This window comes from Amphibalanus amphitrite, unplaced genomic scaffold (genome assembly GCF_019059575.1).
Source record: "Amphibalanus amphitrite isolate SeventyFive unplaced genomic scaffold, NRLGWU_Aamphi_draft 000020F_arrow, whole genome shotgun sequence".
In the NCBI taxonomy this organism is placed as follows: Eukaryota; Metazoa; Arthropoda; class Thecostraca; order Balanomorpha; family Balanidae; genus Amphibalanus; species Amphibalanus amphitrite.
The window spans coordinates 950,908-1,094,762 of record NW_024881516.1 but is presented as its reverse complement, the minus strand read 5'-3'; the positions used below and the strand labels follow the sequence as shown (position 1 = coordinate 1,094,762).

The following is a 143,855-nucleotide window of genomic DNA, read 5'->3' as shown; positions in this document are numbered from 1 at the left end:
TTATTTTGAATTAATTTCTTGAAATGCAATTTGTGAAAAATGGGTACCCTTCGATTTTGCTCAAATTTAGATATTGTCTTCCACTACACATAAGGCACACGTGCTGAGAAAATTAGAGTGGGCCAACGATAACTTTGGATGATAGAGCAACAAGTAGTGCAACGCAGCACGGGCGGTGGAAGGGGCCGATTTCGCTAACTCCACCTGTTTATCGCCAATAACTCACGCCATAATTATTATATTAACGTCAAACTTTCAGTATCTGTACAGAATTATATTGCAAATCCTCCCGTGCAAGCAATAAGTAAATCGGTCGGCAACTTTTCTAGTAATAGCGGTGTAAAGTCAAACATTCCTGCCGAGCGGCGCGGCGGCCGGCGCCGGCCGTTGCCGCCTGAATGGTAGACTGTGCCGGCGCGGGACGGTTCCATCTTTGCAGCGCGCTTCTTACCGCTGATTATGATCGATTCGTGTCAAATTTTCTGTGAAGGCTTAAAAATGTACAGGCAATCTAATGTTAAAATAAATACGAAAATCAAGTGGTAAAAATTGAATTATTAGGGTGCAAACACTATCTGTGACTGAAACGTTTCCCGCGTCGGCCGATCCCCGCCTCTGCCGGCGACATCTTACTCTCAGCAGGCCAATAACTGCCAAATTTATGGTAAGATTAACTAGAGATTCTCATAACACTACAAATGTCGTATAAAGGAAGAAATAGGAAAATCGGCCAGTAACTCTTAGAGCTATGGGCGTATAAACACAAAATAGTCACTACAGCAAATTTGATCACGTTTAACCTCAGCTGATCTTGAAGATATTGATCTAGGGCCATTAACTTGGCACACGATAAAGTTCCCCACCGTCCCACCTACAATTTAAATTCCGTTTTCTTTTAAATACATTTTTTGGCTAAACCGGGTCTTTCTCCCCTAGCGCTGGAAGAGTCAGGCGTATTTCCTTTTTGCAACCAAAGAGAGGCGCTGCCCGGAGAATGCCCAATTTCATCATTTAAAAAAAAAAAAACTGGCTTACGATGACCAGCTATCTTCGTGGCTTAGTAGTAAGTGTGCCGAGTGTACCCACCTCGAAATCTAAAGGTCGCTGGCTCGCGACCGGTCAGCCTGAAGTGTTTTAACACGCATTCGTGTTTTAAGTAGCATCTGGCCAGCCGGCAACTGTCGTGAGGGCTAATGTTGGTATCTAGGTAGCATTTGGCCAGTCGGCAACTGCCGTGAGGGCTGTACATATTTACGCGTATTAGATTAGGTCAGGTCACGTCAGGTCAGGTTAGGTTTGCTTTGGTTTGGGGTAGAAAGAAGCATCTCCGAATAGCGCCTTTCCTTGGTTGCTAAAACGAAACACGCGAGTGCCAGACATTACGAAGTCCAAAAGACAGTTACGTAGACGTCGGCCCATTCTGGATTTTTTATATGATGTAGCTAATGTATAGGAGAATAAAATATGTAAAAATCAGCAAAATCGAAGGGTACCCATTTTTCAGAAAATCAAAATTTATTTTTTGAATATTAATTACGTTCACTAATTAGTTAATTACGTCAATATTGTTATCCTCAAATTAAAGCCTGATCTATTTCCTCCATTTCACACTTTGTCTCGTGGTGATATGTCTAAAACTTCAATGGTTATGAGGCTTTAAAGATGATAATGTGCCTTGCGTAAGTCAATGTTTGATGACGTGTATCTCGGAAACGTGACGTCATATCTTGACAAAAAAATGTCTCCTTTCTTTTCACATATAGATGAGTAGTTTCACAGAGTTTCGCAAAAATTGGAGGAGGTGAGGTTCAAAATGATCATTTTTTGTCCCACTTGACGTGGAATGCCCCTTTAGCGTTAGGGGGAGGATGTATAAAAAAGTCGTATGAGGATCAGACTTGTAAGCGATTCAACTCTGATTGAATCGATTCTCATGAATCGCTTGAAAATGCCGACTCACTGTGATTGAGTCGGTTGAATCACCTCTTGTCACCATATGAATCCTGATTGAATCGGTCACACATGGCAACTGCAAGTGATTGAATCGGCAACTCATCGATTCAAGTTGATTGAATTAACAAAATGATTCAATCACCATGTGCTGGACATTTAAGTTATGACCATATTTAGTACTATATTATGTAGAAATATATGTGGCATTTGCATCATAGTCACACACAATGCACTGCAAAATTTTTAGGTATTTTGTCAGTATTATAAATGCGCACAGCTATCATTATTGAAAAAACATAAAAATTTGTTTTAAGTTTTTAATCAAACTGTAAACACAAAATTATACATAAATGTCAATGCATGAAGATGAAAAAATGAATGTAAAGTTTCTTCCCAGTGCCCTAAAATCAGTAAAGTAATTAAGTTAACAGTAGCAGTAAGCAGGCGCACATTGCTCAACACACATGTTTTAGATATCATGTTAATCTTTGTATTTTCAATACCCTGTTTCATCAGGACCTTTGTGAGCAAGCAAAACATATTGATGAATACACAATGCATGTTCACATCATAATTTGGTAAACTTAGTTACTGATTTGATTTTGGGCTAAGGGTCATAAATTGCTTGATCTAAGCCATGGTCTTCTCACTCACTTTACATTTCCCAGCAGAATCAGCGTTTACCTATCAACGTAAATAATTGGAATACCTTGGCTTATGAGCATTGATGGATCTGTCACATATTGCCGTGGTGGCTCCCAATTACACAAAAGTAAAGATACAATGGCAAAAAGTAGATACATACCCTACTAAGCATTAAAAAACAACCACCTTCCCATCACTTCCACCATCACCCAAAAACTATTGTTTTCATAGCTCAACAAACAATCTTTATCCGTTTGGTGTTCTTCACCTTCTAGTTTTGAGGACCGCTAACAGTTTTGCATTCGATGCTAAATTCGGATTAGAGATTTGCCAGACTGCTCGCAATATTTGCCACATACAAACCACGCAAAATACGCTTTTATGTCGCAGCTGCGTCAATATACGCTGCAACTACCTAGTGCTGGGCTAAATACATATTGCCAAACCAATTTAGATTTTTACTGTTGGATATTTTTTCTTTAATGAATTGGACAGAATAGAAAAACTGTTTTACACGCATGCATAAATATGCTTAATTGAATCTAAAAATATAAACTATGTATTTTATATAGCTAAGTAATCCATGGTTCTGCTGCTAAATTAAAGATGGCTGCCCACTTAGCGCATGCGTACTTCAGTACTTAAGGCCTGGCTACACTATGCGTGTTCTGCGTGCGTTTTTTGCGAGCTTGCATGTTTTGCGTAAATTATATAAACGCTAATAAAACCTTTTATAATAATTTAATAATTAATTTTTTTATAAAAAATATAACAAAAACAAAACATAATATCGTTCCTTTCTAGAACCGTATTATGCAAATCACGCAAACTCGCAAAAGCAAAAAACGTACGCAGAAAACGCGTCCTGGTAGCCAGGCCTTTACAACTTGCAACTCAGCTCCGCCGCGCGCCGCGTATGAAGTTTGGTGTCGTGGGGCGGGCTTGGAATTGTTATTTTGTCATTGAAGATATGGGTGGTTGAGGTAGTTTTATCATGAGAGCATTCAGTTTATATTATTTTACTATGAAATAGCTTCGTATGTGTCGATATTCCGTATTCTTGATAGTAAAGAAAATTTGTAGCACGCCGAAAATGTCTAGTCCTGTGTAATGCTTTTCCGGCTTTACCACTGCTTCATAAAGTATCAATCAATATTTTTTGAATGGCTGATCACCAGCTATTTTAGTTTGGGTATCACAATTGATTTGCAAATTTTGGTCCTTTTCGATGATGCTGATAATATGTGGTAGTGTTCTGTGCAATTTTGCATGTTTCCTTTTGCAAGCGCCAAGCAGATAAATGAATTTTTGTAAGTCCTCTAGTAGCTTCATTTGTAACAGAACTTGTCTTTTCTGTGCTTAAATTATCATCGTTACACCGTATTTATATAAATATCTACAACTTTGTTGAGTTCACTATAGATTTAGTACTTTTCTGTTTTTTGGTATTTTCCTAGTGTTTTTGGTTGGTATCTGTTTGGTATCAGTTTCCAAAATGTCTTAAATTGATATCACATATGTATATATTTTATATAACATCTTGATTGAATCGCGTTGAGTTAAATCATGAGTTGAGTCATTCCCTGAATCACTGATAATGGGATGAGTCGTGATTGAGTTGAATCACAAGGTCCATGAGTCGTGATTGAATCGCTTGGAAAATCAGACTGTTTGATTGAGTTATGATTGAATCGGTCATTTCATCAAGTGAGTCGTGATTGAATTGATTGAATTTTTTTGAATCGTTAACAAGTCTATTGAGGATGTCACTATTTTCAAAAAACTCGTCTTCAGCCTCATTTTAGGTGCAGTTTTTACAGGTACCTAATGTGGAAAAACTATACCTGACGTCAAGTTCTGGTGGAAAGTACAAAAAAAAAACTTCAAATATTGTCATTAAAGATGTATAAAAAACAACATTGTAAGCGCGACAGTACGAGTATGACGATGCGAATCGTGCATTGGAACATTTTTAGTCTTTATTCCTAGTTCCTACACTAGGTATGCTTTCACGACAAAAACGTCGTGATGATGTAATTTTAAAATTTCTGAGGATGTCATTATACTTTTCATTGGGGGTGACTTTCCCCGCAACATCACCAATTTGGCCACACTGATCTGTGGGTTGGGCGTCTCCAGGCGGCCGTGCAGTGCGGCGCTGTGCTGTACGGTGATCCGTGTGGTACTGTGCCCTGTCCCCTCCCGCCCGCCACCTTTGGCCGGCGACTCCGTGTCGGTGCTGACGGGTGTCCCGCCGCTGCCGCAGAGATCACGCCCGAGGTGGTCAAGTGCTGTTCGGCGTGCCACAACCGGATCGCGCGCAAACTGACGCCGGGCGAGCCGGCCGAGGAGCCGTCCCAGTGGTCGGAGGCCGAGATCGAGCGGCTCCGGTCTGGCCTGCGCACACTCGGACCCGACTGGCAGCGGCTCGCCGAGACGGTCGGCGGCCGCAGCGCCAGCCAGTGCAAACGCTTCTACATCGACCACAAGCTCAAGCACAAGCTGGACGAGGTGATGGCCGAGTACAAGCGGGTGAGTAAGGCGCGGCGGGGATGGATTGTGAATGGTCTGGAGCGGACCTGCGGGTGGCTGTTTGACCTTGAATGCCATAGATAGTCGTGTGCCGAATGGACGTGGGTCGGCCCGGCTGGTGTGTGGGTTCAATAATCGGCTACATTTCCAAGCTAACGACGCTAAATGGGAAATTGATGGAAATGAGTCCGTGTGTCGGGCGCTGATGCGGTGTGGTTGATCGATCCGCGGGCCGTGTGGGCGGCGGCCGGCGGCGGTGGGGGCACGGCCAACTGACTGAGTGTGTGTCCCGTCCGCCCGCAGCTAACCGGCGACAAGGAGGGCCACGTGGTCGTCACGGACGAGGAGGAGTCGGGCAGCTCCACGTCGAGTGCCGACGACCCCGAGTCCCGGGCCGCCGCCGGAGCGGCCACCAACTCCACGGGGGCCGTGCCGGCGCCGGCCGCCGCCGAGCCGGCCCAGCGCAAGGACAGCGAGTCGACGACGTCTGCGCCCTCGCCGTTCGCGCCCACCACCAACGGCACGCCGAACGGCGAGCTGCCGCCGGGCGGTGACGACCTGGTGCCGGCCGGCGCGTCGGCGGCCTCGCTGGCGGCGCGGCAGGCGCACCAGACGCCGAGTCCCGCCCCGCCGGCAGCCAGCGGCGCCGCCGGGAGCGCACCTCCCACCGTGACAGTCAACAACAACGACAAAGGAGACAGCTCGGCGACGGTGAGTTGATCGGCGCGGGATCATGATGGGAGAGGATCTGGATGTTGATGTAACACCCGACGTTACATATTACTCTGCTCATACTTTTTTTGTATTTGTGACCTTGATTACACTTGTCAATCTAACTAATAAGAAATTAACGCCTTGACTGATGTACCCAGGCTACAGCTCCGTTTCTGCTGCATCACTGACCCACCGCTCACCATCTGACCCGTCGTCTCTCCTCCGACAGGTCTCGGCCGACGAGGCGACCAACGACGCAGACGACAAGAACGAGCCCAAGTTCCTGGGGGCGCGCGCCGGCACGCCCGCCTCCACCATGTCTGTGTCGCCGCGACCGGCCCTGGCCAACTGCAACAAGGTGCTGATGGGCGACCTGATCGACGACACTATCAACATGTCGTTCCGCGGACTGTGCAAGGACCGAGAGCTGGCCCAGGGACCCGGCGCCCTCTCGGCGCCCAGCCTGACCATCAAGAGCCTGCTGGGCGGCCAGGAACCGTGCGTGTCGCCGCTGGCCATGACGCGGCCGGCCGCCGTGCTCTCGCGCGCCGACAGCAACGAAGTGCAGGACCTCAGTGTGCGCAAACCGGCGGCGCCGCCCGCCTCCTCCAGCGCGCCGGTGGGTCTGAAACGGCCGCTGGAGCACCGGCCCGGCCAGTCGGGGCCGCCGCCGGCGCACCGGCCGGCCATGGTGCCGCGCGGCGTGCCCGATCCGCACCGGCTGGAGCCCCCGCGCGACACCTACTACTCGCCGGATATGCGCATCCGCTCGCCGTCTCAGCCGCCCGTGTTCATGACGGACCCGCGCGCCGCGCTGGCGCCGCCGCCGCACGTGATGGCCGCGCCGCGTCCGGCGTCACCGGCGCCGCGCGGCCTGCCGCCCAAGCCGACCGGTCTGAAGCCGGCGCCGCCCCCGCTAACCAGCTCCCGGGCCGGTCCGCCGCCCGGGCCGCCGCCGGCGCACATGCCCGGTCGGCCCGACCCGAAGACCAGCCCGATCTCGGTGCGCACCGGTTCCGGCTCCATCACCCAGGGCACGCCGCTGGCCAACATCCCGCACGTGGCGCCGTACGAGGGCCTGCTGCGCCCGATGGCGCCCCAGCAGCCGCCGCCGCACCAGACGGCCCAGAAAAAGGGCGGCAGCATCACACAGGGCACGCCGCTGCAGCCGGACCAGAAGCGCGCCGCGCCGCCCCAGCTCAAGGAGCACCCGACCACCGGCTACGACTCGCGCGGCGTGCTGGTGGTGGTGCAGGACGGCATGCGGCCCGGCGCCAGCTACGACGGCCGCGTGCCGCCCGAGCACTACAAGGCGGCGGCGCGCATGTCGCCCGGCGGCCACCCGGGCTATCCGCCGTACGCGCCCGGCGCCGTGTCGGCCGCCTACCACCACCACGCGGCGCAGCACCAGCAGGCCGCACCGCGCCAGCCGGCGCCCTCGCCGCACGACCAGCTCTCCTCGCGGCATGTGCTGCTCAACGACTACATCACGTCACAGCAGATGATGGGCCGCCGGGACAGCCGCGGCGGGCCGCCCGAGGTCAAATCGGAGCCGCGCAGCACGCCCGGCCTGGACGGCCAGCCGCCGCCGCCGTCGCCGCAGCAGCAGTCGCTGTACTTCCCGCAGCCGCCGGCCGGCTACCCGCCCGTCTCCAGCTACATGCGCCACCAGGCGGCGGCGGCGGCGGCTGCCGCTGCGGCGCGCGACACGCCGCCGCCCCACCAGCAGCACCACCACGCGCCGCCGCCGCACCAGCCGCCGCCGCAGCGGCAGGGCGTCATCCAGCGGCCGACGGCCAGCCGGCCGCCCAGCAAGGCCGGCCCGTCCGTGCCGGCGCCGCACGACAGCTACCACAAGCCGTCGGCGGCCTCGCAGTACGGCCAGGACGTCAACTTCAGCACGCTGGTGGACGTGGCCGTGGCCCAGAGCAGTCTGATGGTCCCCGGCCGCGAGGAGCAGCTGCAGCGCGAGATGGCCGCCCGTTACGGTCGGCCTCCCTCGTCACACGAGCAGCAGCTGCGCGGCACGTACGCGCTCACTAAGGAGGCCATGGGCCAGGCGCAGGCACAGGCGCTGCGCGGCGGCCGGCCGCTCGGAGAGGATAAGATCACCACCATGAGCCTGATCGACACCATCATCAACCGGTCGATTAACCAGGTGGAGAGCCGCGGCCAGCCGGTGTCCTCTGCGGCCGACCACCCTGCCGACCTGAGGGCCTCGCCGTACAAGGTGTCGCGCAGTCCCGCCGCCAAGGATGTGCTTCTGCTCGAGCAGCAGAACGACAAGCGCGCCAGCCCGCGTGGCCCGCCCATGGAGCCGCCGTCGTCGCACGAGGACTCGCGGCCGGCGCGCTCGACGCCGCTGTCGCTGGCCGTGTCCCGACCGGGCCCGCTGTACGCAACGCCGGGCGGCCGGCCGCCGCAGCAGCCGTACCACTCGCTCGAGCCGCACGCCGCCCGCATGGCCATGCTGCAGATGCCGCGCTCCAGCGTCAGCTCGCTGAGCCCGATGGCGTACCAGGGCCGGCCGATGGCGCCGCCCGGCCACCGGCCGCAGCACCTGTCGCCGGGCGGCCCGTCCGCCAATCCGCAGATGCCGTCCGCCCAGGACTACCCGTACCGCTACCGGAAGGCACTGCCGCCCCGCCAGCCGGAGCCGCCGCCGCAGTCGCCGGCCGAGGCGGAGCGGGCGCGCTACCGCGCCGAGGAGCGGCACATCATCCGAGTGGCGCAGAGCGGCTCGCCGGAGCGGGCCAACCACCGGCCGCCGGCCAGCCAGGGCTACCTGCCGCCGCCGCCGCCGCGCCGGGAGACGGTGACGCCGCCGGGGGGACCGGGCGACCGGCCCGACGGCATGGGCGACCCCTCCAAACTGTCGGCGGCACAGCAGCAGGCGCTGTGGCTCCAACAGCAGCAGCAGCAGCAACAGCACCAGCGCCGCTCGGCCTACATGGAGCCCACCAGCCGGGCCAGCATCGCCAGCCCGCTCGACTACGTCAAGTACCGGATCGCCGAGGCTATGCGCACGCCGGACACGGCCGGCAGCGAGGGCGGCGAGCAGAAGGAGCGGCCGGCCTCGCGCGGCACCGTGCGCCCGCACAGCCCGCGCACCACCTACGAGCCCGTGAAGCGCGCCCGGCTCACCCCGGACGCCGGGCCGCCCTCCGACGGCAAGCCACCGTCTGCCGAGCAGAAGGCGGCCGAACAGGCGGCGGAGCGGGCCGAGGCCGAGGCGGCCAGCGCCGAGCATCTGAAGCGCGCCATGGCAGCCGGCTACTACCCGTACCAGACGCCCAACGGCGGCCTGCCGCCCGGCTCCACGGCCGGCGACGGCGAGCGGGCCGGCCAGCACATCGGCAACTCGAGCTACCAGGACATCTCTGATGACGACTGAGAACCGACCGGACTGCGACGCGACGCTTATTACACACAAACACAAACACACCGACACACAGACACTCGCATACACACCCAGTCTTACAATCGGACCGTTACCGTACCGGTAGGAGTGGAGACAATACGCGGCGCCCGCGCGCCAGCCAGCTGTTGATGTATTACTGTGCGCGCGCCACCCAGCCGTTAAACTCTGGTCAGTCAGTCCCCGTCTGCTTTCATGTGATGTGATTGAGCAAACTGGCTGAGACCCGGCCACCCGTTTGTGTAGGGCTGTTGTAACGCTTTGTCGGTTGCATGTCCATGACTTTTGCTCACTGTGGCTTTCTCTTCATAGCCACGTTACCTTTTATATTAAGTCCATGTACAAAAGTGTGGCGCGTTGTATCCCCGATTATGTTATCACGTTGTTTTTCAAGTGATTCGCCGTGAATGGTGACGTTAGATTTAGAACTTGTGGCGAGGCGTGCTAGAGAGCCGTACTAAGGGTGGTAACTTAAACAACCTACTGTGGGCCGAAAGGCATCCGTGATCTCTTGTTATTACTGTTGAAATAAATTGTATGAAATGCTCGAACTTCATGCGTTTACGGTTGTGGTGAGCGTTTTGGATACGGCGTATGTTGGTCATGAGTGGTGCGGGCCTGGGTGTTATAACACACGAGTAGGGTTCGCACCGTCGCCATGAACAGTGGCAGTCACGGGAAGGGTGATCCGGGAACCTGCGCTTGGCAGTCTCGCTCGCTAGTTCCGTACTGCGAAGACTAGATTGGGACGTCTATGTGTATGCGGTATGCAGCTCACAACTCACAAGTGAGCGTTGACAGCAGACCAGATCGTTCACACGGCGAAGAGTTAAGTGTTATTGGACTCAGATTGAGAAACATGCTGCGGAAAGGCTGATCTCGTCTATGCCGAAAGGACTCTCCAACACTGATCAGTGATCAAGCATTCGTCCTCGCGATCCTCAGGGCAAACCCATCCGCATCCCCCTCATTCTCCCTTTCCGGGCTGGCGGTCATCGCGACAGCCAACTGGTGGATGAGGTCGAGTCCACACCCGTAAGTCCTCTCGGGACTGTACACTCTGGAGCAGATTGATGTTCCACCACTCCCTACCCATCGGGCTTCCATGGCTCAGCACTGGCTGCTGCCAGTGGCAGCACTGGCAGCACTGGCACTGGCAGGCAGTGCTGAGCAGTGCTGAGGGCAGGCAACACTCTGCCAGTGCTGAGCCATGGGATCGCCCGATGAGTAGGGAGTGGTGGAACATCAATCTGCCCCCGAGTGCCCCCGAGTCAATCTGTACCAACGGGACATTCCGGTCCCTCCGGGACGGTCTCGCCTCCGCGGCTCGCTGGCGGTGTCCCACACAGTCCAATGTCTACGTCCTATCCTCCCACTCCATAGCTCTACAATGGCCTTTTCAGACCGAAAGAGCTTACTCCCAACACAACAAAGTTAACAAACAAACAAAAGCGACCATGCTATGGCTATTGGCCAGTCAAGGACAGGGAGCAGCGACAATGATGGATGAGCAGTGAGCACCTTCAGAGGGCGCTGCAAACGGTAACGCTCAGTATGTAGGGGTCTCTACGGAATAACTAGGGTCACTGCGCTCAGCGCTGCTGGAAGGATGGTAGCGGCAGCGTCGTCGAGTGCTATGAGGACCTTCTCGGACCTTTCTCTCTCCAGCCGAAGGCGGAGGCGGGGGGGGGGGGGGGGGTTACCACACTCCTGGCGGTTTTCTCGCGATCACTCGGAACGGGTTAACAAATAGAGCTGTATGCTACCCACCTGACCTTTGATTCCAGCCAGATTTTGTGACACTAATCGTATTTTCAGGTCAGGTCAGATCCCTAGCCTGTGACGTCACAAGTAAACTCTGCATGGTCCAAATATGTTGCAACTTTTCAGCCCCATCAGTGTCAGTGAATCTTTCATAAGGAAATGAAGCTTACAGAATGCAGGTGCAGCTTCCGAGCCTCACAATTTGAACTTATATCCCATATTTTTTCGTCAGAGTCATTGCACAGTGCCCAGTAAACATGCCGACGTCGGCCCGACGTCGGGCCGAGGCTCGGCCCGACGTCGGCCCAACGTCGGTTCAACCTCGGCCCGACATTGGCTGGACGTCGGATATGCCCGCATGTTCCGACGTCCAGCCGAAGTCCAGCCGACGTCGAGCCGACGTCGGGCCGAGGTCGTTTGCCGAGGTTGACGAGATCGTTTGTCGTTGGACCGACGGGGCCGACGTCGGCATGTTTATTGGGACAACGCGCCAAAAATATCAACCGGCGGCGGGATTCGAGCCCCCCAGTCGCCGACGTCGGCATGTTTACTGGGACAACACGCCAAAAGCATCAGCCGGCGATGGGATTTGAACCCCGTGTCATTTGAACGCGAGGTTAGTGCGCTAACTACTACACCACGCAGCCAGTTAGCGAATTTAGCTTGTTTTGTTGGGTTATGCCCTTTCGGTCTGACAAGACCATTTCAGAGCCGGAAGGATGATAGGATGGAGACATTGGTCTTCTTGGCGAGCACCCTGGGTCCAGTTCATATAGAGTCCCTGGTCCCATTGCTGTTACGTGACACTTATTGGAAAGGGCGACCCCACAATGGATTCATATAGCCACTCTTACACACCTGCACCAACGTTTCCCAAAGTGTCCCTTTGATAAGTGGCACTTTGGCAAAGTGACACTTGCCGACTGGCCTTTCTATATGAACTGGGCCCGGCCCTGGTGAGTTGCCGGGGCTGAGCCTGACCAAAGGATAGGCCGAGCAGCCCCCAAGCACTCACCGCACCCGGCTACGGGCGAGCTCGGCTTACGGGCAATCCCAAATGGGATAAAGTTTCCCGTCCAGTCCGGATCAGGGGGTTGCGGCGTGGAGGAAGATTTGAGTTTCCTGAGGATATTTTGAATACAGAAGCTCTTTATGAAACATGAAACATGCATTTTATATTATCTTAACGGTCAAAACAGCGGCCGATGTCGGTCCGACGTCGGCCCGACGTCGGCTGGACCTCAGCAATTGATCTCGGTCCGACGTCGGCCCGACGTCGGCTGGACCTCGGCTGGACGTCGGTACATGCGGGCATATCCGACATCCAGCCGACGTCGTGCCGAGGTTGGACCGACGTCGGGCCGACATCGGCATGCCGATGCCGAGTTGCCGACGTCACCGCGACGTCGGCCGACGTCGGGCCGACGTCGGCATGTTTACTGGGTGTCAGTCATCATCGGATGCTTTTGATACCGGGAACGATCGAAGACCAATTCAAGCACGAAGGAACGATCGAAGACCAATTCAAGCACCATACACTTTTTGTAAGGTCTGATACTAAGATTTCGCATTGGAAACCTTACACGTCCGTGATGTCACATGGGTCGGCTTGAGTTCATCGAAGTTATTCATGATTAAAGGTAGTGTGCCAGCTTTCCTGGACGGTATGGAGTTAATGGCCCAGATAAGGAGAACCGGATTTTTAGAACTGATCCATACCTTCAAAACTCATGGAAACGTCTTAAATTCTTCAAATTTTGAGTACCCCAGTGCGAAATTCGCCCCGACGGGTTGTCGGTCGTACCCCAACCACATTTCACACCACTATGAACAATAAATGCACACACTGAAATCGCTATTACCGATAGGCTCATCCAATCAAGTTTCGATAAACCCGTTCATCATCATCTCCTGCGGTTTCGAACACGCCTGTTAGGTGGTGCGGTAGACCGCGCCCAAAGCCAGGGCCCCGGTAACGTGAGGTAGCCGAGTCGGGGCAGCGTGCGCTGACCCAAGCCGGGGCCGCGCATCCTCCCGGTGTCATGTGATAGCCTGGGGCTGCCCGGGGATGCGGTAGACCGCGCCCAAAGCCGCGGCCCCGGCTTGGGTCAGCGCACGCTGCCCCGACTCGGCTACCTCACGTTACCGGGGCCCTGGCTTTGGGCGCGGTCTACCGCAGGTGGCTTCTGCTCATACTTTGTGGTGCGGTGGTGGTGCGTCGGGCCGCGCGCTCTGACTTCGGCCAAGAAAAATGCGTCAGCTGATCATTGTCATTTCTGCCACTTTCATGTGGTGAGATGGGGTCATAACTTTAAAGACGGCTGTTTCATATCAATTATTTTACATAAAATAATATTTCAAACCATAAATTAATGTTCGACAGCCAAATTAAAGAAACAATACCAATACAGGCTTACAGTTTAAATTCGACATTGTGTTGTCTACGATTAGACAGCTGATAACTCACTCCCGTACGTCGTAACTCTATAATGACCTTTGCTTATTGTCACATTGATTGTCACATGTGCGCCGCATTCGCGATTGTTGCCGACGCCTGTTTGCAGGTCAGCCCACTACAGTTGTTATACATATCGAAAAACCGATAAACTTTTAGGCGAAAAAAGCACTATTTTAGGCCCATTTTTGATTTTTTTTGGCGATATTAGGGTAAAAACAGAAGCTTCTTATCCTAGGAAAAATAAAATGGGAAATCATTGGAAGGTGGCACACTACCTTTAACTCTTGATCAAAATGAGCTAGCGAATCGGGAACATCAACAATGGACTCAGAACGACCTATTGAACTGAATCATACAGGGTGTCCCATAAGTTCGTTCTCACCTTATATTTGCATGTAAAACAGAGTACATTGCGTTTTGATATGTTTATAACCCCTCAATGTGCTCCCCATTTCATAGGCAAACACATGAATACATGCTGCGACATGCCAACCGGCATGTTTGGCAGCATAGCAGGCTTGAAGTTAGCCCAGACTGACTTGGCATGCGCCGTGAGCTCCTCAATGCTGAAACACCGGTTCGCTTCGACGAGCCTCGATTACAATATTCCCAACACATTTTTATGAAATTTGGATCCGATGAGTTGGCTGGGATGTGATCTTACCACACACGCCTATCACAGTCTCCTGGCACTGCTTCTAAGCTTTGCTTGACCTGTGCACTGATGCACTGTCTTGCTTGAAGATGAGCCTACGACCTCCCGGATGCCATTTTCTCCTAAAAAGATGTGGTCATACTTGCGGTTCGAGTTAAGCTAGAAAGCTGAAACTCCTACTAGATCTTCTTGGAGAAGCATTCTGCGTCCCAAGACTGTTTCTGGAGTATCAATCGCATTGTGATATTGTGATCAGTGTCTGGACGCATATTACCCCACATTACCGTGACTCTGGCCTTTTGCATAGGAATAAAGCGGGATGACATAAAAGCCTTTTACGTCGCCCATATGGGACCGATTTGGGGTTTGCACCGGTGGTTTATCTCGAGCACGGACTAGGTAGTCCAGATGACCACATTGATGCCATCGGCCCTTCAGTTTTTTTTAGCCTCAGGCATAACGAAACACATGTTTGGCCATTTTAAGACGTTTTTGACTGTTTTGAGCCCTCCGGTAAGTAGAGCTTAAGTCACCTTGAGTTAGGTACTCCGAAATGATACTCTTAGACAGCTGGTAATGCATCCTGAAAAGCCTGTTTACCAACTTTCTAACGCTAAGACCTTTTTGACGGCCATTTTCGCGCCACACAGTTTTGGCCACATGGCTCACTCGTGAAAGCTGACAAAAAAGAGCGTAAACTTGCAGCGATTGACTCCCGACAAATCATCGGCGTCACTTGTTGACTGTGCGTCCAGTTAGCGACAGACATTGGCTACATACTGGATGGCCTCAATCACCCTCAACCGTCGTGAATGGCCCAGTGTGGACTAAATACCGAGACGTTCCCGTATCGGAGACCTCTATGCTGCGGCGTAAGCCGTCTCCACAGGAAGTGAACTCTCTGGCAAAAAATATTTTGTCTAGACGAATTAGTTACCGTGGAGCACATTCACAGTTGCCATGGCAACCCCAAAAGCTCAGTTACAAAATAAATTAAGCGTGGCTTTAAATAAGAGAGCCTCTAAAAGAAAATTTAGGTGAGAAGGAACTTATGGGACACCCTGTAGGTACATACATGGTATGTTCTCCTTTGACCTCTTTCGTAGCCTGAACGGCCGTGACCTGACGCTGACCAAGGGTTTACACAGTAAGTTGACTCCTTCCTTAACAAGAATTTGACCATTCAACGTGTCTGATCATCACGAACACGACGGTGCTAAAATCGTTGCTCTGGGACCACTTTATCGAAGTAGGATTTACCAAAAACCATATGTGCATCCAACTTGGGGTCGTTAGCCAGAGCCTGATCTCAGAGGTCAGTGGTTGACCTGAGGCTGATAACTGAATCTTACGTCTCGTTACGGCTAACGCGCTCATTTCATTTTCCGTGAAGCTGTATTATAATTTAGGGCGAAGCGACGGGAACATTCCCTCTCGGCTGGGCTTCCCTATGAACTATGATAGTTGGTGCTATCTCGGGAGTTCAAAATGGGGCAGGTGCTGTTCTGAAGCTCACATCCCTCGTAGCATAAGATGCCTAAAGCCTGATGCCATAGTCGCGAAGAGATGGACTGCCGGGGCCAGCTGTCGGGACATACCGGAATCAGAGGTCGTCGGCCCCGACGCAGGCAAGGTCGTCACCGGCGCGTCATCGGCTGAGCCGTCATCGAGCGTCACCGACCGGGCGCCGTGTCGAGTCATCCGGAGGCGACTGGTGACCGCGCCAGATGCCGTGACAAGGCGGAACGGCATACAGTGGCGGGTCAGAGCCCCGCCACCGCCCGGGTCCGAATAGACGGCAGAGGTATGGCTTTTGACCTGAGAGTGGATCAACCATGGCGATGCTCAAGAGCCTGGCAGTGGTGGACAGGGCTGGTGGATCATGCAGCCAATTAGTTGACTTAGTTCAACAGTGCGACTTTTATGCTCGTTTTCTGGATCCGTCTCGGCGCGTCCCTCCCCGGCTCATGCCTCTCGTCTTGCACGAGTTATTCAGCGGCGCGGTGTCGGTCACGGTCCATTGGCCGTGTGGTGGACGAGCTGCGGCGGCGGCGGCCCGCCACACACAGCCACTGACGCTGCAGCGGTGTCGTCTGCGGCGGCGGCGGCGGAGGTGTAACGGGCCCCTGCAGCGGCCGGCGCCGCCGAGCAGCTGCCGTCCATGGCTCCTCCACGCTCCACTGACGAGCGCCTGACCTGGCCGCGCGGTGGTGGGCCGACCGCCGCCGACAGGGGCCCGCCGGCCGACCCATGCACCGCTCACGGGAACAATCCAGGAGATGCACAAAGGGTGCAAGCAGACAACAGACGAGTTGTCACGACGGAGAAGTGCAAATCGGTCCTCGACCGCCGTCACACATCTACCGGCTGGCCGCCTGGCACATCCAGTTACTCTGCATTAACATTATGTGACCTGAGTGACTAGCTCCTAGCTGCAACTGCAACTACATGATCTGAGTGGCTATGGCCTGTTTCATATTTGTTAGTAGCCATTCGTGAAAGTCCGAAATGCGAATGGCTCGTGGAGCGAGCAACATCACCGGTCACACCAGTGATTGATCGGGAAGCGCTCGGTATGTTTTTGGGGCGCCCACCGGTCGCCGTCCGCCCACGTCATTCGTCCAGGAATCGGCTGTGACACGGAATGCGTGTTAGAGGAATAGGACGGCCACGACTGGACGGGGAGGGAGACTGCGTGTTAGAGGAGCAGGACGGCCTCGGCCCGGCTGATTCAGGGCGGTCCGACGGGAGCAGGTCAACAGCTGCAGCCCGGGGGACACTAGGAAAAGGAGGGCGGAAGGAGAGCATTGAAACGGACACAGAAGGTCACGGTGGGGCCCCCGGGCGGTTCCAGGTAGAAACAGAAGGCCCGCGGCCTCATTGTGCCCTGTCGGACACAGAAGGTCACGGTGGGGCCCCCGGGCGGCTCCAGGTAGAAACAGAGGGCCCGCGGCCTCATTGTGCCCAGTCGGACACAGAAGGCCGCAGTGTGGCCGACCTGGCGACCCTGCACTTCCGGTCGCCAGCGCCGCCGGAACCAGTTCCGTCGGTTCGGTCAGCGCCGACCAGTCGGTCCGACCAGTCCGTCTGACCAGTCGGCCGCGCGGTCACCGACTTCAGCTGTATGCCGGGAGGGAGGGCTGCAACACCCACCCACGCTACCCGCCGGACCAACAGGTTCACCGCGCTTCCACACTGACGGCTCCCACAAAGACGGTTCGCTTCGCTCCGGTACTGACGGTTCGCTTCGCTCACACAGTGACTTAATTTAGCTCCTATATTAATGGTTTATTTCGCTCTCATTAACCTTCGCCCCAGTGGGGGGGGGGGGGGGGGGCATATGTTACCACCCTATCGCGTTTTTCGCGTGTGAATACAAAACCGCGGCGCGTAGCGCCGCACCGCTTGGGGTAGCTTTTTGCACATCAATTTTGGACAATGTGTGAAATTTTTGACCCCAGGTCATGTCAGGTCAGGTCACCAGGTCAAGTTAACTGACCAAGCCTAAAAAAGTTTGCAATCATGTCCAGCCTGCAGTGTTTGTCAGAAAGGTTTTAAACTTGGTGGATTGCATGATGTTATGGCCGCCTACAATTTGTATATCTCGTATTTTTTATATCCGTGACCTAAGGTCAGGTCAGTGGCTTGACCTTACCATGATAAGTCAATGGAGAAAAATGAAAATGCCTCTAGATCCGTGTGTACGCATAGAAACAGTCCAAATATTTCAGAATCACAATGATTTGGACCACCCGTAACGACCAAGGTGTCGTTTTTGCTGATAGCCTCTAGAAAGGTCATCCGAGGTCATTTGAGGCTACGAACAGATTTTTGCCAATAACTCTCGATTGGAAAGAGATAGAACGCTGGGGATGGTCTCATTGTGTTTTTCTTGCCGAGACGCATCGACTGATATGCAACATGACCTTTTCCGGTCAGGTCATGACCTTGACCTGAGGTCAAATTTTCAAGTTGACCTTGCAAGGTCAAATTATAGTTCATTCGATGCGTCTCGGCGAGAGGAACACGATTCTGGCAATAGAAATGTCGTGGCGTTTTCTAGTCGAAAGTTATTGTCGAAAAACACTTTTCGTAAAAACAGCTATTTTTGGAGTTTTTGCCCTCTGGAGGCTAAACCGTTGACCTGAGGTCAATTTTGATGATGACCTTATCGAAAGAAGAGTTTAAGAGCTATCGATTGCTTTTCCATGCGTTTTTCTAGCCATCATAGTTCCTGAGATAAATGCATGTTTTCGGAAAAATATAATGACATTTGGCAAATTCTGACCTTTGATGACCTCCAGTGACCCCAATATTGCTCTTAGATGAAAAATGACCGAAATACTTTCAAACGTACGCATTGAGAGCTATTGATTGCTTTTTACCGCGTCTTTCTAGCCCTCTTAGTTTTTGAGTTAGAGGTGGGTGGTAACATATGCCCCCCCCCCCCCCCACTAGGGCGAAGTTGGCTGAGACCGCCACTGGGGCGCGGGTTAAAGACGGTTCACTATAGGTAGGTACTTACCTACTCTCATACATACGGCTCACGCTGCTTCCACTTCGCTCCGAAACTGACTGGTTCATTTCTCTTTGATACTGACGGCTCACTTCGCGCTCATACCGCGGGGATGACTGCATAGAATACCGTATAGGTTCGCTTCCAAACACTCCAAAAATAATTGTGCATATAGTTACATACGATATTTTACGCGAATGAGCGTAAATAAACAGTGTTCGCTTATTTTGCTTGGCTTTATTAACTTCTTGTCTACGAACTAACACCCAGTTTCTGACGAAGTCAATGTACCTACACATTGCTTGCGCCTCGATGCAATGTTTGTAATGTTCTGACTTCTGGGCGTTCATTCTCAGTGACGCGGGTCGTAACGATGCATTGATTCACATGACCGGTAGGCGATATTACGTACACGTCAGTCATGACTCAATGCTTGCATCCTGGTTCCCGACTATTGCAAGTCGAACAATGAGTTTCTCGACTTGGTCGCGCTCCTGGTCTATTACCATACGATGCTTCGCCACCTTACCAGCGAGAGTATAGGCCCCTGAAGCACGACAGAAAGGCATGTCAGAAGCGGACGACAGAACTGTCGTTGAACTTGAATCCATTTAAACGGTGGCATGGGATGCCGAGGTGTCGCTGCTGATAAGTTGTTGGATGTTACAGATGTAAAATACTAAATTCGGTCTTTGCCTGATGAAACCAATTAATGAACGTTTATCTTACCTTCGTTGCCGTCGGCGTCGGAGCAAATTACCGTCGGAGCCGTCGGCGTCGACTCGTTTTGTCACCTCTGCGTCTTCCTGTTCCTGCGGCCGTCACCTGACGTAAAACGGCGCCGATCATGGCGCACCAGCTGGGCGGAAGCGGCGCACCATCTGTCGACGGCTGCGGCGCGCCGGGATGGCCGCTCTCCGGCTCCTGGGATCGTATATCAGCGACGAAGCATGGATGTAGACGGACAGCCGGGAGGGGACCCGACCGGGCACAGCAAACATGCTCAATGCACATACCTACATGTTTGATAGGTACAAGGACACAAATAAACAACACACACATACATGCATGCATACATGGGCTCATACATGCCTACAAGTAGGTACTGACAGTTATGAGACACTGTGACCGAGAGAAACGCCGATGAAAAGGAGGCAACCAAAGCGGCAACTAGGATGAGAGTGACTTGACAGTTAAAGGGACCATCCCACCTTAACATTAGTTTTGAGTTGAGATAGCCAAGTTTGCGGCCAGGCTCAGAAACCACCATTTATCCTGGTCGCAACCCCCGCAGCTTTATGGTGTTCAAGAAATTTCTTCCCTTTACTTGCAGGGTGGGACCAGCGTAGTCCCTATCTCTTAACCATTAGCGGTTTTTTGATGACGTCAGCAGTCATTTCAACGCCCGCCATTCCTTGAACCCGAGTTTTGCTGACCTTGAGCTGCATTTTTTATCAACGTGAAATCCGTCGTCGGCGCTGAGAAAGCCTATTGCTTTTCATTTTAATTTGAATATTAGAAGATACCCACCACTGGAACTTGGACTGATAGGTATTATACCAAGGCCGAGGATGATCAAGCTGCCTGCTATATCTGGAGCTTGGTGTTCAACTTCAACATGGAATAAAAAACAAAATATCAAAGCAAACTGGATATGGTAGTGCAAGTTAAAGTCCAAAGAAATTTGAAGAGCTGACAATTGACATTAATTCTTTTCCTGCAAGGTTTCCATATGGAGATCACACCATGAAGAAATATTTTTGATGTTAACAGTTGAAAGGGGATTGATCTTCCAGTTTTGACGAAAGACGCTGCTGACTGTCTTTGGAAAAGGATGTCGGCATGAGGTGCAATTGTGCTTGTGAAGTGGTTATAACTGGTCTTTTCACAGTATTAAATTAAATGTGCCATTGCAGCCAAGTGTGTTATCATGTAAGGTAAAATCAAAACTACAATGTTGGTTTTACGAGCATTGAGAAGGCTGGTAGGTAACACCTGCCTGTGCTCGTAAATCATGCTGCCAAAGTATTCTAAATTAATTTTATCATACGCTTTTGTTGTCCAGAATGGTTGCACTATTGTTTGGTATCATATTATTCCATGTAAATATGGAAGTGTAAAGTCTGATTAACATGTTACCAGATTTGAAGCTGTTACGTTACCTAAGTACCTGTTTTTTACTGGCGCGGTGAATGTCACCTGGATTTTGTTTTGAGGTGCAGACCTAGTAACTCTGACTACATGGGTTTGAAGCTATTATCTATTCTGTTTTTACTGGCCTGGTGAATGGCGACTGATGTTGTCGGTGGATGGCACTGAAACAAATTTTGAGTGTCATGTACAGTGTTTTAATACAATGCTGAGGGCTGAAAGTTGTCTTGTTTAGAGTGGTGAAAGTTCAGGATATGCCAGCCACCATGGTGGGTCAGAGTTAATGTGTTGCAGTCAGTTCGGCTTCGGCAAGCACACGGATGGGCATACGCATCAAGACCTGCTCTGCCATACTTTCAGCCAATTTTACCTAGGTAAGTCTTTTCTTTTTTCTGCCAAAAGCTATGACATTGTGAATTTCAGTGCTGTGGCCTGTGTGTAGCTTTCAGGAAAGCAATTCTAAATAAAGCTCTGATAAAGTGCAAAATCAGCAATGCAGCCCTCTATTACATTTTCTACAACATCTTACTTGTTCCTTGCATGGAGAGAAAAATGCAATGCTATGAATTCGTTTATTCACATAATTTGACAAGCATGCAGTTACGTGCTACTATCACTGCACAAAACAGAGCAGAAAACATCAGTTGATCAAACACAAGACACAACAGAAGTTTACAACATAGGGCTGCCGAGCCTGCTTCCTCCCACCACAGTTGATGCCATTTCCTAGCCTGGATTGATGTGAGCACTGAATAGCTGCTTTGTCTAATTACAGCTCACTACCATTCAACTTAAACTACTCTCTTTAAAGTAAGAGTGAGAGCGTTCAGTGTTCATAGCAGCTCGACAGACGACAGACAACAAACATCTTGACAAACCAACCAGTATTTGATTTGGCTAATGATTTATGTGCTTGTTGTATCATGGCCAAACTACTTTAACAGCAATAATCCCTGTTTCATCTTGATCTTGCTTTTATTTCCATTTGAACTCAGATCTTGAAACAATCATCTGAAGTGATATCAGATACTGGCTTCTGTTTCTCTTGAAAGCAAGTTAAAACAGCAATGATAAACTAAGGCAGGAGATGTGAGTTGTGGCAGTAGATTTTTGATTCAACAATGTCAACCTTATATTGCTTGAGACCTCTTGCTCTGTGACAGACAAACAAGTATTTATAGTTTTTTTGATAGTTTGGATTCTTGGCTTGATTTAGCAGATCAGCTGTGAACCTTGACTTTGAAATCACATAAATGTCATGGTACCCGAACGAATCCTCGCATGACATTTCTTCGTAGCACAATTTTTCGTCCGCATTTCTTCGTCTACAAATCTTCGTCGGTGCATTTATTTGTCCCTCAATGCTTACTCTTGCATATATTTGCGTTGAAGAAGAAATGCGAGCCGATTTTCATATACCCTGATGCGAGACAGAGTAATGCGATACGAATAAATGCCCTGACGAAGATTTGCAGACGAAGAATTGCGATACGACGAAATGCCATAAGAAGAATTGTCCTGGAATCCTTTATTGGCCATCATATATTGACCTTCATAAGATAAACGCATCATTCGCGCAATATTTGTCGCACTTTGATACCAAACTATTGCTTCCAAATGCCGACGTAAAGAAAACCTTTATGTGACGTCATAGAAGCAGCGGAGTTCCCAAAAAGTAAACAAAAATAAAAGTCTTATATCTCGAAAACGGGTGAATATTTTCCGGTAAAATTTGGTAGATGTTCATTTTCGCTCTTTGTGATTCACGCTACATCACTTTTATGCCAATTCATTAACTTTTTTGAAGGTGGGAGGGTCCCTTTAAACATTCGCCTTTGCTACGACAAACATTGAAGGAAAGCTGTCACAAGAGCCCCGTTTACATAGGAGTTGCCAGATTCACATGCCAGCTCGATCTAGTTTCAGGTGTTCGGCCTCCGCCATGTCGACAAATGCTGCGCAGCAAATACAAAATCCAGAAATGTGGTAATTGAGTTCTGGCCACCAAATAGAAAAAGCCTGCCAAGTTAATGGTACTCTTCATGTTATGTAGTTTTGATAATAAACGACGCATGGGCTTCAAATGAATTGTATGTCGTACATTTGGGCATCATATGAGTGGAATATTGCAAAGTTTTTACCCAACATTTAAGCATAAGACTAAGTTGTTTCCATGAAAGCGATGAAAATAAAGCTGATTGTTGAGTTCGATGCACTCCCTGCAGCTTATATTTAGCGGATTGCATTTATTCTTATTCTACATTCATTTATAGAAAGATCAAATATGTAACACCCCTTTTCCCGCTTACCTTCAACCTCTGAGCAGTGACATTTTCTTGATCGATTCAAAAGGCATGGAAAACACGAAGCAGAAACTGAGTGCGTAAGATGTAGTTGCCGCTGTGCGGAGGCGCGTCCGGTGCAGGGCGCGCGTGCGAGTTATCGCGTGCGGCTGGTATTTGTTGTGGAAAATGTATGAGCGGCGAGTCGTCGGCGGGAGTGGGAGCGGGAGGGAGCGGCGTGGGGCGGCCGCCGAGTGCTGTTTTTGCAAAGTCGGTTTATTTTCTGTGCGAGTTTAAATACAAGCTATTTCGGCATTATGGCGACGAACGTGACAGTGTCATTGGACCAGGTTCCGGTGATGGCAAGTGCAGTGGCGCCGACAATCGTCCCGCGACCGGTGACAGCGCCGGTGCCGGTTGGTGATGGTGGTGTGCCAGACTCGGCACCCGTCTCACAGCCTGTGGTCGCGGTACCTTCGGCACCTTTTGATGCGCGGCTGATACCGGAGTTTGACGGGACCGAAGATGTGGTCAGCTGGCTGGCGCGTGCTGAGATGCTGTGCCAGCTGAGGGGAGTGGCCGCCGAGACTGTGATTCCTCTGCGCCTCGCTGGCGGTGCTTTCCACGTATGGTCCCAGCTGCCGGCGGCCAGTCGCTGCTCGCTGACGGCCGTGAGAGACGCCCTCCAGGCGGCGTTTGCTCTCGATGAGTACGCCGCCTATGAAGCGTTCGCCGCTCGGCGACTGATGCCAGGAGAGTCGGCGGACGTATTCCTCGCAGACCTCCGCCGGCTGGCGGCGCTGTTCGGAGGAGTGCCGGAGCGAGCGCTGGCATGCGCATTCGTGGCAGGCCTGCCGGACAGCGTCCGGCAGATGATCCGTGCTGGCTGCCGGGCAGATGGACTGGACCTGTCGTCGGTGCTGGCGCGCGCTCGCGCTGTACTGACCGACGAGCGGCTCTCCACAGCAGCAGCAGCGGCGCGTCGGACTGTGCCGCCGCCGGCTAGCCACCCACCTGCGGCGCCTGGTCCCGGCCAGCCGCCGGTGCCGACGCGTGGACGGCCTCCGCGCGTGCCGCGTCCGCTGAGATGTTGGACCTGCGGAGAGCCCGGGCATATCGCTGCGAGATGTCCGCGTCGGTCGGAAAACGGGGCCGGAGGGGACGGGTCAGCACCGCCGTTCTCTCCTGCGCGACAGTGAGCGGTGCGCTGCCGATTACACGCCTGCACGTGGACGGACGAGAGTGCACGGTCCTCATCGACACCGGGAGCACCGACACCATCATCTACGCGCCATTCTGTGCGCAGTGGAGACGACGGGTGGTGCGCGTCACCACGATCAGCGGCGACGACCTGAAATGCAGCGGCATTGGCAGTGTAACGGTGGAGGCGCCGACGGGCCATCGTGCCGCGCTTGAAACGCTGGTGGTGGAGGAGCGGCCGCTCGGCGTGGATATGGTGCTCGGGGTCAGCGGTATCTCGGCTCTCGGGGGCGTGACGGTGCTGTCCCCCTCTGTGGTGCGGTTCTGTGGAGCAGTGTGCCGTGCGCCGCCAGACATTGAGACGCCGGACTTCCGGGTGCAGTTCAACGCGGCTGACCGGAAGTGGTCGGTTGCATGGAAATGGTCTGATGGAATAGGACCCCAGTGCCTCACGAACGCTGTGCCGCAGTATGCTGTGCCGCCCGCCGCTCGTCACGAGTTCGAGACAGAACTTGACGACTGGATAGAGCGGGAGTGGCTCGTGCCGTATGACGAGCGGCGGCAGGGGCCGCCGAAAGGGTTGGTGCCGCTAATGGCTGTGGAGCAGCGCAATCGGGGGAAAGTTCGACCGGTGCTGGACTACCGGGAACTGAATGACTTTGTGCAGGCTCACACAGCTGACAGCGACGTGTGCGCGGAACAGCTCCGCAAGTGGCGCCGGCACGGCGCAAATGTGGCGGTCGTGGACCTGAAGCGTGCCTACCTCCAGCTGCACCTGGAGGAGCGACTCTGGCCGTTTCAGACGGTGATGGTGCGGGGGCAGCGATTCTGCTTGACCCGCCTAGGTTTTGGTTTGAATATCGCGCCCCTCGTGATGAAGGCTGTCGTGCGTGCTGTGCTCGATCAGGACCCCGACATCGGGCGTGCCGTCCTCCCATATGTGGACGATCTCCTTGTAAATGAGGACATTGTCAGTGCCGAGCGCGTGGTGGCGCATTTCGCGCAGTTTGGGCTGGACTGTAAGCCGCCGGAGCGGGCGGCCAGTGGAGCGCGGCTCCTGGGCCTGCGGGTGCACGAGGAGAACGGACAGCTGCGGTGGAAGCGGGACAATGCCGTGAGCGCGCCGCCAGAACGCGTGACTCGCCGGTCTGTGTTCGCGTGGTGCGGACAGCTAGTGGCCCACGTACCAGTGTGTGGGTGGCTTCGACCCGCGGTTGCATGGCTTAAGCGGCGTGTAAATGAGCTGACGCGCGGATGGGACGACATCACTGATGACTCCGCGCTGCGCGTGCAGATGGACTGTATCGCGAGTCGCCTCGCCAGTGACGACCCGGCCCGTGGCGTGTGGTGTGTCGACGGGGACGAGGTGGTCGCCTGGACAGACGCCAGCTCGCTGGCCACCGGAGTGGTCCTGGAAAACACAGACGGTGAGGTGATCGAGGACGCATGCTGGCTCAGGCGAGACGACGCTGTACACATAAATATGGCCGAACTCGATGCCGCTATTCGAGGCATCAACTTGGCTGTTGCGTGGGGCGCACGGAGAATCGACCTCCGAACCGACTCGGTGACGGTGAAGCGGTGGATCGACGACGCGATCAGTGGCCGCGCGCGCCTCCGTACTAAAGCCAGCGGTGAGCTGCTCATCCGGCGGCGTGTGGCGATTATCCGTCAGCTGGTCATCGAGCTGGAGCTCCGTCTGACCGTGGCGCTCGTTCGATCGGCGGATAATCGCGCTGACGCACTGACTCGAGTGCCCAGGGAGTGGCTCCGAGACGATCTGACGACGACAGTGAGCGCGGCAGCCGTGAGCACGGCTGGCGAGCCGTCGGCAGTGAGCGCAGCTGCTGTCAGCGCGGCTGCAGCGGGCGAGCCGTCGGCAGTGAGCGCGGCCGCTGTGAGCGCGGCTGCAGCGGGCGAGCCGTCGGCAGTGAGCGCGGCTGCAGCGGGCGAGCCGTCGGCAGTGAGTGCGGCCGCTGTGAGCGCGGCTACATCGGACGAGCCGTCGGCAGTGAGCACGGCGGCTGTGAGCGCGGCTGCATCGGGCGAGCCGTCGGCAGTGAGCGCGGCGGCAGTGAGCGCGGCCGCAGCGGGCGGGCCGTCGGCAGTGGGAGTAGCTGCCGCGGGCGAGCCGGCAGTGAGCGCAGCCGCGGTGGGTGAACCGTCGGCAGTAAGCGCGGCCACAGCGGACGAGCCGAACGCTGTAAACGCGAGCCTCGATGGCGCAGAGAGCGTGGCTGAAGTGCACGAGCGAGCTGGTCATCCGGGCGTCCGACGGACATTGTATTTTGCTCGCCGATGTATCGGCCGCGTCTCGAGAGACCAGGTACGCGCTGTGGTGACAAATTGTGATGTCTGTCGAGCGATCGACCCGGCTCCAGTAAAGTGGCGACACGGGTCGTTGGGTGTACCACAGACGTGGCACAGACTGGCCATTGATATAACTCATTATGGGGGCCATCCGTACCTCAGTGTAATCGACTGCGGGCCGTCGCGGTTCACTGTGTGGCGGCCGCTGCGACGGCAGGACAGTGTGTGCGTTATTCAGCGGCTGGAGGAGATATTTTTTGATCGAGGAGCTCCGGCGGAGCTGTTGTGTGATAACGATCCTGTGTTCCGCGGCCGACCGTTTGCCGTGCTCGCCGCGCGCTGGGGAGTGGCGGTGAGGTTCCGGGCGGCCCATGCACCGAGCGGGAACGGTGTCATCGAGCGCTGCCACCGGACAGTGAAAGTGATCGCCGCCCGGAAACGGTGCGATATCGCCGAGGCGGTGCACTTGTATAATGTGACGCCGCGTGACGGCGAGGCGGTGGCCAGCGCCCCGTTTTGTGGCGTGTACAGGTACGAGCCGAGTGACTGTGTGCGGTTGCCGGCTGCTCCGCCAGGGACGGCCGCGGACGGTGGTGCCGGGGCGCGGGAGCTCCCTGCGGTGGAGACGGGCCCATACACGGTCGGAGACGCGGTGTGGGTGCGCCGACGGGGGACGCGCTGCACGGAGCCGTCCCGCCGGGGTACCGTCACGGCGGTGGTCTCTCCGCAGGTTGTCGATGTGGACGGTATGCCACGACACGTCAGGGATTTGCGGCGGCGCAGAAATAGTGAGCCACCTCCATGTGCTGAAATTGACGCGGACGACCCCATCTACGTGATGGATCCCCCGTCTCTCCCAGTCCTCCAGCCGGCTCCAGTTGAGCAGGGGCCGGAGTTATGCGACGCTCCAGCGCCGGAGCCTCCTGCCGTGGCTCCTCGGCGAAGTCAGCGCACCCGCCGTCCTCCGCAAGGATGTTTCTGTGAGGGATGTAAATGATCCTCAGGATCAGGGGGAGGTGTAGTTGCCGCTGTGCGGAGGCGCGTCCGGTGCAGGGCGCGCGTGCGAGTTATCGCGTGCGGCTGGTATTTGTTGTGGAAAATGTATGAGCGGCGAGTCGTCGGCGGGAGTGGGAGCGGGAGGGAGCGGCGTGGGGCGGCCGCCGAGTGCTGTTTTTGCAAAGTCGGTTTATTTTCTGTGCGAGTTTAAATACATAAGATATTTGGTAACAAGTATCACATACGCTCTAAATGACTTTCTAAGCAGGTTCGAGAGTCAGTAATTACCTATTTAATCACGTTGCGCTCATTCATCAAGTCAAACAAATACCTAAACCGATTGGTAGCGTCATCTAGGCGATCATAAGTGCCAAACTGCTAGTTGAAGACTTCTATTATAGATGGCACTGCTAGACAAGCCAGAGCGTAAGCCAGAGGATTTTACCACCGCCGTGAAAAATTCCTAACCAAAGGTGCACTCCGGTCCCCTCAACATAAAACTCTCGATATTTCTCTAACCAATCAGAGTAAGCCTTGCTCGGCGCTGATTTGCTCATCAGAAAATGACGTCATTAGGGAGCCACGGCGTTCAAGCTATTTTGTGGCGGCTCAGGTGATCCACTTAGAAGTCATATTTTGATGTTTTTAGGAAAGTCTGATGAATGCTTTTATATTTTCAGAAAAGAACCCCTAATGTTGTTGTTGATAAACACAACTTCGCTATTTTTGCCAACAGTAATAAGACAGGAAATCATCTGTTGGTGGGTCTTCACGCTAAATCTACCACCCCCAACTACGTCATCATCGTTCCTGAGCATGCTGTACTTGGTCATAACTTCGTTGCCCAGCACTAGTTAGCCTTGATTTCCGCCAATCAGAGCGCAGAGCTGTCTGCCGAGAGACAGCAGTACTCGATATTAGTGGTGGGCCAAATACTTGTTTTCTAAGATGTTTTTCTTTGGAGCCTTTTATATCTTACTTTTGTTTATATTATATATCGCTTTATATTTTGTTTTTGTAAAGAATATCTGCATATATTGTGATTTATATAGCTTGATTTAGCTAATATGGCAAAGTGTTTACGAAGGGGTGCAGGGAGATATGGCAGCAGATATGGTGCTTGCAAATAGTCTTTGTACGCATAAAATAGTACCCTTTTTTCGCGCCGAAAATGACCTATTTATTGCAATTTATTGATGTATAATGCCTGAATTCCGAGAAAGCGCTCTTCGTAGCATTGAATACAGTCACTTGTGTAGTTGCAAAAGGTCACTGGCCAGTTTTGTGATATCTCTAAGCCAGCTAGGGAAATGTCTAAATGCTATGTAAACAGGGTTAAGAACTGGGGCCAAGAAGTGGGAACAAGAGTTGTTAACCGGTCCCCATAAAAATGCTACTGCAACATTTATATAACTGTTCTTTGTCTCCGCACCAGCCAAATTACCATTATCATTCATCAATCGGTTACCGAATCGGGCGGACCGATCTGCCCCTGTGTCTGCAGATCCGGTAATGACCGCTCTGCACTAGGTCAGGTCAATGTCCCGGCGCCCGACCGGTGACGTCAGCCAGCAGATCGCAGCTTCACCCACCAGTACATATGATGTCACCAACTCACCAGTGTCGCAGTGACATCAGTAGGTACAAACAACTGCAAAGACTTGATACTCTCTGCCGCCTCTCGGCACATGGAAAATTGAGGTCGTTCTGGGACCCGCTCCCAACCGGAGGTCCATACACCAAAAACATACAAGGAAACTTGTAAAGGCCCTATAAGAACGGTGCAACAAATCGAAGAGACGAAAGACCTTTTTTACAGAGAGGAGACAAGTGGTCCGTTATCGAAGGGACTCCGAGGCCGTTTATGACCCCGCCCCGGCTGTCCGTTTAGACCCCAGTATAGTCTGTTCAGACGTCCGTTTGTCCTTCTCGCCGTTCGTCTGCACAGTGGCGGCAGGTGACAGTCGCGATGACAGTGGAGAGGCCGCAGGTGACAGTGGGCAGGTCGCAGGTGACAGTGGACAGGCTGTCGGTGACAGTGGACAGGCTGTCGGTGACAGTGGACACCGAACAGGCCGCAGGTGACACCGTTAGCGCCGCTCCGCCAGTCGCCGCGCTACTCTGGTCAGTGGTCAGCCACGCGCCAGTCGCCGCGCTACTCTCGTCAGCCTCGCGCCAGTCGCCGCCGCAGCCCGCGTCCGTGAGCACCGTGCCGCGCGCCGCGCCGGCCGCCGCCTCTCCCCTCAGCTGCCCCGAGAATACGGACCGGACATGGCTCTCACAGGTACGTCAGAGAGGCACTGCAACATGTCCGTCAAGATAGCCCATATTCAGCCCAGATTCAGCCCGGATTCAGCCCAGATTCGGGACACCTCCGAACAAGCTGAAACTCGCACACAATGTAGGCCATGACATGCCCAATCCACTGTCCAAGTCATTCGGTGGCACTCCCAGCCGTTTGACCTACAGAGGTCAGCAAAGGTCACGTGGCCCAAATTTGCACAGCAGATTGTGGCCCACCCAGTAGAGCTAGAGCGCTAAAAATGGCACCAACCGACTCGTCAGCATCTAATCTTACTTTCCCAACACTCATTTGACCTCTCAAGGTCATGCGATAACCTAAGGTCATTTGTGGGCTATGTCGAAAATACAATTGCACAGCAGTTTTCGAGTAGAGGGATTGACCGAATTCAAAATCAAAGCATATCATCGGGTAGCCCATAGGCTGTAGTAACTTTCCTTCAAAACCGCTTTTCGATATGTGACCCCGTTTGACCTCGGTAGGTCAAAATGTGCAAATAAACGACACTCAATACGTCGCAGCCCGGATTCAGCCCAGATTCGGGACACCTCCGATCAAGCTGAAACTCGCACACAATGTAGGCCATGACATGTCCAATCCACAGTCCAAGTCATTCGGTGGCACTCCTAGCCGTTTGACCTACAGAGGTCAGCAAAGGTCACGTGGCCCAAATTTGCACAGCAGATTGTGGCCCACCCAGTAGAGCTAGAGCGCTAAAAATGGCACCAACCGACTCGTCAGCATCTAATCTTACTTTCCCAACACTCATTTGACCTCTCAAGGTCATGCGATAACCTAAGGTCATTTGTGGGCTATGTCGAAAATACAATTGCACAGCAGTTTTCGAGTAGAGGGATTGACCGAATTCCAAATCAAAGCATATCATCGGGTAGCCCATAGGCCGTAGTAACTTTCCTTAAAAACCGCTTTTCGATATGTGACCCCGTTTGACCTCGGTAGGTCAAAATGTGCAAATAAACGACACTCAATACGTCGCAGCCCGTATTCAGCCCAGATTCGGGACACCTCCGATCAAGCTGAAACTCACACACAATGTAGGCCATGACATGTCCAATCCACAGTCCAAGTCATTCGGTGGCACTCCTAGCCGTTTGACCTACAGAGGTCAGCAAAGGTCACGTGGCCCAAATTTGCACAGCAGATTGTGGCCCACCTAGTAGAGCTAGAGCGCTAAAAATGGCACCAATCGACTCGCCAGCATCTAATCTTACTTTCACAACACTCATTTGGCCTCTCAAGGTCATGCGATGACCTAAGGTCATTTGTGGGCTATGTCGAAAATACACTTGCACAGCAGTTTTCGAGTAGAGGGATTGACCGAATTCCAAATCAAAGCACATCATCGGGTAGCCCATACGCCGTAGTAACTTTCCTTAAAAACCGCTTTTCGATATGTGACCCCGTTTGACCTCGGTAGGTCAAAATGTGCAAATAAACGACACTCAATACGTCGCAGCCCGGATTCAGCCCAGATTCGGGACAACTCCGATCAAGCTGAAACTCGCACACAATGTAGGCAATGACATGTCCAATCCACAGTCCAAGTCATTCGGTGGCACTCCTAGCCGTTTGACCTACAGAGGTCAGCAAAGGTCACGTGGCCCAAATTTGCACAGCAGATTGTGGCCCACCCAGTAGAGCTAGAGCGCTAAAAATGGCACCAATCGACTCGCCAGCATCTAATCTTACTTTTCCAACACTCATTTGACCTTTCAAGGTCATGCGATGACCTAAGGTCATTTGTGGGCTATGTCGAAAATACACTTGCACAGCAGTTTTCGAGTAGAAGGATTGACCAAAATCCAAATCAAAGCACATCATCGGGTAGCCCATAGGCCGTAGTAACTTTCCTAAAAAACCGCTTTTCGATATGTGACCCCGTTTGACCTCGGTAGGTCAAAATGTGCAAATAAACGACACTCAATACGTCGCAGCCCGGATTCAGCCCAGATTCGGGACACCTCCGAACAAGCTGAAACTCACACACAATGTAGGCCATGACATGCCCAATCCACAGTCCAAGTCATTCGGTGGCACTCCCAGCCGTTTGACCTACAGAGGTCAGCAAATGTCACGTGCCCCAAATTTGCACAGCAGATTGTGGCCCACCCAGTAGAGCTAGAGCGCTAAAAATGGCACCAATCGACTCGTCAGCATCTAATCTTACTTTCCCAACACTCATTTGACCTCTCAAGGTCATGCGATGACCTAAGGTCATTTGTGGGCTATGTCGAAAATACACTTGCACAGCAGTTTTCGAGTAAAGGGATTGACCGAATTCCAAATCAAAGCACATCATCGGGTAGCCCATAGGCCGTAGTAACTTTCCTTAAAAACCGCTTTTCGATATGTGACCCCGTTTGACCTCGGTAGGTCAAAATGTGCAAATAAACGACACTCAATACGTCGCAGCCCGGATTCAGCCCAGATTCGGGACACCTCCGATCAAGCTGAAACTCGCACACAATGTAGGCCATGACATGTCCAATCCACAGTCCAAGTCATTCTGTGGCACTCCTAGCCGTGTGACCTACAGAGGTCAGCAAAGGTCACGTGGCCCAAATTTGCACAGCAGATTGTGGCCCACCCAGTAGAGCTAGAGCGCTAAAAATGGCACTAATCGACTCGCCAGCATCTAATCGTACTTTCCCGAAACTCATTTGACCTCTCAAGGTCATGCGATGACCTAAGGTCATTTGTGGGCTATGTCGAAAATACACTTGCACAGCAGTTTTCGAGTAGAGGGATTGACCGAATTCCAAATCAAAGCACATCATTGGGTAGCCCATAGATCGTAGTAACTTTCCCTGAAAACCGCTTTTCGATATGTGACCCCGTTTGACCTCGGTAGGTCAAAATGTGCAAATAAACGACACTCAATACGTCGCAGCCCGGATTCAGCCCAGATTCGGGACACCTCCGATCAAGCTGAAACTCGCACACAATGTAGGCCATGACATGTCCAATCCACAGTCCTAGTAATTTGGTGGCACTCCTAGCCGTTTGACCTACAGAGGTCAGCAAAGGTCACGTGGCCCAATTTTGCACAGCAGATTGTGGCCCACCCAGTAGAGCTAGAGCGCTAAAAATGGCACCAATCGACTCGCCAGCATCTAATCTTACTTTCCCAACACTCATTTCACCTCTCAAGGTCATGCGATGACCTAAGGTCATTTGTGGGCTATGTCGAAAATACACTTGCACAGCAGTTTTCAAATAGAGGGATTGACCGAATTCCAAATCAAAGCACATCATCGGGTAGCCCATAGGCCGTAGTAACTTTCCTTAAAAACCGCTTTTCGATATGTGACCCCATTTGACCTCGGTAGGTCAAACTGTGCAAATAAACGACACTCAATACGTCGCAGCCCGGATTCAGCCCAGATTCGGGACACCTCCGATCAAGCTGAAACTCGCACACAATGTAGGCCATGACATGTCCAATCCACAGTCCAAGTTATTCGGTGGCACTCCTAGCCGTTTGACCTACAGAGGTCAGCAAAGGTCACGTGGCCCAAATTTGCACAGCAGATTGTGGCCCACCCAGTAGAGCTAGAGCACTAAAAATGGCACCAATCGACTCGTCAGCATCTAATCTTACTTTCCCAACACTCATTTGACCTCTCAAGGTCATGCGATGACCTAAGGTCATTTGTGGGCTATGTCGAAAATACACTTGCACAGCAGTTTTCGAGTAGAGGGATTGACCGAATTCCAAATCAAAGCACATCATCGGGTAGCCCATAGGCCGTAGTAACTTTCCTTAAAAACCGCTTTTCGATATGTGACCCCGTTTGACCTCGGTAGGTCAAAATGTGCAAATAAACGACACTCAATACGTCGCAGCCCGGATTCAGCCCAGATTCGGGACACCTCCGATCAAGCTGAAACTCGCACAAAATGTAGGCCATGACATGTCCAATCCACAGTCCAAGTCATTCTGTGGCACTCCTAGCCGTGTGACCTACAGAGGTCAGCAAAGGTCACGTGGCCCAAATTTGCACAGCAGATTGTGGCCCACCCAGTAGAGCTAGAGCGCTAAAAATGGCACTAATCGACTCGCCAGCATCTAATCGTACTTTCCCGAAACTCATTTGACCTCTCGAGGTCATGCGATGACCTAAGGTCATTTGTGGGCTATGTCGAAAATACACTTGCACAGCAGTTTTCGAGTAGAGGGATTGACCGAATTCCAAATCAAAGCACATCATCGGGTAGCCCATAGGCCGTAGTAACTTTCCTTAAAAACCGCTTTTCGATATGTGACCCCGTTTGACCTCGGCAGGTCAAAATGTGCAAATAAACGACACTCAATACGTCGCAGCCCGGATTCAGCCCAGATTCGGGACACCTCCGATCAAGCTGAAACTCGCACACAATGTAGGCCATGACATGCCCAATCTACAGTCCAAGTCATTCGGTGGCACTCTTAGCCGTTTGACCTACAGAGGTCAGCAAAGGTCACGTGACCCAAATTTGCACAGGAGATTGTGGCCCACCCAGTAGAGCTAGAGCGCTAAAAATGGCACCAATAGACTCGCCAGCATCTAATTTTACTTTTCCAACACTCATTTGACCTCTCAAGGTCATGCGATGACCTAAGGTCATTTGTGGGCTATGTCGAAAATACAATTGCACAGCAGTTTTCGAGTAGAGGGATTGACCGAATTCCAAATCAAAGCTTATCATCGGGTAGCCCATAGGCCGTAGTAACTTTCATCAAAAACCGCTTTTCGATATGTGACCCCGTTTGACCTCGGTAGGTCAAAATGTGCAAATAAACGACACTCAATACGTCGCAGCCCGGATTCAGCCCAGATTCGGGACACCTCCGATCAAGCTGAAACTCGCACACAATGTAGGCCATGACATGTCCAATCCACAGTCCAAGTCATTCGGTGGCACTTCTAGCCGTTTGACCTACAGAGGTCAGCAAAGGTCACGTGGCCCAAATTTGCACAGCAGATTGTGGCCCACCCAGTAGAGCTAGAGCGCTAAAAATGGCACCAATCAACTCTCCGGCATCAAATCTTACTTTCCCATCACTCATTTGACCTCTCAAGGTCATGCGATGACCTAAGGTCATTTGTGGGCTATGTCGAAAATACACTTGCACAGCAGTTTTCGAGTAGAGGGATTGACCGAATTCCAAATCAAAGCACATCATCGGGTAGCCCATAAGCCGTAGTAACTTTCCTTAAAAACCGCTTCTCGATATGTGACCCCGTTTGACCTCGGCAGGTCAAAATGTGCAAATTAACGACACTCAATACGTCGCAGCCCGGATTCAGCCCAGATTCGGGACACCTCCGATCAAGCTGAAACTCGCAAACAATATAGGCCATGACATGCCCAATCCACAGTCCAAGTCATTCGGTGGCACTCCCAGCCGTTTGACCTACAGAGGTCAGCAAAGGTCACGTGGCCCAAATTTGCACAGCAGATTGTGGCCCACCCAGTAGAGCTAGAGCACTAAAAATGGCACCAATCGACTCGTCAGCATCTAATCTTACTTTCCCAACACTCATTTGACCTCTCAAGGTCATGCGATGACCTAAGGTCATTTGTGGACTATGTCGAAAATACACTTGCACAGCAGTTTTCGAGTAGAGGGATTGACCGAATTCCAAATCAAAGCACATCATTGGGTAGCCCATAGATCGTAGTAACTTTCCCTAAAAACCGCTTTTCGATATGTGACCCCGTTTGACCTCGGTAGGTCAAAATGTGCAAATAAACGACACTCAATACGTCGCAGCCCGGATTCAGCCCAGATTCGGGACACCTCCGATCAAGCTGAAACTCGCACACAATGTAGGCCATGACATGTCCAATCCACAGTCCTAGTAATTCGGTGGCACTCCTAGCCGTTTGACCTACAGAGGTCAGCAAAGGTCACATGGCCCAATTTTGCACAGCAGATTGTGGCCCACCCAGTAGAGCTAGAGCGCTAAAAATGGCACCAATCGACTCACCAGCATCTAATCTTACTTTCCCAACACTCATTTCACCTCTCAAGGTCATGCGATGACCTAAGGTCATTTGTGGGCTATGTCGAAAATACACTTGCACAGCAGTTTTCAAATAGAGGGATTGACCGAATTCCAAATCAAAGCACATCATCGGGTAGCCCATAGGCCGTAGTAACTTTCCTTAAAAACCGCTTTTCGATATGTGACCCCATTTGACCTCGGTAGGTCAAACTGTGCAAATAAACGACACTCAATACGTCACAGCCCGGATTCAGCCCAGATTCGGGACACCTCCGATCAAGCTGAAACTCGCACACAATGTAGGCCATGACATGTCCAATCCACAGTCCAAGTCATTCGGTGGCACTCCTAGCCGTTTGACCTACAGAGGTCAGCAAAAGTCACGTGGCCCAAAGTTGCACAGCAGATTGTGGCCCACCCAGTAGAGCTAGAGCGCTAAAAATGGCGCCAATCGACTCGCCAGCATCTAATCTTACTTTCCCAATACTCATTTGACCTCTCAAGGTCATGCCATGACCTAAGGTCATTTGTGGGCTATGTCGAAAATACACTTGCACAGCAGTTTTCGAGTAGAGGGATTGACCGAATTCCAAATCAAAGCACATCATCGGGTAGCCCATAGGCCGTAGTAACTTTCCTTAAAAACCGCTTTTCGATATGTGACCCCGTTTGACCTCGGTAGGTCAAAATGTGCAAATAAACGACACTCAATACGTCGCAGCCCGGATTCAGCCCAGATTCGGGACACCTCCGATCAAGCTGAAACTCACACACAATGTAGGCCATGACATGTCCAATCCACAGTCCAAGTCATTCTGTGGCACTCCTAGCCGTGTGACCTACAGAGGTCAGCAAAGGTCACGTGGCCCAAATTTGCACAGCAGATTGTGGCCCACCCAGTAGAGCTAGAGCGCTAAAAATGGCACTAATCGACTCGCCAGCATCTAATCGTACTTTCCCGAAACTCATTTGACCTCTCGAGGTCATGCGATGACCTAAGGTCATTTGTGGGCTATGTCGAAAATAAAAGACACTCGGGCTGCGACGTATGGAGTGTCGTTTATTTGCACATTTTGACCTGCCGACGTCAAACGGGGTCACATATCGAAAAGCGGTTTTTAAGGAAAGTTACTACGGCCTATGGGCTACCCGATGATGTGCTTTGATTTGGAATTTGGTCAATTCCTCTACTCGAAAACTGCTGTGAAGTGTATTTTCGACATAGCCCACAAATGACCTTACGTCATCGCATGACCTTGAGAGGTCAAATGAGTGTTGGGAAAGTAAGATTAGATGCTGGCGAGTCGATTGGTGCCATTTTTAGCGCTCTAGCTCTACTGGGTGGGCCACAGTCTGCTGTGCAAATTTGGGCCACGTGACCTTTGCTGACCTCTGTAGGTCAAACGGCTGGGAGTGCCACCGAATGACTCGGACTGTGGATTGGGCATATCATGGCCTACATTGTGTGCGAGTTTTAGCTTGATCGGAGGTGTCCCGAATCTGGGCTGAATCCGGGCTGCGACGTATGGAGTGTCGTTTATTTGCACATTTTGACCTGCCGAGGTCAAACGGGGTCACATATCGAAAAGCGGTTTTTAAGGAAAGTTACTACGGCCTATGGGCTACCCGATGATGTGCTTTGATTTGGAATTCGGTCAATTCCTCTACTCGAAAACTGCGGTGCAAGTGTATTTTCGACATAGCCCACAAATGACCTTAGGTCATCGCATGAACTTGAGAGGTCAAATGTGTGCTGGGAAAGTAAGATTAGATGCTGGCGAGTCGATTGGTGCCATTTTTAGCGCTCTAGCTCTACTGGGTGGGCCACAATCTGCTGTGCAAATTTGGGCCACGTGACCTTTGCTGACCTCTCTAGGTCAAACGGCTGAGAGTGCCGTCGAATGACTTGGACTGTGGATTGGGCACGTCATGGCCTACATTGTGTGCGAGTTTCAGCTTGATCGAAGATGTCCCGAATCTGGGCTGAATCCGGGCTGAATCTGGGCTGAATATGGGCTGTCTTGACGGACATCACTGCAACTGCATAATGCACACTGTCTGCACCTAATCTAAGAATGAAGCCCAGATGGGCACTGTTTACCGAAAGGCGTCAGCATTCAGACGTGGCACGAGCTCGAGCGCAGTTATTCCCGGAGCCGTTTAGCCAGACCACCGTTTTTATAGGAAGTGTCTCTTTAAACCGCTAACTAGCATTTCAGTGGTTTGGTGCAATGTCGGAACCAACTCATTTTTTTCATTATTTGTTGAATAGCGATCGCAGTGCACCACACATAACATATATAGTCGTTCAGTTCAGCCAGTTCAGTATATGTCGGTAAACGCAGGAGAAGACAGAAGTGGTTAACCCGGCAGGCGGTGGGCCTCCCGGCCACCTTCCGCGCGGTGGGGGGGGGGGGGGGGGGGCATTTTTGCCCCCCCCCCCCGTATCTCCAAAATTACTGGACGGATCCGGAAAACTCAAACGGCGTTCGATAGCCCTGTCAAATTTGTCGAAGGAAACCAAATTTCATTGACCTCGGGGTCACCGATGACGTCACAGGTCAGGTCAAAGATAAAATGTTTCACCGTTCACGGGGCTTCTAGGGAAAGCGCTATAACACCGAGTATAACGCATTTTGTCGAAAATCAGCGATAGGACGTCAGTTGTCTAGTACATATGTTGCTATTAGAGGTCACTGGTCATACCAGGTCAGGTCACAGGTCAGGTCACCAGAGGTCACCAAGGGTCACCACATGAACCCAACTTTACTAAGGTTGTGCGATGCATGTTTTATGGCCAGTTTTTCATTTCCAACTCAATGGTGTTGGTTATAAGACCATCAGGTACGGTTTAGGTCACTTTCTGGTGGAGGTCAGGTCAAGGTCAGGTAAAAAAGGTCAAATTTCAAAGTTGATATTTTTGCATAAAATGGGTATTGATTCGATGCAGCTCGTCACGGGGAGTCTAATGGTGGTCTTTGTTTTGCGCTACGAGGTCTAGAATTGCTAAAAATTGAGTATGGAAATTTGACGTCATCAATTTTGAACAGTTTCTTCGCTATAACTTGGCCAAAAAAAAAGAGGTATCAATCTCAAATTTGGTATGTAGATAGAAGGTGGTAGGGACTATCACATATCTTCCGGTTTTTCGAAATTCAATTTTTTTTTGGATTTTTCGGCTATTATATTCAAAAAATCTATTTTTTATTTTTGGGGGACCAAATCCAAAAATTTCAAAAATCCGAGATAGCAGTTTTGTAGCCCTCCAAAGTCTACACCTTTTATGTCTGAAACATTTTTCTGTATCTCTAAAGCTGTAGGCCTGACCGCTCTTCTCGCGAAACCTTTTTTTGGGTCGAAAATGGCAGAAATGACGTCACTTTGACGTCATTAGCGTCCAACCTATCATAGCCTTTGGAAAATTTTAGGTCACAATGTGCAATAGCTGTTCAAGGAAGGGTACCGAAAGTTTGGTGACGATCGGTTCAGCGGTTCTCGAGATATATAAAAAAAACTAAGGGGGGGGGGCAAAAAATGCCCCCCCCCCCGCCTGGAAGGTTAGGGGTGTGCAGACGACGAAGAATGAATCGTTCCCTCCCACCGCCGCTATTTGGTCCTGTTCGTCCTGACGTATATTATGACCTGCCCCGCTAGTTGTTTACTCTAGAGTTGAGTTCAAGCATTGCAAATTCGTCACAGCTCGGTGGCGTCCGACCGTTTAAGATGTTGGCCACATTAAACGGTTTTTAATCATGAGAAAACCAAAAGGCGCAAGCACCCGTACGCTAACCAATCTCTTTCAATGGCTGCGGTAGGCGGTAGGCACGGGCGCCTGCAGCTGTTCACGGGCAGTAATAACGCCTCCAATAAGAAATATCGTAAGCTGAGCTGCTCCGTGCCAATGAATCCCCGGCGGTCGTTCAATGCGTGTGAATTACGGAGGCGACTCGCCCTAAAGTCTCAATTACCATAGCTGAGTCCAGCTCATGAGCTGCAGACCTGGGGCAGAAATCGGCTATGGTAATTGTGCTGGGTAATCCACGTTCTGCGGGACGTGCACCGGCCCTCCGAGCCCATATCATTGTCTGCAAATGGTTTAACACCCCCGAGTCCCGGAACGCGCGTTCCTTTCCATATCAATGCGCCATCCGACTCCGAGTGAAACCCAGCCGTGGCCGTGGGCAGTAGGTCTGTTGGTTAATGTCCCACCGTTTAGCGATGATTGAGATGCACGGCGTGAGTACAAAGTATGATGAGCTGAGAGGGCGGATTCACAGGCCGACTGTTACTGTTAGAAATTGCCGAGTCTGCTCTGCATGCAATGGTGATAGCCGAGAGGTACCACGTCCCGGACGAGGTCTGCTTGAAAGCGAGATGTGTTTTAACGAGAGAACGACTCTGCTAAACACAAAACTACAGAACAAAACATCAAACCAGTAGGTGTCGAACATATTTCGTAGGTTGCCGCGTTTCACGCTTGCTCTGTATTTGACATTGACACAGCATTTATATTCAATGACATAAGTTAAATGACACAAATAGCCTTAATAGATGAGAGCATTCACATAAATGCACCCTGGCCACTATCCGTGGAAGCACTCTTATGGATGCTTGCTGCGCTATACCCTATAGGTAAATACCTATCTGGTATTTACCTATTACCTATAGGTGGCATACCTATCTGGCACATAAATGCGATTCTCAATCACTCTACGCATCTGAGTAATGGCCAGTGAATACATTATTGTGCGCACACTTCAGGTTCCAATACTCCGTGAATATTTTACCGCTGGATGACATCGCCATCAGACACGGCCATACACGGCTCGGCTACTAAATCCGGTGAGATAGATGTAATGACAACGTCTCAGCCGAGTGACCACCAGTCACGTGACTGTGCGGCAGTGGACCGCCGGAGGTCACGTGACTGCGCGGTGGGAGGCCAGGTCATTGGGTCAGCAGTGCGTGGAGCAGCATGTCGCACCTCGGCGGCCCTGTGGAGGTTTTCACTCACCGACCGGTTCGGCGGCCTTTCGCCTGGCTCAGCAGGGCACAAACCGAACTGGGTCCGCCGCCAGGCGGGGTCACGGCTGAGGAGGCTGATGGAGATCGTTTTGTCTGTTTCTAGCCTCGCTGACCATTCTGAGTCCCGACCATTTAACTCCGACCCTCCGGGCCGGCGGCAAGTCTCCCGTGGTGTGCTGGGCCCCATTACTCTCGACACAATGCCCGAAATTGTGTCACCGCCCGGACGCCGGCAGCGCGAGAAATGCGCGAGACGGCGGCACCTCTCGCGAGTCACGTGTAAAACTCTGCCGGGTGTCCTCACATCGTTTATCAGGCCCGGCCTGTGCTCCAGTGCTGCTTTATGCTTAGGTACACCTCATCCAGCCCATGGCAACCGCACTGACTGTCGAGCATCAACCATAGATAACAATATTTGATCGGTTGACGGTTGATCGGTTATACACACAATCTGTTTAAGGTACGCACAATACCTAATAACGTCATGACTTAAAAACGTAATTGGTAGGATGGTGTTCTACAGTTTTGCTGGTTTGAAACGTTATTTTGGGCATTGCTATTTAATCATGACTACAAGTACCTAGGTATGAATGATGACCATGTGCTAATGCATAAAAACGGCCGAATAACAAAATCCAATATTGTTGTTGCTTTCCAAAAGCAAAACACAATTTCTAAAACAAAAAGTTTTGTTTTCCGGCCATTTTTAGACGATGAGCACAAGGTTATCATTAGGTTTTCGTTATCAGAATGGTAGGTATACTTACGGTCTTATAAAACAATAAACTAACACAACGATGACAAGCCCGAAGTCGAATCATGGACCATCGGAGGCCGAATTCACCAGATAACCCGTTTCGATTCTCGACCGGACCGTAACTGCCCCGTGCCGAATTCGGAACTCCAGGGTCACCGACCCGCAGGAAATGACTGGATAATCTCGACAACAAATGCAGCAATGGCAGTATCGAAAGGAGCGCCTGGGACCGGTCACGCAACACTGAGCTCAAGAATCGTCTGACAATTGTTAAATGACGGTGCGCCTGAACTGCACGAGCTTGAAAATGCACATATTCACTCGCCTCTGTGTAAAGTCACCTATAAAGCTTAGCAATGTCACACTACACACACTTGACCGTCCTTACATTGGTCCCGAGTCTTCAACCGATAAATAATTCGTAAGTCAGAGCTTTTAACGCATTTCCAATAACGACAACGTTTTGGAAGCGTTGAAGAAAACTAAGTATAGCTCATAATCAAGCAATGGAGGCTTTGCTATAGCCGTAGTTTTATCATCCCACATGAAAAGTTATGCGTATATCTAACCGCGAGAAAATAGAGCAACTTGATATTTTTACGTATGAGCGGTTTATTTATGTTTCATTCTGTACCGTACCTAGTTCCTGAGCATGTAGCCGATTAACTATACTTACCTCGCCTTTTTAATAAATTATGTTTTGTTACGAGTGTAAGGCTTTGCAGTCTCAATGTCCAGATATAATTTGTGCGTCTTGCAACACCTATAAGTAATGTAACTTTTAGTTGATGGAATAATTATTCATTTTTGTAGGCATAGATCGAATGGGTGGAATTATCATTCATCAATAATTGAAACCGCTTTAATGACGCCTAACACATTGCTGAACGTCTATTAGACGTTCAAACATCTTGTGCTCGTTAAACATAATTCTTAGTATCACTCGATAATTTTCATTTATGGCACGCAATAGTAACAAATTTTGATAGACCCTTCATAGGTATAACGTGAATAATGAACACGGCTTTTGGTTCGTGACGATTTGTCAATAATTCAGCCACATGATAGAACCAAAGAAGCAAATTGTATCTGAAGTGCGGTCATCAATGAGTTAAACCCATGGGTTTACATAATCAATACAGATTTACAATACAGATTGCAATACAGACAATCTGTATACATATTGCAATACAGATTACAATACAGTTGCAATCATGCATGATTGCAACTATGTACAAACCACGTACAAACGTCTAACTATATCGTCAAATAATATAAATATATATTATTATATCATTGATTATATTATTATATAACTGCATTATATTATTATGTAAATGTCTACCTTGTGTAAAATGTCTACTGCACTTGAAACAACCTATTGCACGTCTGGAGCCGTATACCTACCTAACTGTTGAGCCAGTCCGCATGTACTCTAAGCAAGGGGAATCAAACGTTCGATCTCAACGCGTATTAAACCTGAAAAAAACCTATTACACTATTCGAATCAGGGTAACACTTATTTTTGTTTTAGGTACTTGGAGGATACTGGCTAGCTATAACGGTAATATACCTAATTTCAAGATGACAGGCACATTGCGTCGGCATGGGTACACAAATTGGACCGTTTCTTTGATGGAACATTTCTTTTTATAACGCCGAACATCCCGACCGTTACAACGTTTAGATTTACTCTAACGAACCATGATTCCTCTTTCGTGGCAAACGGCGCTATAAACAGATTTGGTTGGCATGTTGTCGCGAATGGGGCTTGTGCTGCTTCCCGTACCGCGGATTCGAGCCCGCACCTGAGCTGAATGTGTCCAGTGCTGTGTTGCAGCGTCGTCAGTGGTGCTGGCGCTGGTGCTGGTGCTGGTGGCTGGGTCTGAGAGCAGGACCCCCCTCCGCAGCCGACGAGTCGCGCCCCATGCCGACAGGTGAGCCCAACCCACTCCCGTGACACTTTCACTGTCCTCTCGAGAACCAGTGGGGTGCTCTACAAGCGAGGGGAAACCCTGTGCTGAGTACGGCCGAAATCAGTCCGATCTGGGCCACCTCCCGCCGGGATGGGACCGTTCGCCGGCGTGAGGTGGCGCGCCGCTGCGCCGTTTTTGCCGCGTCATCAGCGGCTCGCACGTGCGCGCCAGCCGGCTAGTTGTCGCCGCCGCGCTGTGGGTGCGAGCAGGTGACCTGGTCGGGTGGCACGTTTTGGGGCGGTCGGTCTCAAAACGTGCTCAGCTGACTGGTCGGTTATATAAGAAAGCCGGCCTGCGGGACAGCCTGCCGAATAACAGTGCATACCAAACGCGTAGCCGTAACAACTATGCTAAGTTTATAGGTAACGGTAACACCTCTGACATTTCTGTCCTCATCCGCGCGGTCTGTCTCGTTGCAGGCCGGCGGGGCGGAGCTCGGACGGGGCGGAGCCACCGCCGTTGTTCCGCTACTACGTGCTGGACCGGCGCGGGGCCGTGGAGCGGACCTTCCTCTCGCCGCAGCCGCTGTCGGGCCCGCCGCCGGCAGCCGGGCCTCTGCCCCAGATGGACAGCGTGGTGGCCACCATCGGCACTATCGTCAACGCAGAGGTGGCCTCGATGGGCGGCCGGGACCAGAGCACCGTGGCGCCGCGGGTCGTTAGCTACCAAGCGGAGGAAGTGGAAAAGGTGGAGCCACAGTCGCCGCCAGACAGTGAAGAGGCGCCACAGTTGCCGACAGGCGGTGAGACGGAATATATCCCCCAGATCGACAGTGCGGTAACCGACAGAGAGTCGATGTTCAACTCTGAACAGGAGTTAGTTGACGTGGAAGATTATAGTGAAAATGATCAGCAGGGGAGCAGTGACGCGGGCGATGAAAGCTATGCTGAGCCTGAATCGATCGAAACACCGTCAGTGCTGCCCTCTACCGCACAACAGACACACCACACTCGGCCGAGTGTGCCTTACATCTCCCCGTCGGTGATGTCGTCAGTTCTGACTCCGGAGGAGATCGAGCTGCTCTCTCAGCTGAATGTGGCGCTGCTCTCAGACCCCGAGGTTGCCATGACGACCGAGGTGCCGCTGGGTGAAGTCGCCTACATGCAAACGGAACGGACCACACCGTCCAAAGTTCACTACTTCGTACCTGCGTCGCCGACCCCTCATGGCGAACAGAGCGACTCGCAGTTCGGCCCAGTACCGACAGAGGCGCTAGAGGGTCGCGTGAGCAGCCAAGGAGAGCCTATCTCGGCGATTGACGAGGATCCGACCCCGCCGCGGCGCCGGCCGGCCCACAGAGCGCCGGTGCGGTCCCCGACGATGGACGGTATCACGGGCGGCGGCCTGCGTCCGTACACAGCCGAGGAGCTGGCCGCCCTGGAGGCCGCCTACCTGGAGGAGGAGGAGGCGGAGGAGCCGCTGCCGCTGCACCCGGTGGTGGACAGCGTGTTCTCGCCGTACCTCTCCCACTCGATCGCCTCCCGGTTCATCCCGGACGCCATCGGAGCCGGCCACGGCCACGGAATGGCTCACAGTGCGGGTTCCGGAGCGAATGGGGGACAGGGACAGGGAGAGAGGGTTCCTCCCGGCCACGAGACCCGGCCCCTGATCGTGAACAGAGAGACCATCAGTGCCGATCAGATCAAGGCCATGGAGAACTTGGTGGAACTTCTGTCAACTCCCGTCAAGTCGCAGGAGACGACCTCAACCATCGACACAGCTCCAGTGACAGTTCAGCAGAGCGCTTCTGAGACCGTCGACGCCAGCGGAGCCGTTCCTTCCGACATACAGTCCAGCGAGCAGACGAGTCTGGAGGAGGACGACCTGCTCATGGTGCTTGGTGAGGCAACCAGCAAAGGAGGGAGTGTCGGGTCCAAAACGGCACCCGCAGCGACACCCTCAGCGAAACCGACAGCACCTGCAGCGTCTCCTGCGTCGGGCGGCGCTGCGGACACTGAGCTGGAGGACGGCAGCGGGTCCGGCGCCGAGTCGCCCGCCGTGCGACCCACCTTCACCCTGTCCAGTCTGTTCCGACCCGGGGCGCTGGGAGCCGGGGGATTCCTCTCCTTCTCCGGCGAGGTCGGCTCGTCGGAGGACGGCTCCGGAGAGGCTCCTGACGAGGACGAGGGGGTCTCAGAGCTTCCTCACATTCTGCTGGATACGGAGGACCTCTCCTCGCGGGTGCGGCCCCTGACCGTGGGCTATGAGGAGACGCCGGAGCTGAACTTCAGCAACGAAATCCAACATCACGAAGGTCACCATGATGAGAAGTTTGAGGCCGAACATAGGCAAGATCACGACGAAGGAGATCACAAAGTGCACGATACAAGCTACTATATCAGTGCCGAGAATAAGAAGCATCATGAGCATCACCACGAAGGCGCCGATCACGAGTCCCACTCCGGCGACCACGCGCAAGGTCACGGCGACCACGAGGGTCACCATCAGGGTCATGAGGGTCATCATGGAGATCACGGAGATCACCACGGAGATCACAAAGAACACCACGGCGATCATCACGGTGACAACGGCGCCGGAAACGGTATAGGTGGCGCCACCTTACGGTCGCCGCCAGAGGGCAGCCTGGGTCTGGAGGACACCCTTCTGGACGTGGACCAGAGCACCGACACGTTTGTGGAAAACATCAACCGACTCGGGCTGTCGCTCTACCGCCGCCTGGCGCCCGACTACCCCAAACAGAACATGGTGTTCTCGCCGCTGGGTGTGAGCAGCAGTCTGGCGCAGCTGTTCCTCGGGGCGCGCGGCGACACGGCCCACCAGCTGGACAGGCTGCTGCAGCTGGACACCATGACCAGCTTCAACCCGCACGTGGGCTTCTTCAAGTTCCTCCGCTACATGAACCAGGCCGGCGAGCACGCCCAGTCGGCCGTCTGTAACGCTCTGCTTACACATACGGTGGGTAACTGTAACCGAAAACGGGTCACGGGTAGAGTCCAGCTCCGCGTCCTCGTATTTTATTCGGTGCACATCTGACATCATTTAGGTGTCCATTTTCGACATTGCTTGACTGAGCCCCATAATTAGCAACGGGCATGGTGTAAAACATGTGGGTTTTATATGAGACCTTTATACCTACCTTTATGTATGTGACTTAAAATATGTAAATTTATTCAATGTTACATTTAACTAAATGAACGTAGTTATTAAGATATCTAATAACCATCTTAAAATGTCGTTTATTGTTGTCGCAGGAGCAGGGTGACATGTTCAGCGGCTACGAATTCCTGCTGTCTCGCTTCTACCAGCCTGTCATCGACAAAAATGTGAGTACCGTGAATGTGTATACTGCCTACCATCCTACCCCGGTACTTAGTTTCATGGCCGGGCAATGTCCTTCACGTGCACTGTCACACAGTATTGCTTCATCACAAAGTATTTGCTCCGCTGAACGAGGGTCGATTAGTTCACATGAGATCAGATGATTTCTGACTGATTACAAAGCGATGCCGATAAGGTGACCGTCTCTCCTCTCTGTCTTCAAGCTATCCCGGTCATGCCGATCTGAGACTTCTCCGTTAACATGAGCGTATGTGACCCTTTCCAGGCGGACCTGAAGTTGGCTCCGGGAACTGCCATCCAGAAAAGCATCAATAGCTGCGTCAGCAGATCGACCGGCGGCCTGGTCAGCGACTTCATCCGGCGTCCCGAGAGCCTGCCGCCCGTGGAGCCCTCTCTGGTCACCGCCTCCGGCACCTTCTTCAACGTGAGCTATGGCGAGACATCTGTCGAATCTCCGATGGAAAAAAGTAGAGACGTAAAGAGCAGATGGACAAATATCGAATTTTGATTCTCGAGCATACTGCACAATCAAGGTTAATATATTAATATATCGGTAGAACTAACATTTTGCAGGATTTGTTTAGATACACCAGTTAGTCTGTCTACATACACTGCCGTCATAAAAGACAATCTAAGGTCTCTCCCTGACCCGTTGCCCTGTCTCCACCTGCAGGCGACGCTGGCGCCCTCTCTGGACGTCCGGCTGGTGGACACGACTTTCCTGCGGTTCCCGTCGGCGCTGCGGCGTGTGCTGGCCACGGCCGGTGTGCGCGTGCGCGGCTCCCTGCCGGCCGGCTACAGCGCGGAGCTGGACTGCACGGTGGCCGCGCTGCCCTACTCGGACGGACAGCTGCAGCTGGTGCTGCTGCTGCCAGGCACCGCCGGACGATTCAACGCCGACGGCCTCTCGCAGCTGGAGTCGCGCCTGTCGCCGGCCGCCTGGCACCGCCTGATGCGCTCCGCCACCCCCCAGCAGCTGGAGGTCACCGTGCCCATCATCTCGCACCGGACCGAGGCCGAGCTGCGCCCGCTGCTCGGTCAGCTCGGGGTGCGCGCCGCGCTGACCGAGGGCAGCGCCGACTTCTCCGGCGTGAACGGACTGAGAGACCTGCGGCTGGGCGGCGTGCTGCAGGCGACAGAGTTTCACCTCGGGGACGGCAGTGTGCTGCACGCAGGACACGCCGGACATGGAGACCATGGCGGACACGGGGACCATGGCGGGCACGGGGACCATGGCGGACATGGCGGACACGGGGACCATGGCGGGCACGGGGACCATGGTGGGCATGGGGACCACGGAACACACGGGGACCATGGCGGGCATGGGGAGCATGGCGGGCATGGGGACCATGGCGGGCATGGGGACCATGGAGCTCACGGAGACCACGGGGAGCACGGAACTCACGGGGGCCATGGAGCCCACGGGGACCACGGAGATCATGGAGACTACGGAGACCACGGAGATCACGGTGATCACGCAGCGCACAACGATCATGCAAACCATGCGGACCACGACGGACAAAGTCACGCGAACCGCCTGGACCACGGCGCACACGGCGCGGGCTCGGAGGACGACCTGGAGTTCCCCACGCTGCCGTCGCCGCTGTTCTCGGACCGCGCGGGACGCTCGCGGTGGGCCGTGGGCCCCGAGCGGCTGCCCTGGGAGCAGCACGGCGCCCGGCCCGCGCAGCAGCCCCTGCCGCCCGGTACCCCTCTCGTCAGGGTCAACTTCGAGCGGGCGTTCCTGTACGCAGTACGCCACGAGGCCACGGGGGCGATCCTCCTCATGGGGCGATACTTGGACCCACACAGTTTTGCATGAGGGCATGGCCCGTGTGGTCAAGTCAGGTCAGGTCATGTTAGGTCAGCAGTGTCTACGCGGTCTGGTCAGGTCAGAGGCTGGGTCACGTCAGGTTTCAGGCTGAATGGGTCGACACAGCATTAGTTCTGAAAGACAATTAATCCGTCCAGATGGCGGTGCAGGGTCCGATGGACCTGACATCTGATGGGCTGCAACAAAGCCAGACTCTCCCACATCAGAAGTCCGGACCAATTGCACCGTCTCATGGTCTGGGACGGTTCCGAACTCGGGAGACACGAGCGGGTGCCTTTTTGCCCCTGAAACATTAAAAAATGTTTCACCGAGTTAATTCCCTGTGAATCAGAGGAAAAAGGACGACTGAGCATCGCCATCTTGCGGCCAACGGAAGCTAAAGAGCGGCCAACGCCCAAACCCGCGCCATGGATCGGAATGCAAGAGCACATCAACAGACTAAAAGCTGCAGCACCCTTTCACACAGCCTGTCGTACCTTCGTCATTGTTTCACTGGGATCCATTAGTTGGTTATGTGGCGTGATGATGCAATTTTCATGTAGGGGAGAGTGGGGCAAAGCGGCCACCCTAACGCTTCTCACGATGCCAACGCTTGATTTTTAAACTTGGAAAGATTCTTTCTATACCAATGTAATCCCTATTAAGTTGCCTTTTATTTCAACTGCGTTTTATTTCCAAAGGCGTTCACATATGAAAGATATTGACAAAACTTTAAACCTATGCATATTGGCCACTTTGCCCCATACCCTGGGGCAAAGCGGCCACCGGCGTCTTCTCAAGCCCCGATATGAGGAACAAAATAGTTGCCTCGTGTACGACTAGGGTATTTGATGGTGACAAGGTTAAGCGAGGATGGATGTTTACTTTATCATCTTCCACCTGTAGGTAAACAAAGAAAGGAGTTTCATGGAAATAAACATTTAATTGCATTATTTGGTAACTCATGCAACTGAAAAGTGGCCAAGATGAATGCATGACGACACATTTGAATATAAATAATGTTTTTTATCCAGATGGAAGCAACTTATGGCCAATTGGGGAGTGGCCACTTTGCCCCGGCCACTTTGCCCCGCGCATACCGTCAGAGACAAAAATATTCCAGCTTAGTTATTAGTGGGGTAAAAACATTAAAATTGGTAGAATACATGTACGATAACCATGCAATGCATGGACAAGAACGCTTATAAAAATTCCAAACGGTTATGGAATAACATAACATTTAAAAATTGTAAACATAGTTGGTAACCTGGCAAGAAATGCTTTTCCGTGTTTCACAGAACAATGCTGATGGGCCTGAAACCCCGGTCTGGCTCATTCGAACGACCGTGGAGAGAAGTATAATTGGAAACCATAAATTGGAACTGACGCCAGCTATGAAGGGCTAAAACGATGGATGGCCGCTTTGCCCCGGGTGGCCGCTTTGCCCCACTCTCCCCTAGTCTATTTGTCGGACCTGTTCACCAGACCGCAGTTTTACCCTGAGTCGAGGGGGGCTCCGGTATGACTGTCGTCCGTTCAGATGTTACATTTTTGTTATGATGGTAATGTGCGTTTGTTTATTGTTATTTGATGCTATAAAGTATGAGATATGTTAGCTACGAGAATGAACCGAGGAACAAGACATTCAACAACGTAAGAAGCATCGCTTCACTGGGCGAAATATGGGCATGTTGTCGATGATTATAAGTTACAAACACTGTCAGTGAAGGCCGAAACACCGACCAGTTGGAATTGAAGTATCTGGCCTAGGAGGCATGTTTGAATTTTAATAGCTGGCACGTCAAGGTGGATTAATGTTGAAAACGCTGTTTTGTACATTGTTGTTGCTAATCAATACACATTATTTGTAAGAATGACCTTCGATTATGGTCATCTGTCGGTAACGCATCGTCATGCTATAGGATCCGGCAACACCCGATGTAAATCTATGTATATCAGTGCAGCGTTCAGCCACTGTTGCAGTGACCAACAGCGACACATCGATTCCGATTGATTTGTCAGAGGCAGACATCAGCCTCGGAACAGCATACCAATGCAATAGAAGCCCCAGCCCCACCCCCTCCCGCGATAGTGAGAGCAGCAACAGCAGCGCCCCCCGCGTTCAGTGACCATTAGACCGAGCACCGACCTGGGCCAAGGCCAAGATGCTCCAAAGGAACAACGTCCTCCGGGCCATCAGCGGCACGACGTGGGGCTGCTCACCGTCTGATCTGCGCAGCACATACCTCGCCTTCTCTCGCGCCTGCGCCGACTACGCCGCCGGCGCTTGGATGCCCGGCCTCAGCGAGTCTGGCCTGAGGGAGCTGGAAACGGTGCAAAGACAGGCGTGCAGGACAATCACCGGATGTGTCAGATCTACACCAGTGGACGCCCTGGCCAGAGAGGCGGATCTCCTGCCTTTCTCGGCGCGGCGGAGGCAGTTGGCGGCTGTGGCGATGGAGCGCCACTCCCGGGACCTACCAGGCGACCCTGTGCAGCGGATCCTCCTCCCTGAGAACCGCCCCCGGCAACGTCTGCGCTATGACAGAGGATGGGCACGGACGGGCCAAGGGATATCCAAAGACGCCGGCCTAGACGACTTCCCACGCGAACCGTTCCTGGTGGTTGCCAGCACCCCTCCCTGGGAGTCACCGCCACCTCCAACGGTCCTCTTCCACACTGGACTTGTGAGGCCGCTACCGCAAAACGCCCCCGCCGAACAGCGACGGACTGCCGCCGAGGAGACGCTAGCCGGACTGCCGAACCCGGACGTCCAGGCTTTCACGGACGACTCGGCCACAGCCGGCACAGAACGAGGCGGAGCAGGGGCAGTCGTCTATAGGAGCGGCAGGGAAGTGAAGAGGATCCGAGCGCCAGCGGGGCGCTTCACGTCGAGCTACACAGCGGAGCTTCTCGCTCTACGAGAGACACTCAAATACATCGAGTCCATCCTCACCGATCAAGACCCTGCACTCAACATCCAGCTGTGCACCGACTCCCTATCATCCCTCATGCGTCTGAGGGAAGGCCCGGCCAACCAGACTGAACGGGTCGCTGACCAAATCTGGCTATCCCTCCGGCGACTAGGACGACGCCACCGCGTGGACCTTCAGTGGGTTCCCGGTCACGCGGGAGTCGCCGGCAACGAGATCGCCGATGCCGTGGCCAGGGAGGCCGCTGAGCTGCCGCAGGACGGGACACCCATCACCTTCGCGGCGGCCAAGAGCCTGCTGAAGCGTCACGTGAGCAGAGAGTGGGTGGAGAGCACGCGCCACTCCCGACCGGCTCCCGCGACCCGCCCGCACCTAAGCCACGACTACCACGATGTCGTCGGCCCGGGCAGGGTCAGGCTGGCAGACAGGCTCGGCCTGTCTAGGAGAGAGGGCACCGCTCTGGCGCGCCTCCGGACCGGCCACTCTCCTGCCCTGCAAGCTTACCGTCACTTCATCGGGGCGGAGGAGGACGATGGGTGCCCGACCTGCGGCGGCGGAGTCAGGGAGGACGCGGAACACTTCCTGACGTCGTGCCCCGCGACGGCCCGCGTCCGTCACGACGTTTTCGGGAGAGAGGACCCGACGCTGCGGGAGGTCTTCGCTGACCCATGCCGGGTTATCGAGTTCCTGCGGCGCCTGGGCCGACTATAGAGCGCCCACGGCGCTAGACACTCTGGCGGGGTGCTGGGTTCTCCGGCCCTACCCGGCGTCTGAGTCCGCCGGAACCCGCCCGGGGGCCTGCTGCCCTCCCTGCGCGGACGTCGCAGGTGTCGCCCCCGAGGGGGGCTGGGGCCCTCACGGGCCCCCCATGTGGGCCCACCGGGCCCGACGGCCGGAACGACAACAACAACAACAAGCACCGACCTGCGCAAATTTCACGATTGACCATCCTGCAGCGGAAATCGATTGTCCTTCGGTACCAGTTTCGGCCTAAACGGCCTCACGGTCGATCCGCCTCCCGCTCCCCCTAGTGAAAGAGCGGAGGTGGCTCCATGTGTATTTGGCAATATACAGCAATATCCAAACACGCACCGCACACACACGCACAGCGGCAAACGGCCCCAAAAGGAGGACAGAGGGCGAGACAGGCACACCAGTCGATACCGGCTGAGTAGCACTCGTTGAACTCGTTGCACCGTGATGAGAACGCTAGCCTCTTACAGACCGATAATGGTTCATTATGACTCAACTGTCAACTGTGTTGCATTTCAATGACTCGCGCAGCTTTAACACACCGTTCTTTCAGGCCTGTACAATTACATCATTCATTGCACTCAGGTGTAACTGTGAGGTAACGCCCGGAGATCGTTCCACCAGGAGCCGTTTACCCCTCATAGTGACAGACGAATATACCTTAGAAACCACCGCTAACTGAAAAAGCACTCCTCGCCAGACAATCACACCGAAGCAAGAAAAAGGCAGAAAAGGCAGCGCCGCTCTAAGAAAACCCAGCTGTGGGAAAGCAGCAGTCTTAATACTAAGCTATCAGCGCTTCGGGGCTGAACTAACGAGACAGAAGTGCGCCTCTATAACGGGCAACCACGCCAATCCGAGCCCCAAACGCCCAACCAACTGATTCAGGGTTCCTCTTTCAAACAAGGTTTTGTACTTCCTTAGCCGAACACGAAACTGAGACCGCCCTATGCAATGGTGACGCACGGAGAGCAGCGCTCGCGACGCCCGCTCACACCCCGTACCTTCTCACCGCGCGGCACGCTCCACTTACACCTGTCCACCGCGCGGAACGCGGAATACCCCCTCCGCCGACCCGCGCCACATAAACGCGCCCAGGAAAAGCACACCCAAAACGCCGCCACACCCGCATCCAAGACAGCCACCAAACACGCACACACGCATCAACCATGAGCCGCGGGCGCGCGCATAACGAAACCCTCGCACCCGAACAACACTTCAAAAATATACAAAACGCACGTCTTCAGCCGCCGGCTATTTCAGCGAGTCCTCTGTTCCGCGGCGCACACGGCTGGCGGCGCGGGGCCTGAGCGCCCGTGCCACCGCCGCCGGGTCGGGTCGGGTCGGTCTGACGTCGGTCCGGGGTCGGCCAGGGTCGGGACGGGCAGCGGTCGGTCTCAGAGCCGGACCCGGGGTACCCAGGACACCCCACTGGACCCAGGGTACCCTGCTGGACCCAGGATACCCCGCTCGACCCGGGGTTCACCCAGGGTACCCAACTGGTGGACCCCGGGGCACCCCGTGGTACTCAGCTGCACCGGGTACCGCTCACAGCTGCAGCGGCACCACGTCACTGCGGTCCTTGATCCGACCGCCGTCACCCTCGGAGACGAACCGCTTACGTCCCCTGCGCGGGCAGACGGAGAGGAGCACAGGTCAGACGGGCCGAGAACCTCACCAGAACCAGCAGCAGGGCGCCGGACCAAGCGGGTCAGCGACTCTGACGGCTTTAAGATTGTGGGAGTGCCGGTGTTCAAACTTGAAAAAAGAAACAACTCATTACTCGCCAGTAAAGACTAATTTAGCAAACACCTGAGGAGTACAAACCGTACCCCAATATCTACCAAACATTAAAGCTAACGGGCATTTAAATCGATAAAACAATAACACACTCATACCATCGTACCCAAAGTCCCAGGAAAAACACGCCAAGCATAACCCACTTGAGCTGGACAGCCTATGGCTCTGTCCCCAGGGCGCCGGCCGTTGACTGACCTGAGCGGCATCTTGCGGACTGTGTCTGGTGAGATGACCTCGTTCTGGGCGGCCAGCATCACCAGGCTCTCCAGCAGGGCGTAGGCGTTCGGCACGTCCAGCTGGATGTCGGCGATGTTCTCGAAGACGCGCTGGAAGCCCTCGTCCATCTGGTTGATGCTGATGACGCCCGCCTCGGAGAGGACGCGCAGCAGGCGCGACAGCTCCGAGATGGATTTGTCGTCCGAGCGCTCGATGGCCATCGTCACCGCCTCGTAAGCCAGCTCGTGGTGGAAGTGCGGCACCTCCAGCTCACGGACACACCTGGACGACACACGCAGACGGCAGGGCGTTAGACATGGGGACGGCACGGCGCTAGATACGGGTGACAGGGACGCCACGCCATTAGCCACGCGGACGGCACAGCGTTAGCCACGGGGACGGCATGGTGTAAGACACGCGGACGGCAGGGGCGTAAACCATAGGCCACCACGTAGTTCGATCACCAGCCCAGACTGATTGGTGATGCAAAATACAGCCTACAGAAACTCCCTGCAAGCTGCAAGTTCCATTAGTTCCGATACCTATAACAAAAAGTCGAGCAAAAAAAAAAAAAAAAACACTGGTTTCCAAATCGGCTTCTGATTACCGTCAGCTCTGTCCCACCATCACCTATCCACTCCTCCCCGACCATCTTCCTGCGGTACGCGTACCTGATGGCCTCCTCGGAGTCGCCGGACGTGAGGAACTCCTTGAGCAGCATGGTCATCTGCTTGACCAGCAGTCGTACGGGCCGGCGCGGTCCGCCGACGCCCCAGACCGTGTCCAGCCGCATCATGCCGCCCTTCATGTTCATCAGGTGCTCGGCGCGGTCCAGCGCCTGACTGAGAACGAGGCGGATACACAGTCAGCCCAGAGCCTCAGTGGGGGAGGGGGATGGGAGGGGGGGGGGCAAACAACATCCAACCTATCGCGCCAACTTCGGAAGGACACCAATAGTCTATATAATCACTGAGATAAAAAATTAAAGAAATATAATGAACCCAGCTTTTGTTCCACCCAGCAGTACTTTGAAATCGTGTCGCAACCGGAAACAACAGATGCTGCTGCAGTGTAATTATGTGATTTTACAGTAGATGACATGAGCCGATCACGCGGCAGATTATCCGCTGCGGATTCATGCCGGCGGGAGGCGCTATAGGTCATCAGTCGGCCAGTCTGTCAGTCAGTGTGACGCCGCAGAGTTGACCGTTACGCTGCCAGCGGCGGCACCGAGCGACCTTGGCCACTCATACGTCAGGGGACGGACTGCGCCATACGACACGGTATCGGCCTTCGGAACTAGTTCATACTGCGCGAGTCCCCGGCCACGGCCCGGGCGCCGACAGAAGGGCGGCGTCACGAAATCCGAGCCAAACAAACTGCGTCGTGACGGGCGCTCAGGGAGGTTTGTGGAATATGATGGCATGGGTGACGGAGTAGGCAGATTGAGCTGTTTCAAGTGTGAATAAGTTGGGCTGTTTGTGTTAAATACACAAACCAAAGCTATTTTTAGCTCGTTCAAACTGCTAAGACCGGACCGAGGTGCGAAAATAAACACTCGGTGGACAGTCACTGTCAGTATCACAGGGCTACCGATCAGACCACTACCGCTCCTGTGAGGCCGCCAAAACCAACTGGTGAGGTATTTACGCTGACGAAACCTGGCTGCGGCCAGACTGCGGCTGGCGTTCGTCTCGCGAAATCACCGACCTATTCGCCACCGGCTTAAGCAACACACTTCGCGCAGATGCTTTGAATGACAGTGCCAGCTCCACTATAGATAATCTCTCTAGAACACAGACCTTCCAAATCTCCACTTTCAGTGCTCCCCGCCACTCCCTGACGAGCCCCTCCCCTCCCCTCCAGCCGCACCGGGCCCCGACTCACACGGCCAGTCGGCACTCGACCTTGCCCTTGTGGCTGGTGAGGAACTTGGGCGGCAGGCAGTCGTCGGCGATGGCGCGCGCCAGGAAGTTGCCCAGGATGACGGGCGCCTCGGGACAGTCGAGCACCAGGTCCGGCAGGGAGGCCAGCAGCGTCTCGAAACCTGGACGGTACAGGGGAGAGGTCAGTGGGGCCGTGCAGAGAAATACAGACGCGTGATGCATATCGAGCACTGCGACACAACCGGTGTCTGAGCCAGAAACAAAGCCAGAGCGGCTTCCAAACGGCAGCGGCCACAGCCGGAAGAACACAGACGTCGGTCTCGGCCAGGCGGTGATGAACGCTGTAGTGCAGCCCTCGTCTCACTGCGTGGTCGGCGGGTATTCACTGGGTAATATAGCCCGTTACCCACCTGTGGTGATCAGACATGTGCTTGGATCCGAGAGCTGGATCTATGATCTCAGTGGATCTCTCGACAAAATAGAGGGGTTGGATCTATGATCCGAGTGGATCTCTCGACAAAATTCAGGGGTTGGATCTATGATCTGAATGGATCTCTCGACAAAATTTAGGGGTCGGATCTATGATCTCTGTGGATCCAGCGGGCTAAAATTTGTGGAGGACCTATGATCTGTATGGATCTCACGACAACATGTAGCCAATGAAACCCTTATCCTACATAATTGTACACCTTACAGTGCAATACAATTGAGAATTATCACTTGTGGACATGGTTATTGGTTAAGACCACTTGTGATCATTAGGTATCATCATTAAATTTGAATTTAAATAAACAACATTTGTACTACATTTAAAATAAACCAAGAACATGCATATTGCTACTTTTTGTGACCAATTGTAACTTTTTCATGACAGCACTGATGACAATCTTATCAACAAGCTACAGCCACTTTAATTCAAAGAACAAACAGTACAGACAGATGCAGTGGCAGCAGGGCACTGCAGATTTTCATTTTGGTCCCATTCTTTCTGCAACGCCAGTAGGGCTAATGCTAAAATGCCAAACTCTATGGGGGGCACTGTACCCTGGTGCCACACCCCCCCCCCCTGTTCTGCTGCCTATGGACAGATGTTAGGAAATCAAACCTGGAAGCCAAATAGGTCAGTTTTGTTAAAAATAATCCAGCAATCCACTTCTGCCAGGTATGAAATCCCAATCCAGAGTGTTCATATGAGCTATTAGTATGTGCAACACAATTTCGATTTAGTAAGAATAGCAACCAACCTCTAATACTTTCCTAATAAAATTACAAGTTCAAAAATGGCATCAACTTCTTCAGATAACCTACTTTTGGCCACTTTTGGCATCCTGCCAGCTGCCACGTGTGGTGCCATGCTGTGCTTTTGTTATGAGAGAGCCTCCCAAAAAAAGACAAACGAAATTCACAGCTCACGTTTTGGTAATATGGTTTTATTACGTCATTATCGTTTGACCAATGAAAAATCTTAATTTGACCAAGACCGTAATGATTCCAAAAGATTCCCCGTAATAGGCCCTCTAAACTAATGACGTAAGATATTGTTATTCTTTTGAAAAGTGAATAAAATTAAGATGCAAGGCGCACACCGCTCAGGGCCATATAATACCGTTTCAGCTTACGTTTACGTCATTAAATTCAACGCTACAAAGATGATATTCACAAACAATCGTATCGTAAAATCATGTGAGGCAGAAAAAATGAACATTCTTTAAAAAAAAGTTCCAGACTTTTGAATTTCCAGTTTGATTTTTTATTTATTTTCATTATACTCGAAGGTAGAACGCCTAGCTCATTTGTTATTTGAAATGACGTCACGAGTTCAATTTAGATACTGAATAATCATTTTACGGTAAATATCCTTGGCCATTACAATTGATATTTCGCTTCCCATCGCTTCCGCCAGACGTAAATATGCTCGATTCCGCAGGCTGTTGAATATTTTTATACTTTTGTTTATATCTCAGTTTATTTTATCAAATATTTCTTTCAATAGATTGAAATACCTTTACCTAACCAAGCCACATGTGTCAGTATCATCTTTTATTGTTTATCAATCAATTGTGGTAGCTGGAAACTGGAAAGCCTCATGGTTGTCTAAGCAAGATCAATGAGATTGTCTTATCAATATCATTATGTAGATTCTAACATGAATTGTGATGTGGTAGGTACCTAGTTATGTATTGTTCATTAGTCATTACTTTGACTTACCTCTATGTTAATTGTTAATGCAAACTTTTCTGTTGGTATGTGAACTGTGAACAATCTTCATGTCACTCAATTCTCTCAAGTTGTGACCGTCATGAGCCTCCTTTATTTTGTATTCTGTATAATGTAACTGGATGCCTTTACTAATATGGTCTTTGTATAAGATTGTTTGTTTCTAACCATACTTTGGTATTCATAACTTCTTATGAAAGAAAGTTGTTAACATTTTGAGCACCTATGTATGAGCTATGATCCCAACGGATCTCACGACAAAATTGGGGAGCCAGATCTATGATCCGAGTGGATCTAGCGACAAAATTGAAGGGTCAGATCTATGATCCCAGTAGATCTCTCGACAAAATTGAGGGGTTGGATCTATGATCTGAATGGATCTCGGATCGGGATCCATGGGATCGGATCTCAGATCCATTTTTCCGGATCCAAGCACATGTCTGGTGGTGATGTCTGTCTGGGTCAGACACTCCTGGTACAGTACCCACCTCTGGTGATGTCTGTCTGGGTCAGACACTCCTGGACTCAGGGCTGCGGAGTCGATGGATTTTCAGCGACTCCGACTCCGACTCCGACTCCGGCTTTCAAAAACCAGCTCCGACTCCGACTCCGACTCCGGCCAGAATTGTCGACTCCGACCGACTCCAACTCCCGACTCCGACTCCGCAGACCTGACAGGGCTGCGGAGTCGACGGATTTTCGGTGACTCCGACTCCGACTCCGGCTCGGGTTTCTAAAATCGACTCCGACTCCGACTCCGACTCCGGTCACAACTGTCGACTCCGACCGACTCCGACTCCGACTCCGACTCCGACTCCGCAGCCCTGCTCCTGGTACAGGTAAAGTCGACTACAGAATGATGTTCCACTTTTCACAGGCAATTATTTGCCTGGAGTGGTAGGCTGTGCCGCATCACACGGGCTGAGTTCACAAATTATAGCTTTGTCCCAATGCTCACGATCGACACGCTTAATTGCGTGATAAACCGCACAACTTAGCGCTCCGGTCAACTGATAGCTTCTGAGGAGTGGAACATCATTCTGTAGGCGACTATACAGTACCCACCTCTAGTGATGTCTGTCTGGGTCAGACACTCCTGGTACAGTACCCACCTCTGGGTCAGACATTCCTAGTACAGTACCCACCTCTGGTGATGTCTGTCTGTGTCAGACACTCCTGGTACAGTACCCACCTCTGGTGATGTCTGTCTGGGTCAGACACTCCTGGTACAGGTCGGAGAGCAGGATGGACGTCATCTCCCGGTGGGACGACTTGTGGTCCATGGCCACCTCGATCATCGTCACCACTACCTGAAACGGACAGGGGGGATAGGCCGCTCACGAAACACGCATCGGCTAACGAAACAAAGTAATCTTGAACGAAACACCCCAACAACGAAACGGTCTATCGGCTACACTACACAACACAACACAACACACCGCCACTGCAGCTATTAGCTTTGACAGACTATACATTGAAAACAAACAACGCATGCAAACGTAGGTATCAATCCTAACTGAGGAATGCCTGGCTACCGGCTGTTTGGGAACAGAGTTGACCATCGTCAGTCCGCATGGTGACAGGAAAAACAATGAACTATCACTACTTTAAACGCGGTCTTGACAAAAAGTGCGTCGCTTCTATTGAAGTCCTCAATTAGCCTGTAGTCACGACTCACAAGGCCGTCGCATGCGTCTCGTTCGGCGAAATTTCAACGTTTAAACGACACATTTTCAGGCTTGTTATGACCAAGCCGAGTACCACCATCCGCCTATGCCGTGCAGTGTGCACTAACAAAGCCGACCTATCGTCCCATCGCTCTATCTGGTCAATCGCTCGGCATAGTTGGAACCTGAAGAAGCCAAACAGGTAACTGGACTGCCGGGGAGCCGGTTGTGAGAGCACAATGTGGTGCTAGGGACGGTCTGCGGTCGGCGGCAGCGGCCATCCCTCAGCGTACGGAGGTCAATGAGCGTGTGCCGGCAGAGCATAATGTATGTCGGCCCGCTAAACATCCGTCTCAGCGTTCCCGTCCGGTCGGAACTCAAAGCCGGATTAGACGGTCGGACCAGGGAGCTTGCACAACTAAAGCTGTTTAGGGCGACTTTGAACCTTGAGAATGAAAATCACCATCAACATTTGTACCCCATTAATGTCAGCAACGTTCTAGCCGCACTTCTGAGAAATATTCCCGAAATTTCGAAGACGAAAAATCTACTCACAAATCATCTATACACCATTGAAACCATTGAAACCATTGTAAACCATTGAAACATCCGGCCCTCCTAATGCACCTGCGGCAGTGACCACCGGTAGTCCGGTGGCAGCACGTAATGCCACCCGATAGCCCACCGGCCCCAGCCGTGACATTTCCCGTACGTTCGCAATGCACGGCGATACCCGAGAGACACGCGGCCCGAGTGGCGCCGCCGCAACAGGCCCACTTCATAAAACAGCACACCGCATAAATGCACGCACGGTCACTGAACTCACAGTGGCGAAAACGGGACCGTGCAACCGCATCGGGAACTTTCGGGCCGCGAGCCGTGTGAAACAGCTAACTGCCTGCATTGCGACATCACGTCGCCGACCAGGCCGGCGTAGATTTCCCTCGCCAGGTTTGCTGGCGCCGCCCCGCCGGCTGGAGTGCCACCCGCCCCTTCCCCCTGCAGGCTGGCCGACGCCGCCCGCGCGTCTGCGTCTCCCGCGGCCAGCCAAGGTCAGCCGACCTGCTCCAGTCAGCTGACACCGGGCTCGCCGCGGCGGCCGTCTCGGCACGCCTCCCGACGTGAGGACGTCTCGGGTCGTGTCGCGGAACGAGACGCAACAACTCCCCTCCCTCCCCTCACGCGCACGTGCAGCCGCCGCGCACTGTCTCTGGAACCGCCTGGAGCCGCTCCGCTGCGCCGCACCAGTGCACCGCTCCGTGCACGGTCCCGCCTTGAGCGGCGGCCAACGCACGGTGGTCGGCCAAGCAACAGACGACGGCCAACGCACGCTACACCGCCCAACAACAGGCGGCGGCGGCCAACGCACTCTGGTCAGCCCAGCGACAGGCGGCGGCGGCCAACGCACTCTATACCGCCCACCAACAGGCGGGGGCGGCCAACACAGACAGTCGGCCCAGCGACAGGCGGCGGCCAACGCACTCTGGTCGGCCCAACAACAGGCGGCGGCGGCCAACGCACTCTGGTCGGCCCAACAACAGGCGGCGGCGGCCAACGCACTCTGGTCGGCCCAGCGACAGGCGGAGACGGCAGAGGCGGCGGCCCCGCGGCACGCGTCGCTCCAGCCAGCCGGCACAATCAGTGGCCGGCAGGCTGGGAATCGCAGACCGGAAGGCGGGCGAATCCGCCCCGCCCAAAATGCGGTTCCGGGCAGTGTAAGTGTAGCACGCTACATCTTGACCATCTAACGTAGTATCTTTTCGGCACGGCCGGCCCGGTGACGCGCAGCTGAGCAGAGCGCTGCCGCACGCTTCCCTCCCTTGTCATTATTCCCTCCCTCCTCCCACCCGTCCCCAGGTCCACCCTCCCCAATCATTTCTCACTGTCCGCACAGAATGGGCCGCCATTAAACTCCAATTAAGACAAGCACCTCTGAAGACAGTCACATCAGGATGAGTCATTGGTAGTCATTACAAAGCAGCTGAAGCTACAAGCAAACGTCGGCACACTGTGAGACCACGCGCAGGCTTAAGGCACGTAGCACATTGGGTCTCACGTAGCCATGGTAGCACAACAGTGCGTCTCACTGCAACGAATCTGCTAAACTTAGCAAACAGCCTCCGAAACAGACGTAGTTCAGGACGTCTCCACTGCGGACAGAAAGCGCTGTTGTCCGAAACAAACGTAGTTCAGGACGTCCCCACCGCGGACAGAAGGCGCTGTTCTACAGACCCTCCCAACCAAGATGACGTCAGTGGGTGGAGCAAGAGTGACGTCACAAGGGGCGTTGCCGGCAGACGAAACGGAAGGAAACAAAAGTTTGAATAAAGTGAAATTGAAGAATCAAAATTAAAACTCGAAAATCACCAACCTTTCGGGGATTGGTTTATGCCAGCGACTACTAAGATGATAAAGCACTCAACACGAAGACGATTCGACGGCCAAAAATTGCAGACACAGAGGAGCAAGGTGACTAAACAGGACAGAGGGCGCCATCTTACGGGCCCACCCACAAGAGGAAGGCAGAGGAAGATGACGGCGCAAGGGCGTGGCAGTCACCCCCTCCCCCCAAGCTATAAAAGGGTGCACCACCCAACCAGAGAGAGGAGACACAGTCGAGCAGCCGAGAGTCACAGTCTGCAGCCGGAGCCGGAGACGCCATCTGGGAGCCGCCGTCAGTCCGGGGTCACCCGCGAGAAGTCTCTTCAGTTCGAGCGCAGAGGAACTCCAGAATGTGAGTGCTGTTGCAAAGTCTGCTCTATCCCTGATCCTTGCCCCCCCCCCCCTCTGCCCAGCTTGCCGTGCCCGTGACGACTGCCAAACATTTTTGGTTGCCATAAAATGCACTCTCAATTGGAATTGGAAAACTTAAATTACTTTGAACTTATTGGTCCAGACACCCTAGTAGCACATTAGGATCTGAATTTCGAAGTCATGTCAGAGCCGCCAGTAAATACGTTATCGTCAGTTGGAGTGCGGGATACATCGCGATTAGGTCGAGAACGGGATGCTAAAATTTGAATAAGCAGCTCAGTGTCACGAACGCTGAAATCGATGACCGGATGCGTAACAGCGTTGAAACGTCTTTGTCTTTGGTCAAACTGGTTCGTTTGATTTATTATCCGCGGTGGCCAGGCGCAATTTGAGGTTGGAACGTCTGTGAAATTAAGAGTTTAGATTCGTGCTGTACTCACTAAAAGTTGCATTGCGAAATCATTGGTAATATGACTGTAGGAATTAATTGCGAAGTCGAAATCAATTGTAGAACAGGTAAATACGGTTGAAAAGGAATGTACTATTTTAAGGTGGCGACTGATTCATGCAATCGATCTATGAATATGGCTATGAGTTATGATTTTCGACAGATACGAATGCTTGAGCTTACGGCGGAATTTCTTCTGTTACTTAGGTGCAGAGTTGAGAGTAGTGGTTTGAGGTCGACGGTTTGACACTTTGCGACTTTAGATGGTCCTTGTACTTACCGTCAGTGAAATTGCGAAATGTCGTGTAACAGGTAGCTGTAGAATTGTTTGTGGTTAGAACTAATATGCGACTAATATAGGTACCGATCGCTGTGCTTCTGTAGAATAAATACTAGAAAGGACCATCTTTGTTGGGGAACGATTAAAGGGGACAGGAATTTAATAGAAAAAAAAACTTACGTGGAATGGAGCTGATGAGATGTCGAACAGGGAGATATTGCAGCGATATTTTACCAGATTCACACTCACTGACACATTCGTTGAATCTACCCGGCCCGGAGAGACCGCACACACCAGTACTGCACCGCGAGTGATGACGCGCCCATCGCGGCGCGGCCTTGACAACTGTCGACTGTCGACGCGGCGCCGGCCGGCGCCGCGGTAATCATCGTTCGCGACGCGGGACCGTGCGCCGCTAGATGGCACACGAGAGCAGCGTCGGGAGTGGAGCAGCGGCCACAGTAGGGCAGTGGGCTAACCGTAATTGGGCGCGTGCGGTAGGTGAAGGTCATCGTAGGTATAGGAACATGGTTAGTTGTGGAAGTTGCCACGGGATAAGAACGTAAACAGTTACTGCATAATTATAAATACGACATGCTATGTAATATCTAGACTGCAGGTCGTTTAATGTGCATTGTTTACTGTTGATAGGATGATTTAAATTAGATTTCCTCTGAAAAGCTAGCGATCCGTATCCGTATGACAATATTCTGGCATTCTATAAAGATAAATTGTATAGGTAACTAGTAGTCCATCAGAAACTGCCACCAGAAACTATCGAGCGAGTTTCAAGGACTCATTTCCGTTGAGCACTCAGTAATTTACTATGATACGGCGGTCACAACCAGACGACAGATCCGTGCGTACTAATTGGTTCTAGATCATCTGATTAAATCAAGAGCGGTTCAAGGTCTGCTAGGGTTGTATACGAGAACTGATGATTAGGTTCACGCGTACAGCAGCAATTAGGACTTGAGATTACGATTTGGTTTGGATAAATAATGCGTTTTTGTTCTTCGCGTTCTTGCGAGTTAGCGCCAATGATTACTCCACCAATATTGGCACAGGGCATTGTGAGGCACAGACGGCTTGTTTGCCCGTCTCCTATGGCGTAACGTTTACCAGCATGACTGTATGAGACACAGATGCACTTCTCTAAACCCACGTCCAGACCGGAATAATAAGAGGGACACACCGTCACGTACGCAGGGCATATGCACGTTTTCCGCCAGTGGTACCGGCCACTGTTAATTTCCCGCTTAGGTAATACTGGGTAACGAGGCAGTGAGAGGTTTCTATGGCAGAGGAAAGGAGAAGACTGGTACAGTGCAGTCGGAGAGTAAGTTGGAGCTATGCCAAAGGTAAGAAGCCGAAGGTCAGGGGTGAGTCACCCAAAGGGCGGATAAGGCAAGCTGTAGTGTCCCGAATAAGTCCTCATACTTATTTTGTAAGGGTACCTTAATCGGTACTGGACAGCCTCAGGGGAGGTAACGATGTACTCCAGGACACGTAAGGCCTTGAAAGTAAATCCCAGGGTTTAAGGAGAGTTCCTGAGGAGAGTTCCAGGATATGAACGGTGGTCTCTGGGTCGTGAACGGAGGTGTTACACGCGGACCGGAAGAGGGCATAGGTAATCTCTCCCGGATAGAGAGATAAGTCGGATGTAAATCGTGTATGTGTGTACCATAAGTCTATCGGACGTGTGGGAATCCCATAGATTAGTAGGGTGGATATTTGTACATATTTATTCTGGACGGCCCTGCGATAAGTATCTTTGTCGCCGGTTAGCGGAGCATGCAAATGGATTTCGGAAGGAGACATTTATCTCGCCGGGGAGATCGTCGTCAGCCAGACACCTAACACTATCGGAGGGAATTTCGGGGCTGCTAAATCGATTGGGGTGAGTGAATGGAGGGCAAATGTTTTGTGTAAATGAGCGTAAGAATGATGAAGGATACATCTTAGGATAAGGCCGATAGGAGTTAAGCAGAACTCAGGTTGGGCAGTTGAGCTAATGATTCTCGAGGGCAACTAAGCTAGCAACGCTAATACGAACTAAGTGGGCAATTTTCGTAATGGGGAGGCCAGTGATATAGGAATGGGTGACTGGACGAATGATCACATTCAATTAATCAATTTAATTACCACCCATATGTTTGGCAGTGGTCATCGGGACTTCGAATGCCCTGTCCTTCACCTGCCCAACTGTGCCGCAAACCCAGCTGATCGGATCCCTCTATCCCTAATCCGAGCAGTGAAGAAGCATATCGTGCATCATGGTCTATACAATGAACAGAATCATCAAGCCTCTAAATCAAAAAGCATCTTCCATCAGATGTATTTGTATGCAAGGTGGATCGGTATCTACATCTCTCCCAGGTGGACGTCACCTCAAGATCTCTATCTGGATACCTACATCTCTCTATCTCAGGATCCCATCTTCATCACCATCTGGATCCCTCTCTATAGCTATCTCAGGATCTCTTCAACGACTCTCAAGCTCCCCTGTATCACAAGCTCTACTACCCAGTCATTACAGCAGCAAATAGTTCTCTCTTCTTGTACAACCAGTTGAGCGACAGAGGACCGCGGTGCTGGATCAACCGCGAAGATACAGCTCTGTATTTCTCTTTCTTTCTAATTCCCCTCGCTACATAAGCCACCGATCAAAGCTCAATTGGAGGTTTCATATTATGAGTTATTAGAGGTGTATACAGTAACATAGCGAACTTCAGCTGCACAGCTAACGCAGCCGCCCGCAATAGTTGTAAAACGATTACAAACAGGAACGTGCTGATTCAGTCTTGTGGCGCGGAATAGTTTCAGGTCAGGAGACGATGCACATTTACCCTGTGCGCTACTCCGTGTTAGCCCGCGATACTCCTGTCCGACTCGGACCGGAGCGCACCACCGTTCATTTTCCGTCGGCCCGGCCCGCCCAGTGACCGGCCCGGTCGGCGGGCGCTGATCGATTCAGTCCGCCGCGCCGGCAGCGCTGCAGGGGCGACATTGAAGCACAGCGCGGAATGGCCGCCACTCTACGGACAACTGCACAGCGAAACCGGACACAGAACCTACTAACATGGCGGGCCAGCCGCCCGACGGCGAATTTAGATCCGCCCGACAGGTTCGGTCAGGTTTGTTGTCGGTGCGCAGTTGCGACATCCCAGCAGCTGGCGGTGAGTTCGGCGAGCGTGTGCTCCGCTCCCTCGCAGCGTCGCCGGACAACGGGCATCATTCCACGAGTAAACAAACATTCCACTGGCGGCTGGGCACCTCAGAGGACCGCCAGCAGTGGCCGAGCTCCGGCAGGACCGCGTGCGCGGCCGTCAGGCGAGGGACCGCGCGCCGGCAGCAAAACGGGCTGCACGGCGGTATATGGCACGGTCCGCGCCCTTGAATGGGCTCGGCAGGGTTGGAACGAAAACAACGGCACGACGGTCGGCGGCAGTGGAGCCACCAGCACACCCGACTGACCAGGTGCTGACCGGAATCCGAAATTGAGTCGTACAACCCCGTAACATCGGATTCTATGGGATGCCTCCTAGTATGCTACCACTGCATAAATAATCGTAGGTATCATTAATCATAGCCATCACCCAGTCCCATGCCACTGGTTGAAATGCCGAAAATTCCTCATGGATGATAGATAATAGTGACAGTGTAGCTCAGGTGGTGCAATGTCAGCATGCCAGGCCCATGAAACTCCGTAGAATGCATTCACGCCAAGCCAACAAAGGTCTACCGAGCAGCTCAATAATCCCGCCGACAAACAACTAACAGGACAGAGCCACAGCTCACTGTGGGTGGTTCCCCCGACTTCAGTTGGGTCGGTGACGCGGCTCACACCAGCGCCGCGGTCAAGGAAACGTCAGTTTCAGTTTCGGTTACCCACGCCATCGATAACCGATCGCCACTGTCACTTCACAATATTCGAATATCACCGGTGGTTTCCTCGAAACAAATAATTTCGGCGAGTCTCCTTCGATAAGCAGTTTTGGAGACCGTTCTGCTCAGCGACCGACCGCGCGTTGTGCAATAATAATGCTACTATGGTTCCCCACTGGCATACGTTGGAGAGCGCATTAAATGCATAGAGGTGTAATCAAACCACCAGATACACTTCTACATGAGGTACCGAACGGACACCGGAGTGGCAATACGAGCAAAATTAAAAAAAAACTTCTTACGTGGTTTAAAATCGGACAGTAATCGGTAAAATCAAGACAAAAAAAAAAAAACGGCAAAAGGAAGATTCAGTCGTGCCCTGAATCACTTTCCGATATTTATGTAATCTCATTCAAACTTTCCTATCAATGTAATTACGTGATAACAAGCACCCGTCTCTGGCAATGTTTGCATCATCGCCGTTCCATTGTTCTATTATAGACCTAGCGGCGCATCGAGTACTACCGTTATTTTCGTTTTCCACTTCTGACACATAAATTATCAATAATTCCTGCCTAACTACGGAAGGATGATTTTCCTTGACACGGAAAAGCAGCAAAATGGAAAACGTTGCAAAATGGGCGCTTCCATTAAGTACATAATAGTCTATCAGTATCTATTTGATAAGAACCGAAGTCGCGACGGATTTTCACACGTCTTTCAAAACAAACACGCAGGGGTGGTGCCGCTGAGGATCTGGGTACTCACCAGGTACCGCAGGTGCATGTTGATGCTGTCCCAGTGGTCGGTCAGGCTGCCGTCCACCTCGCCCGTGTCACCGTGCTCGAAATACTCGCACACCAGACCCTCGGTCATCTTCTGCTCGACAGGGCGGTATGAAACCGGCGTCAACACCGATACTACGATATAAACATTCATACAGTAGAATTTATACCCGCCTTTATTAGCTCCTCGTAATCATCGGGTAGGTAAGCATGAGTTAAAGGGTAGGTCGGCAACGCAAATTACGTTATTAACAGTGAAAAACCGATCTTAGATGTTGACCTAAAAAAGAACATAATGCAATGTAAACAAAAACACGATTCATCTGACCATCTCGCGGCAGTGAGTTGCCGTCGAATAAATTAACAATATATTCATTTCGGTCAATTAATTCAATCTGTCACCCTGTCCGGTCTCGCCGCGCCCCGTCCCAGTGCCGCGGGTGATGCCGGCGGCGCGGCGGACGCACCTTGATCTCGTCCTCGGTCAGCTCGACGGCCACCTGCTCCAGCTGCACGTCGTCCATCGAGTCAGAGTCGTAGTTGGGGTCGCCCGAGTCGATCTCGGCCGCGTCCAGCTCGGCGCCCGGCTTGCCCCAGACGCCCTTCCCGCCGGCACCGCCTGCAAACGGCCACAGACGTGAACAGGGCTCAGGCTCACAGGGCTCGGACTCCACAGGACTGGAGGACTTTGTGACAGACATGGGTGACAAGTCAGCTGTCATAGTGGCTGTATTTAGTGCAATTTGGTGGAATGGATGTGATTTCATCCAGCTCTAACCAAGGCACTTTGTCTAAATCCTCACCAATACAAAGGAAACATGTGCATTGCATGCCACCCTTGCCAATCAAATCACTATCTGCATCTGTTGATTTATGCTGTGATTCTGAGGAGGTATGGTGATATAGCATAAGCCATACAGCCCCATATACTGTTATTGTCATATCAGAGGTACTTGAGGCATTCCATCCAGTCTGTTTGACAAAAATCTACCCCTGGAGCTGTAAAAGGCCAAAATGTGACTGGATACCTGCAATCCTCAGCATAGCATTGCTTTCACTTCCATGAGTGTTGGTGATGGCAAATGGTGGGATCAAGACACTGAAATGAAGACCCCCTGACACCAGACCACATTGTTCCTGTTTCATTACACTAAACTTGGGTAAAAAGCTGCAGGATAGCTGAAAAATCACTCACCCTTCTTTGGGAGGCCTCTTCCCATGCCAGCCCTAGATCTCCTGCTGTTTTTAGAGAACTTTGAGGGTACCCTTGTTGGCTGAGGCTCCGAGATAGACACGGAGCGGGTTCTCTTGGATTTTCCCTTTCCATGAGCCACCTGCTCCTGCACTGACTTGCTTTCATCAATCTGAAGATCATCAGCTGATGCTGATGCTTTGGGTGAGTCCCCAGCCTGGGCAGGCTCAGTCTCCATCTTCGGCTACTCTTATGTGCTTGTTGCAGACCTAAAAAGTAAATGAGCATGTCTATAATTTTCTGAAATAAAGTGAACAACCATACACAAAACCTGTTGTAAATTTTGGTGCACTAACTAGGCTAATACAACTAGGGGCTATTCAGAAGAACAGGTTAAAACAAGATCACTGAATCAATTGTAGGTACATTCTTCCATTTATCCTGGTGCACTCAGCAAAATTGTTGATAATTAAAGGTCCCTCTACGTTACTGTCTCATTTGACAGTTGTGTTTACTGCAGATGCATATCTTTACATGGCATTAGTAATGACACAAAAACAATCTACACAAATGGGTCAAATAAATGATGATAGCTTACCTACAAGCCCTTTTCCCCAATCCAAATTCACCAGGGCAAGTGGAGCTGGAAAAAGGCACCCCGTACGAAGATTGAAGATTCGATAACTTCACTTTGACTTGACTTCAAAACAAAGCAAGACTGAAGACTGGCGAGACCGAATCAGCGACCCACAATACGCCTTGACCCGTAACTTGTACGGCTCAGGCTCAGATGCAAAGCGATATTTAGCTTAGTCAAAACCACAGACAAGACCAAGAAGATAAAAAATCAGAATAATCAAGCAACTCCGCAACCACCGCAACGCCACCAAGACCCTCCCCACGCAGGGTCTCTGCGCATTACTTCCGCAGATGTTGCGAAATACTTTGTTGTTGTCTAGTTGGCATGTGTTATTGTGAAATACCACTCAGCTGATGACATGCCTTCCTACTCCATAAAAAGGAAATTCAAGCAATAAGAACAAAAAGTGTTGCGAATGCTTACAAAAAACGCTTAAAATATATCTCACTACTAGACTACTAGCACTTATTCTGAAAAAAAATAAGAAAAACTATCAGTGACGAACATAGGTGACGAATATATGTATTTTCGTATTTTTCTCTTTGTCTTTTTTTATCTGAAACAAAAAATGAATGGTGGCGTAAAACATAACAAGTACCAAAGATGTTTTAAAAACAAGGGTAAAAACCAAAGAAACAGAGAAAAACAATTTAATTCAGCTTTCAATATGACCTTGAAACAACAGCCAGCTGACAAAAATGAAAGAAATGAAGAACAAAGCAAGTTTCATTTAGATGCGCCAGAGTTGTATGCAGTTAGTTAGCTCCATACAGCTGATCTTTTGTAATTTGTTGGAGAGGAATCGGGGGGGTTGTAGCAAGGAGTAGTAAAGTAATCTTGGTAGCAAGGGTTGTAGGCAAGGGTTGTAGGAGGCGTAGGGGGCGTGTGGAGGTGGCTCGTCTTCCTTGGTCGTTCCGTTCGATCGGCCCGTGAGAAACCGGAAGTTCAACTTGTTGTTCATATAGGTTTGATCCAGGTCGCTCGGTTATCGGGTGATGAATTAACGTGGAGTGTTTCATAGACACAGTGTCTCATAACAATAAAGCACCGACGAATGTTTCGACTGCATCAACACGTGTGCCATTCAGTTACTAAATAATGCAGTCATTCTGTGGAATGTGAATATACTCTTCTGAAGTGATATCTGCAGTCTGCACTCTGCACCCTGTTAAAGCTGCATATTTCACAAATTACTTGGACATGGAGAGCTCGAGTAAGTATGATTGTCATGTCACACAATCTGAATCTAAATCAATTACCTACCTATCTATTGATCTTGCTATCATTACTGTGTTATTTGGCATGACTGGGAAATCTGTGCTTAGCAGTTCTTATGTAGGAAAAGAAACAGACTGTGAAGTGTGTGCCATAAACCAAAACTGTTCAAAGCTGAGTATGAAAATATATGGCTGTTAAACATATTACATAAATACATACCTATCAATTTTTCAGGTGATGCATGCATCAGTATATCATATGAATAGTTGCATACCTTTCACCATGACAATTTGCAGGTGCACCTCACCCATACCAGCACCTGGAGCGGGAGCTGGTTGTGGATGGTGCCACCTTCAGGTACTTCGACTTGGCTGGCCTCAATGACCCACGATGTGGTAAGTCCCTGCTGGGCAGGGAATGAGGAAAAAAATTGCTGATCAGAGTAGTGCTGCTGCCTTTAGTTTATATTATTTAGTTAACACTTATACCATTCCTTTTCTATCATTAACTCAGAATACCTCATCAGCAAATGCTTACCTAAATGAAGCATCACATTGATATTATTTGGATAAGGCACATCCATTATAATTTTGTTAAGCCTACTTCATTGGTGGATTACATTTATGGAGCTTATCTGTTTACTCAACTACCAATCTAATGGCTTGTTTGGAGGGTTGCGCTGTTTCAGTTGGTCTGGCCCAACCATCATCTGACCTCACACCGGTGACTCGCCCTCTACCCCACTAGCAGACGGTGTGGGTTGGCTGGCTCGGTTGGTTCCAGCCCAGTTTGGCCCCTTGGGTGCTCGCTGTCTGCTTCCGGCCGGTGCGACGCCACCGAGGCGATCTGAGCGGGTTATCGTACCAGTCGGTCCTCCGGCTCCAGGGGCGAGGTCTACGACACCGCGGCCGCCGCTGAACCGTGGTCATGGCTCGTGCTGGCGGAATGGGTCGGACCAAGAGCATGGGCGAGCGTGGCCGGGCCCTGGTCGAAACCGGATTAGGGGTTGTGCTTCATCGCTGTATGGATCTTGACGCTGCTGCAGTCTGCTGTTATAAGTTTTAAAAAAATGTTAATTGTGAAATATTTTACTTGTTCTCTTCACAAGAGATGGTTATTACTTATTGGTTATGCTGGCGTCTCAGGAGTTGATGCTCTGCCAAGTACCAATTTGATACGATTTACGGCGATTTTCAACCCTATCGGTACTTTGTTACTGAAGAAGATCAAGGAGTTTTGACTACTTCTGCAACCATAATAATACGAAGCTAAAATTCGTAGCTTGAGATGCCATACATTTCCTTGACTTGCATAGAGTTGAGGCGCCTGCGTCACTGGCCAACTCAATTTGGCATCACATATGGTGTGATTTCATCCATTGCTGGTAGCCGGTAGGCACATTCTCGTTCGTGACTTTCTGGTGTCTGGTGGTGTGCTCGTTTCTCCCTGCACCCCATTGTGGTTGCGCTGCCGGTAGCTCCTCTGTGCAGAGCTCTCTGTTTCTACCACCGCTCCAGCTATGTGCCGCCAGCCGTGTCTCAGACGGAGGCATTGGAGTGGTTTCAGTCAGGATCCTGTTGGACGAAGCATTTTTGGCGGCTACCGATACCCCGAGTGGTTTCAGTTTCCATAGCACACCCTTGTAGCTCCACACAGGAGGTAAACGATCGGCAAATGCACCGTGACGTCACTTCATCGGTAGTGAGGTCAGTGACCTTCGCCAGAACTCGGAGAGCGGCCGATGTTTGAGTGCCTTGGTCAGATGGCCGGGGACACAACCGACAGCACGAGGGTGAAGTCTGCTAGGTGACAGACGATATTTAGTGAAATGAAATCTCGTGGTATTCATTGTATTCTGTGATATAACTAAACAGGTGTATAAACTTCACGTTTTTTTCATACCCATGCTTATCGAGCACTGAAGCTGGCTGGGTCGATTCTATATTTGTGTGTCCGCTGTTATTACCAGTTGAGAGCTCAGCGCGCTAGCTCTGTGCGTGTGGCCCGGTTCGGGAACTGAGGTGGGGCGCTCAGCCTGGGGAGCAAGGGCGCGTGCGAGGAGCTGAGGCTATGGTCCCGGCTACCTGGGGAGGGGAGAGGTCCTGCCGGGTGGACGGTCCGAGCGACGCTATCAGACCCCCTGTCGTTATGTAAGGACCGGTCCGGCGGACCCCCCCCCCCCCCTGTCCCCTGTCGTGGGGACAGATATCAATCCGTAACAACGCTGTTTGAGTGGAAGGGCGGCAACACGATTAGGAGCTCCGTGAGGGGAGGGTAGGATAGCCCGGCGATTTGGTGGCCATGTTATTCAAAGTCAGGTATGAATTGAAGCTCCTGGATTATTTCCGTCTGGCGCCCCGTTTTCTTCTGGTCCGTTATCTGTCAAAAGAAACACACATTCACAGACGTTTCAAACCCTCAAGGACACAGCCATTTATGGACCATAAAAGATTGTGGTTTTCGGACTGCGGTGCTGCCGGGTGACACTGTCGTGTTTGTGGGCGTACGGCTGCTGATTGATGCTGTTGCCACCAACGCCACAACCGCTCCGAGCCTCTTGCCTCGGCCGTGGGACGCTGTTGCGGGCGTTGGACCACGCGGTGGTGGGTCGCCTCGGGGTCGGGCTGGCTAGGGACGTCGTTCACATGCATTCCTCCTGATCGGTGCAAGCCATGATATTGCGTGGTAGCCACGGTAGTGCGGTTAATGGCGGTTTTCCGGCCCAGTGCGTGATTTTTAGTTTAGTTGTTAGGAGACGGATGTAAAGGGAGTGCGGCGTAGTTGTCTGTTTCTGGCCACATTGCGTCAGGGTCCGACCCTGGCAGCTGGCTGGACGGTGGGAGGGGAGTCGGACGGTGGTCGCCAGCCGCCGGGGGTGGCCACGACTTCCGGCCCTCGGCTTCACCCACCCTGCCCGTCCCGCGGTCACTGTCACTGTCTGCGGGACATCGACCGCTAGTTGTGGGCGGGCTGGATAATACCGACGCCACAATCCGTTTCCTTATAGATATTTCATGGTTTTAATTCGTTTCTCATCGGCCTCTAAATAGTGTGCCTTTTGACGCCTCGTCGGCATGTCACATCAATTAGTTGGCACCTGAGCGAGTGCGCCGTATTTGCTGCCCACACCTGTGTCGACCTTGTCAGCTGGGCCGCCGGACTGCCTGATGGCTCGCGGAAAATGACTAATGACCCCTGACGAGAAGGGCGCCAGACATTCATGCTAGACTGTTCTACGCCTTATATGATATCAGACAGATTTAGTACGGAAAACGTAATATTTGTTAAATTAGTAATGGGACATTGACTGCCGCACATTTCCGTTGTAAACTACCGCTGCCTGAAGTTGTGACATGCAGTGCTTTGCGGCTTAGTCTCATTCGCGGTGTCGCTCAGTCCTCTTTAGTATAGCCTGCCTTTATCCACGCGCGAATCATACTGGCCAGAACCTGAGTGCGTCAGCTTTCCGAAGAAACCAAACAAATCACCATTGCATATTGCGGAATATTTGTAGGTACCTTTGTTGTATCTGTTGGTATCCAGTACGGATGTCCTCGGCGTGTGCGTATTGTGCTCGATGCTTTGTGTATGGGCCATGGGGCCACCGCCACGTCGATGGTTAATTTTCCGTAACTCGTCTGTCATAGGAACATTGGCGGGCAGTATGAGCTTCCAGTGTCGACGGAAGTGTGCGTGTACAACATTGCCGTACTTTGGCTAGCGCCGTTGTCGTTTTGGACGCCCCACCCCGGAGTTGTGATAGCAGCTGGCTGCGATCGAACTCTGTTATTCTTCACTCTGTTTCGCCTGCTGTTACTTTCGGCGTCTCTCGGCCCTCAAGCCAGGCTCGGCTAAGCAATGATCATGAATAGGAAGAAACGAGATATTTGCACGTAGTCATCAATTTTCTAGGTCCAAGGAAAGAATGATCTACGGTGAACCAGTCCAGACGCCTGCCCCGCTCCAGCACAGGTCACAACGGAGGCCGTGCGGTAAAGGGTTGGCCACACCTGCCACTCCTTTTCTCACTGCTAGCAGGTCGAGAGGAGGGGCGTGCCGCTGCCTATATTGTATAGCGCTCCATCGTGAGCTGGCCGCTGCATCGGCGCATATTCGCAGCGAGGAGGACAACGCCTGGGCATGATCTGTGTGAGCTCATGCCTCCTGTTGGCTTCGATTTGATGCATTCATCACATCACAGTAATTCTTTTTTTTTAATAATTCAACAGCCTCATTCGTTCTCAGTTCGTGGTGTTCATTACACGTGCCCGCTCGAAGACCGGTGACGCTCCTGACTACGTCATATCAGGACAACGGCAAAAACTTATCTGTGCCACGCTTATCTCGAATACCATGCCGGTAAAAAAGTATCCTTGACGTTTTGACCATGTTCTCCGATGCGACAGACTGAGTGCGTCACGCGACTGAACTCTGTCAGTGCTATCAGCCATTGTGCGGCGCTCCTGGCATCTCCCCCTCCCCAGCTCAGGGGTCTGGTCTGGACCGTGTGATCTGCGCTGTCGAGTTGCCGGGACCTCGTCCTTCTCCCCTCACCGCACCTTGCCGTGCCGCCGGGTCAGTCCATGAGACGGTCGGACTGGGAATGTACCGCCGTTATCGAGTCTTCAGCATACTTCTGACAGCGGCCGGCGTCATACAGCGGACAGGCGGCGGCGGTACGCCTCGGTTTCTACGACGTGGAGAATGTTTATGAATTGGTCAGGTCAGCATTCCGCAGGGCCATGTTTGAGTATGACGGATGAGGCGTTCGTGCTCTCCGGCGAGCGCTCTGGCTCCGTAGTTTGTTGGCTCGATGTGTATGAGAGGGGCCGGCGGTTGCGTCAGCCTCCCGGTGGCGGTCGGACCGCCGGCGGCTGTTTTTATGCCGGTGCGCCGCCGAGTGCCGACTGCCTCGGCTCTGCCCCCGCTCGGCCCGGCCGCCGGCACAGCTGGAGCTCGGTAGGAGGGGGGGGGGGGGGGAGGTCATGGCACGAACAGCTGACCCCGGGACGGGGTACGGGCCCCTGATGTGACATGACCGGGATGTGAATGGGCTATGAGGTGATGGCAATATTCATAACTCGGTTGTACTGAATACACCAAATATACTATGCATAATGATTATTGCAACTTTTAATGTTGTCACGCCGAACAACAAACCACACTACCCTGCCTTCCAAATACTCCCGGCCATTGAGTTAGCTACTTCTACGAGCGGCTAGTTCATGTGCTTTGCATGGGTTGTAAACTTCTGCAAAAATGTGACTTCCCCTAAACGTCCGTGTCGCCTTCGGCGGCGGTATCAGTATGCAAGACTGACAGTTTCCTTGGCGTGAGGGGGTGGTTACTGGTTACTGGTTACTGGTTATACAATGTGCAGCAACTTGCCATTCCGTGCGGAGGATCTATGCCATGCCACTGGCACGTCAGTGGCTCCCCAGGATGGATTACCATGGGCCTGTCAGTTGTTGCCAAGTGACCGAGTCCTGTTACGGTGTTCCCGACATGTCGTTTGTGCCTCCGCAGTTACACCACTGTTTTGTAATGTGCATGTTAAAAGCCGGCTACGGTGGAGCAGTCAGCAGCAGCTTGAGTCTGCAGCGGGCGCGGCAACGAGGCCGACCGCTGACCGCAGTGCTGTGTTTCGGTGCGGCTGTGTCCTGTGCTGACCGTTTGAGTCTGCAGCGGGCGCGGCAACGAGGCCGACCGCTGACCGCAGTGCTGTGTTTCGGTGCGGCTGTGTCCTGTGCTGACCGTTTGAGTCTGCAGCGGGCGCGGCAACGAGGCCGACCGCTGACCGCAGTGCTGTGTTTCACAGTGCGGCTCTGTCCTGTGCTGACCGTTTGAGTCTGCAGCGTGCGCGGCAACGAGGCCGACCGCTGACCGCAGTGCTGTGTTTCCGTGCGGCTGCGGTGATCCGCCCTCCGCTGACCGCTGTTTCTCGATGTGTGAGCGGCTGCCGTTCCCTGACCGCCGCGTCCTCCCGCTGTTTCAGAGCGGCTGCCGTTCTCTGTGCGCGTGCTGCTGGAGGCGGCGGTGCGCTGCTGTGACGGCGTCCAGCTGCAGCGGGCCGATGTGGAGGCACTGCTCGACTGGCGCCGGCTCACCGACGCCGGCCAGCCCGTCCACGTGCCCTTCAAACCGGGACGCGTCATACTGCAGGTCAGACGCGGGGAGTGGAGCGTAGACAACAGACATGAACCGGTACTTGTCCAGATCCGACCCGCTTTGACCCGACCCGATTAGCCAGGTTCAATGCTTGTGTTCTGGACTGACCCGGTTCGATATGATTGAACCTCACCTGACCCAGTCGACATGGCCCTATCTGCCGTGGGCAATTTGCACAAAATCCAGTGTCCCGAAAAAGTCAATGCTAAGTTTAACAGTGTTTAAGCTTGGGCCCATTTTGGGAGCGGTCTGTATGACTGTTTGCCGCCCCCCCCCCCCCACGCTATCTGTTGTTGTCTGCCAGTGGACATTGATACTCGAGTGTGACGGGCCCCAGAGCACTCCACGGTACCACGGCGTCTCGGCGCCCGTAAGGGGCCGCACGGGACCGGCCGCCTGTCTCTGACTGGGGCTGTCTCTGACTGGGGCTGTCTCTGACTGGGGCTGTCTCTGACTGGGGCTGTCTCTGACTGGGGCTGTCTCTGACTGGGGCATGTGCCGAGGCAGATCCGCTGCTGCGAGACGGGTGGCGAGTCGGCACGGGGCAAGACGCACTGTCGAATCGCTTCAGTATGGGCAAAGGCGTGTAGCGAAACAAGCGAACCCGTTCCTATTGCTATTTTGCCTGCTAGTACTTTTTTGTTGCATATTAAGTATGTACTATTTACGAACATCTGTCGAGCTCTCATGTAACTATACCAATGCCTACATATTTTCATGGCATTTGATACCCGTCATGCTAGTGCTCGGCTCCAGTATGACCTCGTTATTTAACCCTATTCCTGGCGGGCTCCGCCGGGACAAGAAACTGGCGGGGGGGGGGGGCCGATTCGGCCCCCCTTTAGATCTCAAAAACTACACATCGCAGCGACAAACGGCGAACGGCGTTTGATAGGTCGTTTAAAGATCTACAATTTTTACATAAAACATTTTCAGGTCAGGTCAATATTGAGGTCACCAGAGGTCATCAACGATAAAATGTTTTGGAATTAGTTACCTATATAACTTTTAAACTAAGAAACATAGAGACATAAAACCAATACATTTTTTGTTGCTCTCGCCGAGGCGATGCGAAATAAGTATGTGATGACCTTCACAGGTCAATTTGAAATTTGACCTGAGGTCAAGGTCAGGTCATTCATCAATGAGGTTGCGGGATATGGTCATGCTGCATACCAAACGACGCGCCTTGACCAGGCGAGCAGTTTGGTACCACTTACAAGTCTTTAGCACCATCATGTCGTGATTTATTGACAGAAAAACGATTTATGACGTCACATGACCTCAGATGACCTTTGCCGGTGCCCCTGTCAATTAGCGGCACCAGGATCATCACCGATGAGATAATCTTCCATAATACTGAAAGAATTGGGTGGTTTTGACTCGTTTACACGAAGCAGGAGGCGTTTCAATATTTTCCCATAGGCTTGCAATGTAAAGGTCACGAGTCTGGCCTGACCTCAGGTCACAGATATGAAAATTCTGAGATATAAAAATTGCACATACTGGTACCCTAACTAAAGCCTGAAGAGAAGAAATTGATCGGTCAAAAACTCTAGCTCTGGCGTGATTGCAAACTTTTCTGAGGTAGGGTCACCAAACCGCCTCTGGTGACCTGACCTGAGGTCAGATCAACTCAAAATTTTCAGAAATGTTGCGTAAAAGCCTTTTAGGAAAAGTCAGAAAATTTGAGCTTCCTAGCTCAAAGCGTTTGGGAGAAATAACAAAAAAACCTCAGGGGGGGGGGGGGCTCCTGAGGGCCCCCCCCCCCGCCAGGAATAGGGTTAACACTGTGTCTGCTGAATATATCATGCCATCGGCTGTGTCCGCCCAGATTGGCACCCAGTGCACATACGTCACCGGCTGTACCATAAACAAGTCCTGCCCGCCCGGTCCCCCTCCAGGCCGGTGTGTGCTAATGACCTGCCGACGTCACCGCAGGAGACTCTGTTTCGGGTGCCGGGGAGGAGTTGCAGACTGTTTGTGCTACCGGCGCTGGCACTGACAGGGAACATGTCCAACCAGAGTGTCCACCTCCCTGAGAGCAGTGTTAGCCATTAGCTGGAGTGGCAATGAAGTGATGTGAATTCCACGAATGGATAATGTCATTCGTGATGCTCCAGAGATTTCTAGAGCAGGATTTGCCTTAGATTGCTGTTGTCCGTTACTCAATAAGGGAAGGGTGTGACGTAGGAGATATAGACCGAAACTGCAGGAGATTGATGAAATGTGTGCGACTCAAATTTCCCGGGAGCTCAGGAAAAGCTTAAAATGTATTAACTGTAAGGGATTTTTCTTGCAAAATAGAGTCGCATATTCATGACTTTGAATGAGAAGAAACGTCTGCCTTTCAAATGGAGATTTCGTGTCGTTTCTCTGGAATCAATATCACAACGTGGGATATTCGTACATGCGAACTTGTTCGGCGTCCACTACGGAGTTGCACACCAGCCCTCACAAAAAAACCCTCTCCCTGCCGTTAGTGTGCACCATAGTTAACCCCTCCCTCCCTCCTCGCTGTACCGTGACACCGTCCCCCCCCCCCCTCCCTGCCGACAGGACTTCACGGGCGTGCCGGCCGTGGTGGACCTGGCCGCCATGCGGGAGGCGGTCCGTGACCTGGGCGGTGACCCGGCCCGGGTCGGACCCATCTGCCCGGCCGACCTGGTCATCGACCACTCGGTCCAGGTCGACTTCTCACGGGCGTAAGTACCGGGGGGAGAGGGGGGGGGGCTAACTTCTTTTCTCACGCGCGTACGTACGGGGGGGGGAGGGGGTAGGCTATGAAGTAATAACGGACTACAGTACCGGGGGACGGATAAAGTTCTGAGGTGGACGCAGCGAATTGGTCCGATGATGGGCCTTCCGAAGGATTGCGACGGAACTTCTTTTTACCGCAACGTGCACAGCTTCCTGGTTAGGTATGTCAGCGATTTGGTGTATATTTTCTAACTGTAGAGTGCGTGTTGTTTGTCCGCTGTATCAGACTGTCGTTATAAACTTTGCGGTACCCCTCAATGCCACATCGTGAACCGCTGAACTACTTATATCGTGTCTATGAGTACGACTTTGGAGCCGGCCGGCATCTGGTTGGTCCTGTCCTGCCCCACCGTCCGCCGGCACACCGGTGCATTGTGCACCGATCACGCGACCACGGCCTGACATTGAGACAACTCGGGCGGCCCCGCTACTCAGCCGCGTCACTTTATTGTTTCTCGCACGGTCTGTTTGTTGATTGGGCCTCCCTGTCAGCTGGGTTTTCTGTTTGTTGGTTGGACGTGGCGAGAGGTGTATCAAATGGGAGCCGTCCCCGCCGGGTTCGGGTTTCCAACCCCCCCCCCCCCCCCCAGTTGACCGAATATGTGGCGAAATGTCGTGGTATTTATGCGGTAACTCAGTGTGAAGACGGATCATATGACGGTACCTGTGTTCTGTTTCAGCGTGGGTCAGCCGACCCCTGGTCGCTCCACCCCGGCCCCCTCCTCCGGCACCAGCGGCCGGCCCGTGCACGACATCGAGGGTGGCGCCGGCTCGGGTCGGTCGGCGTTTGCGCGCCGCGCGCAGGCCCGTGTCAGGAAGCCGGTGCGCGCCTCCTCTGCCACTGCCTCCTCCCCGTCCACCGGTGCGCCGGCCGAGCCGCCCGAGGCCGCCCCGGCCGCGGCACCGGAGCCGGCACCGGCAGCAGACCCCGCGCCGGCGGAGCCCCGGCCGGCCGCCTACCGTCCGCCGCACCGCCGGCAGCCGCCCGCGGCCGGCGCCGAGCCGCCGCCTCCCTCACTGCGACCACCGCCGTACCGACCGCCCCAGAGGCGGGCGGCGGCGGCCACTGGCGGCGCGGGCGACAAGGAGAAGGAGTGCACCAGCAGGAAGGACGGCCAGTGCGCCTGTAAAAAGGTGGACCAGCTGCAGCTGCCCGCCTGCGGCGTGCCGGCCGCGCCCATCAAAGACGAGATCTGCCCCTTCCACGAGGAGGAGTCGGCTTTGTGAGTAGGAGAGGGACCCCAGGGAACCGAGCATGAGTGGGAATTGACGAACGCAGGTCTGCAGCAGATGGGTAGCAATGGCTGCCTGCTGTACAGGGTGTCTCAAAAGCCCGTTGACACCTTTTCCATGCCAGTAAAGCATATAAGAACCAGTCAAAAATATAAGGCTTTGATGCCTATGTGTACATTAGACAAATATGCGTGTTTTGACAACGAATTCGGAATGTTGGAAACCAAGTCCTTTGCTGTAGCTCCAAAAATATTTGCCGATACCGATTTTTGTCGCTCCGTCAGCTGCCGGAGGCTGATAAAAGGTGACCTGCTTTCAAGCCTTTCTAGGGAAATCCCCTGTAGTTTCTGCGTCGGATTTAGGTTCGACGAGCTCCACGGCCACATCTGCTTCTCCCTGAGAGCCGACAGCTTGCATCGACACCATCCATGAGTATTTTGTAGGTATGATCTGGCACCAACTCCTTCACGAAGACTCATGGCGCCGACATCCAAAGCACCATTTTTCCTTTTCAAAACGACCCCATTCGTGAACAAACGGGAAGTGCCAGGGGTAAATTTTTCGCATCATATCGTTGCAAAATGTGTCGGCCGTCTGTTTCTGATGTACATTGTGCAAATTTTGCAATTCCCAAACGCTCGCCATGCCCCATGCCAAAACATGCGCTGGGTTGCGGAGTGTTTTCCTCAAGAGAGCTTCGGCCTTATAAACGGCCTAAGCCTGTATGTGGTCTTGTCGGGATTTTGTGTCTGAAAGAGAGCTATTCGTTCCAGATTTGCCTCTTGAAACTTCCTAGGATCAAACTTTACATTTATTTACCTTTTTGGGGGCCAAGTGTCCGTAACAATGACGATCTTTGTGCTATTTTCTTTAAAAAAAAATTCTAGCATTTGAGAAAATATGAAGAATTTTAAACGTTGTTTTGTCTTTTTTTACGATGACCTGCTATTTTTGGAACTGGGTAGCTTTTACTTGTGAGCTTCTTGCCAGTTTTTAATAGTTATGGCCGTATTTTCAGCTGCTTTCTGGCATACGAGTCTGCTGCCGTACGAGGGTCGTTCAAAACACCGTTAATCTGGGATGGTTTCGTCCTGGAAATTTTTTAGCCACCATTTTTTTTTTTAATGATCATCATGTTGTACCCATCCTCGCCGACACTTAACTATGCGTGTCAGTTCCGACCGAACCATTCCCGTTACTCCTGAAACAGAGAGTTTCACAACAGACCTGATTTTGCGACCCCCATTTTTATGCCTGACCCATGATAAGAGGTGAACCCTTTTTGTGAGCTCATGAAGGGTCGAACGCATTTGAAAATAATGACACTGCGTGAGGACGGTTGTTAACAATGCCCATGCAAAATTTCGACATTGAATTTTTTGTTGATTCAGAATTATTGACGAAAAAGCATGGCTGGTACGTGCCAACGAACTTTTGAGACACCCTGTATACATATATTCCACTGCTCAGTGTTCAGCTACCTTCCTAGTGTCACGTTCAACATCGCTGAAAAAAATGGTTGTTGAATACGGCGACTGCAGCTGTCATCATTCTTCTCTTCCCAAAGCGATGCTAAAAGCCATCGATCTGCATACATTGCAGACGGCTGACTTTTGCAGCATTGCGCAATCTGGCATCTGAGATGATTTCGTGACATGACGCCTGTCATTGGTATGTTTCTGATACTGCAGTCGAGTAACTGCAATGCATTACTGCAGTCGAGTAACTGCAATGCATTGACGGTTATTGGGGCGCATGGCAACAGCAGGATGCCTGCTCGCTTCTAGCAACCGTTGTGGAGTTTGGTCCCTTTGCAAGCTCAAGGCTACGCCGGTATCAGTCACGTATTTAGGACGATATTGCAAATCTGACTGAGTGGACGTCAAGTGCTCTGAGCCATATCTCGAGTATACGAGCGCTTCGTAGCGTCCTCCCTCCGTGGTGTTCTACTTTTTGCGGTTTGTTCCACTTCGATGTCACTGCGTACCCCATATGAAATCCATGACGTAAACGATGTAACCCGACATTCTTTTTTCAGCTCTGAGGCTTTAAGGAAGAACCAGGAGCTGGAATTCGACCGCAATAGCGAACGATTCCAGTTCTTGAAGGTAAGCCGTTCGGTTAAGCTACTGCTCGTATTTTATCCGCTCGTATTCCCCATATTACTAAACGTGTACAGATTATTTATGAATCGAACAATGGGCACCCTATTTGGTAAATATGTACTGGAAGTAAAGCTGAACGTGTTGTATTGAGTGAAATTGTTTAACCATCTTTGAAGTACTCTCGCAAATTACTTGCCAAGCCTGACGCCTTCCCCCGGCTCTCGGGCAGTGGGGCTCCCGGGCGTTCGCCAATATGCGCGTGGTGCCGCCCGGCTCCGGTATCGTGCACCAGGTCAACCTAGAGTACCTGGCGCGCGTCGTGTTCGACACGGACGGCCTGCTGCGACCCGACTCTCTGGTCGGCACCGACAGCCACACGACCATGATCAACGGCCTGGGCGTGCTGGGCTGGGGCGTGGGCGGGCTGGAGGCCGAGGCTGCCCTGCTCGGCCAGCCGGTCACCCTGCGGCTGGCAGAGGTGGTCGGCTACAGGATCACCGGCCAGGTCAACCCGCTGGCCACCGCCACAGACATCGTGCTCACCATTACCAAGGTGGGCGGCGAGCGAGGAGTTTTGTTGGCCGGATGAGAATTGGAGGTTGATTTGTGGGAGCGTGAGGCTGTTGGACAAAGTGACTTGCAAGCTGTTGCGGTCATGGAATGTTTGTGAGGCATTTGTCACAGCTGTATGCACATGAGTTACCAGTATTTACTGCAGCTGCGTGAACCATTGTCCGCTCATGAACTCCCCTCTCCGTTTTTCCGGCAGCATCTGCGCCAGGTGGGCGTGGCCGGCAAGTTTGTCGAGTTTTTCGGCCCCGGCGTGAGTCAGCTGTCGATCGCCGACCGGGCCACCATCTCCAACATGTGTCCAGAGTACGGGGCCACCGTCGGATTCTTCCCGGTGGACGAGCGCAGCCTCGACTACCTGGTCCAGACCGGTGAGAGGCGGCGGACGGGTGGACGGGAGTGGCGGGAAACACACGCTCAGGGGGAGGGGAGGGGATATCGTGGCACTGGGCTCGTTGGAACGCCGAAGCGATTGGCTCCGAGTTGATCTTGAGAAGAGTGGTTAAACAAATGACAGATAAAACTAGCTTTACCAGTTGAGCCGCGTTCTGTTTGCGGAATGCTAATGCCTCTTAGCTGTGAAAACAACGCCCGTGAGGAGTTGACATCACGTTTGGGTTCTGCTCCGATAAGCCGGTATCGCTCTCCGATGGCGATGACCTAGGTGTGTCCGGTATGGCGTGCGGCCGGCGTCGCTCGGTGCCACGCGGCCGATAAGACAGGCGGGTGGGCCGGCGTGGTTTCTGACCGCCGACGGGCGCGGTGTGTACGCACCGCGCTCGGCACAAGGCATTAAGTTCAGCTTCTCATCTTCATTGAGAATAACTACATGTTTTTTTTCAGAAAGGTCGGCCGCTCACGTGTCTTTTCCAGGACTTTGTCTGGCTGTCAATCCCAATATGGCTAGGCACACAGATCTGACGGACCCGTCTGCCTTTTCCGGTGTACTAACTCTCTGCTCCCCTTTGGAGTTAAACCATGTCTGCATGGAAAAGGGGCAAAACTTGCAGCACGATTCCACTGGCTTTGGTGGAACACTGACATGATAAAGATTGAGGACCTCCAGGCTCTGAGCTGATCTTGAAGGGCGGTTAACAAATAAGAGAAGCAGCTTTATCAATGGTGCAGTGCAGCCTCTCGTGTCTGCGCTACAGTCCCCTACCTGTAACCACCCGACCCCTCCCGTCCCGGTATGCCGCCTCAGAACCAGTCTCTCTGTCTGACCCGCCTCTGATCTCCATGCTATTCCCCTTTGTGGGCCGAGACGCCGACCTTGTGGCGGTGACGCGCCCCGTCCCCGCCTCTGAACCCCTGTCTGCCCGGTTCCCAGGCCGTGTCGCCGGCCGTATGGCGGTAATTCGCTCCTCCCCGTCACCGACGCCGGCTCTGACCCCCCCCCCCCCCCCTCTCCCGTCCCCAGGTCGGGACGCGGGCCGCGTGGCGGTGATGCGCGCCTACCTGTCGGCCGCCGGTCTGCTGCGCGACTACTCGGCCGCCGATCAGGACCCAGCGTTCTCGCAGGTGGTCGAGCTCGACCTGGCCACTGTGGTGCCGTCGGTCAGCGGGCCCAAGCGGCCGCACGACCGGGTGGCCGCCAGCCAGCTGAGGGACGACTTCACCAGGTGTCTGCCGGCCGAGGTGAGGCCGGCCGGAGGTGGGAGGAGGAGGGGAGGTCGGAGACGGGGCACGAGATGGACAGATGGATGCGCAATGGGCGACGGAGGGTGGCCGCAGTGTGAGAATTGTTGGAGGCTGCTTGGTAGGATGATATTTTGATGGTTATCTATAAAATCACAGTTGCAACCAAAGTCACATTAAAGTTAAAATTGGATCAGATTCAAAGCGTCCAATACCCGAAGCACGTTCTGTCAGGCTGATCGGCCGGAACCACTGCATTATGCTGCAGGCTGCCGATGGTTCAGCTGCAGTCATGATACCGGACCGGATGCCTGCCTCTGACAGTATCTGAATATGGTGACCGACTATTTCTGTTTGCGCTCGGCTGCGCTCTGAGGTACCGGACCGTGCACGGGGTCTGTCGAGTCTACCCCGACTGACTCCCACCCCGCCCCGCGTCCGTCAGGTGGGCTACAAGGGTTTCGGCGTGCCCGCGGAGCGGCTGGAGGCGCGGTGCGACATTCAGTTCGAGGGCGCCACCTACAGTCTGGGCCACGGCTCGGTGGTGATCGCCGCCATCACGTCCTGTACCAACACCAGCAACCCGAGCGTCATGCTGGGAGCAGGTGAGAGAGTAGCGACACCAGCACCATCATCAATAATATCACCAACTAATAACATCGCCTGGTAGTAAGAAGTAAGCACCATTCCAGTTGAACAACCCGAGGCATCTTCAAGTGCCTTTCCATTTTTGGACTTCGAATACAGGAAGTCCACCTGGTTTGACGGTAGTTAGGTGTTCAGTACCCGTTAGCTACAGGGTCCTCCTGGCGTGTCTCACACCCTACCGCCCCCCCCCCCCCCGCTCACCCCCCCCCCCCCGCTGCGCCAGGTATCCTGGCCAAGAAGGCGGTGGAGCGCGGCCTCTCGGTGCCGCCCTGGATCAAGACGTCGCTCTCGCCGGGCTCCGGCGTGGTCACCCACTACCTGCAGGACAGCGGTGTGCTGCCCTTCCTGCAGCGGCTCGGCTTTGGTATCGTCGGCTACGGTTGCATGACGTGCATCGGCAACAGCGGGCCGCTGCCCCGACCCGTGGTGGACGCCATCGAGCAGGTACATACGGGCGGGGCGCAGCGTGCATAGTGGATTGGTCGGTCGTCGGTTGTTTCTGCTGATGCTGTTCGTGTTTGTTTCCCTTTGGATTAATAACGAGATCGTTCGTACTTGTATCGATCCGGTAGCAAGGTTTGATGCAAATTAGATATACTTTAGCGAGGGTGGGGACAGTTTATGGCGACGTTCCGCTAGTTGGCGTGTGTTTCGCCATCAACCATGCTCCATATCTCTCGGCAGTCCGTCCCGCTGGCTCTCCGCTCGTCTCACCCCACACACGCCTCCGTACACCCACAGTGTAACCTGGTCTGCTGCGGCGTGCTCTCCGGTAACCGCAACTTCGAGGGCCGCGTGCACCCGCACGTGCGCGCCAACTACCTGGCCTCGCCGCCGCTGGTGATCGCCTACGCGCTGGCCGGCCGCGTCGACATCGACTTCGAGACGACGCCCATCGGTGAGGGGCGGGGTAGGAGCCGGGGAGAAGCCAGGGCGTAAGCTGATGGCATAGTGAAAGCGGCGGGATGGTGACCGTTTTATTATTTATGATGACAGATGTGAGCGTTTACGAGCTCTCTTAGAACGGCCCTCGGTTCACCACAAGCACAAACAGCCTTTAGGCCAGTTCCTAAGCTTCTGCCGCTCAGTGATGAAGGCGGTGTCCGCTGACGACTGTGTCCGCTGACGGCGGTGTCCGCTGACGACTGTGTCCGCTGACGGCCTGTGTGCCCGCGCCCCAGGCACCTCCCCCGACGGAGAGCCGGTGTACCTGCGCGACATCTGGCCCACACGGGAGGAGATCCATCAGCTCGAGTCCAAGTCGGTCATACCGGCCATCTTCGCCGACGTCTACTCGAAAATCACCAAAGGTATGATGACAGGCTCATGTTTCTTTTGAAATCACGTCATTGTGGTTGAATATTCCATGGGATGATGGCGTCGATGTGTCTTTTTCACGAGACGTTTCATGTATGAATTATTTTGCGGTTCGAGTACCGCTGCTGTATAACATCACAAGTGGGATGAGTGTCGCATAAATTATGGCTATGGCACGGCGCGATTCTCCTATCGTACAGTGGTCCGTTCGTTGAAAGTCAGCTGACCCCTGGCTGTTCCCGTCTGGGCAGGTAACGCCAGCTGGAACGCGCTGGAGGTGCCCGACTCGGCCACCTTCCAGTGGAGCGACCGGTCCACCTACATCCAGATGCCCACCTTCCTCCAGGGCATGACGCGGGTGAGAGACGGCGCAGAACTGTCCTGGCGCTGCCAAATGCCGTGTCGTGTGTCGGAATAAAATGTCAAATGTCACCTTGAGTGGCTACTGTGAGAACCGTCGGCGAATGACAAAAGTCAAAACGTGACAGTGACAAAAGCAATTAAATAGCAATACAAAAGTTGATCGTATTACGTTCATCTACCTTATTTACCCACCTTCCTCTTGTGAAGACGTTAGCCTGTTGCACCCCGCTAGTTTTGCCTCCGCCGGCCATCCTTGTGACTCGTTACCGTTACCCTCTGTACAGGCTCCGCCGGCGGTGCGGGGCATTGAGGCGGCGCGCGCTCTGCTGGTGCTCGGTGACGCCGTCACCACCGACCACATTTCACCAGCGGGCAGCATCGCACGCACCAGCCCGGCCGCCCGCTACCTCATCGAGATGGGGTGAGTGAGAGGGTCCGCCTACTAATTCGGCTTTAGATATGGGAAAGATCTTAGCAGGCTTTTCTCGCATTTTCGTCCGAAATTTAGCAAATCTACTTTGTGTTTCACCATTCGATTTGAATTCTAAACAACTGAAGTTTCAGCGCTGTTTAGTTTTTATTATTACTGCTCTCGATTTTGCTGTTGTCGTGTCGATCCTCTTTGATTGACAGCGCTTTGTCATAGACATCAACTCGTTCCTAACCGCTCCGCCTCTCCGTCTGCGTCAGTCTGACGCCGCGCCAGTTCAACTCGTACGGCTCGCGGCGCGGTAACGAGGCGGTCATGGTGCGCGGCACGTTCGCCAACATGCGACTGGCCAACGGGCTGCTGGCGGCGCCGGGGCCGCGCACCGTTCACCTGCCGTCCGGCGCCGTCCTGGACGTGTTCGACGCGGCCCAGCGCTACCGGCGCGACGGCACGCCGCTCATAGTACTGGCAGGGGCCGAGTACGGCTGCGGCAGCTCCCGCGACTGGGCCGCCAAAGGACCCGCACTGCTGGTGAGTCGGGAGGGGACGGCTGTGGGAGACCCGCCGGGACTGGGCCGCCAAGAGACCCACTGCTGTTCAGTCTGGATGGAGGGAGGGAAGGAACGGGTGCCCCAGAGGCTGTTCAGCCTGGCCCGGGGAAGGGAACCGTCCTGACTTGTCATTCCATCCGTTCGCTAACTCTCTCTCTCTCTCGCTGCGTGCTCCGCCGTCTGACCGTCCGTCTCTCCGGCAGGGCGTGCGGGCGGTGCTGGCGGTGTCATTTGACCGCGTACACCGCAGTAACCTGGTCAGCATGGGCGTCTTGCCGCTGCAGTTTCTGCCCGGACAGTCGGCCAAACAGCTGGGACTCAGCGGACGGGAGACCTTCAGTATAGCACTGCCGAGCGACCTCGCACCGCGGTCCACAGTCACAGTCACGGTGAGATGTAACACTCGATCGAACCACACCACCCACACTCCACAGTTGGGTAACGGTCAGTCATGTGAGACTCAAGCCGTCAGAGGCATACCCTGAATAAACGCTACCGTTCCCAGTGACGGTCAGTGTCAGAGATCGCCCACCGTTTGCCTCTGCCTCTCACCGCCTTCTCAATGTTTCCCGCCACCACACACTCTACAGCTACCTCTAACCCTCCCCTCTCCATTCCGGCAGACGGACGACGGCCGCAGTTTCCCGATGACGGCCCGACTGGAGACGCAGACGGAGATCTCCTGGTACCGGCACGGCGGCCTCCTCAGGTACATGGTGCGCCAGCTGCTCTGACGAGCCGCGCGCTGCTAGGCTGCGCTACACACGTCACAGGCAGGCCCGTGACAAAGTGTGACGCCCCGTGACACACTGTGACGCCCGTGACACTGGTGATGACGTGTAACGTGTGGTGACGCGCTGACGTCGCCCAGTGCCATCAGCAGTTGGCGACGGATTAGTTCCAACAGCCGCAGAGGCAGGCACATCCCGTCCGTCTTTCCCCGGCCAACGGTTAGGGAGGGCTATGACCACACCAAACTCTCAGAGACAGGGAACAGAGGGCGCTGGCTTGACATGGAGTGAGATCGGGGCGCGATGCGGGGCGGGCCAGGACGTGTGAGGGAGTTGTCACTATGCACACAGCCATTGCCGAGTTCAGAGGCTAGGTTGGGCGGGACCCGGACGGCCAGTGGACAGTGGACACGTAAGACGAGACACCGGCGGTTACGATAGGGGTGACACTGGCACGGGGAGACATTGGCGACAGGACGAGGGGAATATTGATGGAAGGGAGAGGGAAAAATTGGGTGGAGAACCAGACAAGATTGACGGGAGGGCGAGGGGGAGATTGACGGAGCGGGAGATTGACGGCGGGATAAGGAGAAGATTGGCACCGGGAAGAGTCGTCAGTGGACAGGCCAGACCTTCACCGGCTAGGGCTGCTGTCCCCTGCTGACGTGCAGGCATACGTTACCATCCAGGCAGCGAGTATTACTGCGTGAACTGTGAACCTGTTCAGGACTTCTCAGCTGCGCTCATAGCAGTCCGCGGATTTCACCAGGGACCAGTACGGGCGCCAGCCGGTCCGACACATCAGTATCAGACTTGTGTGAGTGTATGTGCTTGTGTGTAAACGTGTCGCTAGTGTGTTTTGCGAGGATGTAAACGCGATTTTGTGCCATCGATGAGAGATAATTAGTTTGGCGAGTGTCGTTGGACCAAGGCGGAAGGTATTTTGTCCGGTCTTGTGCGAAGTGAAGGAGCTGGCCTCGAGTTTTGTCCCTATGTTGCGTCACCCAGTGTATCCGTGTACTTATGTGGTGAAGTCTTCTGCAGTTGTTAAGTTTTTGACCGATGCCTTTGATGCTGCCGCGTTTGATTTGTATCATATTGCTCGGTGCCTTTCATTGTACCGGGCGCGCTGGAGGAGCGCCGTGCCGGCTGCTGCCACTAAACAGGTGCTGTATCCGAAATGTGACCGCGGTGACTGGTGAGCTGCCTGTGGTGTCGGCGTTCTGTCGGATTTGGAGCGTCGGTTGCGGCCTGTCCCGATTCGCGGGGGACGGGCCGGGCTCCGCGTCGGACCGAGTGTATCAGCTGGCGTCTGAGCGCACGGCGCCGCAGCTGCCCCGCTCTCTCCGTGTGCGTCTGTGTGTCTGGTAGAATATATTGGTGACTGCTGCACTGCATTAGTATCTGTGATGGCTGGTCGGATGATGCGTGAATCATTGTCGAGTCTCTGTGGCACTCAGACTGGAGCATCGCACTGCCAGCTCGACAGCTGATATCGTTCTCTATTTCCCACTACCGATAACAGATTTTGTGCTTGTACCGAGTACTGGCTGTTGACCGTGTGCATCATCGCACTATCTACGGTTTACCTGTCTCGCCAACAGTTCTAACTAGTAGCCCTTCCCGAATCAAAGGGCCGAGTCCCAAGCCTATGCCTATTATGAGTCAACGGGAGCCAGGATATTTAGTCTAGGGTCACCTGGCGCCAGTCAAGTGTTGACCTAAGCCGCCCGATTGGCCGTGTTTGTAAAGGGGCCGGCAGTTCAAACTCAGTGTTTGGTCATGGCGGCTGCGATATGATTTCGAACGCCGACGCCGGCCTGCGACCACACAATCTCGACTGGGACACACGGACGTGAACGCCGACCGCTGAGAGGCCAATGGTTCCTCGACGGGTCGGGGATCCCCAAGGATCCCCCAAACAGCGTTTTACTTATGAATCATGTATTACAAATAAAGCATCATAGGAAAAGGCTGCAGTTCGCTGTAGAACCTGGATTACGTACGAACAAGCTTTGTGATTTAGGGCCGCCCCACACGGGTGCGTTTTTCATGCGGTACGGTTGCGGTGCGGCTGCCGTACGTCAGGATGCGGCACCATGCGGCTACCGTGCGGCTGCCGCACGTCAGACATGCGGCACCATGCGGCTACCGTGCGGCTATCGTACGGCATCTTGCGTCGCCATGCGTCATCCATGCGGCGCGGTGCGGCGTCCATGCGATACGGTGCGGTTTCTTGCCACGAGTCGCGGCTGACAAGAAAAATAGGTTTTAAATACAGCAACGTACGCAAAGTTAAACAAATGATGTTTTAACATATCCTCTGTTGAATTCAGAGTCTAGCTAGCCCTTTTTCATGGTGAACTTTGACTGCTCCTAGTCAAAATATGTCAATCTGTGAGATGCTGTCCACAGTGCCGTGCGTCGCGTTGCGGAAAGTAGAAATGGTTCCTACTTTCCGCAACCCACCGCAAGCTGTCAGCCCATCAGTGCCCACACTCACTTTCGTCACATCGGTAGCCCGTCAATAATATTGACCCTAATCACCACTAGTGGGTAACTTTAGAGCCCCTATTGAACTATCGATCATGAACTGATTACAGACATGCCCGAATATCCAGACCAGTATCGGAATGCTCCCAATGCACATGAGAGATGCACGACGTCCACTATCCGTGTCACTTGCAAAAATGAAGAGGCGTCAGGCTTGTTCTGACTGCAATAACTAGGCAAATATTGAGCCGATTGCGCTGTAGCTTGGGATGTCGGTAGACATGCACACCAAATTTTCATACATCATGGTTGGGAAACTACTGCACATGCGCACGTTCAGGGTGCCAGCTTAACCCGCGCACCGACGGGGGTTTGCGCCAACTTCGTACCGACGGGGGGGGGGGGGCGGATGACCGCCCCCCTGAGATCTCGAGAACGAAGCAAGATAGCGACAAGCGGTAAACGGCATGGGATACGCACGGACAAGGTCTACAATTTTTACAAAGGTCATTTTCAGGTCAGGTCAAAGATGACCGCACAGGGGTCAAAAAAGTCAAAAGGCGGCGCTAGATATGGAGAGAGTTTTTCTCAAATAACTTTCGAACTAAACAAGATAGGAACAAACTAAGGGCATCATCGTGATCCTCTCGTCAATCCGCATCGAATGATATATATATATATATATTATATTGTATACATATATATATATATTATATATATATATATATGTATATATATATATATATATATATATATATATATATATATATATATATTGACCTCGAAAGGTCAAGGTCAACGGTTGACCTCAGGTCACGTGACCTCGAGGTCATCATGCATATCATTCGATGCGCCTTGACGAGCTGAACACAATTAGACCATCCGCGCGGCTGTATCTTGTTCCTGTACGGAGTTATTGACAAAAAAAAACTTTTTTTATTGGCAAAAAAACGCCAAATTTCGCCCCGCTATCTGCGAAAAACCTCAGGGGGGGCGGATATCCGCCCCCCGTCGGTGCGCGGGTTAATATCTTTAGAACGGCTGCGCCCATGACCCTCAATTTGATACGTACATGTATTGTTATGGAGCCGATTAGCAGGGCGCTGTGCAATGCAACCTCTCGGTCGGCGTTTTTTTTTGTAGGGTAGCTGCATCTCGTCTACGAAACATCGGACTACTCTCGATGCATATGGATGACTTCAAATGCACGTGCCATGTGAGGAACGAAGAGGCATCAAGTTTATTCCATTATACAATAACTCCCGTGCCTAGGGTCCCTTGACCTGCCCTCCGAGGTCACTGAGACCTTGGTACCGCTGTCTGCAAGCCACTTCGTATGACATTCATGACTACAAATGTCGTTTGGGGTCTCTTGACACGATTGAATTATTGGTATCAAACTGTTGCAGCATAGGTACCAGTAAAATGCCCTTTGGGCGACAAACGAGCGAGCGAAAGGGCGAGCCTTGCACGTGTGGCATTGCGGGGGGGGGGGGGGTACTTCCGACTGACTTGTGCACTGCACCCTACTAACCGGTTTCTAGCGATGTGCCAAATGTGAGTCCAATCGGCCCAGCCGTTCTAGAGATCTGAAAGCGGCACCCTGCACGTGTGCACGTGCCAACTGGGTCCCAACTCCCAACTGACTTTTGCACGGCACCCTACTAACCGGTCCCTAACCGTGTACCAAATTTAAGCGTAATCGGTCCAGCCATTCTCGAGATCTGGAATCGATCCCTGCACGTGCGCACGTGCAGCAGCGCCCCAACTGTGGCACATGGAAAGGCATTGTCTAGTGGGTGCCTACTTGTATGCCAAGTTTCAGCGTATTTGACCCAGTAGTCACCGAGATATTGCAATGCTACAAAAGTGACTCCTCTTCGTTTTGCACGTAGCACGTGCATAAGGGGTCACCCATATGTATCGAAAATAGTCCAATTCTTGGTGGAAGGAAGGAAGCTACCCTACAAAAATTACCGCAAATGAATCGGTCCAGTGGTTGTGAAAATATAAGCTTCACAAAACAGTCTAGTCGCAAATCACAAAATACCTCACGAAATTTGCAACGTGTCATCGAAACATGCTGCAATGTGGAAGTGACCAGCCGCGAACCCGGGACCTTTTGAGTTGCGAGGCGAGTTCGCTAACCATTAGGCCAAGAAAACAAGAGGAGGGCGCCATTTGTTTATGCCGTTGCCATGGAGACGACGCCGTACGGCGCCGATGCGGCAAGCTTGCGGCAGCCGCATCTCGCCGCATCTCGGTGCATCCTGCCGCATTGAGCCGTATCGTGACGTGCCGCACCGCATCGCGACGTGCCGCATCATGCCGCACCGCGCCGCACCGCAACCGTACCGCATGAAAAACGCACTCGTGTGGGGCGGCCCTTATTGTGCTGACATACAAGAACTATATTTGTGTAATAATCACATGACTGGCATAGTTATAAAGCTGATTTAAAATCAATTGACAGGACCACCTAGAAAACCACTTAGAACATACAGTGCGCTCGAGTACACAGTTCCCTCGCCAGCCGCCGCCCCTGCCTTATTCTGTCAGAGCCTACGGTAAAAGAAGCCGCAACATCACTCACAGCTCAGCAAATCACATCACAATCTTATCGTAATCACGTCGTACAGGCCAAGTGCACATTCTCTGCACTTGGCTACTGCACTGCACGTCCACCACGAAACAAGCTACCAAACGAAGCTCGCCGCGCTGCGACTAGAGAGACGTTACGGTCGACGTCACCGGCGCCGGCATTCCCGAGGCGTCAGTGAACACGTCGTCGTTCTGGGGGTCGACCTCTGTGCCGACCGATCCGTCCAGGCTCTCGGTCCCGGCCACCGCCAGCTCCGGCTCGCCCAGCTCCCCGGTGGACTCGCGCTGCGTGAACGACGTCTCGTTGGCCGTCTCGTAGGCGGAGGGACTGGAGTGGCCCGACCTCTGGGACGCGCTGCGCTGGCGCGGGGGCGGCCCGGCCGCACTGGTGGCGCGGTGCTCGGCGTTCCGTGCGTCTGCGACCTCGTCGTCCGTTGTGCAGGGCCAGCTGATCAGGTCGGGCGGGCTGGGCGTCGTGTCGCGAGAACTTCCAGCCGCGTGGGGCTGGTGCCGAGTCCCTGGAGAAGCATGCGGAGGACCGTCGCGTCTATTCTCTCTCGCCGATGGCGCCTCAGTGTTTGGGGCTGATGGAGACTCTTTGCTACCCTTGTTTGTCCCCGGTGCTTGGGCACCGTTTCGGACTTGTGCAGGAGTCTTTTGTTTATGGGACAGCTTCCGCGCCGGAATTTCAGGGATGGCCGGCGATCCCCTGCGCAGGCCGCCGGCGGGAAGGCTCCGTCTCTGGCTGACGCCTCGCTGAAGCGGCGTTGGCGAGGGTGTGCCGCTCGGGGGCTGAGAGGCGCGCTGCGCCACTGGCGGCGGTGAGGGCCGCAGGCGAACGGACAGGGAGGTGACCGCGCCTCCGCCGTCCCCGCTGCCGAGTCTGGTGAACGGCGAGTGGGTCGAACGTCTTCTGAGCGTCACCGGCGAGCCTTCCCCGTCATCCGCCTGCTGCGCGGCCGCTGGCAGCTCTCCCCGCTGTGTCATCTCGAAGCGTCGGACCTTATCGCGCACGCTGCCCGGCCTGTCGGTGCGACTGAATGGCTCCGGGGCCGACTGCTGCTCGGGTGACCGGGGGCTCTCCGCTGCTGAGCGCTCCAGCTCGCGCACCCTCTGCCGGATGCTGCCGGGCCGGCCGGTGCGGCTTAGCACGGACGACGGAGACGAAGGCGGCGTGGTCGGAGAGTCGAGAGCACGTTGCCCCGTCGCGGGACACTCCTCGCGAGCCCTGGCCACCAGCAGGTCCGGGTCCAGTGGGAGCGGCCGCAGACTGGCACGGTCGGGCGCTGCTCTGGCGGCGGGGGCGCTGTGTTGGCCCGGCGAATGGTCGATGGTCTGTGCTACCACGGAAGGCTTGGGACTGGTTGTCGGTGTTTGCGAGGACGGTTGAATGGTAGAATCTGTCCGTGCCGATGCCGGGGATTGATGTTTCAAAGCAGACCTTAGATTCGGTTCGCTCTTTGGTATAACAGTGTGACCTTCCTCTGTTGAGGACCGGTCCTTCACTTTCGGAGAGCTCGGCGGAGAGCTTGTGTCCGGCTCCAGTTCCGGATGACGCGCAAGGTGCGCCGCCCTGCAGGCGAAGAACTCATCCTCCATCGACATTCTTCTGGTGTCCCGGGACGGCGGCGCGGCGGCCGGCGGCGGGCCGGAAACTGGTGATGGGGGTGGACTGACCGGCCCCTCCGAGTCGCTCCCCGGCGGCGCCCTCTTCACCTCGTTGTTGTGGTGACCTCCGTTATGTAACGCCAGCTGAGCGCGCATCTCGAAAAACTCCTTGTCCATCGACAGACGGCCGCTGCGCCGACGGAACGCAGCCCTGGCCGCCGTCCGGTCAGCGACCGGTGGCTTTGACTGCGATTGGCTGGTACCTCCTTCCTTTCCGACAGCTCCTGACATCTGGACGTGGTTTGCGCTATTACCCGCCGGTACTGGTGTCTGGCCACTTCTTTGAGTTTCCGCCGATTGTTGTGAGGGTTGACCCTCTGTGGCGTGCCCTCCTGCGCGCCCATTGTGCAGCTGCAACTGGCTCTTCATGGCAAAGTACTCAGCGTCCATTGAGAGAGGACGAGACTTCCGACGAGTGCTCGCCACGCTACCCGGGCGCTTGGTAACGTTTTTCTGGCCAGTTTGTTCCGAAGGAGAAGCTTCTGTGAAGCCCCTAATTTGTGCTTCTTGCGTCTGCGTATATTCCGAGGCGTTCCCAGCAGGCGCCTCAGAGGCGCTGTGAAGGTTTTGTGTACTTCGGCCAGGGCTGTCAGCTGCTGGTGAGGCATGCACGGACGATAATCCTGCGTTGGCCTCGGACAGCTTTCGCTTCATGTCGTGGTACTCTTTGTCCATGGACAATTTCCTGGATCGGCGACGCTGGATAAACTTGCCAAACCGCTGGTGCTGTTTGTCTTCGATCGATTGGTGCTGAAGATCGGACTCTGGTTGTGGACACTCCCCCGTCACCAATGGCACATGCTCGCTACCAGGTATACCTGAGGCTAGGTCATCCATTGCACTCACGCCTAAGCCTGCGATAGCTTCTTCTTCTTCTGCCACTAAAAGGCTCGAACTTGCCTGGTCATCTTTATTTGTCGCTGGACCTCTCTCTGCTACTCCAACTGTGTCTGCTTTCTCTTCGCTGGTGTCTGTCGTCGTTCCAGCTACCGCATTACCTTCAAGTACTACAACGGTGCTGTCAGCCGTCACCATCTGAAGCCCTGGTGCTGGTAGGTCGCCGGCCTCTGTAACGACACACTCAGAAGATGCTGAACAGTTTGATACAACCTGTGACTCCTCGTGTGAGTCCTTCACAGGCGTAAATATACCATGCGCCGCTGGTAGGTGATGTGGTTCCGGAGGCGGTGACAGAGGTAGAGGTGGCGGTGTCCTGTAATCATCATGGCTGTCGTCTTTCCGCACAATCTGATGGTGTGTTGGTGGATTCGTCGTTGTTGCACACTGCTGCTGCTGAGCCGCGTTGCTGTCATCACGTTTAAGATGCATGTGTTCAAATTTTTCTTGAGCAGATTGATGGATTATCTTTCCCTTGTCATCCAAAGTGCGACCTGAGATCTGTTCAGCGGATGCCACTGTTTCAGGATTCCAACTTGGGTTAACTGGGGTGTCGTAGTGTTCTTGTGTTTGCTCGGTATCTTGAGTCACCAGGGGGAACTTGATGAAGATCTCTTGGAGTCGGGGGTTCGTGGCATCTTCCTGGGCTCCATCTATTGGTATGTGCAGGGAGGATCGATATGTGGCTGACGTGTTCTCGCTTTCTAATCCGCTTTCCGATTCGGACTCTCCTTGTTCACATTGTTCCTTCGCAGTCAAGTTAGTGATGTTTTCACCTGCCTCGGATGAGCTCTCCCTTTGGGGCGCTTCGCCTGCGGAATCGAACGTTCCGATATTTTGAATGTTAGTGGGTGGTTGTGGCTGCTCGGGGGAGGAGTCAGACGGACAGGATTTTTCGGTAGATGACTCCCTAGCGGCGAAGCGAGCCTCTAATCGCTTCCGTCGGCTGCTGAGGTCCTCTTCCAGAACCGGATATGGCTCTTCCACGGGAGAACGGTGGAGGTGGCCTATATGTGCCGACATCGGCTGGATGGCACTGTTCGGAGCGAGAAGACTTAAGGGTTTGAAGGCCTCACGTCGAGAATGTTGGCTGGCTGGCCTGGTTTGCGGGGCCGCTGATGTGGTGCTATTCGTCCTCTCGCTGACTGATGGATGATCTGACGTGGCTTGTTTGCCATTTACAGATGTTGCGACTGGAGCACGGACAGACGGATCGACACTAGCCACGAAACTGTCGGCGACAGGAACGCCATCCGATCCAGGTCTGCTCTTTATTTTGGTGTCGTGTTTGTCTGGAGGGGCTCCCGCAGGCGAAGCTGGCAACTGAAGCTTTTTCACCTCGGTCTCTACCATGGGCTGCTCACGTGGCACGCGAATGGCTGGCGGCTGCATCGTGTTTGGCTCGGCGACCACATTGATGACGATCCTTCCCGGCACTGTCAGCGTCCTCTCTGAGGATGGCAGGGTGACGCTGGAAGAGAACAGTGGCGTCTTTGGTAGATTTACCTCACCTTGCGAAGATGGTGTCTCAGCAGTGGCATCAAGGCGAAGTGTCAAAAGCTGTTCGCCTGTTGTCGGGGACTTGAACTGGAACATTTCGGCTAAGAACTCGTTGGGTATTGTTTTGGGTGCTGGCGTATCGACAATGGGACATTGCGGTGAACTGAGCTTCCCAGTCTCTTGGGAATTGATGTCAAAAGGGCTGAGCCTGGTCTGATTTTGTTTCGAAAGTGCGGTATTTGGACTTCTCGGTAGAGGCAGGTGGTCCAACTCACGTTTCTCCTCCGTTCCTTCATTTTCCGACGACCTTTTGGCTTTAATGTCCGTGTCGAGTATGTCTTTGTCGGCTTGCTCTGCGAAACAGCTCTCTCCACTTTGTTCCCGGCGTGTTTTAGAAACAGGACCATCCAGCACAGCGTTGCGATCGTTTGTGGCTTTCCTCCCCTTCCGTGCCTTTTTCGATGCCACTTTCAGCTCCTCTAATGCCTTTTTGGCTGACAGCATTTCATTCTCTATCTCACGCTCCATCCATTCAATCAGCTGCACCTGCAGGGTCTCTTGTTCTTCAACTAGCACTTCTTGTAGGCATTGGTCCATCACCCAGGCAGCGGCATCGTCCCGCAGACCAAGCTCAGCGATTGTCTGAGGCTCACCTTCACTGTGTGGAAGCTCGTCTGTCGAAAGAACTGCTTCCTGACTCTCAAGCTTGTTTTCCTTCTGTCGAAAACTTTCATGTTGGCCCCGAGCTGACGATTCCGTAGGTGACTTGGCTTGCTCGTTGCGCGGGACTCTACGACTGGATGAGCTGCCAGTGTGTGATGAGCGCTCCTCAGACGTAGTCGTGTCGGTCGAAGACGGCCGTTTTACCCACCAGGCGGTCTCAGCCTTTTCTAGAGATCTTAGCAGTTTTTCCTCTGTGGTCTCTCGGCTGCGCAAAAAGGCATGACGCTTCTCCGTTGCGGAGGCCGACGGAGCAGATGTCGAATTCGAAGAAGTTGGTGTGATGCGACCAGGTCGTGTCGGCAAAGGTGATGTAGAAGGCAGAGGCTCGAGCTGAGATCGCGTCCAACGGAGGTCTTTAGTCGTTGGCTGAGCGCGACGGTCGAATTCGTCCTGACGCGTACGATCCTGTTGAAGCCAGTCAGCAATACTTTTTCGTTCCTTCCACTGGGTGAGCCGGTCGATTTCTGCGGGAGAGGCTGGGGGCTGATAAGGCTCTGTGTTATTGTTACCGGTGGGTGAACCATCGGCCGTGTCTTTATCGCTGCTGGTAGAAGATGGCACCAGTGTTTCCTCAGAACCAGCAGCGGACTGCTGCCTGAAGGGTCCCTCTCCAACTCGCCTCGGGTTTGGCTGGGGAACAGCGTAGTCATCATACTCGGAGCTGTGCAGCGTCTCAGCTGACTGCTTCTTCCTCGGAGGCGGCACAGGCGCACCATTGTTGGAACGAGGGTACTGACCAGTCGGAAGTTGAGCCACTGGCTCAGAAAGCCGGCTCGGTAGGGTGTGTGCGCGGTCTGGTGGACGAGACCGCCGACGTGGAGCCAGACTCTCTGTTTCCTCTTTGGGCAGGATCAAAGCAGCGTAAGGATTCTTTCTCCCCGGCTGGATCAATGGCTGAGGACCATGACGAGACTCAGACTGTCTGGGAAGAGTCTCTCGCCTTGTGGTGGAGCGCTTGACTGGGAGACTCGGCGGATTACCTGCCGTTTCCCGAGACATGGTCGGGAAAGAGCTGATGCTGGCTGGACGTTCCGAACGTTTAGGCGGGTAGGTGAACATATTAGCCAATCGACGACGGCCCTCGGGAGTCTGCAACGCCGAGTATTCACTAGCTGATAGCGAACTGTCTTGCTGGGAGCTCAGGCTGTCGTTGCCCGGTGATCTCGCCCTCCCTTGCCCGCCATGCATTGCATACGGTCTACCGTCCGGACCTAGCGAAAACTGAGGGGTCCCAGACCGACCGACTGAGGACTGTTGATGTGGTGGTAAGGACCGAAGTGTGCTCTGGGATGAGGCGTAAATGGGCTCACGTTGTGCAGTGCGCGGGGTGTTCCTCGGTGTTGACTTGTCTTGCTCGCTCGTAGGGACGTCGGGGTACGTGCTTCCATTCGGGCTTTGTGGAGACCGCAAACTAGGGAAGTTACTTTCCAAGGATCTTGGCAATGGTGCAGGCTTTCGATTGGCCTGGGGCTTCCCTGTTCGTAGTGGCACGGGTTCTCCACCAGCCAATGGAGCCCGAGCTCTTCCTGCAGAAGGGTGGTTGCTCCCCAGTCGCAGACTAGCGGAACGTCTGAATGGCTCCAACGACTGAACTGACCGACTGGCGGGATCGACCTCAAGGGTCCTACGCCTGCTAACTCGCCGTTGAGGTCGTGCCTGATTCGACTGAGGACGCTGCAGCGGGGCTTGCTCTATTGACATCACTTTTGTCTCCTGGGGGTCCAGCTCTCTTGCCTCTTTCGTCGTGCGGTCCGCCTCCCTCGCGGCCGCTCTAGCTGTTGCTGGGTTCTCGTATAACTCTGCTTCCCTTGCTAGCCTAATCGCGCGCTCCTCCTCCCTGGCCGCCTCTCTTGCCGCCGCCGGGTTCTCGTAAAGTGGCGAATCGCGTGATGGCTGGAACCCGCGGCTCTCGGATCTGGAGCGCCGGGTCGCCGGCATTGAACCGGTGCGGACGATCTGGGCCGGAGGCGCGCGGCGCGGTCGCCGAGCGCTCTGTGTTCGGCTTGGGTGATGGGTAGGCTGCAGTGTCGACTCCTGGTTTGGGGAAGGGCTGGACTGTACCATGGCAGGTGGACGTCGATCCGAGCCGGCCTGTCGCCGCATGCTGCCATGGGTGACCTTAGCATCTCCCTCATATGCTGGACTCTGCACATGGCGCTCATAGAGCCCGGGACCTCGGTGGGCAGGCGACTGAGCCGCACCGCGAGCAACCGCTCCCGCCCTCGCCAACGCCGCTGTTTCTTCGGCAGCCTGAAGGTTTTCCCAGTCGTGCTGACTAGCGAGCCTCTTACGAACTCCTTCCCGGTCACGGCACCACTCGAGGAAGCGGATCATCTCATCGCCGTTAGAGGCTAGTCTTCGCTCAGGTCGGAATTTGTGCGGTACGGCAGCATTTAGTTGACGCGAGAAGTTTGTCATCAGGAGTGTGCCGAAGGTGGTGACTTCTGGTAAGGTCGGTACTCGAAGCTGAGGATCGAGAACGTCTTTCTGTCTTGCTCGGGCCGCGTACGCAAGTCTCTCGGCTTGTAGGTAGGTTTGAATTCGGAACTTCTCCTTGTCCATCTCTCTATCCCAGTGCATAGAGCCGCTGCCGCGCAGGGCGGACAGCGCCGTTCCAGCTGGCGGCAACAAGGTCGCCCAGCGACTGTGACTAGTTACTATCATCGAGTGCGGTACCGGCGCCAGGAGGACCTCGGCCATTTCGAGGACGGCGAACAGCCCGAGTCGGTCGGTGGCGTCGGCGGTGAACACGCGTTCGAAGCGCAGGTCCGCGAGCAGCTCGTCCAGCTCGGAGAGCGAGGAGAACTGCACCAGCCGCACGCTGAGCTGGCCGGCGATAGCGCGCGCCTCGGCAGCCTCGGCGCCGTCCTCGGCCAGCATCCGACATCCCTCGAGCGGGTCGGCGTCGGCGCCCAGCGCACGCTGCACCTCGGCGCGGTCCCAGTCGGTGAGCGGGCCGGCCGGCACCGGCGCCGGAGCCAGCACCGTGTCCGCTCCGGCGGCGTGCTCCAGCCACGCCGGCGGGTTGGAGCCCAGCCGCAGGTCCGAGAAGGCCTCGCGGTGCCGCGACTCCCGCGGGTTCAGCGCCAGCAGGGTGACGTTGGCACAGTCGGCGGCCGCGCGTCGCTGGCGGTCCCCTATCAGCGTGCCGTGACCGAGCAGGAAGTCCCTGGCGGAGCGCTGCTGACCCTCGGGCAGAGCCGCCAGGTAGCGCTCCAGTTTGGCGGCGGTCTCCGGCTCGGCCATGGCGGCGTCTCGGCAGCGCTCCATGCGCGCCAGACAGCCGGCGTCCTGCATGGCGTGCAGCCAGGCGCGCCACACCTCCTGCCAGTGGGAGAGCGCGGCGCGGCCGATTCGCACCCAGGGTACCAGCTGCAGCAGCTGGGTGTAGGTGGCCGTCACCAGCTGCTCCAGCGCCGCCTGCAGCAAGCGCGCGTGCTCGGCGCTTAGTCGTAGCGAGTACATCACCTGGACGATGGCCTCCGGTCTGGCTTCGCGCGCCAGCAGGTAGAGCAGCAGGTAGGCGCGCGCCAGCTGGTGGCCGCTGTCGGAGGCCAGCGTGGCCAGCAGCGGGCGCCGGCTCTCCGACACGTCCGCCGCCGTGCGCAGCAGGTGCGGCAGATGCGCCGACAGCTGCAGCACCTGGCACGGCTCCTCGCCACGCTGGTCCGTGTTCCTATCGGCGACAGCGGACAGCGGACGCGGACGATTAGATAGGCGTGTTGGTGAGAACGAAATCAAGTGCTGAGAGTTATAACGGACGTGGTCCGTGCTGATATGATCGCTCTGCCTGTCGCGGAAGGCTTTATCGCTGCCACTCGTTACTGCCTTTCGTATTTATCATTTTAGTAACTATCAGTCCCAACAACAAAGGTACTCGTAGGTATAGATTAGAGGTCAAGCACCCGGGGTCATTTTTGCGCTGAAGCCTGAAAAATTGAATGACCGAGTTGCGCAATGACCGACGCAATGCCTAAAAAGACCGATGCCGGAAGGAAAATTGTGGAAGAAGAAAGCCACTCGTGCTACAACAGAAATGTTTAAGCTAGATCGCACACCGGTTATCCTGCCAGCGTCAGCGGCCCACCTGAGCAGGTTGAGGGCGTGCACGCCGTCGCCGAAGTAGACTGGCAGTCGGAAGGGCTCAGCGTCGTGGCTGAGCCGGTTGGCCAGGCGCAGCACAGCGTCGCGGCCGGCCAGGCAGGCGGGCAGGTGGCGCCGGCCGTCCAGCTCGCCGCACTCTCGGCTGCAGTAGCCGGCCAGGTGGCAGCGGGCGCAGCGCGACAGCTCGCGCGACATGCGGCCGCAGTAGGCGCACGGCAGCTCGGCGTTGGCCGCCTCGTCACACTCGCTCTGTCGGCACACAGACGGACACACCCGCAGGGTGACACGGCCGCACAGAAAACCTCACTGATCTGTCCTGGCAATCTCCAAAATGATGCGTGTTCTGTAACAGAACACGCAGGCTACTTCCATGTATAAGTGCCACGAACAGACGTGACTGCTCCTGAGAAAGCTGATCTCACCAATTTCACTTGCGCATTCTATGTATGTACATCAGTCACAGCAAGATTCCATGAGTAGTTTCAACATCAGAGCTATCAGCGGGCCATCTATTAGTTTGAGACGTGAGACACTGAAACGCGACACAGTCCCGTATTAAATGAAATCCTGTTATTATGTGAAACACACCCAGCCTCTGAGTTACTGGAAGGGATGGACGAAGCTGCACCGGTTCTGTGCAACGGCTTACTGCAGGTTAAAGCAAAAACAACAACAACAACAACAACGACGACGACGACGACAGCAGCAGCATCAACTCACCAGGTGCGAGGCTCGGTCGTCTTGGAGACAGGTGTTGGAGCAGTAGAGCGCCAGATGGCACATGGGACACATGCCCTGCGCCGGCTCCCCGCAGCGCCAGCAGCATCCCGGCTCCGAGTCCATGGTGGCGAGCCACGCCCCGTCACCGTCACCGCCTCCTTCCCCGGCACACTGCTCTGAGCGCCGTCACGGACCGGCCACTCCGTCCATTTCACCCGGGTCGGCTCCTCCCCTCCAGCCGCTCTTCTCTCGCCTCACCGCTGATGTCGTCCCTCCAATCAGGTATCACTGTCTGCCACAGCCTCAGCCACTGTCTCTGTCGGATCGGCCGCTCCGTCACTCGGTCGCGGCAGCTCCGTCACTCAGTCGCGGTAGCTCCGTCACTCGGGGCGCGGCAGCTCCGTCACTCGTGGGGCGCGGCCGCCTGTGTCGCTGTTTCGGCACTCCGCAGTACGCGGCGTCCACCGATAGCAGGGCGCCACCCTTGATAACAGCGCTATCAAGCAACGTAACGGTTCAAAGGCCCAGATATCGGAGCCTGCCGGCCGGGCGAGCAGCTACGGATTGGTCTCACTCGAAAGAAGAAGTGGACTAGCATGAATTATTTCGCTCAAAACGAGGCTTTGGATGCAGATACTGAGCTGGCTTCAACGGAAAAAGGCTTCCCGATGTTATCGATGAATTTGATTGTTATGAAGAGTGGAGGAGTTAATTCACATGCCCCAAAATTGAGTTTCTAGCATTGCATGTTTTGCCCACTTTGCTGCAATTATGTACATACTTTTTAAGAGCATTTTCTATCTTCAATTAGCTATTTACACTTACGATTTGACTTGTAAAGTTAAAATCTTAATGGATTCGGGGTACTATTGGCCAAAGAAAATATGAAAGTACGTATACTTTAATGGGACCACTCACACTGGATTAGATACTTGCTTGGTGATGGCGTTCGTGGCATTGTGTGAGTCACATTTGGCAGTAGATGTAACTGGTCACAAATGAAATGTGTGCTCAACGTTCAGCTTGTATGCATGACCAGACGCCATTAGCGACAGGGGAAAGTAGGTAGAAAGTATTCCTGAATAAACAACGATTTTGTTATTGCCATTATGGAAATAGCTCTACTGTCAGACACAGACATGTCACTTGAATAGTAAAGACATGTAGGCAACTAACGTGAAGTGCCAACGGTATGAACTGACAAACGATGTCCAAGACCGTTATGTAAGATTGCTGGTAATGTAACCCAACTGATAAAACCAATAATCTCCGCTTACCACCCATATGTCGTATTTCGTGGTTCCAGGTGGATGGCTTGCGGTAAACGGTAAAAAAAAAAGAAACGAGAATATAATGAAGCTCTAATGAAAATGCACCTCAAACGATATTCAGCGAAAGTCCGTTATCATCGGCCATCATTCGGAAGCAACCCTTACCATCTTCACGCTCCCTCATCATGCATGTCAATGGTGCTCGCATGGTCCGTGGCTTCCCCAAAAATGTGTATGTCTGTTGATATTCGTATACAGTTTCCATGGATGTCCTTGCCAGCCAGACGCTGAACTGGACTGGAGGCGGCGGCCGAAGCCGGCACCAGCAGTCAGCACTGCGTTTCTTAGGAATGACCCGAAGATACCGAAGAAATTCGTACAGCTTTCAACGAAACAATTATTTAATGAGATTGACATAGTTATGATTCGCACATTAATCTTGACTAGAGATGTCAATCGTATACCAACTTTTTGGTATACTGATACCAAACCGATACCTACCAACTTGGTATTTGGTATTTCAATCGTAATGTGTTTGGTATTTTGTTGGTATGATGAACCCTCACTTATGTATAAGAGGCTAAGAATCGGTAAAAAGTTGGTATTTACCTCATTTTCCCAACTTGGTTTGGTTTCGGTATTTCCCCATGGTTTTGGTTGGTATTTGGTTTGGTATCGGTATTCCGATTTTCCGTAATTGACATCACTAATTTTGACGGATCGCAAGGCGGGCTCGGTGTTCAGCCTAAATGGGTGTGCGCTGTGCCCCCCCCCCCTTACCTATATGTCTTATGATAGTATCGACGGACATGCAAGAGAAATGCGAGTTATGAAATAATTATGAGGAATTAGTTCTTGAACTGCAATAGTGCACCTTACATGATTACATATTTTTTATTTAAAAAACAGCATTATCAATCTTTCAAGCGAAACGGTACCACATTCAATCTGAGACTCGCCCTACTTATCGGCACAGAGCTGTCCGAAATGCCCTCCTCACGGCGCCGAGCCCTCGCCGCTCGTTCCCAGCGGCTCAGGGGCGCAGCATCACGCCCGATTGTGCCGGGACGGGCGGGGGGCGCGCCCCGGACCGCCACAGACCGGCGCCGGCTCCGCTGGCACCGACCGTCGGCCACGGAGATCTGGCGGCACCGCTGCACGAACGGCCCGCTCGCCTCCCCACCCTCGAACTCACGCCGGATTAGCGCGCGGTTTGATGTCGGCCGCCGCGAGTGCAGCGGAGCTCTTCGGCCCGTGCAGAACGGAGTGATTGAGTCCCAGACTTTCAGCAAGATCGGCTCAGCAGCTGCTCAGCATCACCGGCTCAGCAGCGGTTCAGCATCAACGGCTCAGCAGCGAGGTCTTTGATGCGGCAGAATCACTCAGCAGCGGCGGCTCAGGAGCGGCTCAGCAGCTCGACGTCGGCTCAGCGGTGGCATCTCTGAGGTAGCCGGTAGCGACTCAACATCAGGTCAGCAGCGGCAGCTCGGGTCGGCTCAGCAGCGGCAGCTCGGGTCGGCTCAGCAGCGGCAGCTCGGGTCGGCTCAGCAGCGGCAGCTCGGGTCGGCTCAGCAGCGGCAGCTCGGGTCGGCTCAGCAGCGGCAGCTCGGGTCGGCTCAGCGGCAGCAGGTCGGAGGCAGGGACTCGGCGGGAGCGGCCCGGAGACGGGGACGGCAGCCGTGTCTGCGGTGGACCCGCCGGGAGCTGATGACAGCTATGGGGACTTGCGGTCTCTGATCCCTGTGAGAATATGCAGGAGGCTGCGTGGCCTCGCCACTGTGTGAGCTGGGAGAGCCGGCATGCTCTGCGGATATTGTCGTTTCTAAGGAAACAAACCGACTCAATCGTGAAATCGCATGTAACTATTAGTAGGTACTTGCATGGCACAGCGGTCAGTTTAAGTGGATTTCGTGGACCATTAGCCCCGCCCCGCACTGATCGTGATTTGTCAGTCCATTTCTGCGTTCTGCAGAAAACTGTTAAATGGGCGTCATCAAAAGCCTTCTTCAGGCGAAGCCATAAACCCTTTGGACTCCCCAACTCCCAGGCTGTACTCTAACTCATTACTGTATGACTACCTGTATGAAGTACTATATGATACATATTCATATTTATTTCTTATTTAAAAAGCTCAAAGCATTGAGAATCTCTCCATAACAAATTTATTAGAGCTCCAGCACGCGGCTCGAAGCACGGATTGATTACGGAGCGAGCGAAGCGAGCGTAGTCTTTCCTTAGATTAATGGAAATTTCTGAGTATGAGCGGCTGGCCGGCCGGCCGTGCGGACGCTTTTGCGAGGCTTATATCTCAGCAACCACTTGACCGATTTACACGCGGTAATTTTTGTAGGGTAGCTTCATTCCTTCTACCAAGTATTGGACTATTCCCGATGCATGTTGGTGACCCGTTATGCACCTGCCACGTGCAAAACGAAGAGGTGTCAGTTTTGTAATTGTTGCAATATCTCGGTAACTACTTGGCCGATTTCGCTGAAAGTTGGCATGTAGGTAGGCACCCACTAGGCACTGCATATCCATGTGCCAGAGTTGGGGTGCTGCTGCACGTGCGCACGTGCAGGGGTCGTTTCCAGATCTCGAGAACGGCTGGACCGATGGCGCTCAAATTTGGTACACAGTTAGGGACCGGCTAGTAGGGTCAAAAGTCAGTCGGGACCCATTTTGCACGTGCGCACGTGCAGGGTGCCGCTTCCAGATCTCGAGAACGGCTGGGCCGATTGTGCTCAAATTTGGCACATCGCTAGACGCCGGTTAGTAGGGTGCCGTGCACAAGTCAGTTGGAGGTACCCCCTCGAAACTTCGCACGTGCAAGGCCCACCCTCTCGCTCGCTCCGTTAGTCACCCCAAAAGGCGTTATACTGGTAAACTATAAACGACACAGTTAATGACATTGATGAATGAATGAATAAGCTAAAACCCTTTTTTATTTCTTAAAATAAAAATACTTCCTTTTTTATTTCGGAAGCCTGTCAAAATGCCACAGTGCAGTAATAGTACATAATACGCATTTTTACAACAGACTAATAATAATAGTTAAAAATAAATCATCACTGCCTCATGCCCGTTTCAGCGGCTGTGCAGTAATTCAGCTGGACTGGTTTCGTTAATCGTTATTTATGGTACATTCGACTAGACTGAAACACTAATTGACGTCCTATCTAGAAAACTGTCAGATTTCATAAGTATGTTGATCACTATCATTGCGAAAGAACAACTTTACCGAATGGAACAGTGGGAGATTCTCCATTCGATTTGTAGGCAATTGGTGATAATCGTTATTACCTCGTTATCAGTGACTTCAAATAAATAACTAGACAGCGCTCAACTCACGTTTTGCAAAATTGTATTGGTACATCCAGAACATTCTGTAAATATACCTATAATATATAGGTGTGGCCTGTGGGCATTCCTAGATACAAATCAGCCAGGGAAATGACCTTAATGAAAGTCAATGCCAGCAAAATACTAAAACGGGTTGATAACACTACTCTATTATTTGTTATTGTGCGTATGGTTTTACCCTTAAATTCATCATTTTATCTCCGATTTGAAATCAATTTTTAAGAGCAAAGGAAAAAAGTCGTAGACAAATATATTTATTTATATTTGTATATAGTATATAGTACATTAAGTGAAACACATGTAGCCATAAACGGCTTTTGATCCCAATAATCCAAATAATCGATTAGTTCTCTTCTGGATATCGCTGAAGTTCCCAATGTAGCTGCTAATAATACGTAAGTCCCAGACCCGCTAGCTTTTAATGATAATTCATGGATCATACTGTAGTCTGGCGTGCCACTGTTGCCGACATCAGACGGGTGCCAGTCCGGCTGCTACACAGCTGCAGACTGTGCCAGGGAGGGCGAGCGACCGCTCCCAGACGCTGCAAATGACTCCAATCATGTTTGAGCTTCCAGCATCAATCAACATTATGGCATTCCAAAATAATCTGACGCTTTAGATCATATCAGGTCCGGGACAGTAGAATCACCTCGTAACAAACACCGCATTTTGTCCAAACCACAGCTGCATTGTGTAAATATAGAAGCATCCACACCATATGGCACGCCAAGGTGTCATATGGCACCCATGGTACCTAAGTACTTAAGTAGGTAGTAGATAGGTACCACTAGTGCCATACAGGAAATTTTTCACAACACATGTAGGCAATTTTGCCGAGTACGGTAGCATGATTCTCGTTGATAGTCTCATGAATGTGCACGCTGAAATACAAATACTTTCACCTTAAAAAAGTTAATGAATTGGCATAAGAGTGATGTATGTAGATAGGTATACATCAAGAACAAAAAGAGCAAAAAGAGCGTGGTTCAAAAAGAGCAAAAGTGAATACCTATCTACCAAATTTCAACAAAAAATATTCACCGGTTTGAGATACCTATTAGACTTGAACTTTTGTCCAGAATTGGAGCCGGAGGATCAAGGATCAAAAGCATGCTAGCATGCTTTTATTTTTGGGGCCTCCGCTGTTCTCATGACGTCATTTGGAAGCAACACTTTGGTATCTTTAAAGTGCGGCAGCTGTTGCGCGCAAGGCAGTATATACCACCACAGCAACAATTGTCATTTACTAAGGTTTTAGTAGTAATATTTAAAAATCGCAAGATCTGCGCTAAGACGTTACAAAGTCTAAGGGGGCATTCAAATGCATTAGCCCCTTAAAATCCGAAAACTGCAGACTTTGAAATTAAATATCTCCGAATTAAAGCATTTCTCGATGTGAGTGCCCGAACCGGCAATTGCAAACTAGAGACCCCAATTTGGCTATCTCAACTCAAAACGAAAAAAGGTGAGATGTTCACTTTAATGGTGTTAGATTAGAACAATATGGAACAATATAGAACAGTCTGTACCTCGACATCACACTGACATGCATGCGTTTTTTAAATGCAGTCAGTTTATTTCCTACATGCCGGGGTATGTCTTAAGCACAGCACGAGCCGGGCAGTAAAACTATGACCAAGAAACTGTCGGTGTCAAAATGCCATGTTATTTGATAGGCCGGGCAGTAAACAAAAGTTTACTGCCCGGGTTTACTGCCCAGGGCAATGACCTCTAAACTATTGTTTATCGCATTAGCCCAGAGGTATAATTGTCAGGGAGTGTATAATTGACATCATTATTGCATGATATTTGCCTCGTAAAATTAGAAAACTAACCTTTTTGGTAAACAATATCTGCTCTGCTCATCAAGGGTTTTGAAATATTTTGTACATAAGTTTGTAGTCCTTTCCTCGAAACAAACATGTAAAATATGGAAAATATAATGTATTTCACGAAGTTTAGCCATAGGGCATCAACAAAGTACGATTACATGAATAAAGGAAAGATTCTTGCAAGAGCACTGGAAAATTCACGTTTAATCACTAGGAATATTATACTTTCTTCTTGTTCTTATGTCGTGGCAAATTATTCATGTATTATGTTCCTTGCCGATATCAACTTGTTGTGCCATTCCATGATTCTGAGTTGATGTTTTCAGACGCGATTCTTAAGTAAGGAGTTTTGATGCGTTTTCTTCTATAAATTTTCTTTAAAGCTTTATCCACAGCAGTAGCGCAATCACTGTTAGGAAATTATGGACAAAACAATCGTATAAAAGTGTCACCAAAACCTGTCGAAACTGCTTAACAGGTATGCGGCATGTAGGAAAAATCTTACTGACCTCAGCCGTACGAAATTATTTGGAAACTCGGCTTGCAAAATTTGACTCCGGCCCTCGTGCTCCGCACTCGGGCCTCCGTCAATTTTGCAAACCTCGTTTCCAAATAATTTCGTCGGCCCGGTCAGTAATATATATTACTGACCGGGCCGACGAAATTATTTGGAAACGAGGTTTGCAAAATTGACGGAGGCCCGAGTGCGGAGCACGAGGGCCGGATTCAAATTTTGCAAGCCGAGTTTCCAAATAATTTCGTACGGCTCAGGGCACTAAAGAGTCGGGTACTCCAAAGTTTTTTTTCTAGTATGTACTAGAATTATACTATATCAACTAGAAAAACAACTAGAACCGGGAGCTTACAATTATATACCGAAAATTATCCCAGGATATGGCTGCACTCAAGCGCGGCGCAGCTGGCGCTCGTGTTTCAATACATTGCGCTTCATATTTATACACAAGGCGGCCTGTGGTTTGACGTTCCATGGTGTTCTCTTCAATTAAAGACTTGCAAATTGTGCTGGCTAATTATTTAATAGCTATCGTATGCACACAAAAAATCCGCTCTTTATTATGCATAGAATTATGTGAAAAAATACATTTCTGGGCAGTTGTGTGCAAATTTGCAAATTGAAATTGATGAACTTGAATTTGGGTGGTGGGCTGCAGCCTCGCTCTCTCATTCTTTCACTGCTACTTAACAGTGTGTTTAAAAAGAAGTTTCAAGGTTTTTTATCAAATGTGAGACATAAAGACACCTTTGGACTTGACTGCGAGCATGTTTTGCATATAAATTGTATTGCAAAGATTGCTTACACCAGATTTATCTATTTGCAATGGTAGCTCTCATATGACATTTGTGTATTGTCTTTTCTATGTTGGTCGTTTGTATATATTTTTATAGCTCTGACAGGCTGACGAAGGAAGACTGAAGTCTTCTGAAAGCTATCATTACTAAGAAATGAAGCTAGTGTTTTGAACAGTGTTCCAAAGTTTGATTTGGGCTTGGGTGTCGGAGGGAGATACTCCGCACCACAAAGAGGGCTGAGAGTGGAAAATCGCCAGTAAGAAAGGCACAAAGAAATTGAAACAGGGATCATCAGTTTTTTTTGGTGAATGTTGGAGAATGTGGGAGCCGCATTATAAGATGATCCAATGTAATATGGATAATGGAGGTAGGTTAAAGCCAGCCAGCAAATGTACGTGCACTGGAAGTGCTCTTTATTGGTAAAATTAGGGGTGAAAAATTGTTCTGGAAAATTGGAGATGAAAGGGGAAAATTCATTTCATTTGGATGTCACTTCCCACCCTAAACTGGCAAGTATTGGGACACTGTTTGAACAAATTTAACAATACAATATCACTGTCCCAGCTGAATAACATCAACAAATAACATCATACTTTGTGTAAGCATCTCGTACAACTATGTTGGTGTGATAATGAAATCAAAACACATGCATCCTGTATCCATGAGAGTGGATAGTAAGTAAAAAGTGGCATTTGTTGTGATAATTATGCATTATCCTGGTAATTTTAGTTTGAATGAAATAATGTGAGATTTATTTGATTGAAACTAAACATTGAAAATAATTTCTAGATCAACTTTTATTTTTCCTTTGTTCTTGTTGTTGCTGTTCTTGATATTCCACTTCACTCACACATCAAATTGACTTCCTTAGCCGTATATCTGATCCTTTTTAAGGACAAGACGTGCACTACTACATGTATGTTGTGCAGCTGGCTCAAGATTCCTATATATAGCCAGGCTGCCCTACCGACACTGGCAAAATGAATGCTTCCTCGAACAAAGCTAACCAAAGCTGCCATCAACTGTCTAAATCTGAACAGGAAGGAAGCCTAGCTTTCAGCATAGGCACCAGCTTGTGTGAAGCTGTGACTTTCAGGGTGCTAACAGGTCACTTAATTAATAACAGGTCACTTAATAACAGGTCACTTAATAACAGGTCACTTAATAACAGGTTAAATTAACAGGTCACTTAAATAACCATGCATTACTCCTCTGATAATGCTTGTCATGTTTTCAGATAGGTACACGTTCTTTCATCCTGACTTTTGAAACATAAGTACCACCTGAATTTGTTTTCATTGCAAGTGTGATGCATGTAATTTCATCGTGATATGTTCCCAGATGGAGGATCCTGCTCGCAGCTATGCCTCATTGCCTACCATGGCCGAAACTTTTTTGAGAGGGTTACCATAGTGTTCTCCGTCTTATGTGTTGAGGATGAGCTGTATCTTGTGATCAATGTTTAACTTAAGTGTAACACCGTGACATCTTTCAATGCCAAAGTTTATTTGTAAAGAGCCAAAGTCAATTTGCATTGGAACGAGCGGTAATGTGATGTGTGGAACATGTAATTTGCACGATTGGGAACCACTTACTCTGTAACCCAAAGTGGGATGTTTACATACATGAGAATGTTCAGTGTTCATCGTCGATAGATAATAAAAGCATTAGCATACCAGTAGATGGATTGGTCTGTAGTCGTCCAACATAGTATCAGAGCTGCAATTTTGACACCATCGTGTTCGTCATGCTCAGCCACATCGAATAATATGCTTTTTGTATGGATGAGGTCAATTTAGGATGTTCCAAGGTCAGGTCAGGTCATGACCTCATGATTAGCCATTAGGTCAAGTTGCACATGATTCAATTCGGCAGGTCTTTCTGAGTCTATTCGTGTCTTTTCCGTCTAAGATCACTGTCAGCGCCAAAACAACTCTTTATTCCCCCTTTGGCTGATAGGTAATGGTCAGATCACCTGACCGACCTGACCTTACGTGACCGTTAGGGGAAATCCGAAGCTAACAACTTTTTAAAATTAGGGAGTTTGATCAGTTCTGTAAGTTTCATCTACCTGTGATAGATCTCCTTGCATTGATGGAGTTATGATGTTGCGACGTCTTCGAGACCGTGGAGAGGTTAACTTGTGACGCCATAGGTCAGTGACCTGACCTGACCTGAAAATGAGGTTGGTGCCACAAAATCCGGCTTGAATCAAAGGTCAGGTATGCCAGCTTACAACTCTCCATCACCAGCGCGCTTACCCCTACTTTGCATTGCAGCCATGGTTTGCCGCACATTTACGATAAAAGTTTTGGTCTGTCCGAGATTCGAACACAGGACCTTCGGATGTGTCAAAAACATGGGGTCATATATGGACGAATATCTCGAAAACGGTTGGATGGGCTTGAACTTCTCGTCCCAAAAATGGAAATAAAAATGTTGTAGCTATCTTTTAACATACCTTATATGTGGCTGCCCACACTACGAGACCTTGAAAACCGAGCGCGAAAAGTCTCATTTTAACACGCAACCCTATGGGCTAGTAGGAAAAGTCACGCCCATGCTGCCATATGACTTTGGAGGGGGCTGGTACGGCTAAGGTCAGTCAAGGCCCTATATAGAAGGTATGCTCATTAGGCCGAAGCAGCGATTTCCGTGACGTCACTGGTACGAAGGGTCGGACGGCTGTAATGCAATCCTATGGAAAATGACCCAACTTTAGGGCTCTCCCACATAGCTGCCAACCTCGACGCTAAGGTAAAAGTTATATCACATAAAAGCTCAAATCAAGACGAACAAGAAACCTATCTGACGTTTTTACGTATTACTAACGGCTTAGACTCTATTCAAGTATATTCAGAGCTCTGCATTACCTCACTTTTTTGCCGTCAATGCCACTACAAATGTCTAGTCGGCGCACGTGCGCTTGTCGAGCGGAGACCACCAGTCGGGCGATTCAGAGCTGCCGCCCAATCAGAACGCCGCAATGCCGTGACGTCATTGGTCGCACACGACACGTTACGGAGATAGGGATGAGACAGCCCTGAAGGTCAGTAAGATTTTTCCTACATGCCGCATGCCTATTAAAACATTTTGACAGGTTTTGGTGACACTTATATAGTTATTTTTTTGTCCATAATTTCCTAACAGTGATTGCGCTACTGCTGTGGATAAAGCTTTGAAGGAAATTCGTAGAAGAAAATGCGTCAAAATACCTTACTTCAAACGGAATGAAAATATTACCTCAGAATGGCACAAGAATTGGATATCCAAGGAACATAATACATAAACGATTTGGCACGACATAAGAACAGGAAGAAGGTATACTATTCCTAGTGATTAAACGTGAGTTTTCCTGTCCTTTTGCAAGAATCTTTACTTTATTTATGTAATCATGCTTTGTTGATGCCCTATGGCAAAACTTTCGTGAAATACAATATATTTTCTATATTTTACATGCTCGTTTCAAGGAAAGGACTACAACTATATCAAATAATAACGCAATAAATAAATAAACTTAGGCCCAAGGAATCGGTAGACATAAAACGCAGATAAGACAACAAGCGATAATGGATTTTGGTCATAATTTTGGCTTTGTAGCCAATACAAAATATTTCAAAGCCCTGATAAGCAGAGCAGATATTTTTGTTACCAACAATGTTAGTTTTCTAATTTTACGATGCAATTATCATGCAACAATGATGTCAATTATACATTCCCTGAGTCAATACCTCGGGGCTAATGCGATAGGCTCTATAGTTTAGAGGTCATTGCCCTGGGCAGTAAACCCGGGCAGTAAACTTTTGTTTCCTGAGTGCTGTTCGGGCAGCGCATCCTATTGCAAAATTTTGCACCACGCATGCGCAGTTGGGGTCTCTCGGGTGCCAAGCTCCGCCCTTCGGCGTATGACGTCACACGTGTGACGTAGGCTCGCGCAAAATCTTTCAGTTTTGCGCAAGAAGAAAATAGTAGCTGCAGGAGGCGAAAGTGGCGCGGATTAAAGTTTACCCTCATATATTTCTTATTGTAAGTGGTTAGTAAGGTGTTATTTTGGTATCATTATCTTTCTTTTCAGTGGCACATTGCTATTAACCACATTTGAACGCATTTTACTCAGTAATTGAACGAAACACACCAGTCCATCCGCGCCACGGTTCGCCGTGTGTCGCGTGGCCCTCGGCTTTGCGGGCCGGCGGAGAGGGGGCGAAGCATGGGCGGAGCCAGGCGGCTGACATCATCGCATGTGTGACTTCACACTCAGCAAAATATTTTGCGCGGACCCGAACAGGGCTCTGCCCGGCCTATCAAATAACATGGCATTTTGACACCGACAGTTTCTTGGTCATAGTTTTACTGCCCGGCTCGTGCTGTGCTTAAGACATACCCCGGCATGTAGGAATATATATTCCCAATCGCAGCCCTAAAGCAAACTTCAGTCTTAGTCGTTTAGGTGAAATCAGGAATATGTTAACAATTGCAGTTAATACCGTGAAATCACACCGTGGCGGAAAACTAGGAAAAAAGACTGACTCAGCAGCTTGCTAGGATGACCGCCGTGACATTATGGCTGCCTGAGATCACCAGGCAATGCCTCTTAAACGCAGCAACACAAACAGTTGTGGTACATCAACACACGAGAGCCGTTGGCAGGCGGCTGCACAAAAATGCATTTTGCACCGTTATCTCTGGCAGTGGCCGGCCTGCGCTGACAGCACCTGGGCCCAATCTTATCAATGCCGTGAATAGGCAAAATGCCGTGAATGGAGCCCATTCACGGCAACGGCATATTACCAATGCCGTGGATAGCTATTCACGCCATCTCATTCACGGCATGCGGTCGATGTTTATCCACGGCATTTTGGCAGTGCTTTAACATGGGCAGTGGCACAAGCTGCCGCGAAGGCGGCAGAACAAACGCAAATAATCAGCTGTTTGCGCTGTCGGTGGCCGTTCCATTCACGCCACCTTTTAGTGCCGTGAATGGCGGGTGTTGTGAAAGGGATAGGTCGCTGGGAGGATGTTACTATGCAATATTTGACACTATTATTTTTTTAAAGTAAAGAATTCTTCATATAATGCCCTTGACATCTTAGAGCGACAATTACACGCATAGTTATTATTTCAAAAACATGTATTTTCCAGGGTTAAAATCACACTCAAATCCATAAAAATAAACATGTTTATTCATTATATAGTCTTATTTTTCAAATCCATACGAGATCGTGGAGGCGATTTTAGCATCTGGGCCCAATCATACCAATGCCAAACCTATCTATGTATATATGCTATAATATGGGTGTTTCAGTGTTCACCCCGTCCGGACGTCTCACAAACATCCTTCATGATTTCTAAGTAAATATTTAAGACAATTAAGTACCGTAAACTTGTCAAACAAGTATCAGCACTCACAATGCATATTTTACCACTTTCTGTCTTGCACAGACAGCTACGGAGCATGGTGTCTTCATGCGTCTCAATCTGACTTCTGAACTGAATGCCTTTTTCTTGATATGCTATGGTTTTGAGATGTAGACGGGTTTCTTCAATATTTTGAGTGATTCCTTTTGTTATCGTGCTCGTAAAAAGCAGCAAATAAGGCTATAGCTTGAGCTGGCCGGGTGCATGTACCCAAAGTTTAAACTTTACGAGCTGCATTTCAATTGCATTATTCCAATGTCTTAGAAACAAACAGCGGAGCTATCACTAGGTCGTTACTTCAATAATTTTATCTCAAAATTGTTGCAATATCTTAACAGCAAGTAAATAGAAATGATGAGCAGCGAAACGAAGTTGAAATCTAATCCACTCGATTTTCTCAGCGCGAGAATGTCCTCGCGGAAGTTTACTAGGCCAGTAATCCGCTTTTCAGGAGAATTCTTTAGGCAGGCTTTAGTTTTTCATAGTTTGCTATCACGTTTTCCACAAATAACTTATCCTTCACACATATGTATGGCTCTAAAACAAATAAACGCCCGACAAAACTTTAAATAGAGAGCTATACTTGTTCACAAGCAATACGCACAATTTCCGATAGCGAAGGTGACAAGAATTGACCAATCACGTTGCGTGTTTTCTGCCGGCGCTGAATTGTACCGTGGGCAAAATGCCGTGAATAGAAATGCCGTGGCACGGCATTGGTGAGATTGGGTAAATGGAGTGCCGTGGATCAGCCGCCGTGGTAGGCATCCACGGCATCTGCATCCACGGCATTGGTAAGATTGGGCCCTGGACCGGACGACCAGTTGGGAGGTCCAGCTCCAATGGTGGGCAACAATGCGAGTCACCGATCGGCTGACGGCGTCCCACCGGCCGGTGATGTCGCAGCCGTGACGGCCATATATCACAGCGCAAAGCTTACGCCGCGGCGGCAAAAATGGCGCAGCCGTCCCAGCCCGTACGTTTCAGCGCCGCCTCCTCATAGCGCAGTAAATGGAGGCGGCGACTTGATGAAGGTATAGCTACCAAAACTATATGCCACCGGCGGATCCAGAAAGGCGGCCTCGGACGCTTCGGGGCATACCTCTAGAAACTTTTTGAGAAATTTCTCGGATTTCGATTCCTTACGCACTGCTGAGTAATTTAAAACAATATTTTCCTAAAGAACTTGTTTTATTTACTTTTATTCTCGAAAAAAACAGCAAAATTTTGCCGATTTCAGGCGCTGCGGGGGCGGGGGGGGGGCATTGGATCCGCCAGTGCTACATGCATTATCAATATCGCTGCGGATCCTATGAAACGATGCAGTCGGGATCAGCGATGTGAAGCCGGAGCCGCCAAAGCCGGCACATTTTGCCCAGAGCCGGAGCCGTGAAACTATATAGCCCGGAGCCGGAGCCGGAGCCGTCAAAGAAGGGGGCGACTCCGGCTTTTTTAAGAGGAAAAAAAGTTAATTGACCTAGTTCGGTTTGACAGTACAAGGCAGTAAGACATGTGGTATGTTATGGGCCACCACGTGAATGAAAAAAGCTTATCCTAAGTGTCCCACAGTACGCAATCAACATCCTGTCTGCTCCTCCCTCCCCTCGTCTACTGCATCCCCATAACCTAAGGACCCGTCATCAGGTGATGGCCATTGTTTTGAAGCCAGTGCAGTGGACTGCGACTTCCACACGTATTTAATTGATCGCATAGGGGATGTATATACGTACGTACTGAGTCGGAGCCGGAGCCGGAGCCGATTTTTTCTCCGGAGCCGGAACCGGAGCCGTCTGAAATTTCCACGGCTCCGCATCACTGGTCTGGATAGTAGGGGAGAGTGGGGTAAGATGCCCAGGGTGGGAAAGACGCCCCACCCCGTCTAGCGGCGAAACAAAGAATCGAACCGGGAAATTAATGTTCTTAGCGTAAAGCGGAAGCCTGCCTTGTTAACTGCACAAAAATTTGCGAAGCTCAGTTGGACAACGGCTGGCTGGTGATTGCATGTTTTTTATCTGCTGCTTTCAAAAAATATTTTGGTGTCACAACATTGTAAATATCAAAGAAGGTAGATAATTTTTGCGTCCCTTGCTATAGTCGTGATACATTAACATGCGTGTACTGTGTCCCAAACAGTTTGTTTCAGGGTGTAGTTTTATGGCTAACAAATTGTACTGATTTAATGTTACTTCGGTACCTTGGGGTAAGATGCCCCCTGTCCTGATGGGGAAAGACGCCCCCTAAATCCGTAGGCTGTCCTTCAAGCAGCCCGTCAAATCATTTATTACATACTTGTGATGAGAGACAAAAGCCGATCTGGGACTATTGAGAGTCCAGTACGGTCGGGTGCTCCCCATGCCGGTCTCTCGGCCCACACAGCGACTTTTTGGGCGGCATCTGACTCTGAGAGCCCTCACGACGGCCTCTGTGGGCCCCATTGTTGGCTCCAGGGCCCCTCACGACATCCTTTGAGGGCTCCCACGTCGTTGACTCCACGGGCCGCGCTGGCATCTGAGGTCCCCACGATGGGCTCGAGGACCCTCAAGCATCATAAAGACCTATAAGGGCCCCACAGTGGTCTCCGAACGTCACCACGGAGGCTTGTTTGGCCGCGCTGGACTATGATGGCCCTAACGATGACCTCTGAAGCCCCTTACGACTACTTTTGAGGGCCCTTACGATGATGTTTGGTGTCTACTGCAGGGTCGACGGGAGTACTGATTCGTTCAGGCGATTCACGTGCCCATTTATGTCACTTATAGTGCAGGGGGGCATCTTCCCCAACGCCAGGGGGCGTCTTTCCCACCCTGTGGGGTAAGATGCCCCTTTCACTTCTCCAGGAAAATGCTTAATAGCAAAAAAAGTTATCATATTTCAGGCACGAAAGTGTGATATTTTTGGAGAAAAATGATGTCGGCTTCCGTTGAAACTCCAAGTTCTTGCTTTCCTATCATCATTTTCGAATAATATATGACATAGCATACCCTGGGCATCTTTCCCCACTCTCCCCTAGCTTTGATAACATTTCAACAAGAAGGACACATACTTTGGTATATTTCAGTCTTGTCTGACTATTGTGCTGTGCACTGCCACCATCGAGTCAAAAGTCACATCCTACAGGAACCTGTTCCCGGCTCCATGCCCCATTGCCGCTCATGCAATCGCCAGTGGTCGCGGTTCGCCCAGATTTGGCACTGGAAATGACGCACTGCGTGCTGAAAGGACTGCATCCCAGGCAGCAGACCATTGGCATTGTAGCGGTATCCCCAGCTGACAGCCGGGCTTGGAACGACGTCTCTCAAATACATGCGGTCGCGTTGGCTGTACGACTTCCTGACATCCGCACAACTGATCGCACCAAGCATTCCATTCGTTAATGCTTAATCGTAAAAAAACAGTGATACTCAAGAAATCGTGTGGTAGCATGTAGTGAGCGTATTGGCCTTGGCTGCCGCCACTGGATTGACTTGGCATTCCGCTCGTGGAAGTCAGTCATTGCTGCATATTTTGCACAAATCCCGCTGGCAATGTCCGGCGCCGGTGGGCGGGCTTCACAGATTCATTCCACCGCTGCCGCCGCTGCACCTATACGGCGCACCGTACCCTATACCGCACCGCCAGACATCCATCCATGCGACACTCCGCACGAATGTACGAGTGTCTGCAATGTGCATACACTGCACGCCATGCACTGCCATAACATGAGGCGCTCCAGACAATGCCCTTAGTGCTTCCATTTCATCCCCGGGCATCTGAGACGCCTTACGCGGTGCTCACTGTATGTAGGTATGTATGCACACTTTACGGTCTGGCAACTAGGCACACGGCGTTCCTACGACACTCCCTGCACCGCTGCATGTGTATATCCGGCACCTGCACATTACATGTGAGATGCGTTTGTACAGGTACTACTCAAGGCCGGCCGGCACGGTCACGTAGTGGGTCTCTCCCACGGTCGCTGTCCGTGAATCTCCCACTACCTGGGCCGGGAGAGCGGACAGCATGCTGAATGTTGACCCATCTATACATGTTGAATGTTGATTGCCCCACTCGGCCACACACGGGTGCACATGGGTACCGTTTTGTATAAGCTTGGTAGGGCCCGAGCCCGACCAATAATTTCGTAATTTTAACATTAGCCCTTTGGCGCTGTATGGTAAGATGGCTTTGGTACCCTAAAACTAACCATTAGAGCCCTACCAATAAATTTCGGAAAGTGACGCCCGTATGGGATCCCATGTCGTCCAGCTACGGTGCAGGTGCTCTGTGCTTCCTAATTGAGGCCCAGCATGTAACATTACGAATTATTTTCTTCGCCCCTTATCCCGCCATGATCAACACTATCTGCTCTCGTATCCACACGTTTGCTCTTGACGTCATGTTCATCGACTTGGTAAATGTAAATAACCTGCAGTTGTGCTGATGCTAAACAAACTCTGGCTTACTCTGGTATATCACGATTACTACCTTAACCTGCGCCCCGCTGGGCTGGGCCATACGCGCCCTGCTGGGGGGGGCAGATTCTGCCCCCCCTCCCTGTCTAACTTCCGAACCGATGGTCGTAGAAAGACGGGGAAAACGGAAATCGAAAGCTTTCAACAAGGCGGATCTTAAGAGCCCAAATTTTTTTGCTTAAGTAGGTCAGAGGTCAGGTCAAGGTCAGGTCAAGGGTACAAAATGCAAGTTTCTACAGTATCGGCCTTGCACCGTAGTTGCCGAAGAATGGACTGAGACTTATTGCCCAAAACGTGTTCTTAGGCTACCAAGACAATATTCGTTGCATACAATATCATGCAAAGGTCAAGGTCAAGGTCAGGTCAGGTCACCAAAAACGAAATATCGAAAAGGGCATGTGCGACACATGTTTCATGGGTCATTTTAGTCATAGAATTCAATAGGCACACTCAATAAGTGATATGGACCACATCTGGATGAATTTCAGGTCGAGGTCAGGTCAAGGTCAGGTCAAGTGAGGTCAAATTTTGAGGTTGGTTGTTAACCTAAAGAGGTGTCTCACTGATGCAGTTTATCACGGCGAATCGAACGGTGCTATTTTTGTTTCCGTACGAGGTCTAGAACTTCCAAAAAATTCATTTTTCGAAAATTTTGTGTGTCGTGACGTCATAAAATTTTGAATGACTCCCACATTTTTGAACCGATTCTTCTAAAAATTAGTATGTAGGTGCACATAGACCAGTTCTCTGACTTATATTCCGTTTTTTCGATACACTCAAACACAGATAACAGTAGTACTACTGTTATCTGTGACTCAAAATTTTGGATTTTATAATTATTTTCCCAAAGTCAGTTTTTTGAAGAAACAAATTGGGCCAAAATCCAAAATTTTAAAAAAACCGACATAGCCATTTGATAGACAAAGTAGAATCACGTATAAGCTTTTATGTTACGTCTTGATTCTTTTAAAAATGAAGATGTTAGCGGCGTTTGAAATTTTGCCGTTATTGAGGCGAAAATTGCGAACATGACGTCACTAAAACGTCATTTTCTCAAAAAAATTCCGGCGGATTTCGCTCAAATTTTCAGGGAACGTGTCAAATTAATGTATGATAAGGTACTGAAAGTTTGACGTCGCTGGCGTAGCGCGTTTAGAAGTTATTGGCGAAAAACAGGAGGGGGGGGGGGGCAGATTCTGCCCCCCAGCGGGGCGCGGGTTAACCCTCGCCCGCACATGGGGGGGGCGGTGGTTGCCACCCCCCCCCCCCCAGGTAGTTTTTCTGCTCTGCACTCAACATTTTTAAGCTAGAAGCCTGATTTTTCGTAGATGCTCCTCTATCCTTTCATGATGTCCACTGAAAATTTCAAGTTTATGTGGTTTTTGGTTTCGGAGATGTGACCTTGTTCTTCAGGTCATGTCATGACCCAAATGACAAATACCTAATATCTTACGTTGGCTATGGGTCTTGTGAGCTTTTACACCTTGATTTCGGCCTTTTTTGCCAGTCTTACCTCCCACCTATCATGGAACATGTTGTTCGACGATGTACAGATGTCAAGGTCAGGGTCAAGGTCAACCTAGGTCATCTAAAATCATTGCGTTTTAGGCAAGCTGAATTTACTTTTCGTGAAGTTTCTTTGACTGTATTTTTGGTAAAACCTTCTCATTTCATGATCTCATGTAATATGGACACAAACAATCGGTGCACACATCAGCACGAAAACAGACACACACAGACATACAATCACATATCATTGACCTTGACCTAACTTGACCTGAAATGACCTCAGCAGCAAAAACCTGATCGGATAGTGTGACAAAGAGGTTCTAGCTGGCTTGGCACCACAAAACGGCATCGTCATCGGTATATGATGAGCAGCGCACTTGATATCCAACGGTAACCCAAAATAGCAACATTTTTTAGTTTGACCTGACCTGGAAGGTCAATGACTGACCTGGGAAGATAAAACTGGGTATCATTGGATTCATCTCTTCCCAAAGAATTTTTTTGGCCTTTAACGTGAAGCTCTATCTCCAACAGGAACGAAATGGCGCGGGGGGGTGGCAACCCCCCCCCCATGTGCGTTCTAGGATGGGAAAATGGCATGTGCGGGTGAGGGTTAAAGGAAAAGTGCCACCTTCTTGAAATATGAAGATATCGTTGGTTTTTATTTTGACATTATTATTTTCCATTTTCTTTTCAAAACCGGTGCCAGAAGTGCATAATTCGCTAAAAAGTATTTCAAACTATTTAACATATTGGTACTATGTTTATACTCTCTACCGCAGCTACTGTATGATGTCATAGCAATGACGTCACACTCAAGCCAATCAGCCTTGAGGAGGATAGACTCGTCGGACTGTAGCGGTTGTAAACAACTTGTCGCCCCGTGTGTCTGCCCGTGGCGCTAGTTATCTGTCGAAGGTAAGGGTGAAAGATGGATATAATGGCCATGGAACGCTATTTTAGGATTATTGGTGAATAGCAAGAATATAGTTTTGGTGGTTTGAAATTGTTTGTCCTCAGTGATTCGCTTGATTCTCATTATGCGGCATAAGCGGCTGTTTGGTTACATTGCATTTTTTATGATTGTGTAATTATTATGATTATGTTCCTCCAAAGTAGGCATCACATATCAATCTCAAAGGCAGATCATCTTCTTTTCATGCCTATAATTTTCTTCAAGAATATTAATAAAAAATATTCCATTTACCCCTGCCTATCATATATCCCATGGAGCTGCCGGTGGAAGTAGGCATGCAATGTGACCTAGCATTGGCGATGTGGTTAATTAGCTTTAAAGTACTATGGAATGCTAAAGGTCATCATTTAGAATGGTTTTCAAAACATTCCACTAGGAAATATTCATTGAAACCTGAAAATTACTTACAAAATGTAAATGTATAGCCACGTCTCAAGAGCATTCAGCCGTCTTCTCAGTAAATATATAATGAAACATAATCTTACCTGACCTAGCCTTACCTACAACCTACAACGTACGGCATTGGTAAAGCTGGCATCACTGTCAGCGTATATTAGTTTGGTAGGTTGTGGGTAGGTAGGTTGCAGGTCAGTAGGTAAGGTTAGGTTACAGTTAGGTTAGATTGTTTTTAAGATTCCTTTTATCTACACATTTACCGGTTAGCGCTGACGGTGACACCAGCTTTACCGATACCCAACCTACCACCTACAACCTACAACCTAAAACCTACATTCAATGGTGGCGGGTGGTGATAATTGTTATACCTATATGATAATACTGGAGATAAATACCATACAGATTAGCTGGTATCCATGACACACTTTCTTAAGAAGAAGGTCTTCTATTAAATCATGTCTATTTTATAGGAATGAAATGATTTTTGTTGTAGTCACATTCCCTACTCTGACCATCATGTCTGATTATTTCCAGTTACCACTGACAATGCCCAAAACAAGAACAACAAAGGCCCAAAGGTGGCTGTTTGGTAGTGCGCAAAGCTCCTGGTAAGTGGCATCAAAGGATAGGATGTTGTTGTTGTTATGGGTTAGGGCGCGTAGCAACTTGGCTCTTGCGTCCAACATCAAAGGATAGGATGTGCTTTGTTATTTCCAGGCACGTAGCCAGGATTTTGCTCAGGGGGGGGGGGGGTCACAGGTTGTGGCCTAGTGTTGTACCCCCTCCAAAAAAGGAAAATTTCTCTGATTAGGCCCACTATTTTGGGGGTGTGTCACAGCTGTTTTTATTTTTAAAAAAAATCGCCATCACCGAGGGGGGAAGGGGCACGAGGGCATGGCTCCCGTGCCCCTCCCCCCTCCTTGGTTACGTCCTTGGTTATTTCTGAGAGTTTGGATATCACAAAGCTTTAGATATAAATTAGAATGTAATAAGAAGCTTACAGCATTGCACCTTTCCAGACACTGATAATTCATTTGCCTTTATTGTTTCAAAAGTCAATTTTCAACACAAAAAAGTTGAAATTATTAACTCAAATAATTGCAAATATATACTTTGGTAATTTGCCTTTCGCATCACTATCAACAAAATAATCAAGGGTGACTAAATATGAAATGTTCCTGCATGATCTTCATCGTGAACAATTGTCAAGGTATGATGTTTGCGTGTTGAAATGTTATTAAGAACTTATGTCATAAAAACACAACTTGTAAAATTGTGTCTTTCCATATTATTCTGCAAGTAAGCCTTGGAAGGAAGAGACACTATTCCGTCCTACAGAAGCCATTTAGAAATGTGTGACATGTTCAGCACTTTGAGTCAGTCGGTGCCCGGACCTCAGTCGGCTGTATGACCGTCTCCTCGTCCTCTTTTGTCGGCTCCGCCCCGTGCTGTTCTATAAGGGTGTCTGACCCGCTGCCGCTATCCCCACTGTGAGGTCTGACCCGCCGCGCGCTGTCACCACTGTCGGCCCTCTGTGTGCGCGGCAGGTGGTGGTGGACGTCTCTGCCCTGACGCGCGGCGTGCGTCTGCTCAGTGTGGAGGTGCCGCTGACAGCGGTGCCGGCCGGACCGGCTGCCTCTCCGGCGGCCGACATTGAGCGCGGCACGTGTCCGCCGCCGTTCGGGCCGCTGCAGCTGCTGCAGTCGGCGGCGCAGCTGTCCGTCTCCGTGTCGCTGGCCGTGCCGCTGGACCTGCTGCCGCGGCCGGCGCCGGCGCGCTGCGCCTACGGCCGCCTGCTGGCCGTCGTCTCGCAGCGCGGCCTGCAGCGCAGCGGCGTGCTGCAGCTCATCCAGCAGCTCAACGAGCCGCCCAGCCCGGCGGCGGCCGAGGGCGCCGCGCCGCGCCGGCCCGGCGACGTCAGCACACCTGGCATCAGCGGCTTCTGCCTGGCCGACCGTCAGCTGCACCTGCTGTTCGCCGAGGGGCGCGCCGACGCCGAGCTGGAACAGACGGCGGCCGGGCCGCGCGCTCTGCCGCGCCGCGACGCTCGACTCTGCCACCACTCGGGCCGATTGCTCTTGATCGTCAATACATACATACATACATACATACTGTTTAGGGAGCGCCTGTACCCGCGCCAGCCGGCCGCGTTCCGCGTGCTCGAGGACCGCCCGCTACGCGCCCAGCTGCTCGACACCCGCCTCTACACGTTACAGAAACAGGAGCCGGCGCGCGCCGTCCGCGCCATCAGAGAGTGCTTCCGCACGCAGTGGCTGTCGGAAAATGAACCTGCTTCCGAACGAGGCCGGCCTGCAACAACTGCTGGCCGGCTGTTGGCCGAAAAAAAAACGCCTTCAACCGGATGTCAGTTGTCAAATCAACGCGTATTAATGCATTCACTAGGATGGGCTTACGTAAAGCTGTAGAATTGCAAATATATAATGGCACTGTTTTTGATCCGTTCGGTATGCATTGGTATCATATGATCTCTCATTCACAGACGATCAGCTGCGAAGACCCAGATCCGTAGTAGAGGGCTCATCGAGTCCGGGTCCAGCTCCCCGTACTTCCTCCACTTTGGAAACACCGCAGCGAAGATCACAGTTATACATAATATTTAGTTTTCATTCACTTCATAACCGAAGGTTGTTTGATAGGTGATATGCTGCTTGAGTTGCACCCCGGTATATCAATACGAAGCTTCCGTCCCTGCCACATACCAGTGAAGGAGGCGGCGGCGGCGGCGGCCGGGGCCGGGCTGCCCTGCTCACCGACACAGTCTGTGAAATGCCCCAACAACCTTTAAAATTCAACAGGCTTCATAAATGTTTTTTTGCACCATATTTTCTCGCGTATATGAAAGCTCTAAAATGTACAATATTCCTTTCAGCCACAAGCGATATAAAAGCTCTACAAAACGTCATGTCTCTGTGTGCAAGAAAGACACATATATTGTGTATAATCGAGCGTACATGATCTGCAGCGCTGCGGAGGGCTGCTCGGTTGCCGCTTTTTACCAGTCGGCTCTAGGTCGGACATATGGGTAAACAAAATGGAATAGTAATATTAAACAATGCTACCTGCTGATGCTACTGGGCCTCTCATTGGTGAAGAACTGGCAGCCAGCCAGCGTGTTTTTGTGAGAACTGTTTTAACAGCAGCAACCGAACGGCTCTCGGGCCAGCGACCAGTGAGCGTAGACAGCACAGCGCTCCGTTAGGCATCGGCGGGCAAGCACGCATTAGCTGTGGACGGACCGGCCGCCCGAACATATTTGTCGGTATCGAAAGTATCGTGAACCAAATGACTGCTAGCGAAAAAAGGACTGCCTCTCGTATCCATGAAAACATGTGTTCTACAAAAGTACATAATTGCTTAGTTGTCGCCAGTCACTCATTGCACCATGGCGTCAGTGTGGGGCCGCGCCCCGAATCATCTCAATCGCCAGGCAAAGCATCTCAATCGACAGGCACATGGTAGTCCAGCTACGAATCCGAGCCGCGGCATCCCGTCTATGTATCTACATTACACCACAATCGAACACTGTCGGGCCACCCGAGACAGCAGTCTCCAATGTAACATCAAAACCCGCCACTCGTCTAATATCAGAAAAATGAGCATTGAGTACCTACCGAATATCGACTACAGAAGATTACAATGGGGTGCAGATCTAGCAAGAGTGTCGCGGTTCGTCTCGGCACGGCTTACAGGCCGCCGAGCCCGCGCAGGTGACCGCCAGCTCCACCTGTTCCACCTCCGGCGCGGAAGCTCGATCACAAGACTGACCTCAGTCGGCGCTCTGTGCTCGGCACAGGGCGACCGGGTCAGGAGCGGGCCGCTGCCGCCAGGGCCGCGGCCACCAGCCACGCGGCAGCGCCCGCGCACCGGCCGCCACCACCCGCTCAGCCCAGATGCGCGCCACGGCGTCATTGGGGCTTCCCTGAGCAGGATCGAACCAGAGCTGCATGCACGGCTCCGTATCCGCCGTGAACTTCCACGAGTGATCCCACACCTGAAAAAGGCGCACGGTTTGCGTCACAGCTCGGCTCACTTTCACAGTCCACGCACCGGCAGCAATTAAGGGCTACTTAGATAGTGTGCTAATAGAGCGCAATCACTTAGCTTAATCCATATAGTCAACCATGAATTGTTAATTACGAGCGAGCGAGCGAAGCGAAGTCTTTTCAATATCACGGAAAAAGCTCAGTATGAGCGGCCCGACCCGGCCCGGCCTGTAACGCTTTTGAGAGGCTTATATCTCAGCAACCGCTGGACCGATTGGCCTGCGGTCTTTTTTTTGTTGGCTAGCCCTATTCCCTCTACCCCGTAATTGACTACTCTTGATACATTACAGGGACCGTCGTGGCACGTGCCACGTGAAAAGTCAAGGGTGTTATTTGTCAAAAGTTGCAAAAGAAGTGATTTTGAGAGGCTCATCTCAGCAGCCGCTTGGGCGGTCTTGCGGTAAATTTTGTAGGGTAGCTGCACCCCTTCAACCAAAGGTCGGATGCTCTTGATCTATGTGAGTGACCCCCACTGCACGTGCAAAATGCAAAAAGAAGAGGTGCCGAATTTGTTCCCATTTCAATAACTCTGTAATTACTGGGGCGATTTAGCTGAAACTTGGCATACAGGTAGGCAGTAGGCACCCACCAGGCAATGCATTCCCATATGTTGCGGTTAGGGTGCTACTGCTTAGTGTATTATGTGTAAAATAAAGGACGCTTGAATCTTACCTGAGTGATGTCCATTTCTTGATCACTTTCATCTGTGGGTGACCGAGCAGCGACAGCAACCCAAGGCGTATACGGAATCTGTAAAAAATCAGCACACCGTTACCACATGTTTTAATAAAACTTACCTATAGGGAGGTAGCATAAAATACAGATCAAAACAATAACATACAAACATACAGATATTCGGTAAGGTTGAAATGGCTAAAAAATATAAAAAATAAGGGCAAGGTACTAGGGCTGTAAAGCTGTAAGGGCTCGGTACTAGTAATAATTTTTGGCTAAAAATATCACAAATAAAGACTCTGCACTAAAGCTGTAATGTCTGGTACTAGGAATAACTTTAGAGTGAAGTGTTACAAAAACAATATTCAAAGTCTTTTGATAACTTTGCAGGCATTTTCATCACTTTTAAAAAATAACTTACATTCTGATCCGGCACAGCACTGTTCTTTAGACGCAAACGTTTTTGACTGTGCTTATCATGGTGCGCACTTCTTGTTAAGTTTAAGTGGTCATGTGGTCTTGGCTCATTGGTCATGCCACACACCCTCATCCACTTTTCTCTGTACTTCTTTTTTAAGCGGGAACCTAAAAGTAAAAAAGGGTCAACACATGCTTAGTCCATGCAACACATACTCTGTGTATTAAGCTGAATAGCTCCACTGAGCCCAGTTTCACCAAGTGCGGTAAACTTAATTTTGGGGTAGTTTTTGTAGTTAAGTAGTGGGGTAGTTTGGTAGTTTACCCCAAATTGAGTTTACCGCACTTGGTGAAACTGGGCTCTGGTGAGTTTCCTTTTCTTGTCAGCACATAAGTGAAAGAAAACTGTGTAGACAAGAGATGAACCAAACCCCCATGGAAAGGTAGGTGTTACCACAACCAGGAAATGGGATTTGAAGGGCTGGATAAATGTGTCTGAGTTCTGCCTTTCAGCCAGACTGGAAAACATCCATACACTACGCCGGATGCCCGTGAGCCCCTCATGCGCCAAAATTTGAAGCAAGCAATTTTGAGCTGAAATTCCAGTGCATGATTTCCACTGAAAGTTGGGTGCCTGTTTGCACCAAAATTAAGCCACTTTTACATAAAGCACATGTGCATATCTACCGACCAAGGCTATATCAACCAGACAGATCGTTCCGGGGCCTCGGAGTCAGACGCTCTTCCCTTTCTGAGCGTCTGAATTAGTTAATGTTCCCATGAAAACCCAATACCACAATTTGTGTGGCACACTGTAGAATCTTAAGGTGAAACAAGGCCCAGGCCGGAAGTTCCGACTCTCTTCAGACCTGCCAGCGCCCGCAGGGCAAGTCTGCTGCTAGATTGACCACAGCGTGTCAAAAAATTCGGTGACAGCCATTTGCATAAACATTATGCGCCATGCGGTCACCCTGCGCCTAAAAATTCAGCTGCCACCATGCGCTGAATTTGACGCATGCAAAATTATGCTGGATGTGCGATGAAATTTTCGGGGCAACGCCGCAATCACGCCACTTCGCATGACATATTCGGCATAACTTGCGTTTTTTTATCCAGTCTGGCATTTCAGTTGTGAAAGCCTGAACAGTTCAAAAGGGTTTGCTAATCCAGGGGAGAGTTCTGTGAAAACAAAAGTAATAGAAGAGCCATTGCAATAAATAAGAATTTAGGTACCTACCTAGGTACCTAGGTACTTACTTGTGCACAGTCACACGCATATCAGTCCCGACCCGACGTAGGTCGTTTGCTCCGCGGATCACGCACTTCTTCATCGTTATTATAGGTATTTGTTCGAACAAAAATGCCCTGATTTCGGATCAGAGCCACGGTATAAAATATGGTATACTGCCTTGCGTAAGATAAAAATGCATTTTAGCAATTGGCTAACGTGCATCAAGTGCTATGATATTCAGATACACTTTCAAATGCACATTCAAAAAAACTCACCAAATGCAAAGTTTTGGCTACCATCGTGTAGCCAGGAAAGCCCTGATTCTGAAAATATATATCCCAATACATGACACTCAATAGTTTACGAGATATACCTGTTTTCCTTTTGAAGGTCATTCAAGGTCATATAGTGGCAGGTCATCAAAAAAACTCACCAATATACACCAAAATTACAGGATATATAGTACAAAGCAGCCTCCATCGAATGGTGGTAGTCGCTATTCATGACACTTCTGCGTTTTTGGTACAGGGGCCATTTTTATTTTCAAATGCCTATCTCGCTAATGTTAACACTGCGTGACTTAAAGGCCAATAACTCCCAAAGTACATCACCGTTCTCTTTCATCTTTTGGTGACACGTTTGCAAGGCCCTGAAGCAGTTTTTGGTTAAATGCCTACCCATGACGCCTTCTCAAAACTTGTGTACGCGGCTTTGAAAATATGACATTTTTGGTGATGCGGTTTAAGTCATAAAAAAAGAACTCACCAATATGCACAAAAATTACAGGATATATAGTCAAAAGTGACCTCCATCGAATGGTGGTAGTCTCTATTCATGACACTTCTGCGTTTTTGGTACAGCGGCCACATTGATATTCAAATGCCTATCTCGGTAATGTTAACAGTGCCTGACTTAAAGGCCAATAACTCCCAAAGTACATCACCGTTCTCTTTCATCTTGTAATGACACGTTTGCAAGGCCCTAAGGCAGTTTTTGGGCAAGTGCCTACCCATGACGCCTTCTCAAATCGTTTGTACGCGGGTTTGAAAATTTGATATTTTTGGTCATACGGCCAAAGTCAACAAAAAAGAACTCACTAATATGCACAAAAATTACAGGATATATAGTCCAAAGTGACCTCCATTGAATGGTGGTAGTCTCTATTCATGACACTTCTGCGTTTTTGGTACAGCGGCCACATTGATATTCAAATGCCTATCTCGCTAATGTTAACACTGCGTGACTTAAAGGCCAATAACTCCCAAAGTACATCACCGTTCTCTTTAATCTTTAAATGACACGTTTGCAAGGCCCTAAGACAGTTTTTGGTCAAGTGCTTACCCATGAAGCCTTCTCAAATCGTTGGTATGCGGGTTTCAAAATTTGATATTTTTGGTCATACGGCCAAAGTCAACAAAAAAGAACTCACCAACATGCACAAAAATTACGGCATATATAGTCCAAAGTGACCTCCATCGAATGGTGGTAGTCTCTATTCATGACACTTCTGCGTTTTTGGTACAGCGGCCACATTGATATTCAAATGCCTATCTCGCTAAGGTTAACACTGCCTAACTTAAAGGCCAATAACTCATAACGTACATCACCGTTCTCTTTCATCTTGTAATGACACGTTTGCAAGGCCCTAAGGCAGTTTTTGGTCAAGTGCCTACCCATAACGCCTTCTCAAAACTTTTGTACGCGGGTTTGAAAATTTGATATTTTTGGTCATACGGCCAAAGTCAACAAAAAAGAACTCACCAATATGCACAAAAATTACAGGATATATAGTCCAAAGTGGTCTCCATCGAATGGTGGTACTCCCTATTCATGACATTTCTGCGTTTTTGGTACAGCGGCCACATTGATATTCAAATGCTTATCCCGCTTATGTTAACGCTGACTGACTTGGATGGGTATAACTCCAAAAGTCCATCACCGATCTTGTCTAACTTTTAGTGGCACGTTTGCAATGCCCTGTGGCAGTTTTTGGTCAAGTGCCTACCCATGACGCCTTCTCAAAACTTTTGTACAAGGGTTTCAAAATTTGAGATTTTTGGTCATACGGCCAAAGTCAACAAAAACGAACTCACCAATATGCACAAAAATTACAGGATATATAGTCCAAAGTGGTCTCCATCGAATGGTGGTACTCCCTATTCATGACATTTCTGCGTTTTTGGTACAGCGGCCACATTGATATTCAAATGCTTATCCCGCTTATGTTAACGCTGACTGACTTGGATGGGTATAACTCCAAAAGTCCATCACCGATCTTGTCTAACTTTTAGTTGCACGTTTGCAATGCCCTGTGGCAGTTTTTGGTCAAGTGCCTACCCATGACGCCTTCTCAAAACTTTTGTACAAGGGTTTCAAAATTTGAGATTTTTGGTCATACGGCCAAAGTCAACAAAAACGAACTCACCAATATGCACAAAAATTACAGGATAAATAGTCCAAAGTAGTCTCCATCGAATGGTGGTACTCACGATTCATGACACCTCTGCGTTTTTGGTACAGCGGCCACATTGATATTCAAATGCCTATCTCGCTAATGTTAACGGTGACTGACTTGGACTAGTATAACTCCAAAAGTACATCACCGATCATGTTTAACTTTAAGTGGCACGTTTGCAATGCCCTGTGGCAGTTTTTGGTCAAGTGCCTACTCATGACACCTTCTCAAAACTTGTGTAGGCGGCTTTGAAAATATGACATTTTTTGTGATGCGGTTAAAGTCATAAAAAAGAACTCACCAATATGCACAAAAATTACAGGATATATAGTCCAAAGTGACCTCCATCGAATGGTGGTAGTCCTTATTCATGACACTTCTGCGTTTTTGGTACAGCGGCCACATTGATATTCAAATGCCTATCTCGCTAATGTTAACACTGCGTGAATTAAAGGCCAATAACTCCCAAAGTATATCACCGTTCTTTTTAATCTTTTAATGACACGTTTGCAAGGCCCTATGGCAGTTTTTGGTCAAGTGTTTACCCATGACGCCTTCTCAAATCGTTTGTACGCGGGTTTCAAAATTTGATATTTTTGGTCATACGGCCAAAGTCAACAAAAAAGAACTCACCAATATGCACAAAAATTACAGGATATATAGTCCAAAGTGACCTCCATCGAATGGTGGTAGTCTCTATTCATGACACTTCTGCGTTTTTGGTACAGCGGCCACATTGATATTCAAATGCCCATCTCGCTTATGTTAATGCTGACTGACTTGGATGGATATAACTCCAAAAGTACATCACCGATCTTGTTTAACTTTTAGTGGCACGTTTGCAATGCCCTGTGGCAGTTTTTGGTCAAGTGCCTACCCATGACGCCTTCTCAAAACTTTTGTACGCGGGTTTGAAAATTTGATATTTTTGGTCATACGGCCAAAGTCAACAAAAAAGAACTCACCAATATGCACAAAAATTACAGGATATATAGTCCAAAGTGACCTCCATCGAATGGTGGTAGTCTCTATTCATGACACTTCTGCGTTTTTGGTACAGCGGCCACATTGATATTCAAATGCCTATCTCGCTAATGTTAATGCTGACTGACTTGGATGGATATAACTCCAAAAGTACAACACCGATCTTGTTTAACTTTTAGTGGCACGTTTGCAATGCCCTGTGGCAGTTTTTGGTCAAGTGCCTACCCATGACGCCTTCTCAAAACTTTTGTACGCGGGTTTGAAAATTTGATATTTTTGGTCATACGGCCAAAGTCAACAAAAAGAACTCACCAATATGCACAAAAATTACAGGATATATAGTCCAAAGTATTCTCCATCGAATGGTGGTACTCCCGATTCATGACACTTCTTCGTTTTTGGTACAGCGCCCACATTGATATTCAAATGCCTATCTCGCTAATGTTAACGGTGACTGACTTGGACTGGTATAACTCCAAAAGTACATCACCGATCTTGTTTAACTTTTAGTGGCACGTTTGCAATGCCCTGTGGCAGTTTCTGGTTAAGTGCCTACTCATGACGCCTTCTCAAAACTTGTGTACGCGGCTTTGAAAATATGACATTTCTGGTGATGCGGTCAAAGTCGTAAAAAAGAACTCACCAATATGCACAAAAATTACAGGATATAAAGTCCAAAGTGACCTCCATCGAATGGTGGTAGTCCTTATTCATGACACTTCTGCGTTTTTGGTACAGCGGCCACATTGATATTCAAATGCCTATCTCGCTAATGTTAACACTGCGTGACTTAAAGGCCAATAACTCCCAAAGTATATCACCGTTCTCTTTAATCTTTTAATGACACGTTTGCAAGGCCCTATGGCAGTTTTTGGTAAAGTGCCTACCCATGACGCCTTCTCAAATCGTTTGTACGCGGGTTTCAAAATTTGATATTTTTGGTCATACGGCCAAAGTCAACAAAAAAGAACTCACCAATATGCACAAAAATTACAGGATATATAGTACAAAGTGACCTCCATCGAATGGTGGTAGTCTCTACTCATGACACTTCTGCGTTTTTGGTACAGCGGCCACATTGATATTCAAATGCCTATCTCGCTAATGTTAACAGTGCCTGACTTAAAGGCCAATAACTCATAAAGTACATCACCGTTTACTTTCATCTTGTAATGACACGTTGGCAAGGCCCTAAGGCAGTTTTTTGTAAAGTGCCTACCCCATGACTCCTTCTCAAATCGTTTGTACGCGGGTCTCAAAATTTGATATTTTTGGTCATACGGCCAAAGTCAACAAAAAAGAACTCACCAATATGCACAGAAATTACGGCATATATAGTCCAAAGTGACCTCCATCGAATGGTGGCAGTCGCTATTCATCACACTTCTGCGTTTTTGGTACAGCGGCCACATTGATATTCAAATGCCTATCTCGCTAATGTTAACCCACGAGCCGCTGGGGGGGGGCATAAAGTTGCCCCCCCTTTACGTTTTGTGAAATATCTCCGAAACCTGACGAGCTACGAACGTGAAACTTGGCATAGCTTCAAATGAATACCTAGACAATGTTTGAGGAAAGTTTGGTGGTTGTAGCACCTAAGATGACGTCACAGTGACGTCATAAAGTTTTGTCGTTTTCCGATATGGACCGTTTCTGATGACGCTGAGCATGAAACTCAACTGTAAATGAACTAGACAGCACGTGCTGCCATCCTAAAACATCTAACTACACTTCCATCTAGTTTCTGACCAATAATCGACCCTTTATATTCGGTCCCATATATATGATGTATCGTGAGGAATATGAGAGTCGCAAATCTATAATTTCACTTATGACGTCACTGTGACGTCATTTCAAATGGGATCGACACCAAATTTGGACACAACCTCGGCTAGGTATTCAGGAAGATGTGTGCAAAGTTTCGCTTCGCTATCTCTTCGCGTTGCGACGATATCGTCGCAGAAGTAAAGGGGGGGCAACTATATGCCCCCCCCCAGCGGCCGGCGGGTGGCGCGGAGGCCCAGCGGCCGCCGGGTTAACGCTGACTGACTTGGATGAGTATAACTCAAAAAGTACATCACCGATCTTGTTCAACTTTTAGTGGCACGTTTGCAATGAACTGTGGCAGTTTTTGGTCAAGTGCCTACCCATGATGCCTTCTCAAAACTTTTGTACGCGGGTTTGAAAATTTAATATTTTTGGTCATACGGCCAAAGTCAACAAAAAAGAACTCACTAATATGCACAAAAATTACAGGATATATAGTCCAAAATGTCTCCATCGAATGGTGGTACTCCCTATTCATGACATTTCTGCGTTTTTGGTACAGCGGCCACATTGATATTCAAATGCTTATCCCGCTTATGTTAACGATGACTGACTTGGATGGGTATAACTCCAAAAGTCCATCACCGATCTTGTCTAACTTTTAGTGGCACGTTTGCAATGCCCTGTGGCAGTTTTTGGTCAAGTGCCTACCCATGACGCCATCTCAAAACTTTTGTACAAGGGTTTCAAAATTTGAGATTTTTGGTCATACGGCCAAAGTCAACAAAAACGAACTCACCAATATGCACAAAAATTACGGCATATGTAGTCCAAAGTGACCTCCATCGAATGGTGGTAGTCTCTATTGATGACACTTCTGCGTTTTTGGTACAGCGGCCACATTGATATTCAAATGCCTATCTTGCCTATGTTAACACTGACTGACTTAACTCGCTTACCCGCGTACAAACGATTTATGAAGGCGTCATGGGTAGGCACTTGACCAAAAACTGCCTTGGGCCTTGCAAACGTGTCATTAAAAGATTAAATAGAACGGTGATGTACTTTGGGAGTTATTGGTCTTTAAGTCAGGCAGTGTTAACATTAGCGAGATAGGCATTTAAATATCAATGTGGCCGCTGTACCAAAAACGCAGAAGTGTCATGAATAAGGACTACCACCATTCGATGGAGGTCACTTTGGACTATATATCCTGTAATTTTTGTGCATATTGGTGAGTTCTTTTTTTATTGCTTTAACCGCATCACCAAAAATGTCATATTTTCAAACCCGCGTACAGAAGTTTTGAGAAGGCGTCATGGGTAGGCACTTGACCAAAAACTGCCACAGGGCATTGCAAAGGTGCCACTAAAAGTTAAACAAGATCGGTGATGTACTTTTGGAGTTATACCCATCCAAGTTAGTCAGCGTTAACATTAGCGAGATAGGCATTTGAATATCAATGTGGCCGCTCTACCAAAAACGCAGAAGTGTCATGAATAGCGACTGCCACCAGTCGATGGAGGTCACTTTGGACTATATATGCCGTAATTTTTGTGCATATTGGTGAGTTCGTTTTTGTTGACTTTGGCCGTATGACCAAAAATCTCAAATTTTGAAACCCTTGTACAAAAGTTTTGAGAAGGCGTCATGGGTAGGCACTTGACCAAAAACTGCCACAGGGCATTGCAAACGTGCAACTAAAAGTTAGACAAGATCGGTGATGGACTTTTGGAGTTATACCCATCCAAGTCAGTCAGCGTTAACATAAGCGGGATAAGCATTTGAATATCAATGTGGCCGCTGTACCAAAAACGCAGAAATGTCATGAATAGGGAGTACCACCATTCGATGGAGACCACTTTGGACTATATATCCTGTAATTTTTGTGCATATTGGTGAGTTCGTTTTTGTTGACTTTGGCCGTATGACCAAAAATCTCAAATTTTGAAACCCTTGTACAAAAGTTTTGAGAAGGCGTCATGGGTAGGCACTTGACCAAAAACTGCCACAGGGCATTGCAAACGTGCCACTAAAAGTTAGACAAGATCGGTGATGGACTTTTGGAGTTATACCCATCCAAGTCAGTCAGCGTTAACATAAGCGGGATAAGCATTTGAATATCAATGTGGCCGCTGTACCAAAAACGCAGAAATGTCATGAATAGGGAGTACCACCATTCGATGGAGACCACTTTGGACTATATATCCTGTAATTTTTGTGCATATTGGTGAGTTCTTTTTTGTTGACTTTGGCCGTATGACCAAAAATATCAAATTTTCAAACCCGCGTACAAAAGTTTTGAGAAGGCGTTATGGGTAGGCACTTGACCAAAAACTGCCTTAGGGCCTTGCAAACGTGTCATTACAAGATGAAAGAGAACGGTGATGTACGTTATGAGTTATTGGCCTTTAAGTTAGGCAGTGTTAACCTTAGCGAGATAGGCATTTGAATATCAATGTGGCCGCTGTACCAAAAACGCAGAAGTGTCATGAATAGAGACTACCACCATTCGATGGAGGTCACTTTGGACTATATATGCCGTAATTTTTGTGCATGTTGGTGAGTTCTTTTTTGTTGACTTTGGCCGTATGACCAAAAATATCAAATTTTGAAACCCGCATACCAACGATTTGAGAAGGCTTCATGGGTAAGCACTTGACCAAAAACTGTCTTAGGGCCTTGCAAACGTGTCATTTAAAGATTAAAGAGAACGGTGATGTACTTTGGGAGTTATTGGCCTTTAAGTCACGCAGTGTTAACATTAGCGAGATAGGCATTTGAATATCAATGTGGCCGCTGTACCAAAAACGCAGAAATGTCATGAATAAGGACTACCACCATTCGATGGAGGTCACTTTGGCCTATATATCCTGTAACTTTTGTGCATATTGGTGAGTTCTTTTTTATGACTTTGACCGCATCACCAAAAATGTCAAATTTTCAAAGCCGCGTACACAAGTTTTGAGAAGGCGTCATGAGTAGGCACTTGACCCAAAAACTGCCAAAGGGCATTGCAAACGTGCCACTAAAAGTTAAACAAGATCGGTGATGTACTTTTGGAGTTATACTCATCCAAGTCAGTCACCGTTAACATTAGCGAGATAGGCATTTGAATATCAATGTGGCCGCTGTACCAAAAACGCAGAAGTGTCATGAATCGGGAGTACCACCATTCGATGGAGACCACTTTGGACTATATATCCTGTAATTTTTCTGCATATTGGTGAGTTCTTTTTTGTTGACTTTGGCCGTATGACCAAAAATATCAAATTTTCAAACCCGCGTACAAAAGTTTTGAGAAAGCGTCTTGGGTAGGCACTCTTGACCAAAAACTGCCACAGGGCATTGCAAACGTGCCACTAAAAGTTAAACAAGATCGGTGATGTACTTTTGGAGTTATACCCATCCAAGTCAGTCAGCGTTAACATTAGCGAGATAGGCATTTGAATATCAATGTGGCCGCTCTACCAAAAACGCAGAAGTGTCATCAATAGAGACTACCAACATTCGATGGAGGTCAGTTTGGACTACATATGCCGTAATTTTTGTGCATATTGGTGAGTTCGTTTTTGTTGACTTTGGCCGTATGACCAAAACTCTCAAATTTTGAAACCCTTGTACAAAAGTTTTGAGAAGGCGTCATGGGTAGGCACTTGACCAAAAACTGCCACATGCCATTGCAAACGTGCCACTAAAAGTTAGACAAGATCGGTGATGTACTTTTGGAGTTATACCCATCCAAGTCAGTCAGCGTTAACATAAGCGGGATAAGCATTTGAATATCAATGTGGCCGCTGTACCAAAAACGCAGAAATGTCATTAATAGGGAGTACCACCATTCGATGGAGACCACTTTGGACTATATATCCTGTAATTTTTGTGCATATTGGTGAGTTCTTTTTTGTTGACTTTGGCCGTATGACCAAAAGTATCAAATTTTCAAACCCGCGTACAAAAGTTTTGAGAAGGCATCATGGGTAGGCACTTGACCAAAAACTGCCACAGGGCATTGCAAACGTGCCACTAAAAGTTAAACAAGATCGGTGATGTACTTTTGGAGTTATACCCATCCAAGTCAGTCAGCGTTAACATTAGCGAGATAGGCATTTGAATATCAATGTGGCCGCTCTACCAAAAACGCAGAAGTGTCATGAATAGCGACTGCCACCAGTCGATGGAGGTCACTTTGGACTATATATGCCGTAATTTTTGTGCATATTGGTGAGTTCGTTTTTGTTGACTTTGGCCGTATGACCAAAAATCTCAAATTTTGAAACCCTTGTACAAAAGTTTTGAGAAGGCGTCATGGGTAGGCACTTGACCAAAAACTGCCACAGGGCATTGCAAACGTGCCACTAAAAGTTAGACAAGATCGGTGATGGACTTTTGGAGTTATACCCATCCAAGTCAGTCAGCGTTAACATAAGCGGGATAAGCATTTGAATATCAATGTGGCCGCTGTACCAAAAACGCAGAAATGTCATGAATAGGGAGTACCACCATTCGATGGAGACCACTTTGGACTATATATCCTGTAATTTTTGTGCATATTGGTGAGTTCGTTTTTGTTGACTTTGGCCGTATGACCAAAAATCTCAAATTTTGAAACCCTTGTACAAAAGTTTTGAGAAGGCGTCATGGGTAGGCACTTGACCAAAAACTGCCACAGGGCATTGCAAACGTGCCACTAAAAGTTAGACAAGATCGGTGATGGACTTTTGGAGTTATACCCATCCAAGTCAGTCAGCGTTAACATAAGCGGGATAAGCATTTGAATATCAATGTGGCCGCTGTACCAAAAACGCAGAAATGTCATGAATAGGGAGTACCACCATTCGATGGAGACCACTTTGGACTATATATCCTGTAATTTTTGTGCATATTGGTGAGTTCTTTTTTGTTGACTTTGGCCGTATGACCAAAAATATCAAATTTTCAAACCCGCGTACAAAAGTTTTGAGAAGGCGTTATGGGTAGGCACTTGACCAAAAACTGCCTTAGGGCCTTGCAAACGTGTCATTACAAGATGAAAGAGAACGGTGATGTACGTTATGAGTTATTGGCCTTTAAGTTAGGCAGTGTTAACATTAGCGAGATAGGCATTTGAATATCAATGTGGCCGCTGTACCAAAAACGCAGAAGTGTCATGAATAGAGACTACCACCATTCGATGGAGGTCACTTTGGACTATATATGCCGTAATTTTTGTGCATGTTGGTGAGTTCTTTTTTGTTGACTTTGGCCGTATGACCAAAAATATAAAATTTTGAAACCCGCGTACCAACGATTTGAGAAGGCTTCATGGGTAAGCACTTAACCAAAAACTGTCTTAGGGCCTTGCAAACGTGTCATTAAAAGATTAAAGAGAACGGTGATGTACTTTGGGAGTTATTGGCCTTTAAGTCACGCAGTGTTAACATTAGCGAGATAGGCATTTGAATATCAATGTGGCCGCTGTACCAAAAACGCAGAAATGTCATGAATAAGGACTACCACCATTCGATGGAGGTCACTTTGGCCTATATATCCTGTAATTTTTGTGCATATTGGTGAGTTCTTTTTTATGACTTTGACCGCATCACCAAAAATGTCAAATTTTCAAAGCCGCGTACACAAGTTTTGAGAAGGCGTCATGAGTAGGCACTTGACCCAAAAACTGCCAAAGGGCATTGCAAACGTGCCACTAAAAGTTAAACAAGATCGGTGATGTACTTTTGGAGTTATACTCATCCAAGTCAGTCACCGTTAACATTAGCGAGATAGCCATTTGAATATCAATGTGGCCGCTGTACCAAAAACGCAGAAGTGTCATGAATCGGGAGTACCACCATTCGATGGAGACCACTTTGGACTATATATCCTGTAATTTTTCTGCATATTGGTGAGTTCTTTTTTGTTGACTTTGGCCGTATGACCAAAAATATCAAATTTTCAAACCCGCGTACAAAAGTTTTGAGAAAGCGTCTTGGGTAGGCACTCTTGACCAAAAACTGCCACAGGGCATTGCAAACGTGCCACTAAAAGTTAAACAAGATCGGTGATGTACTTTTGGAGTTATACCCATCCAAGTCAGTCAGCGTTCACATTAGCGAGATAGGCATTTGAATATCAATGTGGCCGCTGTACCAAAAACGCAGAAGTGTCATGAATAGAGACTACCACCATTCGATGGAGGTCACTTTGGACTATATATCCTGTAATTTTTGTGCATATTGGTGAGTTCTTTTTTGTTGACTTTGGCCGTATGACCAAAAATATCAAATTTTCAAACCCGCGTACAAACGATTTGAGAAGGCGTCATGGGTAGGCACTTGACCAAAAACTGCCTTAAGGCCTTGCAAACGTGTCATTGAAAGATGAAAGAAAACAGTGATGTACTTTGGGAGTTATTGGCCTTTAAGTCAGGCACTGTTAACATTAGCGAGATAGGCATTTGAATATCAATGTGGCCGCTGTACCAAAAACGCAGAAGTGTCACGAATAGAAACTACCACCATTCGATGGAGGTCACTTTGTACTATATATCCTGTAATTTTTGTGCATATTGGCGAGTTCTTTTTTATGACTTTGACCGCATCACCAAAAATGTCATATTTTCAAAGCCGCGTACACAAGTTTTGAGAAGGCGTCATGGGTAGGCATTTGACCAAAAACTGCCTTAGGGCCTTGCAAACGTGTCACCAAAAGATAAAAGAGAACGATGATGTACTTCGGGAGTTATTGGCCTTTAAGTCAGGCAGTGTTAACATAAGCGAGATAGGCATTTGAATATCAATGTGGCCGCTGTACCAAAAACGCAGAAGTGTCATGAATCGTGAGTACCACCATTCGATGGAGACTACTTTGTACTATATATCCTGTAATTTTTGTGCATATTGGTGAGTTCTTTTTTGTTGACTTTGGCCGTATGACCAAAAATATCAAATTTTCAAACCCGCGTACAGAAGTTTTGAGAAGGCGTCATGGGTAGGCACTTGACCAAAAACTGCCACAGGGCATTGCAAAGGTGCCACTAAAAGTTAAACAAGATCGGTGATGTACTTTTGGAGTTATA

The 143,855-nt window shown here is 51.0% G+C and overlaps 4 protein-coding genes and 1 long non-coding RNA gene across 6 annotated transcripts; 3 read left to right on the top strand and 2 right to left on the bottom strand.

Moving 5' to 3' along the window:
• Positions 1-23,642: 23,642 nt before the first annotated feature.
• LOC122389957 lies at positions 23,643-52,425 on the top strand. The gene is made up of 11 exons (XM_043382486.1): positions 23,643-24,131; positions 24,395-25,402; positions 25,583-25,715; positions 27,174-27,344; positions 29,774-29,878; positions 43,533-43,629; positions 44,088-46,584; positions 46,881-46,952; positions 47,234-47,392; positions 47,642-48,721; positions 51,505-52,425. Exons 1-11 carry the CDS (start codon positions 23,643-23,645, stop codon positions 52,423-52,425), a joined length of 6,732 nt encoding a protein of 2,243 aa, XP_043238421.1.
• Positions 52,426-52,757: 332 nt separating this feature from the next.
• On the bottom strand, positions 52,758-70,700 carry LOC122390301 (programmed cell death protein 4-like). 2 transcript variants are annotated; one of them, XM_043383077.1, is made up of 9 exons: positions 70,199-70,700; positions 69,604-69,869; positions 68,876-69,027; positions 68,392-68,502; positions 59,779-59,896; positions 56,371-56,530; positions 55,155-55,325; positions 54,463-54,765; positions 52,758-54,094 (listed from the first exon to the last, which is right to left on the bottom strand). In XM_043383077.1, the coding sequence occupies exons 2-9, from the start codon at positions 69,836-69,838 to the stop codon at positions 54,016-54,018; spliced, it is 1,329 nt and encodes a 442-aa protein (XP_043239012.1). In that variant the 5' UTR covers positions 69,839-69,869; positions 70,199-70,700; the 3' UTR covers positions 52,758-54,015. The 2 variants fall into 2 exon arrangements, with proteins under 2 accessions (XP_043239012.1, XP_043239002.1); XM_043383067.1 differs by having other exon boundaries at positions 69,604-69,873; positions 70,205-70,516.
• Positions 70,701-71,131: 431 nt separating this feature from the next.
• Positions 71,132-91,369, top strand: LOC122390292 (cytoplasmic aconitate hydratase-like). The gene is made up of 19 exons (XM_043383059.1): positions 71,132-71,453; positions 71,755-71,853; positions 77,454-77,620; positions 80,186-80,331; positions 80,915-80,938; positions 81,493-81,609; positions 83,658-83,727; positions 83,954-84,277; positions 84,494-84,665; positions 85,715-85,932; positions 86,378-86,537; positions 86,804-87,024; positions 87,322-87,478; positions 87,762-87,890; positions 88,149-88,255; positions 88,545-88,681; positions 88,951-89,221; positions 89,445-89,630; positions 89,865-91,369. Exons 1-19 carry the CDS (start codon positions 71,441-71,443, stop codon positions 89,973-89,975), a joined length of 2,829 nt encoding a protein of 942 aa, XP_043238994.1. The 5' UTR covers positions 71,132-71,440; the 3' UTR covers positions 89,976-91,369.
• Positions 91,370-122,200: 30,831 nt separating this feature from the next.
• On the top strand, positions 122,201-127,662 carry LOC122389953. The gene is made up of 3 exons (XM_043382470.1): positions 122,201-122,263; positions 124,677-124,751; positions 126,753-127,662. Exons 1-3 carry the CDS (start codon positions 122,201-122,203, stop codon positions 127,629-127,631), a joined length of 1,017 nt encoding a protein of 338 aa, XP_043238405.1. The 3' UTR covers positions 127,632-127,662.
• Positions 127,663-128,125: 463 nt separating this feature from the next.
• On the bottom strand, positions 128,126-131,800 carry LOC122390285. The gene is made up of 4 exons (XR_006258124.1): positions 131,619-131,800; positions 130,366-130,529; positions 129,942-130,019; positions 128,126-129,217 (listed from the first exon to the last, which is right to left on the bottom strand). It is a non-coding gene; the product is annotated as an uncharacterized LOC122390285 (long non-coding RNA).
• Positions 131,801-143,855: the final 12,055 nt, after the last annotated feature.

Coding starts and splice junctions, on each gene's coding strand:
- LOC122389957 (XM_043382486.1), top strand. CDS start 23,643: ATGCTGTGCCAGCTGAGGGGAGTGGCCGCCGAGACTGTGATTCCTCTG. Junction 27,345..29,773: donor GCAGGTTGTCGATGTGGACG/GTATGCCACGAC, acceptor GCCTCGCGCCAG/TCGCCGCCGCAGCCCGCGTC. Junction 47,393..47,641: donor CCTCCGGCACCTTCTTCAAC/GTGAGCTATGGC, acceptor CTCCACCTGCAG/GCGACGCTGGCGCCCTCTCT.
- LOC122390292 (XM_043383059.1), top strand. Junction 85,933..86,377: donor CCAGGTGTCTGCCGGCCGAG/GTGAGGCCGGCC, acceptor CGCGTCCGTCAG/GTGGGCTACAAGGGTTTCGG. Junction 89,222..89,444: donor CCAAAGGACCCGCACTGCTG/GTGAGTCGGGAG, acceptor TCTCTCCGGCAG/GGCGTGCGGGCGGTGCTGGC.
- LOC122389953 (XM_043382470.1), top strand. CDS start 122,201: ATGATCAACACTATCTGCTCTCGTATCCACACGTTTGCTCTTGACGTC. Junction 122,264..124,676: donor ACGTCATGTTCATCGACTTG/GTAAATGTAAAT, acceptor TGAGGAGGATAG/ACTCGTCGGACTGTAGCGGT. Junction 124,752..126,752: donor GCGCTAGTTATCTGTCGAAG/GTAAGGGTGAAA, acceptor TGTGCGCGGCAG/GTGGTGGTGGACGTCTCTGC.
- LOC122390301 (XM_043383077.1), bottom strand. CDS start 69,838: ATGGAGACTGAGCCTGCCCAGGCTGGGGACTCACCCAAAGCATCAGCA. Junction 59,897..68,391: donor ACATGCACCTGCGGTACCTG/GTGAGTACCCAG, acceptor TGTCCGTTTCAG/GTAGTGGTGACGATGATCGA. Junction 56,531..59,778: donor CCAGACAGACATCACCAGAG/GTGGGTACTGTA, acceptor TGTACCGTCCAG/GTTTCGAGACGCTGCTGGCC.